Source organism: Eleginops maclovinus, chromosome 10 (assembly GCF_036324505.1).
Source record: "Eleginops maclovinus isolate JMC-PN-2008 ecotype Puerto Natales chromosome 10, JC_Emac_rtc_rv5, whole genome shotgun sequence".
NCBI lineage: Eukaryota > Metazoa > Chordata > Actinopteri > Perciformes > Eleginopidae > Eleginops > Eleginops maclovinus.
In genome coordinates, this window is record NC_086358.1 from 8,093,332 (window position 1) to 8,205,563 (window position 112,232).

Below are 112,232 nucleotides of genomic sequence, written 5' to 3' on the forward strand. Positions count from 1 at the left end.
TAAGAAGCCCCATACCATTGCAGAGCAGCTTATATTGCCAGCAGCCATAGATATGTGCAGAGCTATGGTAAGCGAAGAATGTGCCAACAAATTAAAAACTATTCCGTTGTCAGACAACACAATCGGAAGACGAATTGGGGAAATGGCAAATGATGTCAAAGACCAGCTGATGGCAAAACTTCAGACAGTTCTGTTTTCCCTTCAAATCGACGAGACGACAGATGTTACTAATGATGCGCAACTGTTAACATTTGTGCGATACGAGGACAGTGGCACTATGTGCGAGGAATTTCTTTTTTGCAAACCACTGCCCGGGCGAACTACCGGTGTAGAAATATTTAAAGCACTGGACGATTTTTTCACGGAGCACAATATCTCGTGGCAGAGGTGCGTTGCATTATGCAGCGATGGGGCCCGAGCCATGAGTGGCAGCAAGACTGGACTGTTTGCGCATGTAAGGAGGGTGGCTCCGGGGGTAATTTGGACACACTGCCTGATTCATAGAGAGGCTCTCGCCTCCAAAGATCTCAGTGTTGAGCTCAGTGGTGTGTTTGATGTCGTTGTCAAGACGGTCAACTTCATAAAACGAAACGCATTGAATACACGCCTGTTTTCATCCCTATGCCATGACTTGGGAAGTGAACACAGCTCTCTCCTTTATCATTCAGAGGTGCGTTGGCTGTCTCGCGGCGCTGTGCTCGCCCGTGTGTTTGAACTACGCGGAGCTATCTACGAGTTCTTGTGCGAGAAGCATTCTGATCTGGCTTCCAATTTCAACGATAGTTACTGGTTAACTAAGCTGGCGTACCTCACAGATGTTTTTGCAGAGCTGAACAAGTTGAACAGCTCCATGCAAGGGAGAGATGCAAACGTCATGCAGCTCTACGAGAAGCTCGACGCATTTGTGAAAAAAATGTCAAAGTGGATCGAACGAGTGGAGAGCAATAACTTGGCGATGTTTCCTTCAGTTGAGGAATACCCTGACAGCACTGACATCAACGACACTATATGTGAGCATTTGAGGAAGCTTGTGCGTCAATTCGCAAAGTACTTCTATGTTTACTGAATGTTGCGCACTGGAGTCTAGAGGTGCGAATTTCCTTCCCTCCTCAGTGAGAGAGTCGAGTGAAGGTGACGGTTGAAGGATGGTGCAGCCGGTGCCACAGGACTACAGCGGAGGACTCTCTAGCACACATCCCTGTAAATTGGGGCCAGCTGAAATCGGTTCCCAGTTCTCAAACAAGCTGCCCGGTGATTAAACGCATCTTCCACCGGTCTCTGACTGGTCTCCGACTGTCCCCTCCAGCGAGATAACAGCATATTGACAGCGACAGCAGAGGGGCGGCTGGTGATTCATCGCATTAAATGGCAGCCAAACAAAAGACTGATATTAGTTGCTCACTTCCCTCAGCGAGGCCATTTGTGAAACACTGCGAATGGCATGGGAACGACTTTTACCTTTTTGTAGTTAGTGACATTTTAACAAAGAGCTCTGACTGTGATAGTGCATAACTGTGTTCTATACCTGCTTACATTTGATCCTGTTGCATGTGTAGCATACATGGTAAGATCAAAGGGGTTTCTCTTTTTCATACAAGTGATTCATCTCTCTGGTTTGAAAATCTGTGGTGGGGGTGCTCCGTGTAAGTGAGATGCAGATGAGTCAGGTTTTATTTAATTTTTATTGTTCCGTTTTAAAGCATGGCCAAAGTGTGTGGGAGACTCGCATGTTGGCATTTGTTTTAACTTACAGCTTGTACTTCTTGTTAAAATCATCCTTATAAGTTTAAGAAAAGAGTTGGTTTTTGTTCTTCACATCCAAGCTATGCCAAAAAAAGCTATTAAAAGATTTCAAAATAATCTCTCACACTTCTACTTCCTTTTGAAAGGTGGTTTTTCACAGAGCTGTAGTAAGCTGTACAACATTAGCCCGGAAGCTAATTTCCTCAGGATAGATTTTCAACAAAAATGAACATTCATTTATTTTTTCATTGATTAATCCATTCCATATCCTGCCGCTTTACCTGACCCAGGTCACGTTTGAAATTGGTTAAATGTATTTTATAATTAACCTTATTAGTTGTATCATTACGAGTTATGTTAATGCTAGAAAAATGTAATATGAAAAACTTCCAGCAGATTCACACACATTCAACTCTTAAAACAGGATGTTTCTGCCCTTGGATGCAGCAAACCTAAAGTAATGATCCGTTAGTTTGTCATGTCAAGATCTGTCTGTGTTTCTCCCCATATATATATATATATATATATATATAGTAATATCGATATTGTGTTTTGTGCCAAACTCAGACACTGGAGAACAACGACAGTACTTCAGCAGCGTGCCTCTCCTCAGGTGTCTCTGAAGGGCATGGCACTGGTGTATGCACCATCAGTACCATCTCCTACCCCACTGTGTATGGGAGATTAAACCCACATACACACACACACACACTGATTCTTCCTACCCACCTTGTCCTTTCCTTAAACCTTTTTTTTTTCGAATCATGGTTGGTTTAACGAAAAACTCAACCAGTTTGAAGGCATCCAACATAGTGGCCTCACAGTGATTCCCCAACAAGGCCCAGGGTTTTGAAAGGTGGGTTGAATAGAAAGTTTTGATTTCTTTCCTGCAGACAAATTCAGAATCTTGAGATTTTTGTTCAGAGGCTGATCTGAAAAGGCAGGAGTTTTGTGGTGATCTGAGTGATAAACAAACTGCATTTCAAAGGTGAAAAATATATAGGGAATTAAGGGATTGATGAATGTGTCACTGATAAACAAACAGAGATGGTTTCACTCAATTTGAAAGGGTAGCATTTCAAAGGATATTTTGCTTTACTCTGAAACACTGCCAAACTTTTCTTTTAAAGTTCTGGTGCAAGTAGGTGCAGCAAGTGTGTTCTTTTCAGCAAATATAAAAAGGGAAATGTGAGATCAGAAAGTCATTTCCAACTTAAAGCCTTGCTGGTGATTGAGACTTAAGATGGACTGACGTCAGTCTGCAGCCCCGGGGCATTGTGGGACGGAGGAGGACACTGAAGAGATTAAGAAACATACTTTTTTTCTGCATTGCCCTTAGAGAACTTTATCTGGCTGTGACGTGCTAAGCAGAAGGGAACGGAATTGCGGGTAAGGTTGTCATATCTCCTGTCGGGGGATGTGGGACCTTCAGTGTGGTGAATGTGCAGTTTGTCTCTATCTGCAGAATGTGTGTAAGGCTACAAGGACAGTGAATGGAAATGAGCTGCAGTTATCACGGAGGTCGTAGCCCTGATCACAGTCTATATGGCTTCAGTCTTTATCTTAAGAGCTGTAGTTCAGTTAAGCCCTAAACTACCGGCTGTGTCTGGTGTGTGTGTGTGTGCGTGTGTGTGTGTGTGTGTGTGTGTGTGTGTGTGTGTGTGTGTGTGTGTGTGTGACTGCAAAGAACACCACAAGCCTTTGATGTACTGCATGTATAACACTGCACAAAAAGAAATCATTTTTTATTTTGATATAGATCAAACAAACGAATCAAAATCAAACAAATGAACTCGGTTAGTGTACACAGCATCCCATAAACTTGTTACATGTTATGATGTGATGTGCATTACTTAAAATAAAAATGAATTCCCCGTCAGGAAGAAGTAACGGCGTTTTCCCCAAAGCTCCGTGAGGGCTTTGCTCTTTGGACTGCAAACATCCTCTCTTCTGGTCTTACAGAATATTTTGATTGACAGTTGACTGACATTCAAAGTGTTATCAAGGACACTTCACTCTTTTAAGGGTATTTATAAGCTGTGTTCCCTAAGTTAAATGTAAATTATTGCAGTTAAAAAGAGCTTTGGAGGTAGCGCAGGTGTTCTGCAGGAGCTTTCATGCATGGCAGGAGGCCGGAGGTGCAGATTTCTCGCTCTAAACTTTCCTCTCTTGTAGGAAGTGGTTCTTTAGTGCAGCCCTCCCTTCTTACCTTCTTCCACTCTTTACATAAATTACTCAATCCCCCTTCAACGCCCTCCTGCTTCCATTATTCTCTTCATCTGTCTTTCCCTGTCCACCTACACTATCTGTTGTTTTTTTCACGCGCTGTGTCCACCAGCATCATCATCATTTCTCTCTGAGCACCTCATCGATTTCCTACTCCTCCCCGCGCTGCCTCTCATCTCATCGTCTCTCGTCTTAGTTTCTCTGCTACCCACCACCAGTTAAATAAACCTTCCCTATTGCCTTCTCTCGGCACCACAAGCACATTGGCTTGAGGGCATTTTTGTATGTTTTTTTTCTGCTCCACTTGGAGAGCCAGAGGTAAAGCCAACACCAAGGCCAGCCTACACTGTGCACGCCATGTGCCTGTACTTATGCATGATATCGCCACGGAGATGGAAAGATTCTGAACTACCAGTTTATAAAGCTGTAGCAACAAGAGTGGAGCTACATGATGGAGCATATCTTTAATGGGGAAGTAATGACATATGATGTTTTAGGTGCAATTCTTGGTCTATCCCAGTAGATACAGGATAACTGGTGAATTAAATTGACATTGACATGTTAATATGGCATGCATACCTAATAAATGGATGATTACATTAAAAGAAAATGCCAGGAAGACTAAGAGTGCCTCAGAGCTGCAGTGTTACATACATTTTAAAACCAAAATGTAATATGAATACATAATTAGCTGGATACAGATAGGAATCTATGAGGTTTTACTTGATGTCGATTAAGGCATTTAAGGGAGCTTTAATTTTTTATGGGAATGGTTGAATATTTTTGAAGACATCTCATTTTTTGTCTCTGGAAAAATCGACAGTCCTTGCAAAGGGGGATTTTTTTGCGTGAGTTATTTTCCTACACTTTCCTCCAAATGTCCAGCAACACAATGCTTTGATCGCCTGTGCATTGCAGAACCTGTTTACGTAACACAACTACTCGGTTAGGTTCAGGAAAAGTTCCTGTTAAGTTAAGTTAAAAAGAAACATGGAAGTGGCGTTACTGAGGCACAGAAGATTACAAATAAGTGTTTTAATGCAGGAAATAAGCAGCAGCCCCCTTGGGGAATGTCCTGTGTTCCTCAGTTCAAAAAGACATCTTAAAAATTAAAACGGAGCTTTAATTACTAACTTAATCTTCCAGTAAAAGATTCAAATTTTATTTGAAGGACATGTTTTGCTTTACACCCACACAGGCCATTACTGTTGAGCACTCAGCACTTGGTAAAATGCAATAATTTAATACCCATTCAACTTTCATGCACTGTGTTGGTGTGAACCCAATTTTTTTGGTAAGCTAATTGTATTGGGACACAATTCCTTTTTAGTTAATGATCTCCCAACAATGCCTCCCAGCAACACTCAGTGATAGGAGCTTGTTGCACTTAGGATGTCACGGCTGACAGTAGGAGAGTCACGCATTTAAAATAAACAGAATGAGAGAAATGTGTGAATAGCAAACAAAACTCTGTATTGCAGTACATTTTGTTCTGTTGTGTCTCGTTGGACAAATTGGTGTCTCTGGGCTCTGTTCTGAAGAGTTGACGGTGCAGAGTGCTGTGCTCACGCTGTGGCAGCTGACTTTTGGATATTTCATTGCTGGAGGCATATGGCACAATTGAAGTTGGGAACGGTGTGATTATGAGAAATATATTACCAGAATGTGGCAGCGGCTCACGTCAGTCATCATCAATCAAATTAGATTTTCTTATACTTTCCTTCTGTCTGTTTCATGGAGCTCAGTCTGTGATAGAGCAGTTGGAAGTGGCTTCTCTCAAGAGGAAACTCATGTCTTTTGGTGGGAGGTGCAGAATTGCCGCCAGTGAATGTGTGGCACCTTTAATTAAATTAGACTAGATAATACATTAATGCATGTTGTGGGACATCCGTTACGCAGGGCAAGACACAGTTTGATGATTTTTAAGCAAATTAAACTAATGGCAAAAATGTTTAGTTTTATTTCTGATTGGGGCATAAAGCAGCCAGGATGATTGTAATCTACAGTTCACGTTTTAAAGTCGCTCACTGACAGATGAAACTACTAGGAGATATGTCCAATGACAATTTATTTTTCAGTTTCTATTGCCAATATGGTTTTAAGTGTCACATGCTGAGCCATTTCACTCATTTCTGGGTACTTGCCTGCCACTTGTCTGGTCTTTTCTTTTTCCTTTTGGAAGTATTTTTAAACTCTACTTTTTTTTTTTGGACCCCAGGAAGAATATTGAACATTAGTGGTAGAAACTTTTGAGCCAAATAAAAAGTTAAGAATATGCTACGATTTTTTAATTTCCCCTCTGTGGGACGAATAAAGGGATTCTGATTCTGAAGATTTGAAGTTGTCCTTTTAGCTTGCAGAGTATATTGTTTTTCTTAAACCCACCTTTGAGTTCATGCACATAATACTGTGTAAAAACCACAGAACAAATACTGCATGCTATCATGACATCCCCTCGTTGTGCAGCAGATGGGTGACAAAAGGACAAATACCTGTGATACATGGCATAATAATTGCACTGCCACTCATGATTTCTACTGCCTCAAATATTCATTCACCTCTACACACTTAAGCTACTTTAAATCTCTCAGCGATTCAACTAAAGGTCAGTAGGTTGAAACACAACCTGTTCACTTATATTTACAGTGCACAGTACAGCGGAACAGAACGTCCCTCTCCCAGAGCAAAGCACAGTACATGCTGCATGTTCTCTGATGGATGTTTCTCTTTGAAATAGTTACAAGCTGCCTAAGAAAACATTTTAGCTGCTTTTAAACTATCTCTGTGATGCCATTTCACCCAGTGACTTAAAACAATAACATATATGTCCACAACGGAACAACCAGTCCTGAATTGTTGTCGTTATTAACATTTTTAGGTTAGATTAAAGATCATTATTCAACTGTGCTGATCTGAATTTAAAGCAAACTGAGGCTAAGCTTATCTAAATGAACATACTTTGCATGGATGTACAGCTCAGTAATACACTGCTTGAACATTTTCAATTACCTCAAAGCAGAGCAAGATATCACATTTTCCCTAATAACATGGTTTACAGTCTATACAGATTAATAGAAATAGGTTTTTATTTCATAGATTGGATAAGCTTTTAAGTGTCAAAAGTATATTTACAAAGCACTATAATAATGATAACCTGCAGTTATAAGTAACTAAGATAACATTTTCCAGACGGACCTGAGTACATGTAAAGAAGAGTCCAGCTGCTGTGAGGCTGTGTTGAGGCACTTTGGTGCTAAACATAGCCATGCTAACATGCTAACATGCTCACAATGAGCACATGCAAATGTTTACCACATATAAAATGACAAACAACAAATCTAATATCTTTGGTCCCATTGTCTGGTACAAAAAGTAGGAAAGAATGAAAGGTGGGGGGTATTTTTGTTATTGTAATATTTGGGAACATACCCCCACCTATCCACCAGGTTCCCCCTTTCTTTCCCACCTGCTGCCTGTCTCACTAGCTGCTCCTTATATCATCATTACTGTGTGTGTGTGTGTGTGTGTGTGTGTGTGTGTGTGTGTGTGTGTGTGTGTGTGTGTGTGTGTGTGTGTGTGTGTGTGTGTGTGTGTGTGTGTGTGTGTGTGTGTGTGTGTGTGGGTGGGTGGGTGTATGTGTGTGCATATACGTATATATAGCTGACATTTTGCCTGCTGGCTTTTGTCAGATTGTCAGTGCTGCCATGTCTGTTTTTCGGCTGCCTACCACATCTTACCTGTTTCAGCAGGTCTGTCAGTTTTCTCTCTTTGATTTGACCTCAGTCTGTATCATGGTTTTAGACTTCTGCTAGCAAAAGAAACTGTACATAAAATCAACAGTTGTATTTCAACTCCACTTTCCTAAAAGTTGTGGGTGCATGATAACTGTGCAAGATGTGAAATATTTCTAAATGTAATGCAGCTTCAGTATTCTGATGCAAATATATCTTCCTGCTGAAACACTTCAGTCAGCCCTCTCTGTGCACCTGTGTCTTCAGGATCAGCCAGTAGATAAGGGTTGTAAGCCTCTATCTGCATAACCTCTAATCTGATCCCAGAGAGATGACAGTCATAACTCCCCCTTGTTTGTTTTGCTTATCTGCAGGATTAGATACAGCTGCTGGGTTTTACTTTTCCATTACCAGGTAGAGAGAGGAAGAGAGGTGCGAGCTTTAACAATGAGCTCTCCACTGATGGCTGTGATTTAGCTATACATACCCTCATGTCTAAGTATGACTCCCAGTAGCCTAAAACCAGCAGTTTACATTTAAAGTTTGCAACATAATATCATGCTTTTAATATGTCTTAGGGATTTTTGGATAAGTTAAGTAAATGGTTTGAAGGTGAAAGGTCATTGTCGGAAAAATCTTAATTCAAGGTGTTCTTGCTTTTCTTATCTCCTTGTTTTCATCAGCAATGGGAGTTTGCATCATTGTTATGGTATTTGCTGTTTTAAATTATGTTGTCTGAAAATAATCTTATATAGGATAGTTTAGAACATGTGTCTTTCTTCACATCCACATACTGTGTGAATTACTGCCACTTGTTAGACACATTTATCCAAAGCAACTTACATACTCCTCCCTCTGTGCATGAATCCTTGTTTTTGTCACTTCATGGGGAGAAGGGTGAACATAAAATGCAAAAATGGTAATTGTCTATGTAGCATAATGGATACTTGTCTTTATGCTAGCATTTGTTTTGTAATGATTTGTTTAGCAATTGCATTATGCTGCTATGGAATTAGCCACAACAGATGTGGTGATGTTTTCTGTTGTTGCTCTGCTTGCTCCTCTCCACTTTTCCAGCAGAGAGCTAAGTACAAACACGGCTAATTACCCCGTTTACACCGCAAACGTAATTACACCCCTATGGAGAGTAACGCGTTGAGTGTGCAGTACGTACTGAAGGAGAGGACGGGGAGGCTGCAGATGCTCTTGAATGTTTGCAAGTGTGTGGATTGATCACAGGTACATCAGAGAAATGTGAGGATATTCTTGAAGCGTACAGGGTAGATTAATATTTAATTGAGCATTCAAACAACCTTTAAATGTTATCCCTCACGCAGGATTAATAGAAAAAAGGGGGGGAAAAAGGTGAACGTAATTGTTTTGCTATTAAGCTTTCAATTCAAAGTATATGACTCAGACATTATAAATGCAGCATGAAGCTCATACATATCTCTCCCAAAGAAACGTGACTAATCACACGTCTGAAGACATTTTTTAGACATGTTGTTCTGCACGGGGTATCGAGAAACAATGCTGCAGAACACATTCCTAAACACACAGTCTCGGGAGGTGATAGCTGGAATGTTGCAACCTTCTATTAAATTAAATTTAAAAGAAAAAAAAGGAGAGAGGGTTTATATTAAATGGGGGATTGGAGAGTAGAGGCTGTCAGGGTGGAGTTAATGTGTAAAAAATGATCTTTTCTTCCTTGCATTATTATATCCACCTGCTCCAAGCTGGTTTGATTTTATCCAACATGCAGCGTTTGAGATCACATGTGAGATCTCAAACACAAAGCTCTCCACCAATGAATCACACTCAAAATGCTGCAATTATTTCCAATCAGTTAGCGCAATAATGTATAGCCTTGAGTCTCATTTTAGCCTGTTGAACAAAGAATGAGATAAAAATAAAAGCTGAAATGGAAACCGGACTAACAGTAATAACCCCAATCAAAAACCCATTACCATTACACATAGAATTGTAGCATATGTCCTCTGTGTTTCAGGGCACTGAACTGCACTGGCACATGTTTAAGTGCCGTATCAAGAAAGGAGAGTAGAACATGTTCAATTGTTTCTGTATGGAAATTTGCCTTGGGCACGTCAGAGCATCGTTACAAAAACAATCAGAGTCCAGCACTCACAGTCTTAACGTAACATATAATCAAAAAACAGTTTAACACCAGGGTATTGCACTCCGCGGGTATAGCGGTCGAAATGAGATTTCTCCGCAGGGTGGCTGGCATCTCCCTTAGGGATAAGGTGAGAAGTTCAGTCATCCGGGAGGGACTCAGAGTAGAACCGCTGATCCTTCGCGTTGAAAGGAGCCAGTTGAGGTGGTTCGGGCACCTAGTGAGGATGCCACCTGGGCGCCTCCCTAGGGAGGTGTTCCAGGCACGTCCAGCTGGGAAGAGACCGAGGGGTAGACCTAGGACCAGGTGGAGGGATTATATCTCTTCGCTGGCCTGGGAGAGCTGGTTGATGTGGCCAGGGAAAGGAAAGTTTGGGGCTCTCTGCTGGAGCTGTTACCTCCACGACCCTGACGGAAAAGCGGGAGAAGATGGATGGATGGATGGATGGATGGATTGTATTGCACTCCCTAGAGTGAGGAAGCAACAGCAGATGGGGTGTGTACTGCCACAGTAAAATATTTTCTTTTTTGTGCACTACCTTCTTCTTTCATTTGTCCCCTTAAAATTGATGTGTCCTGCTCCATCCTGCAGACTGTCCTGGTCTTTGTTAGAAAAGCTGTCAGACACACTTTGATAGCCAAACATGGCTCTGTGTTAAGGCACTTTATATGAACACATGCTTTCACATGCATAGGGAGGCACATGCATGCTGCACGCTGTCGTGAAATTGCACCATGACTTATCGTTCTGCAGAATGCATATGGGGTAATGCTAATCGAGAATTGGTGACCTCAATGCCCTAAAGGTGCATATAGACAAAGCCTTTAAAGCAAGCAGACTATATCAAAATGCAATTTAAATGTATTCAACATGTTTTCAAGACACTAAGGATATGTATTTCGACACCCCTAAAAATCAATCATTTGTAGGTGGAGTTTTTCACTCTGTAGATCTTAGTGGCACTGATCCAAAGGATTTAAAGGTTTGTTTTACTGGATATTTTGCTCCAGGCTTTCAGACTTTCTTACTGATTAGAAGGCAGTGAGCAGAACAATATAAACTCTGTTTCAAAATGACACCAGCAACACCAAGATTATTTTTGTACCTTCAATATTATCAGTGGTTATTGCAGATGATAGTTTACAATTTCTGATGATTGGAAATATGATATCCATTTAACTCACTCATGTTGGCTAGTATTTTAAAGGCTGGATCTCCATAAAAAGCATTTTCAGCTCACATCATGAACATCACCACTTGATTGTGTCTTTCCTGTATTTGTAGTTCCATTTATAGCACATTAAACAACGAGGTGTGAACCGAGCAGACCCAAGGTCAAACGTCCTATCTCGAAAGCTGATAAAAGTGAAAAATAATTTGCATTCATGCATCTGCCATGTCCTTTGGATCTGCTCAAACATTTCATGTCTTAACCTTCACCCATGCTACACCCTTCCGCCAAGTTTCATTAAAATCTGGGCCAGTGGTTTCTCTGTAATCCTGCTGAGATACTAACCGACAGACAAACCAAACCGAAAAAATGATCTCTTTGGCGGAGGTGACGATGAACATGGAACACGTGTAGATAGAAAACTACCTGTAGAACTGTGATATCGCCTCTGAGATAAATATATTTAGCCTCCTGTGTTTCTCAGTTACACACTTTATTTGAAAGCACACTTTGTGATTGTGAGCTTTAAAAATAATTATCCCTTTTGTAGTGCATCCTCCATGTTTGTTCACAACCTGCATTATTGTGCTCTACAAACACAGTGTCCATGTAGAAATGTGTCACTCATTAATTTTGAATCAGTCTGAGCCTTGTTCTCCTCCCTGTTAAACTGCTGCCTGCTTTTAGAATAGTAACGCCCTCCACCTCCCCAGCCTCCTCCTGTATCAGCATTTAGCTGTACGTTTTAATTGTTGAATGTTTCTTTTAATATGTGTCATGTTCATCAAATGTTGCGGAGAGTCGACTGGGAGTTTGAGAGCTTACTGCGGACCCACACAAACAAATTCAAATCTTAGACAGTTTAAAAGAAAGCATACCTATTTATCAAGGCTCATACAAATTATTATTAAAATAAGCTTAGTTATTCCCTAAATGATGTATGAACATTAATACTATAAAGGAGACTTTTGGATTTGGCTTCAATATAGACTTTCAACAGCACCAGCTTTCTTTATTTTCTTTAAGAGGCATTTCTTACCTTCTTTAAATATAGCCATCTTTGTAATAACCTAAGACAGATCCTCACTGGTGGTTTTGTCTTATTGAAATCAAGCTCTCCTCACTTCTTTGTCTTCACATTTATCATCCACCTCCTGCTAATCACTTTGGTTTAATCAGGCATCCCATTTCACTTGGAAACTAATGAAACGCTGAGATCATTCAAGAAGAGTTTTCATTTAAGGAAGAAAAAGGGTGTCTTCCTCTGTGTCTTTTCTGAAAAAGAATACAAGCGTTTCTTTGAGCCCGTTTAAGAGTCACAGTAGATTACTTTAACAAAGAACTTTCTTCTAGCAGCGAGTTTCTGGAGCATGGATATAATTGGAGGGAAGGTTATCATACTGTGGGAGCTGAAAGAGGTGTCTCACAGAGGAATAATGGCATATTTCATTAAGGATAGTCTTGTAGTAACGGTGTCAAGGCAAATTGTGAGTTATTGTGTTGTCTAAAGACTACAGAATGACATTATTCGAAAACAATTTTGGTCCTTTCTCCCAATCCCTTATACCACATTTCTGAGGAAAAAAAGAGCTAAAGAAGCGGAATCATGTGTAATGTAATTGGCTGCGTTTAGGCTCCTGCAGTGTGAGGTAATAAATGATAATTGCAGCAGTTACATTATGAGCTGATACACGATTCTGTTCTGTTTCCAAATGCACTGACTCAGAAGGCAACATGTTGTGAGTAGGCTGTTGTGATCAGTGACACACCTCCGTCTGCTAAGTGTTTGTAAGATACGCAGAGGTAAGGGGCGAAAAACACACAGCAACTTATTCATTTGCATTACAGCACCGAAATTGATTCACATTACATAGTGCTCCATTATCAACTATTGGGTTTTACCGTCTGACGTTGTTGGAAAAATTGTTAAACCCCCAATTTATAACCATTTGCACATTGAAATTAGTATTTGAAGAAGGTATATAATACAAATGTTCAGGTTAATATTTGTATTTTGCCTCTACTGTGAGGGGGGGGCGGGGGAGATAAACTCCCTTTGGAGGGAACTTTGAGAGTTTAGCTTTTGCAGACCATTTACATGCACAAAGACGTACAGAACATACTACAAATAAGGGAAACACCCCCAAAAGCATAATAGGGCCTCTTTAACATGAATCAATGCATTTGTGGGAAGTTATCTGCCAGTTTTGGATAGTCCAGGGCTAATGCTCCACTCCAAGTCAAGTGATTGTAGAGTGCACTGATCTCCAGGTGATACTCACAGCCGCTGAGTTATTCAGGGACGGGTTACAATTGATCTTTAAGGGTTGAGTACGCTGTTAGAATATAAGTGTAAAGGGCAGCGATAAAAAGTCCAACCATGTGATGGGTTCTCAAGGTTTAAAGGAAAGTTGTAGGTAATTTTGTCAGAATGTACATCAGCGTTAAAAGATGACAGGCTTTTGTTTTTGTCTGAAAACCTGTAATATTTATGACGTAAAATAGTCCTCTAATATTTGGTTTGAAACATTTAGCGAAATGTATTTATCTGCAAAACTCTTGAAAGGATGAATAATGTTTTTATTTCCATTTTTTCAGACTGAAATAGGGAATGTACTGCTGTATATTGTAGTCTTGGACTTTTGTATAATGTTTTAAATTTGAATATGGTGATTGTTCTTCAGAAGTGATGTGTTACATCTCTCCATATACAGAGAGCTGTCACTGTCAAACCTCCCAGCAAACAACAGATCTTTTTCACAGCAGAAATGTTTGCTTTGCACCGCTGGTGAAACTCATTTATTCAATGATGGATTACATCTATCATGTGTTCCAGTAAGACATGACAGTGAGCCAACTTGAACAATGCCAACATCCTTACCTGAAAGGCCTGTGGAGGTTTTTAATGTTCTCAATTACACATGCGCCTTTCCTGCTATGACAAGCCAAAATGTCTGCTGGGAGAAAGATCTATCTGAAAGTGTAGGGTCATCGGTTCAGCTAGTTTCTGACTCACAGTTCACAGCTCTCCCTATGCTTCTTCTTTCTGCTGATATCCACCCTGCCTTATCTTCTTCTCCTTGTGCACCTTCAACAGCTAAGAACTACAAGATACTTTCATCAATGATCCCACTATGTTTCACTTTGTGTTAACTTAAGATTAAAAAAAATATCTATCTAATATAGTCAGTCAGTTTGATATTCTGAGCAGTGATGATCTCCTCTTTCTCTCTTTTAGTGAGGACTCAACTGCTTTCTGAATCAGCTGCTTTTGTCTGATTGACTATTCAGAGAGACCTGTGAAGACAGCAATTTCTAAAACCTGCTGAGGCAAAACTTCTATAGTTCTTGATATACTATTCAGTCCTATTCCTAAATTGTTAAAAGGTTCATGTATTCGTCTTAAGGTGGAGTCCAACAGAGGCACAGTTTAGTTTCACTTACATTGTGCAACACTGTTAAATATTTGAGCCGTGATACTTACTTACAGTTGTGTAACTTACTCACACAGTACATGCTCGTTTCCCTTATATGCAAGATGTTTTATTTAGGTTTGACATTTATGAGAAAGTAGGACTTTTAGTCTGGGACATTACTGGTAACAAGTGTGTGCATAACCTCAGTAGTAATACCTGCAAGGCATGGTTATATGTGTATGTGTGTGTGTCTGTTACCCAGAGGTCCTAGGAGAGAAACTGAGCTAAAGTTCCCCAGCCAGTGGAGTTATTTAGTTGTCATCAGTAAATCGCTGCCTGTGTGGTTGCGGGCCACTGGGCAGGCAGAAATAATGAGGACTGGTGACGGAGCCAGGTGGAGCTTCACTTTACGCAGCGTGCCTCTGCCACACTTTATAATGGACAGGGCTCTGCTCTGTGAAAGTCAGATATCCCACAGTTGACTTTTAGGCCCGAAAATAGGTGATTCTTTATTGTGTTGAAAATGCTGTTGTGGAAGAGCATGTACATGGTTTGGCAGTCAGCATATGGGGAAAATGTCATTTAAATATCAGCTTGTAAATGATACTGTAGTGGACAGTTGCTGTAAAATAATAGAAGGCTATCATTTTTGAAAAGGGTAGAAATTCATTGACAAATGTTACATAAGCAATCATAATGGATTTTTTTTGACAGAATTTGGTGCTTTGTGAACATCTTTTTGTGGGCAAATGTGAATGTGCATGTTTGTTTTTGATTCTGGAGAATTGACATGCGTGCTTGCAGAACAAATGCTTTAGTGGATTGCACAAGCATGGCCAGCTGTATTTGTCTGCTGTAAATCCTCCCAATCTGGTATCACCAGAGCACATTGTCTGAGTCACCAAAGTGTATTTATGCATGTGTGTGTGACTTAAGCTCAAACTCCTTGTGTATTGTAGGAAATTGCATTTAAAAAAAGGAAAGGCACTGTATTTATCTGAGCTCTTCTTAAAATGTTGAACAACAGCCACCCAGCAGTCACAAAGCAAGAAGTGACATGGGAGAAGTTGGATGTTGGTTACTGGATGCTGTAATATGTAGCAGGCACTAAGGGAGAATATTAAATTAGCCTGAATGGCTGTAAGGGTTGGTGAAAATAGGACCCAAGTGCAGTAAAAACAGTCAAAAAAGGCGAGCTTTAATTCAAAAATAGAGAATAGAGAAAAAAAAACAAGAATGAATTTAACCTTAATAAACCGGGCAGCATGAGAAAGGGATCCAGACAAATGACAGAGACAATCATGAAGACCACATGACGTCAGCAACAAACTCTGGGGAAAAACAACGACAAACTGACTAAGAAAACAAGGGAAATGAAGACTAAATACAAGGACTAATTACAAGACAAGACACACCTGGAGAGGGGAGGTGAACACAATCAGACAATCAGACAGGAGGTAAAACACAGAGACAGGAAGCAAATACAGACATGACAGACGGGGTGAATACCTTTCAAAATAAAACCAGAAACCGACAGCCTATAACAATTCAAAATAAAACTAAACAAAAACCTACAATCATGACAATGGCTTCAACCACAGGAGCTGTTTGTGAGAAAAAATATTTGTATTTAAAAGCATTCTTCATACTGTACAATCCTGGGCAGAGTAAGGATAGAAGACTTTCGAGTGTGGCACATCAATGGTTCTGATGCAGAAGGATTTTCTAGTACACAGGTTCTTCATCTTTGGCAAAATAACAAAAACAAAAAAAACAAAATATCATAAAAATACAATAATAAAACATTTTTTTCCCACCTGTGTCTTATCCAGTGTAATTCAGTAAACACAAAGCCAAGCGGCATACTCAACATCTGTTCATGTGTCCCTGCAGAGATAATAAATCACAGGAGTTTTTTTGAGGAATACAAAACACGTTGTATCATGATTCAAAGAAGAAGTCAAAGTCAGCTTTATTGTCAATCTCTCCACATGTACCAGACATACAAAGGAATTGAAAAAAACGTTTCTCTCTATCCCACTGTGAAGAGGTAAAGTGCACAGGCACAACAGATAAGACAAACATATCCTAACACTGAGTAACAATAAATAATAAAGTGCACAGCAGATGCACACATTTGCTAATGCTAAATATACAATCAAATAAGTATAAATGTAAGAGTTCACAGTGTATCTGTAAGAAAGTAGCAGCAATCTGTATGGTTAGAAGTTGTAATAGTGCAAATAGTGCAAGAACACTACATCCCTGTTGATTACCTCTCAAGGCTGCAGCATTTTCTGTCATATTGCTTTGTGAATTTTGCAACATCTAAATCAGACGAATTAAACACAAAATATCCGAGACTTCAAATGATTTTTTAACTTTTTTGCGCTTGGAAGAACTACTGTATGTAAGAACTGCTGACATACAATCACTTTTTGGGTTGAGTTGGTAAGCTTTAATTCCTTAAAACTCTTATTAACAGACGTCTAGATATTACATCTCATATGTATCATTCACAATATGATGCATCACTTGGTTTCAATATTTTCTTGCTCTTTTTTTTTTTTTTAACAACTGCTGAGGGAAATATCTGACTTTTTAGCTGACAGAAATGGTCCAGTGTTCACCAGCTACTTGGTAACTTTGACTGTTAGGAGCACACTGGGATTTAAAGCCTATTTTGTGCTAAACAGCTTCCTGCTGTGACCGTAAACAACTCTTAGCATGATAGTGAACCAAGGCAGCAAGTCCCGAGGCTGCAAAGATAACTCAATGAATTAAAATGCTGAAATACTACCTGAGGGGAACTGCAGAGATTGGGTCATAATTCTCAGAGTTTCTTGAAATATTGTTGATATAAATGCATTGATTATAGCAGTTTTAAAGACAGACAAAGAAAATATAAACTCCATTATAATATTTCATGATTGGTCCCATATTTCCTGTTCTGAAAGTGCTCCTTCTCAAATGCATGCATAGTAGAATCCAAATGTTTGACTATGCAGCCTGAAAAATGTAGGAAACACACATTTTTAACAATCATTAACACATTCTGATATGTGAGATCAAACTGTAATATGTGCAAAAAGTGTGATACGCTGAGCTTACACGTTTTTCCATAACTATGTTTCCTTTGTGTTTTTAGAAAAGCTTTGAACTTGTGTATTGTATTCTATCAGAAGCTTGACTTTAACTATATTTGTAGCCCTCACTGCCTTCAATGGAACAATTAAAAGACATAACACATGACTGAATCATATTGCAGATATTTTACATTAAAGGTCTCCTATTATGCTATATTTTAACAATATATTGTAGGGCAATATACAAAACATGTCTGTGAAGTATTTTGCTCAAAATACCAAACAGACCACGCATGGTACTGTAGCCATGCCTCATACCCCTCTATTTTAGCCCTGTTCCTGAAGTGCTGATTCTGTGACTGTCCCTTTAAATTTGAGCTGAGCTGAAGCTGGCCACGCCCCTTTGCAGCGTCATGCATGAGCTGTGCTCTGAAGAGAGTTTTATCCTGCAGAAAACTAAACGCTGCCGTGATTAAACGCCATATTATGTTCCAAACCACATCAAGCATTGTTTCTGAAACACTTTTTTCCTCAGTGCTTACCACCAGAACAGTGACATTATATGTATTATATAACAACTTTATTCTAATTCCCTCCTGCAGACATCCTGCTGAATACACAGGCACACAGAGCTGCACGAGAGGATTCAGCTCGCTGTATATTGAGGACGATAGGTTGGGACTTGTCACGTGGGCGGGACGTTGCCTTGAGTTAAATGTAAAGCCAGCCCACATTTAGGTTATGAGGTCATATCGGCAGCAAATCTGGATCAGCTTGTTTGTACCCCTGTTTCTAGAGATGTGGGTAAGGAGGAAAAGAGAGAGGGTTGTATGTTCTGACACTTTGTGAGTGTCCTTACACACCGGGGACACATATTTATGTATAAAAGACAGTATAAAGTGCATTTCGCATAATAGGGGACCTTTAATTCATTATCAAGCCCTGTGTTGGAAAAGTTAACCTTTATTAAAGTGATGCTTGATTTGTCATGCCACTGAACTATATATGCACCATATAAAGTATATATGGCAGCCTTCTATTGAGCCCGTCATGCGAGGCAACTTTGTCACCACACAACATAGGGAAAGTCTCACAGAGTGACAAGGAGGAGAGGAGGTGATTTACTCGACAATTGTGGAGGAAGTGATGGATCTCGGCAAGCTGCTGGGGAGGAAAAGAGAGGAGGAATCCTCAAAGTTGGATGAAGAGGAAGTGACAGGGTGTCACACCCTCCATCTCTGCTATTGGTCTTACAATGATGAAAGCACCAGCAGCCAAGACAGTTATCTAAGAGAGACAGGAGGGGGGAGGGAAAACAGTGGGAGAAACGAAAGAATTGAGGAGCTGAAATAAAGAGGGAGAAAGCGTGAGGACGAGGTGAGAGTGTGAGGGTGGGAGGAAAGAGAGTAGCAGCAGGAGGTATAAACACTTCACATGTGAATCACAGGCATCTGGCAGGAAAGGAGAGAGGGGGGGTGAGATGTGGGAAATAAAGAGCGGCGACAGAGTTGGAGAGTAGGTGAGCGAGAAAAAAGTAGACACAATGATGGAGAGAGAGGGAACAAAAAGCATCAGGTAAAAGATTATGAGCAGAGTGAAAGAGTGCAAATAAAGTGTTATGCATGTTTCCTCGTATCTACTTTTTGATGGCCTTTTTTTGTTCGGACTTGTAAGGGCAATGGGCTTTCCTTGCTCGTGTGTGTGTGTGTGTGTGTGTGTGTGTGTGTGTGTGTGTGTGAGAGCAGGAGGGAGGTAGGGAAACTGACAAATCTTGTCAACTTGCTGTCCTCCCACATAATCTGCTGACAGCTTTTCTGCCCAGTTATAAAGAAAAATAGAAGAAAAAAAGATTTCAATTCCATCACTTTTTTTTTCAGATATTAATGGGCTCGCCGACAGGGAGCTGGAAAATCTTTAGAGAGAAACACTGAGTGACAATGAGTTTTAGATCGCTTTTTTCAGAGGGGGTTTTTACTAATGTATGAGCCAGCAAGTTATGGATAGATTGTGTCCATATCCAGAGAATTCATTCCTCAGAATTGTTTCACTTTGTTGCAGACTATAAAGAAATATAAGACAAGCTCTAACAGCTCAGTCATATTAAAACAAATCATGTTGTTTACATTTTAGGAGCAAGAATTCAGGGTTCTCTGCAGGTTCTGCTTATTATAAGGTTCCTGTTTGAACACAGGGTAAATTGAGGTTCAGTTTCATAAAGGAATATGAAGACGTGATAAAAGATTAAAAAAATCAATTCAGCTTTTTTTGTTATCACTATTCTAGTGTTTGTTTCTAAATTATGATCTTTCATTATTTGGGTCAATACAGCACAAGGACAACGTAGTGTTTGAATCTGTTCTGCATGTCCATAAGAAATCCTTCTAAGGCAAAACTAATTACTTATCACCACAAACATTTATACAACAAATTGTGTTTTGTTATGACATTTCTAACCCTAACCCGAAACACACTGTTTATAATCTTTTTTTCAAATCCTCTTTTTAAGAGAGGTCTGTCATCATCATGCATGTTACTGAAATTCTCATTGAAGCTGTAGAATGTCTAGTGAAATATTCAACGTCCAAGTTATTATGGATGGAATATTTCCATCAAAAGAAAGAATCATTTTATGCTAATTTCCCCCCAAAATTCAGCATGACATATTTTGGAAACTATTGGATTTTTACTGAATTTTTCAATAAACTTCTGTGGGTATGTAACTAATGACCCACTGGCAGTAATTTGGGGGGGTTAAATAAGTGTGTGGCTCCCTCGACTAGAAATTGTCTGATTACTACCCATGAATTTAAATCAGTTTTTAAAAACTGACTTTGCCAAACTCCCCCAGTTCAAGGTTTCTACTCTAATTTATTTGGATGTTCATGTTATAATTCAAATTCATTTTAAAAGTTCACCTGAATTGTACAACGTACTTCTTATGCTGTAGGGTGTATGTAGGGTTGAGCACATTTGTTTATTGTATTGTATGCATCTAATTTTTGTTGTTACTTTGTTTTGTTCTGATCCTTAGATATATCCAAGGATGTTGCACACAGCATAAGTTTTACACTGTAGTTGTGAGTCTCCTGCAAAGATGTGTACCGGTAATACATTCAGTTAATGTGTTGGGGGTAGTGATTATACATCAGATTAGTTATACTGTATTATGCTTGATCCATCCACCAGACTCTTGACTACTTTCTGCTGGTCTACAAGTAAGCTGTCCCCCGAAGATATATTATCTGTATGATGATAAATACCGTGGCAATCATCCCTGCAAAGGATTTCACCAGGAAATACTAGTACAACATGTTGAATTCTCGCCTTGAGAACTGAATGCTACACCAGCCTTGGTCTCCGAGCACAAACTGAGCCGTTTTGCGAATTGAAAATTGATAAATTAAATAAATAAATAAATGCCTCATTCTTTGTTGTAATCAGCCCCCTGCCACGCACGCACGCACGCACGCACGCACGCACGCACGCACGCACACTTCAGGCAGGCTCATAAGAAACAGATTAAACCATGATGGATCAGGTAATCTTCAACACAAGTCACATAAACAGAGTAAGGATGTGAAGAGAGGAAAACAAGTACGAGAACGGCGAGAAACTCTTTTGTTTCTCCTTATTCTCTGCTCCCTGCTCCCACTCTGCTTTCTCCCACCTCCTGAGTGTTTTGCCTGTCATTATGTGAACACTATAAACGTGTACTCGCACACACAAAAAGCTCAAGGCACAAGTCACCTACACTCTGCCATTGTTCTCTCTCCCACCATGTGGTTTTAATTTGCCAAATGCTTAGGCTTTAATTAATAAGAGAAAGAGAGAAGCCATTAATTGAATGTATTCCTGAGAATATCATCTACTACTCATGAAGACTGCTCCATTTATCCCTCTTTACATTCCTAATGCTACAACATCACACATTTCATACCAGTGTTATATTTCATATAAACTGCAATAGATATTTAAAATATTATGGGACAAATCATTTAGAAATGGACAATATTTCTAAAACAATACATGATTGTGAAGTGACATATCCATGATAAGTGTTTTGGCCTCTTGACCCCGAACGATTAAGTAGGGCACAATAACGGAAGCCATGTAAGTAACCTTACGGACAGATTCTGACACAGCCGATCAAAATGGAGCGGTGAAGAGTTGAAACCTGCACTCAGGGCTAAGAGGATTACAGCTGAACATTATCCAGCGTCTGCGGACAGACGAAAGTCATTCTTCACTTTAAGAAGGACAGTCTCACTATTGTGTGTTCGGAGGCCTGAGCGCCCTATTGTACATTTGCACACTGCACTTTGAGATACTCAAACAACCCTGCTCACTGCTGCTGTCTGGCAATGTACACTTATATTGTCATGCTGTCTATTCTTCTCTCATACAGTCCATTTTCTCTGTATTATATATATATATTTGTATGTTATTTGTGCCAATTTATCAAACGTGCAATAGTGGTAAGGTCTGCCAAGTTCATGAGAGAGTTCACAGTGGTTTGGTAAATTATTGATCCTTGTGCTAAGAGGATTAGATCTGAACATCGCACTGTGTGGTCTGAATACAGATTCTTAATCATTCATACATTTCAGAGGAGCCTGTCAACCAGATGGTTCATTTGCCTTCTGCAACCAGATGATCACTACCCATTTGTGTACTGTTCTTGATGTGCTGGAGCAGTGGGAAAGAGAGAGAGTTACTTTTAACAGATGTGTGCCATTCAGGACTGAACATAAAGAGAAAAAATATTAAACTAAACGCCTGATGACATACATGGTATAATGCCACAGCTATGCATAATGCAACAAATAATATATATCTAAAATTGTATATAATTTGTTTGCATGATGTTTAGGTGGATCAAGGATTTTAAGTCATCTAGACAAAAGTGAATTTCTGGGACATGAAGCACGTTTTCTTTCTCACATCACTGACATATAATTTCTGATATAACAGTGGTAGAGTGTTTAAGTAGCCTATAGTCATTTACTAAAAAATTGTAGCAAGAACAATTTGAAGGTGCAACTCCTATTCCCTGCTAAATTATATTTATACTCCACTAAATTTTAGAGGGAAAAAATGTTTTTTACTCCACTACATAAAAGCTGTTGCTAGTTACTTTGCATGTTGCGAAACTATAATCAGGTCATTAATTATAATGCAATGGCAATGCACTTAACAGTTTATAATAGTTAAAATTAGCTCCACTTGACTAACTACACCAATAAGTGTTCCTTACATGTATACACAAAAGAACATCCTATAATATGACATTGTGGCCTATTAAAGAAGCAATTATCTGAACAATGAGCAATTTTACTTTTGAAACGTCTGATTTCACATTTTCTTCTAACAACGCGAATGAACTGACGCTATCACATAGATCGTCTATATAATGAAAGAGTGGCCACTTTGCTCGTGTTTTTAAAAAGAAAAAAGACACTCTCTTTGTTACTGAAACTTGAAAATGAAACAGAGTGGTGTATCATGTTTGATTAAACTATCTTTGACCAACATACGGTTTAGTTGTAGTTTGGCTAACTATTTCATGATGTGTATGGCCAATATAAGGTAACTACAGCTGGACACTCTTCAAAGTTATAATGTCTGCAAGCAAAATTGATTTGCAAAATAAAGTGTTCAGCTAAAAAAAAGAAGCTTGCCAAGAAATCATGTAAATGGCCTAATTGAGGCACTGTCGGTTGCACACGTTCTCCGCAACAGTATGTATTTCCAGCAGTTTCCAGCAACATGTGACAAACAAAAGGCCTACTACTTAACGCACCTTTTCGCAGTCAGGGGGTCTACTTAAACCAGCTGTGCCATGCCTCCTCTTTTCAACTGCTCTGCCTACTAGCTCTGTTACAAACACCAATTTATAAAGACATTTACCTGCGAAGTCCATGTCCCTTCAGGATGGTTTTGTGGAGTTAAATCAGCGTTGGTCTTTGATGGCTGGACCCCTCTCTGCTTGATGGTTGCCATGTCAGCGTTTTGTCCCAAGATGAAAGCACCACTGAGACTCAGAAGCATCACTGATTAACTTCACAAAGATAAGTGTCCTTTTTCTCATGAAGAAATTCATGCTATGATGGGATGTCTTTGATTTTCAGTCTGTGTTTGTGTGCTTGTCAATATGGCTGCTGGTGACATTGGTTGTTGTCCTAGTGTTGATTTGATTCCTAGTGACATGGCATGGTATTATTTATCAATTCATACAGTTGGGATATACTACTTTGTCATGAAATTACGCCTTAAACATTGATGCTGTTGGTTATACGTCTGCTGCAGAGAAGTTTGGCAGAGTTTTTGTGACTGTTTATCTTAAAAATGTTGGTATTGGATATTTTAAATATTCAGATCCAGTAGTCAGGCTAAAGTGTTGATCTGTTGTGGTTGATACCTTTTGTGTACGCTTACTGCTGGAGTCTATTTCTGTTTATTATCTGCATCATTATGTATTTTCTTTCTTGTTATGGCTTATTTCTTGTCATTGTTTTGGCTGCAGCATTTTGATGCTTTCATATTGTGTGGTTTGAGTATAATGCCCTTTTCCCCATGTGTTGATTATCATTGCCTGATCCTAGCCATAAGTTTGTTTTGAAATGTTCTTGTGCTTGTGTCAACTAGTGAATAATTAATGTGTGTGCGTGGAGAATATGAGTTCACAGTGTAGACGTCAAATATCTACTCTTGATATTCTGTATTCACATGAATCATGTCTATACGTTTTCTGACTATATGTGTGCTGTGTTTGAGATACCCATGTGTATTTATGTTAGTACTTTTGTGTTCAGAACGGTTTAAAATCGAAAGTTCAATCTAATAACACAGTAATTTAATTAGCTTGCCACAAATCTGAACTCAAAGTAAAAAACATAAAAACTCAAAACTTATTTTTCACATGAGATGACTGATGATGCAGTTTCAAAGCAAATCCTGTTAGACCCTCAATGAGGAAGTTGATAGCATTTAAACGCATAAAGTAAATGCTTATATCATGTTTAAACTTTGTACTTTTGAGAGTTGCTGTATAGTTTTGCAGGTGATTTCAAGCTGTTTAGCGAATCAAGCCTTTTATATACAGTACCATCAACTGAATGACAAGGTAGACAAAAGACAATCACTCTCAGCAGACAGGGAAAAATTAACAATTGCACAAAACTGAATTTTTCCAGGCTGAGGCAAAAACATTGATACGACATAAGGAAGTTGGGACATTGTTAGTGACGAGAAAACAAAAATCAATTGGGTTTGAACTTAACCATCTCAAAAACTAAAAAGAGAATAACTCACTGCTACAATACAAAAAAGACAAAGCTGGAAATAATTAATAATATAGAAAGTTTTATGGTGTAGGAATTAAGTCATGACAGCATCTAGTTGACAGGTAGAGGACTGAAAGTCAGACGCTGTCTCCTCTAGGAAACCAGCACAGCACAGCACTGAGAAATAATAGATAGAATCCCATTAGCGCGGGAGCTCTGGGTGATGTTCTAGACTTTTTTTCCCTTTTCTGAGAAAAAGAAAAAGAGAAAGTATTTTCACATCCCTCAGGGAAGGTTTTGAGTGGGAGGAGCTTCAAGTAAACGGCGTCACACTGAAGAGCACTCAGACTGTGGTGATTCTTGGCGTGATGATGCTTTCCTGTTTGCACCTTGGTCTCAAAGTGAGCGGTCTACACGGGTCAGTGGACATTGCTGCTTGACTGGTGTCTGACCTGATTTAGGATCTTGGTGCTTATAATGAAAGACAGTTGAGCATTTCTGCAGAGTTTTCCAGAATAAAATACTGAAAACACCCTGGTGATGAGGCAGCAGAGAGTCGCTTGAAGGTCATTGTTTTATGCAGCCATGTTCAGTCCCCTGCGGGCAGCCAGAGGGAGGTAACTGGCAGAGCTGTGAGATTTAACGGCATGTTCATGTGCAGCCAAAGGTGTTCAAGTCAAACATTTCTCGACACAATTTACAACCATTGACCACCGATGACACATTTTAGCTAGTGCTGTGACTCCAGGGATTTCATGCCTGGTGGTTGTTCCACCTCTTTATCCCACGGAAAATATCCCCAAAATACTAAATTGATTGATATGACATGTTGTACAGCTATTCATGGTCCCCAGGAGATGAGTTTCACTGACCTGAATTTTCCTCTGCTAGCACCAGCGAGTGAAAAAAATGTTTAATATGCAAAGTACTTTAGTTCACAGTAAGATCAAAAACCAAAATAAGTTCTATTCAATCCTGGTTTGTCTTTGCTGTGCAGACCTCAGATGGGAGCCATCATGGTAAGTAGTGTCAGTTATGTGTCTCGATTGATTTGTTTGATCTGTTTTTTTTTTCGATCTTTTAGACGAGGGAACAGTGCAAGGTGTAGTTAGCAACACAAACATTGTATCTGACACAGCCGAGGGGGCCGTGTTACGGTGCAGATGCAGACACTTCTCTTATTTAACACATCCAGGATGATGAAACATTCAATAAAGCTGCAGCAAGACTCTAAAACTGATGAAAACACACTGACACGTTTTGATTCAGCATTGCCTACACAACAGACGATAATGCTGCGTACTTGAATGCAATTTCTATGACTTCCTTGTGCCAGATTATGCTGCTGAAAGTTGAAAATGTCTGCCACTGTGGCTGACTGTTCAAGTGCACATGAACGTTTGATACCCTTTTAAGAAGATGAAGGTGTATTGCATAATGGAACCGCTCAGAATGGCAGGTTCAGGCTACAACGAGTAAAATGAGACGCAGTTAAATGTAAAAGTGCGATTGATTGTGATGAAAGTTTTGATTTTAAGCAGAAAGTCTGTTAGATTTCTCATATCTAACAGGATTTAGGCCTGTGGTTACATAGCTGCAAGTCCCTTTGCCTCCATTACAGCCCCACACCTTGACCTTCTTCCTAATTAGAATCAGATATCCGCCTGTAATGTGTGTAATGAAGCCAGACAGAGTTATGCTACGGAAAAGCCGGCTGCTGTTAAATGGTGCTTACAGAAAGGTACTGTAAGGCATGTGAGCTGGTGCATGATGGGACGCCATGCGCTTGGATGGCGCCGGTAACGAAAATCAAATTGAGTAGTGGGAAATTTGGCTTCTGAGAGCAAGTGAGTACAGCACAAATGTTGCATCAGTTTAGTGGAAACATCATACATTTGCAATTCATTGAAGCTGTTTCTCGTTTCTTGGTTTTCCGCTTGTTTCACAAAGTCTCCCACTGTTCTATCTAGCACTGTTTTATTTCTTTCTTTTCACTCTCCCTGGCTCTGCTCTTCTTTTGCTGAGTCTCAACTCTTTGGGGATTCACACAGAGAAATCAATTTTGCTTGGCCTCTTTGCCTTTGGAAGGGAACATAGGCATATATAAATATTCACATGCGGCTATTTCAGATCCTCAGCTTAGGGACTGAACTAGTGGATGAGCTGTTCTTCTGTTTGATCATGAAGCCTGTATACATGTGTCTCTATGGATAATTTCTCTCTTTCCACAACGCTTTCCTTACTACTTTGTTTTCCCCCTAAAATCTTTCTCACGTTCTCCTGATCGTCCTTAAGAGCTATTGATTTTAGTTTTCTTCAGCTTCTTATCACTTTCCGTTCTAGATTTTCCTTCTTTCCCCAATTGTTTGCTCCCTCATTCTTTCACCCATCCTCACTTATTGTCATATTCTCTTTGTCTTTCTTCCTAGCCTTCACTCTTCTACTATACTTTCTGCAATAGTCTTATTTTATCACTTCTTCCTGTATGAGATCCCCCTTTGCTTCATCTTTCATCTTTATTGTTGCTTTCTATTTAGATTTTTTATTATTTCTTTCATCCTCCTTTTTAAAATATTTATGTCTTTCCAGTACTTTTTCCTCCCTCAACCTCACCGGCCTTTCTTTATAGTTCTTACACATTATATGTTTTGAAGTGACTCCATAATTAATGTTCCTTTACCTATGTTGCTTCTATTTTAGAAACAAATACATTTTTCATATTCGCCCTGAGCTCTATGAAATAGACTCCGTCACAGCCGCTGCTCCTCATCACATGTAGTGTCTCTGCACGGGAGAACACACACGTGATCCAGGCTTAGTTTGGGACACATGTAGTTATTGACTGAACACAAATCAGAGCTGATGCTGCAGCCACCCATATTATTCCCATATCCTCTCCCCTGGCTGCTGGTCTGTTTGGTGCTGATAACTACTTCATGGATTTCTTCCTCGGATATCTCCACCCCTCTGCCTTTAAACCGTTGTGCTTTTTCTCTCCCTCTCTCTCTCCCAATTGTCAGCTTTGTTTTACAAACGGAGCAGTGATACTGTCTCTCAGAGGCACACCTCTCCCCTGCCCTGGCTGGCCGTCAGGCTGGCTCTGCTGTAACAGTGGGAATAGTCTGTACACCGGTGGACATGCACATATAATACACAAACACACAAAGACGTAGAACAATGCAGCGCCCCGTGCAAACCCAAAATGTGAACACCGTGCACAGGATCAAGGTAGACGTAGCCAGCGTGTTGACCTCACCTTGACCTGACAGAAGACACCTCCCTAAAACCCTCACCCTGTGCTAATGCAGCTCGACAGGTGTGTGTGTGTGTGTGTGTGTGTGTGTGTGTGTGTGTGTGTGTGTGTGTGTGTGTGTGTGTGTGTGTGTGTGTGTGTGTGTGTGTGTGTGTGTGTGTGTGTGTGTGTGTGTGTGTGTGTGTGTGTGTGTGTGTGTGTGTGTGTGTGTGTGTGTGTGTGTGTGTGTGTGCTTACAGTCATTCTGATGCATATTTTATGCCAGGCTGCTGAATGTATGAGTGAAACTAGGGCATGATGGTTAAATGTGGGTGTGTTTCTCTCCCTGCGGTAGATGAATGTGCATACTTATTCCATTACCTTTTTTTAACTTTCTAACCATTTCTCTTTCCTTTTCATTGCCTTATCATTCAGCCTCAGGGCTCATTTTGAAGGTGTGTCTATTAGACACATGCACGGTCGAACACGCACGCATGCGCATAAAGATGTGCATATGCACTTACAAAAGAAAGGTGAACAAAAAACAGACCACATCAGCCATTTGAGGACACTTTCTGTTTAATGTTATTTATAAACAGCTTTTGAGTCTGGCATTGTTTGATAACCACATACAAAACATTTGGGTTACACAAAGGAAGAGAGGAGAGGAGAAGAATAAGGAGGAGTGGGGGAAGGAGGGAGCAATGAGGGTGGAAGAAAAAAAAGCATATGGAAAAGGAGGGAGGAGGAGAGGATGAGGAAGGGAAAAAAGCGAGGGGTCGACCAGGAGAAAAGAAAAGAGGAGGCGCAGGAGGGGGACAGTGCAGATAACCGTTTATCTTGAATGAGTCAGCAGAATAAAAGACAGAACTGAAAAAAATATATGATAATAATCGTATTAAATAAAAAAAAGTCCCAGCCCCTGGCTCCCTGTTTATTTTTTAGGGAACTACCGAGACACAACAGAGAATTTCTCTCTTTTTTTCTTTCTTTGTTTTTTTTTTACAAAAAAATCCTCACAGGAATAAACAGACACAATTTACATCACCTCTGGGTTCACAGCAGCACAAACAAGTTTACCAGAAGGGGTCTCTAATCCTACATGTCAGGAAGATGACACCAGTGACAGGCCTCTGTTTGTCCCCAACATCTAAATAGATAGACATGAAAAGGCAGGGCTCAGCAGGAAACACACAAGCAGGGAATGTGGCCCCTTCTCTCCGATTCCCATCCAGACCAAACACTTTAAGGTTGCCCGCAGAACCACACTATTAATTTCTTGTGCTTTTTGTCAGCATGTCATGATTTTAGCTTTTTACAGCTAGGTCATTCTTTGCATACAGGCATCATTCTGAAAATATAACATTGCAATGCTATAGGAAATAAAGACTTTTAGCATTACTGGCTAGTTAAGGTACCCGGGGGCCCGTGTGTTTCTGTACAGGTTCACCTCATTGTAGTTGTGCATTTGAGACTTTGGGTGGGTGACTCTGAAGTAGTTCAGGTCTAAAGTCAAACCTGTGGTGCTCTACTCTGGGATTTGAAAGCCCCGGACTGACAGAGGTTATAAATTTGTGACAGGCAGGCTGTGAAGGTGACCGGGCTTTGTTAGGGTTGTTTGTGTGCTTGAAACGCTCAATGTCCCATAGTCCTCTCTGTCCTTGTTATTTCCTGAAGAACAATCCCAAGCGACAGAAAGTTCCCACTTTGCCGGACATAGCAGCATAAATATCCAACTCTCCAATCAGGGCTTACAGATCCTCAAGTCCGTCTGTTTTGAAGCACCCTGAACACACCATAAGAACAATTCCAGGGAATGCAGCAGAGGTTTGTCAGTCCCTTTTGTACTGTGGGAACATCACAGAACTGCTTTTGTTTTCCAGTAAAGCAGGTGTTTAGATCATTACAGGAGATATTGTGTTGGTCATCACTCCTTCCTGATGGCTTTTTTTTCTAGCATTCCAAACCCTCCTGTGTTTATTTGGATTGAATCATCATTGCTTCAAAGATTTATATATTTTTTCCAATAATTCTCCACAGAATTACAGAACAAAGTACATCATTTTTTGTGAGCCAGGCCCTGTCTTCAGATTTTCCTTGACCTGCATGTGTTGACCCTCCAGGCTCGTTGAAGCCTCTGTTTCATTGCCGTTAGGTCGAAGAGTGAACCAACCATCTTCTACTCCCATGGTTTGTCCATGTTGGCCACTGGCTCTAATTAGGCACTCTTATCTAGTGTCGTTCTACCCGCATGGCTTTAGAGTTTTCTTTTTTCTTAGTAGACACACTCTTAAAAACAGTGACACAGACTTTCATTCACTCATTTACACTGACTTTGATCGCTTGGCTCTTATAATGAATGGCTTTTAAGTTGATGGGTTGGATGAACAACAAATACGACTAGATTGAAGAAATATCAGTGGAATACGCTGTTCACAGCTCCAGTGTTAGTTTAGAGAAAAAGGCAAGGATACATTTGTGCGATAATATGTTGCAGGATCACCTTCCTGTGAGACATGCAAATAAAACCCTTTTTATCAGATATTTTGTGAAAGTATTTATTAATGCATCTAAGATGACTCATTTTGCTGCCACTTGTGTCTGCAGCATTGTGTTTCTGGATCAAAAGGTGCTGTTGAGTGAGCAGTGTGACAGATATTAATGATGGTCTTTGTCTCAACATGAGTGACAGATGGAGGGAGCATTTTGTGTTAGAGGGCTAAAGATAGAGACTGAGCCGTGCACTGTTCTGATCCTTATTGTGCGTTCTTCTCGCTGTTACTTGAATGAATCATTGGCTTGTTATTTTATGTGTCTGTACAGCTTTCACAAGTTTAGGACTTCAGGGAAGCCATTTATGCCGCAGAGACAAATGTAAAGATTTCCTGATGTTTCTCTCGGTGACATCATCAAAGAAATGGGCTAAATTGTTCTCCCTGACTTCCATGTTTTGATTATGACTTTGATTAAGATTCCTGCCTTTTGATACCACAGGGATACTTCGACAGTAGGTACTTTATAATGGTATGTACACACACAGAAATGCACACATGCCTCAGTTAAAGAGCCAGGGCAGGGTGGTTCAGGAGAATGAATCATAACGTTGCATCACCGGCACAAAAGTGTCCATTTCCTGTCTCAGCGTAGGATGACAGGGATGAGTGACAGCAACAGAGCAGATGTTAAACAGAAAATGTAATCTGCAAACTGTGACCCTGCTTTATTATTGGCTCTCTGGACCCCACTTGGTGGGCCGACAGAAGTTCTGGGGATGCACTTGTTCTTCCTCCTTCCATTTCCAGACAGGTCATATTTACCATCGTCTGGAGTATAGTCTTTCTCACCCACCTCCTGTAGTACTTGCACCTCATTGAGCCCCCCTTTTGCCTTGCGGCCCCGGCGGGTACAGTTTCTGCGGCTTCCCTTAGGTGGCCGTGGCAGTGGGGAGGGTGTAGGTAAGTTGTACTGATCCCCATGGGGCAGGTACGGACGCTGGTGGTGGTTGTGATGGTTTCTGTGGCGATTCAGGTGGTTCAATGACTCTCCGTTCTCCATCTCTCTACCCGGCCCGCCATGTGCGTGACCCTCGGTGGACAGGCAACTGGGCAGCTCCTCTTTCTTCAGCGTTTTCAGGTCCTTATCTGCCAGCTCTGGTGGTGAAACGCACATCAGAGAGGAGGTGGAGCCTCTGAACCTCCGCAGCCAATCCCAAAGTGACAGCGCCTTGCAGTCACACTCCCAGGGGTTGTCGTTAAGTCGAAGGTACTCTAGCGCCGGCAGTAGAGTCAGGCTGGATCCGGAGAGCTCGGTCAGGGAGTTGTTAAACAGGTAAAGGGTGGTGAGGCGGCGCAGGTCATGGAAAGCCTGACGGTCGACCCACTGGATTCTGTTCTGGTGGAGAAGCAGGCGGTCTAAGACCCCCAGACCACGAAAAGTATTCTGACGAAGGCTCCAGAGTTTATTGCCATGCAGGAAGAGATGACTGAGGTTCAGGAGGTCGATGAACAGATCGTCCTCCAGGAACTCTAACTGGTTGTCCTGCAAGGATGTAGGGGAAGAAGAAAAGTTAAAAACAAAGGGACGCAGTGCATTGGAAATCACTTTGATTATTTAGTGTTTGCATTCATTTGCTGTCTTGTGATATGTTGTTATTGGAAAACCGTTATGATCACTTTAACTCATTTCCTTGTACAGCTTTAAGCTAGATTATGGCATCACATAATAATCAATACTACAGTACTACATGTATACATTAGATAACATGATACATAAACAAAGCCCAGTGTGTGCTGGAAATAGCTGGACTGTGCCTAGGATTCAAACCTTTTTCTTTGAACGCAGAATGGTTGCATAGTTGATGATCTGTTTGTCTTTTAGAGGCCTGTAGCTAAATAAAGCCGTGTATGAGGGGTCAGGAAGGATTTTCTTTGCCCTTTTTAGTCGGGGTTTCCTGTCAAGGATTCAAAGGAATTGGGCCATTTGCCAATAATCATAGTTGATGTACCGACCACTCACTTGCTATGATTTTCTGTAAATCTGACAGGCTGTAATAGATGATGTAGGGATGATGCCAAACATTTAAGCTGTAACCTTAACCCCCCGAGTGTCAGTGTCAATTGATATAACCATTAGTAATATGGATATGAGAGCCTTAAGTATATCTATATAATAGAAACGTTTCTCCACAAAGCCATTTCAAAATAACATTTCTAAATTTCAATTTTAGTTTATGAATTGTTTTCCTACAGTGGTTGATAACAAAAGCTATCCTGTTGGTTACTTAAGTATGAGTGCCGCTTTCTGTGTCCAATTAAATAAATGTAATCAGAAAAGGCATTAAGTGCTGAGCCAGGCTGATGGACGGATTAGACCATAATGCGCTTTCAGTGGCAGATGCAATGTACAGTAGAGATAAAACGAGGCTGTTATCCATGTACCTGTAGGTAGAGATATTGGAGATTATTGAGGCCCGCAAAGATCCCTGGAGGCAGGGTGATCAGACCGCAGTGGTACAGGTGCAGGGCGTGGAGCTTGCCCAGGCCCAGGAAGGTGTCGGAGGCGACGGCCTGCAGGTGCCGGTTGTCCCCGAGGTCGAGCTCCTCCAGGCGGTCAAAGCCGTGGAAGGTGGAGGGTTGTATGTAGGAGATGTTGTTGGAGTAAAGCCACAACATGGTGGTGGTGGGCGAGAAGTGGCCGCGGAGCAGCCGCTGGATCTTGTTATTTTGCAGAAAGACTCTTTCGCTCTGCGCTGGGATGCCCTCAGGCACAGCATGGAAGTTGTGGGCTTGGCAGGAGACAGTGCTAGGTGAGGTGTAGCAGATGCAATGACGAGGGCAAGGCATAGAGAGATCCAGGCCACACAGCACCAACAGTAACTCCACCCCGCCATAACCTGAGTGAAACAAAGAGATGAAGGGAAAGGGAGCGTGAGAGAAGGACAAGCAGAGTTAATTGAATTCATACAGCAGAGCTCCTGTTATCAGACGCATCTTAAATGAAACACTTATTTCTCTCAGTTTACAAGGACAACAATGGGCATGGTTCAGTGCTGACAAATTACAACACTGACAAAAATCTCAAACACACACAGGCACACACAGATTCAGTTATTGATGCTTAAGTCCATTTTTCTATCTGTAACTGTTCACCCTTTGCTTAACCTTTGCTGTATCTTAATTTCAATTCAAATTAAGACCACGGACCATGATGTTTTACAAAAAACCTTGGAAATCCTGAATACCAAGAGCCCCCTTCAACGCCACACACAGTAAAATCACTAAAAACAACAATGGAGCAGAGTGTGTGTGGGACTTTGTTTTTGTTTCAACTGTGCGGGAGTATGATTGTCACATTTTTATTTATGAGTTCCTTGGACCAATCTTGATGATACCACACACACACACACACACACACACACACACACACACACACACCCTCATCGACACAGCATCCTATCTACCGCCGCACAGTGTTATATCCTTTGGTTATCCTCTAAAGGCGACAGAAAATCAATGTTTCTCCTGCTTACAAGTGAACACGCATCTCACCTGTAATACATTCCCACAATAAGTGAAAGTGAGAAGGAGGGAAAGAAGGAGAGGGAGGTGGAGGATGAAGCCGGAATCATCTGCAGCATGCCTGTGAAGTGGATATTACTTTTTGTTTTCAGATTCCTCTCTTCTCACTTGTATCTTTTATTTGATTTTCTCCCCCCGCGTTGGATCACTCCAGTGTTTGATGTATTGTGTGGCCAGAGGGGTATAAAAAAAAAAAGTTAAGGGGGAAGGCATGCTGATCCAGGGAGCCACTTCCAAACGGAGAGAGTTACGATTCAATGTGGACATCATGTGCTGTGTCCAGCCTTGTGTGATTGTGTGTGTGTATAAGTGGCAGGGACAGATGTGATGGACAGATGTCAGTCGGTGCAGGACACCGCCGCTCCGCTCTGTAAAGAACAACATGTTCTGAAATGTCAGCAGAGGACAGAGCAGTATTACCGGTGTGATCCACGTGTGTGGATGTCTCCTTGTGTATGTGACATTTATCTTGAACATATTGGGAGAGCAGTGACTTTTTGACAATGTTGACCTTTTCATCATAAAACACAGCTGTCACAGTGCCCATCTTCTGTCCTGTTGTAATAACTGCAAATCAATAGTGTGGCCCTTGTAAATACTGTATGAACGGATGAATATTTAACATTTATAAATATGGATGGTTTAGCAGCAAGTACTTAATTATTTGTGGATTTTAGCACGTTTTTAGTATTCAATCATGAATAATCATCATCACTTATCATCAATTTATAAATTAACTTTTTTTTTAATGATGTGTGAATTAAACAATACACCATTTTCCTATCACTTATTCAAACCTTGATTGCAACCTTTCATTATTATTATTTGTTTGTTAGTTTATCTGGTTGCCTTTTAAATATCTATTAAAGTATTTGTTCCTTTCGTACGCTTTTGTAGAGCTATGGTTGCAGACTTTCTGCCCACCTTCTACACTTGCATACATTGATTAAAAAATACACAAGCATACAACAAACCAAGTTACACATAGATTTAACGAAAAGCACTTTTAGTTTTTCAAAGTAACTATGCCGTTAACATCATTTCTGTTCATTTTTGTGTTATATCTGATTCAGAAATAACTTATGTACTGTTTGGTTGGAGGAACGCTGAATAATAAACATTAAACAATGATCAGTTCACATTTACTATAGATGCTCATGCTGAAGGGCTCTTGATTGTATGTTTATTATTGTATATGCGCACTGACTCACTTCCTCCCCTTTAACTGTTATCTGTTTCACACTGATTGTTCTAACAGCTTTGATTGGTCTAATGGTTTTAAGCTGTAACATACTGAACAACATGTATTCAGTCCCTCTGGTAATCACAATGATTTTTATCTGAGTTTTTTTTCCCTGCCCTTTCTCGACTCCTCTGCTTTATCTGTCCATCTGTGTTGCCCTCGTTTCATGTTCCTCTGTCTCCTTCCCCCACAACTCAATCTTCCTGCGCTGCTCTGCTTCTCCTTCTGTATCTGTTAATTAGCTACAAATCTATTTGCTTCTCTGTATGTGCGTGTGTAAACACATGTTATGTATGTGCATTTCTGTTTCTGTTTCTGTCGCCCCTCATGCTTATCTGCTACAGAAAATATAAGCTATACTTATAGGGATTCATAAATGAGAGCAACTTTCTTTGCTTTACAAAGTACAATTTAGATTTTCTCAGCTGTTAGTGTAAGTTTACATTTAGTAAACGCACCAAGGGCGTGTTCCCACTGGCCCCATAATTTTTTTACGTTAAAATAGTCTTCAGTCTGCCTGACACATACATCTAATAGTGCTTCCAGCGTTAGTTTGCATTTCCAATTGCTTTGCCGTTGCCATTTGTTTACCCCTGCAGTCTCTCGTTTTTTTCCTTTTATTATTTTCATCATCATCGCTTTGTATCTGACTTTCTTCTCCCTCCGCATTGCCTCTTTCATTTGTTTGCCATTATATCCTCCATATCTTTTTTTATTTCTATAGTGCATTATAGAGTGTACTCTTCATAGTTGAACGTGTTTACATTTGAACCCCTTTTGATGGAAATGTGTGCAGATGTACTGTACCTCTGCTGCTTGTGGGTGTTTAGATGGCTATAGAGATGGAAGTGATGACAAAAATGTACTGTCTGCCATATGGATGTGACATGGGGGCAGCAAATCTCCCATCATCATCCAGTCACTCAAACATGTTATTCTTCTATTGCCTAGTTAAAAGGGATTCGTCTGGCTTGACTTAGAGGTCTGCTTTTGAAAGCAAGGCGGAAACCGAGAAATAAAGTTTAAAGTTCATGCTTTGAATATTATAAGTAGAAAATTAAGTGTATATAATGTTTACATCTATTGCTCTTTACAACAGTTAGGAATCATCTCCAAGTCTGTGCTCCAATCTGATTTCAGCTCAGCTGCACTGGCGCAGTCTGCAATACTTAAATAGACAACTAATTGCAGATCAGCAATTAGCTTGAAGTGTTAAGCTGGCGTTAAGCCAAGATTCAGACCTGTAAGTTACATAAAAATCACCCGGAGTTCTTCATAACGCATTTCCCAGAGTCCTGCGGTAAATAGGAAAATTAATCAGGAGGAGTTGCTATAAAAGTGATTTGTGCCTGGCGTGAATCTCTGGCGAAGGGGTGTAATGTTTCAAAGCTCATTTGATACCTAATACCTTCTTAAGATTGAAATATTCCACAGGATTTTGTCGGCCTTGGCTCTCGGAACAAAGATTAGGAAAAGTATGTGGGCTGCAGCTGAATTGTCTTAGGTGCTAAATCATTTGCAAATTTGATTACTCGAAAAAGGGGAACAGCGAAAAAGGCAGCAATCAAACAAAAATAAATACTGTCTCAGCTCATCTTATATACTCAAGACACCTGAACAATAACACCAGACATTAACAGTAAACTCAGTCTCGGTGCAGTTATGTAATATCACTACACGTGATATTAACATTCAAACCTTTTAGCCGTTGCATTAAAAGCTGGGTTAAAGCTTTGACTTTGAACCTGGTTTGCCTCTCTTAGTGTCTTCCACTTTTCGTGCAAACTACAAATTTAACAGCACAGTGAGTCCTTCCAAATGTTATCCTATTCGAAAAACACACCAGCAGAATCATTTTAGTTTATTAGACCTTCTACAGAAGCGAGAAGAATACAATTTCACTTTTCTTTATTTATCAATGTATGCTGTTGCATGTACAGATTTCCTGTATGGACACTGTAGGGGTCTCCCCCAAACTGCTGTATTTGTCTACACACTGTATGGCATGTTATGTCATATTTATTTTAGAAAAGTGGTATTGTCTATAAGCCACACAGAGGAAGGTGTTTCGCTGATCGTATTCCAGCTTGATTGGATCATAATCACACTGCTGTCGATGTCCTTTTGTCCTCCGGGGCTGGTAGACTAACGTGGCTTTTACTTTATAACAGTGATTGTCCATTTCAGCAGGTGATGCCTTTTTAACTCTCCCTCTCATTTTCTCCTCTCATTCTCTCTCTCTCTCTCTCTGCCTTTGCATTTGTTCCCTGCTGGTTGTTTGTCTAAATTCTAATCTCAGCCTGTCGGTTAGATATTTGTCGAAAGCTTCATCAAGCACAGCCAGGGTTCAATTACAATAGCCATCTCCCTCCTCTGTCTTCCTCGTATCACTCCACACCAGTCGTAAAGTGAACACACACACACACACACACACACACACACACACACACACACACACACACACACACACACACACACACACACACACACACACACACACACACACACACACACACACACACACACAGAGAAAGAAACCCTACTTAAGCACACACACATTCTGCTTGTCATGCCATCATCACTGAACTGCCTCAACTGCGACTTGGCATCTGGAAGAGACACCTGCCAGTCATTCTGGCAAACACAAGGAGAAAGTAACAGAGCAGGGAATGTGAAAGGGGGTGAGGAAAAGAGAGGAGGGGATCCAGAGAGGGAAGGAATGGGCAATATCTTACTTAAAGGGAATGAGGAGCTCCTAAAACATGAAAGCCAAGACTAGGCAAGAGAGGCACAGCATGGCGATGTGGGAGGAAGAGAGCGGAGCGAGTGAGACTGTAATAAAAGAGGATGATGGGGTTGACAGGGATCTACTGCAAAGCGTAGACCATTATATAGTTAGGTGTGGAAATGTCTGTCTGCTCTGCACAGAACATAGCTAATTATATGCCCTTCTGATAAAAAATCGCAAAGTGATTAACACACATGCAGAAAACAACATTTAGTCACACTGAAACACTCTCTTGTGCACCCAGGTGCGCACACACATGCACGCAGGCCGCAGGCACATACACCCACATACAGACAGAGATAATCAAACCAAATTAGGCAGCAGTGACAGGATTCAACCACAAAAAAACTGAGTTAGAAAGTAGAAACATAAGAGTGGAATTTACAAAAATGAGGAGGCAGAGAGAAAGGGTTTGGGAGGGACGAAGGCTAGCTCAGACACTCGATATAGAGATGCGGCTGCTCTCTTGTTGGTGGTTGATTTAGCTTAGCATAATCCCAAAGATCATTTAGCGTTGCTCATTCAAATGGTGATAAATCTGTGGCTGAGTTAATGAGAGATTTAAACGGCGTCATTGCCTCAAAGACACAGCTGAAATATCTCTGCACTATATAATCCTCCCCTCTCATGTAATATAGTACATAACCATTACATCCATCTTCATATTGCAGACAAATCAGGTCAATATTGCCGGCTCTGCACCATTGATCCTCTGTGGCCTTGGAATTACTATTTTGTAGCCTTGTAAGTTTCTTGTATTAAAGCTCTACTTTTGCAAACCTAAAACTAGAACATTTAAAACAAAGCTTACAGAAAACTCCCAGGCCGAGTACGGGTAACATCTTTAAAGTTAGGGTAAGGATGCCATGAACACAGAATACAAATGTATTTTGTATTATAATAGGAAACTGCAGACTCTTTAACATCAGAATCCCCATCACAGCAGTATCAGCCCTTGCCCAGCAGTGAAGCTAAAAGTTGAAAGAAAAATCGATGTTCATTATCATGAAGCACCTTAAGTGGAACCAGTGCACCAAAATCTAAGAGGGCTTGCTTAAAAGCTTTATTTTTTTTAATGTGTCTAGGAATCGTACAATTAGCCTCAGCCCTGTTTAGTCTTTTCTTCCCGCCTGTCATTGCCCGGTCTCGTTCGCTGTTGCAGCCAGCTTTGTGACATCTGTTCAGCACTCCACATACTGGCCCAGTAAAAAGAAATGTTAAGGGCGGAGACAGATGCACACACTTTTGAGCGAGAGAAAATGCAAAAATAACCTCTACCCTCTTTGCATGCAGTAATTGGGTCATTTGAAAGGCTAAGCTTATCTCAACACTAATCAAGCTCTAATTATGCTCAGAAAAACTTTGCCCACCCCTCCCTGTCATATACACACACACACTACACATGCATAATCAGATGATGCAGGTCACCACTTTCCCTATTTAACTCCTGCCTATTAGCGGAGGAAGAGTGAGCGAGAGTACAGTAGTGCTGCTGCTCTCCGTTTCGTCCTGCTTTGCTGAAACCACGATGACAAACACAGGCCGACAGGGTGACATGTGTCAACGGGAAACAGGGGCAATGTTCTGACTTCAATGAGGAGGTGCGGCACCTCCTCCTCAGACATGAAACCCTAATGCATTCAGACACAGCAGGACACAGGAAGCTGAGACCGAAAACAGAAACACAATGTACACATTATTTTGATCATAAAATAAGTCCAAACTCAAAAACAGTTTTTTACATAAATCCAGGGGAAAGTATTTGATACAAGAGTACCTGAACTGCATTTAACTGCTTATTTCTTAATTACTTAGAGGTATGCTGGTTGATAATTAGATGCTAATTTGTGCCACTTTTCTCTTCACTTTGCATTCCCAGAGGTATTATCTGAGTCTTGAGCTGCTCCTAATACAAGTGAGCCTTGTTTTTTTGTAAAATAATGTGATTAGAGTCCTCTTAAAACAAAATACAATATTTTGGGTGCATGATAACATAACCATATATAAAATATGAAAGTTGTTTCTTTGATGTCACCCATAGGTTTCTGAAATCATTTAAATATACGCTCCCCGGCCGAAAAAAAGGTCACACTCTAATATTCGTTGGACCGCCTTTAGCTTTGATTACGGCACGCATTCGCTGTGGCATCGTTGCCACAAGCTTCTGCAATGTCACAACTGGTATTTCTCTCTTGCATTAATTTTTCGCCAAGATCACGTATTGATGACGGGAGATTCGGACCTCTGCGCAAAGTCTTCTCCAGCACATCCCAAAGACTCTCAATCAGGTTCAGGTCTGGACTCTGTGGGGGCCAATCCATGTGTGAAAATGATGTCTCATGCTCCCTGAATCACTCTTTCACAATTTGAGCCCGATGGATCCTGGCATTGTCATCTTGGAACATGCCTGTGCCATCAGGAGAGAAAAAATCCATTGATGGAATAACCTGGTCCTTCAGTATATTCAGGGAGTCAGCTGACCTCATTCTTTGGGCACATAACGTTGCTTAACCTAGACAAGACCCACTGCAGCAACCCCAGATCATAGCAATGCCCCCCACAGGCTTGTGACCTTTTTTTTGGCCGGGCAGTGTATGTCTCGTCAGTGGAGTAGAGGCGGGCCTGGGTGAAAACGTCAAGGGATTAGCGATCCAAGATGGCACCTTCCTCCAGCATAACTTTAACTACTAATATAATTGAAATAATAAGCTATAACTTTTTATTCATTCTGTAAAGTTGGGCATTTTTACATAGGGGTCGATGGAGATTGATCCCATTTGTTGCCTTATAATGACCTGTAGGCTTCAGTGATGCTGGGCAGGAGAATACATTCTGGGTGCAAGTTTTGTGGAAAACCAGAACAAAAGTGATAACAATGAGCATTCTGAAAATAATGAAAAAGTAAACTATTCCAAACAATACCACACACGTTTTCAAGCATTAATGCAGATGCAAAGTGACACTCATACACACACACACTAACACACTGATGTGCACCCCCATTGGAGCTAATTCACAGGGATGTTACAGCTGACTGACCCTGATCTGGCAGAAGGCATCTGTGTCTGCTGAGATGGTGTGTATGAATGTCAGTTTGAACATCTGTGGAGTGTGTGTGAATGAGCGTGCATTCACACACACTCCACAGCAGTTGTAGTTGAGGTGCTGGTTGCCCCCCTCTGTCTTGCGATGACTGGATCTGGAACGTTTTCTGGCAGAAGCCCTCAGTGGAGAGCGAGGAGAAATGAGCCTGTCCAACAGGCCAATGAGAAGTGCAGCATGGGGGCTGAGTGGGTTCTTCTCTTAATAGCTGTTAGTCCAATTTCCCCAGCATGAGGAAAATATATGTTCCTGTTATTGTGACTACATCATTCCCTGCTCTCTCCTCTACACTGCAGGTATGAATCACCCTTTGTCACCCTCCCCCGCTCTCCTCCCTGTTGTTCGTTCAGTTTCCCATCTGTCTCTATTACAAACACTGCTAAAAGTACATCAGGACTTATTATTGCATGAATCTTTCACAGCCATGACTGTCTGCACTCCCGCACCTTGTTTCCGAGGCTTTTTGAGGCTCTCGGAGCGAGAAATTTCCGTCATGCTCTGAGATTACACTTGTAAATCAAACGCACAGTAATTTAAGAAAGGAGAGCCGAAAAGAGGAAAGAGGCAGAAGGCGAACAAGACGAAGTGTTACAAATCCAAATATCCAGAATGACAAGTGAAGTGAGCGATCTCAGCACAGTGACATGTCCAAGAGATCATCCGTCAACGGGCTGTTTTGTTGGATAACACGCTGTTGCAGCACACTTACCTTTTACTGGGCCTTTAACAGGCAGGCATTGCCCATCTTTCACACTGATTGGCCAAAACAAGTGGGGGAGATGGGCATCAAGTCCCTCATTAAACAGGCTCCCCATAGAGAATGATTTTAAGGACTATAGAAGTGTCAGAGCTTGATGCGATCAGTTTCGTTCCAAAATGAGTTATCCAGCAGCTGACAAATATGAAACCTCCAGCAACAAAATGATTAATGACTTGAAGTCATGACTGCATATACAGTATAGTGTGCTGGGATGAAATTGCCTGATCAACCCCGTCCATCTAAATCCAGAGTGTCACACTGAAATGTTTCTAATGGCTAACATCTGACAGCAGTTTTAAGCGTTCTCAAAACACCATTAGCATGATATTAGTGGAGCAAAGTGCTATACTTTCCCCTGTCCGGCTCGCTTTTACTTTTGACGTTTTTCACACTGTGGCGCTGGAGGAAAAAACATTCAGGTGGAATGACAATGAAATAGTGGAGGGAAGACATCCGTCAGGAAATATGAGAAGGGCGGTGAAAGGGAGAGGAAGGATGTATGACAGGCGAACAGGCGGCGTCACAGCTCTGCTCCATCAGCTAAAGGGAGATGAATGAAGCGAGAAGAGCATGTCGGTTAAACTCCCTTGATCATTCATCGGAGCGGGCTAATCTGAAGGTTGCTGGTTAAACTCCCGCATCTGTCACAGTGTTTGGCTCCTGTGAAGGTTAGAATCATCTGGAAATGTCTCGTCCGGCTCTTCTTCTGCTATCTAATTTGTTACACCCTGGTTCCTCTGTTGCTCCTGTAAGGTTTTGCTCTGTTTATTTCTCAACTACCTTTTTGGCTTTGATCATGAACATGTTTGCCCTCCCATTTTTGAGGTCTTGATTTTCTATTTAAATATAAACTCCCCAGGATGTTGATACACATCCTGCATCTCTGACACATTAAAATAACAAAGGATTCAGTAAACTCACCAATGATGTATCAAGCGGTTGCACCCTATTTACTCCCTGATATAAGAGGCTCCAGATTCTATTCAGAGGTGTTTGTACATTTAATAACAACAGACAACTTTACTACTCATTTCTTTTGTGCAGATATAGCCAACAGCTGTTCACCCGCCCCACCTCGTTCAGTCGCTCCGACACGCACACTCCCCAGCGACACAATAAGATACTCTTATAATCATAACTTATATGTCTTTCCTGGTTTGCATTTAAAGGTCCCCTATTATACTCTTTTTCAACAATATATTATAGGTCTCAGATATATAAAAAAAATGGCTCTGAAATGTTTTGCTGGCTCTCAAAACCAAACAGATCATGCATTGTAGCCTTCCTTAAACCCCTCTGTTTCAGCCCTGTCTCATAAGTGCTGAGTCAGTCTGTAGCTTTAAATGCTAATGAGGTCCTGCTGGCCACGCCCCTCTGCAAAGTGATTGGTTTAAAAAAACAAAACAATGGTGCTCTAGAAGGAGATTCAGGTGATAAGGTGGGTCGGTTTTATCTTGGTTGGTTATTAGCTAATGGTTGCACAACCCAAAAAAACATTGTGACATCATTAAGAGGGCAAAATCTGGATGGATCGGGACAAAAAGAGAGAGAATCTTTTTTCCTGAGACTTTCCGAATCTCTTAACACAGAGGGGACAAATATTTATGCATAATAGACATGGAATTTGCCTAAAAGGTGGCCTTTAACGCAGTAGTATTGCCTCCTTGCTCTTCTTGCAACATATTTGTATACTTTTATAATATCACCAGACTTTAAAATGACTTCCTATACAGTCTTAGTCAAGTTTTAAGTTTGTAAGTTTTTATATTAACCATAATTATATTAGATCAAACCTTAACATAACCTTAATTTCTCTAAAATGACTACCTGTGGGTTTCGAGGACTCACTACATTGAAAACCTATTAACATCCCTGCACTCCTCTGAATATGTCTCTCTTCATCCTGTATGATTTAAGAGTGGCTTTGAAAAGTTTGCAGCTTCAATGACAGCTTTTCAGCTTGCATTCACAGCAGGTATGGATTCAAGTGATGACTCAGTCCCAGCATAATCATTTCTCAACACATTCACAGAAGCCTTTGAAACCCCTCCTGCAATACAACCGTCTTCTCTTCACTTGAGCTTCATGCTCGCTGTCCTCTCATTGACATTAAATCACTGTCTCTGTTTTATTGGTGATCTGAGAGGATAGAAGACAGATTCAAAAAAGTCAAAAGGCAAGCACACTGGCATTATGTGTTTCTCAAAATAAACCAACATAAGATTCACTCTATAAATACCATCTGCGGTGGAGAGCTAGAGGGAATAAGAGAAGAGAAGAACAACAGTAGTGCTTATATGTATACGTTAGACACTGTTACCATAGTATACAATAGGTTTGCATAAAAAGCCTTCAGTGCGAGGTTCTTTATTTCTTAATTTAATTGTTTCTAAAATGTCAAGCGTTATGCTAAAACCACTCTCTAGATCTTTAAACAGGGGATAGGAGTGGTAAGAATGTGTTGAGCCTAAAATGGCAAATTAGCAAAGTAAGTGACTTGAACTATAATTTGAAAAATCCTATATTTAAGGGAATGTTTTATTCTCTGTGTCCACACCACATACGATCTCTTCTAAATGTATCTATGACTTGAAATACACAAGGGTCAGGATTTATAATGTTGAGTGTGGCATGCGTTTGATATTTCTTTCTCAGTTCAATTGAACAGGATTAAAGCGCAAAGCTGTTTTTGTTGTTTTGGTGAAGCGTCAAAATGCACTCCAGAAATAATGTGGCATGGCATCAGTTTGCTTGATTCAGGCTATGCTAAAGATCCATTCAGCCACTATAATTCAATAACTCCATTCCTGTCATTTTCACCTTTTTTCTTTCCTCTGTTCCTTGACCTCCACTTTCTGTTTACTTGGTCGTTTATTTTCTGCTTTAGTGTGTTTTCATCCCCATTTTCTACAGTTTTCTGACTTTGTGTCAACATTTGTATGCTCTATTGTTATCAGCTTCGCTCTGTTTTTTTTCAGTTCATTGCCACTATTTGTTTTAGTAAAGAGTAGTTTAAATGCACCAAGAGAGTTCGGTGGATCATCCAGGCTAACTGGGGAACCGTTTCTTTTGTAACACATGTCACTGTTGAGGTTTTCCGATGCCAATTCTCTGTGCTTTGAACATCGTAATACGAAATTCGATTCACCTCTAGTTTCCTGGTGGCGTCAGAGTTTCCAGAGATGAATATATGAAAGCATTGGCCTTTCAACCTAAAAACGATCTGCACGGGGACATACCCACAAGGGGTATTCCGCCTAATTTTGTTGAAACAACTCTTTAAGGTGAAGGGTTTGGTTCGTGCCAGGGTTTGATACACACGTTCCAATTCATGCCGCAAATTGAAAAGCCAAAACTCAAAAAGAATTCCTTGACCTTTTTATTTTATTTTTGGATTACTTTTATTCCAAGAGTAATCTTTTTTTACACGCACAAGGACGAGCACTATTCAACAAAATACATCTTCGATTCGTGCTTTGGAATTGAAACATTTCATTCGAGGCAGAGCGACTCCGCTCTCTCCCTCACCCGAGGCGAGTAACGTAGAGAGACCCACAGTGCAGTGTGTCCCTGACATTTTCCAGCACTGGGGCCACAGCACTTGTCACAACTCCATCAATGTTTTGATTTTCTTCCTCAAGGCCACACACAAACACACCTAAAATAACACTTACGTTTGAGGACCCATTTGAAAAACACAGAAAATACAAAATCATGCATTCACAGGCACACTCGTCACTAACACTCGTCACTAACACTTGCCGTAACATGTGCAAACACACACTTTGCCATACCCGCATCTAAATGCCAAAAAGCATGCATGAACACACTTTTTTGCTTCTACAAATGTGTACTACTTGGATGGTTTTCACGAACACACACCATCCCACGGAGCTACACATTGTACTTCACACCAAAACCTCACACAGCAGCTTGGAAATGAATTATGAATGCATATCTTCGACTCCTCCCTCCTTCCCGACTCACTAAGTCTGTCCACTCAATCCACCTTCACCTTGGCTACATAATCCTCTCAATTTCTCCCCCTCTTTATGCCACCTTTTTCTGACCCCTCTCCTCTCCTCTCCTCAATTTCTTCTCCTCGCCTTCCTTCTCCTTTACTCCTCCCTGACTCCCAAATTTGTCTTAGTATCTGAATAAGGATTGACTCATGCAGGGTGGATCTGAATTCTGATGCTTTCTTTGGTGCACTTTCTTTCCTGTGTGTGTGTGTGTGTGTGTGTGTGTGTGTGTGTGTGTGTGTGTGTGTGTGTGTGTGTGTGTGTGTGTGTGTGTGTGTGTGTGTGTGTGTGTGTGTGTGTGTGTGTGTGTGTGTGTGTGTGTGTGTGTGTGTGTGTGTGTGTGTGTGTGTGTGTGTGTGTGTGTGTGTGTGTGTGTGTGTGTGTGTGTGTGATGTCAATCAAATCTCTATTTAATGATTGCAAATGAACCAAAACAGCTGTGCATGTAATCGGCTATATTGGCGTTCAAAATGAGTGATCACAGAGAGAGTTGGAAGCGGCGCATCATATTTGAAAGTGTATTTTGCTTGTCCAAACGAATAAGTGAGGCCTCAATTCTTAAAGGGCTGTCAATCAATTAAAAAAAAATAACTAATTAATCGCACAAATTTCTGTAATTAATCGCGATTAATCTATCCATAAATTAATTGCATTTTTCTATTTAAGACTGAAGCTTATAATGAATATTTATTTATGCAGAATCATCAAATTAATGTAGAACAAACACAGAGAAAGTATAGTTAAATGCAAAGACCATTTTAATGGCTTAACGTGCACACATGCAAAGTGCAAATACAAAAAATAAGTCGAAAAAAATAAGAACGTTGAACATTGAACATTTTTCACTCCAAAAAGATAATTTACTTAGTCCTTCTTTACTTTCAGCCAGTTGCTGAGGCAGACCAGTTTGTTTACGTTCTCAGGGGACAAAGAAGCTCGCTTCTTTTGAATGATGTGGCCTGAGAGTGAGAACAACCTCTCACAAGGCACTGTGGTTGCAGGGGTTGAGAAGTACTTGCGTGCAATGGGTGCCAGCCTGGCATGTGCTCCCTCTCTCTTTGACCACCATTGTAGTGGACACCCTTCTATGTCCATTTTTGGCTCTGCTTTGTAGCGATCGAGACAATGCTCTATGGACTCCTCCCCGTCATCTGTATCTGAATCAGAAGAACACAGCAAGATGGACATCCTCCTCCTCTTCTTTGGTGACGGCTCCTCTGTTGTTTCAGCAGCTGGTTGTTGGGCTGGTGTCTCTCTCATCATCAGGTCACGTACTGAAGCCCACACCTCACTCCTTTCATCTTTTGGAAGGCACTTAAGGTCTTTAAACCTAGGGTCAAGGGCAGTAGTGATCTTCAGCCATTTGAGGTTGGTGCTATCCTTCCGTTGAGCTAGGTCTGTGGTAAAGGCCTTCTTGAACCTCAGAACATAAACTGGATCATCGTCTGAGGGCTCCATAAATCTGAACAAGTGGCGTAAGGCTGGCAAGACCACTGAACAGGAGACATACTGCTCTCCCCCCAGCAGTTCAGTCACATATCTGCAATGGAAAGCACAAGGTGTTAAACATTTGAGTAAATCTTTATTAACAACACAGAGAACCAACACACACACACACAGGTGAAAGAGAGGGAGAGACAGAGAACAACAACATACACACACAGGAGATGGAGAGAGAGAGAACAGCACACACACAGGTGAAAGAGAGGGAGAGACAGAGAACAACAACATACACACACACACACAGGAGATGGAGAGAGAGAGAACAGCACACACACAGGTGAAAGCGAGAGGGAGAGAGAAAACAACATACACACACGAGATGGAGAGAGAGAGAGAAAACGGTACACATATACTGTACACAGGAGATAGGGAGAAAGAAAGAGAGGGAGGAGAAACCAGAAATAAATAACATACCTGCAAGGTTCCAGTAGTTCCTCCAGCTTTTGCAGTTTGGCAAGCTCCTGGTCAGTCAACATGGCAACCTTGCTCTTTTGCTGCGCCAGGGTAGTGGTCAGTGGAGATTTGTTTCTCTGCATCCTCTTTACCATCTCCAGTGTAGAATTCCATCTTGTTGCAACGTCCTGAGCAAGTGATTCTTGCTTAAGTCCGTGTGCAACCTGCTGTTCGTTTAATTCCTGAGCGTTAGATGGACTATGCTTAAAGTGCCCGACAATCTTGCGACATTTGGCCAGAACACTTTCAAATCCACTGTCTTTAAGTGAGACTGTGACCGTTCTTTGCAGAGAGTGGGCCATGCAAGGCAGGTGTTCAAATGGAAGTAGCCTCGCCGCAGCTACCATGTTACGAGCGCTGTCAGTGCAGAGTGTGGTCAACTTTTCCTTGATTTCCCATTCGTTTGCAACATCCAGAAAATGGTTAGCACATGCCTCGGCATAATGTCGCTCCTCGGTTTTACTCACAGTAAGTGCAAACGACTGCAGAGTCCAGTCTTGATCAATGAAATGCGCCGTGACGCCCAAATAATTATCGTTGTTGACAGACGTCCAGTGGTCACCTGTTACAGCGATCTGCTTTGCTTGCTCAAGAATGTTCGTCCGCTGAGCCCTCTCATCCTCATACAACGTGTGTATTGTTGATACTATGGTTCCTCTCGAGGGTAAATTATAAGAGGTATTTCCCGATGCAACACAATTTACTTCTCTCAGTCCATCATCCTCTACTGTGCTAACTGGGCGGCAGTTTTTAACTATACAAGTAACCAAGGAATTGGCAAACTTTTCAGTTACAGGTTTCGTTATTCGCCCACGAGTTCCACACTCCTGTAGTGTAGACTGGCGCGGTCCCGTGGAGGTAATTTCAGTAGGCTGCTTTGCTTTGAAGTGATACGCTAAAGACGTGTTACTTCTGTGGTAACTAAATTCGGCTTTGCAAACTGTGCTAATTGCTTTTGCTTTGTCCAACGAGCCGTCGGGCAACTTTTTAAAATGAAACGTTCCCCCTAATAGTCCTTCCTTAGCCATCTTTCCGCCAAAGACTCTCCTCTAGTTAGGATAAATGTTTGCCGGTTTGTCCGCGCACGTGACCAAAGGTTATGGGTCAGCCACCGGAGGTAAACAAAACCACGTTAATTGCGTTAAAAAGAATTAATGCATTAAATGTTTCAAATGAATCGCCAAAATTAACGCGTTAACTTTGACAGCACTTTTTAACACAAGTATAATATGTGTGTGTGTGTGTGTGTGTGTGTGTGTGTGTGTGTGTGTGTGTGTGTGTGTGTGTGTGTGTGTGTGTGTGTGTGTGTGTGTGTGTGTGTGTGTGTGTGTGTGTGTGTGTGTGTGTGTGTGTGTGTGTGTGTGTGTGTGTGTGTGTGTGTGTGTGTGTGTGTGTGTGTTTGCTGGTTGACATTTTCACTTCAACTAACAGAAGGCTGGTGGAAAATGCCAGTAACACACAAGCGTGTGTTTGTGTGTTCTTATACATCTTACAAATACCACTTTCTGATGCCAGTTTATGGCAGCCTTGAAGACATTAAAAACACACGCACACACACACACACACACACACACACACACACACAGTGTGTTATAGTTGTTCTCCACTGCAGGGTTCAGCATGACAGTAAAATGTCTTGCTAAGAGGTATACCGTATGCCAGTACCTCCCCCACTCACACACAAACACACATACACACACACATACACACACACACACACACACACACACACACACACACACACACACACACACACACACTCACACTCTCTCTCAACCATCCTTCTCTCTCTCTTTATCTCTCTGTTTGTCTGTCTCTTCTTCAATTAAAGCCCATATGCTAGAAGGCCGCAAGCTCTCCATGTGCCCCTTTGAAGTGAAGTAGATTAAAAAAACAAACGTTTGGAATACCATAAATGAGCTTTTTTTCAGAGCTGAGAATAAGGTTACACACACTCAAATACACACAAATTCCCAGAAATGCATTTATTAACATGCATTGGCTAACTGTATCGCAGACACGTATGTGTACAGAAAAACAAAGTGTCGACTATGACATGAATATATTCATCAGTGTGCGGCTAAATACATAAATGTGCACATATAAACACGCAGTCAGCATATTAATATTTGATTTAATATTTCCTGTGACCTCTGCATGTTTCAAAAATGTACAGTATGACGCATGAGCTGAGAGATGGTTGGGAAAAATACTTGAAGCAGAATGTCCTGTCAAAAAAAAATGTTATGCTGCATTCAGGAACACGCATTCCCTGCTGAATGTAGAGCGGGGTTTGGAAATTGGATTTTGGAGCCATTTGGTACACGTCTTTAACTCCATAGATTTCTCTGCTCAACGTATTCACTGCACAGGGATTTGTTACCTGAGGTACATTATCTGTCTCTCCCTGGTTAGCCCTCACAAAACATACAGCGATTACACTTTGACTTTTACAAATGCTTTTAATACTACTGACACACACACACACACACACACACACACACACACACACACACACACACACACACACACACACACACACACACACACACACACACTGTCGCATGTAAAGGTGCACACATGTTCATCTGGTATTTAGATCTCCCATAAGGCCTTCGGATAGCCCTCGCAAATTTGATCAATTAAGTAATTAACTTTAATGTTTCTCACAGGGAAAGATGAATCTAACCAGATACACACACATCGACACGAATATTGAGAAAAATGTGAAATACATTTTGGATTAACTGAAATATTACTAATTTTATAGGATAATTCTACTTTTCTAAGTTTATTTTGCTGTTGCTCTGCTTGTCAAGCCTTCTGCTCTTACGCTGTTGACAATAACAGCAATGGAATATATAACACACCAAATTACAATAATAATTACAATAACTTTGGAAACAGGTTTATTTGAATTTTACACAAAAGGAAACAAAATAAGCCTCTCCTTTTTTGCGGACAACAGTGGATGTGATCAGTTGTAACTCATTAATTAATGCTAACGCTAACTCTTATGTGTAGCGGTGGTTGCCTATTGTGTATGACCTGCTGCTGATCCACAGTATGTTGAAAAATGCTTTGTTGTTTAATTACAGAGTACAGATAGTAAGCTACAGGAGTACAGTATTATTATTAGCAATGGTAGGCTTCAGTTTTACGTGACAAATGATTTGAGGATGAATCCCTTTAAAGAGAGCAACTAACTATACCCAATAAAAATGATGGCCAAAACTTTGAAAAACAGAAGACTTTGTTCCTCCTTCCTAACCTGCTGCTTGGTGGAAAAAAAGAAAAAGATGACAAAGAGCAGACCTGAAATGTTAGACTAAACTGCCACAATAAAAAACTTTTTGCTTCTCTGAACCCCTGCACCGCCAAATTCAAGAGCAACTTTTCCATCTCCAGTGAACAAAGTCTGACGGCACTTCAGGAGCAGAAAGGGCAGTTTTTTCCTTATGTTCTTCAATAAACTATTTGCTTGTTGGGTTTTAGTGGTGCCTAGTTTTACGGCCTTTATGAAAAAACGTTGAGATTGACGAATGTTGAATAGGGAGCAGTGTGAAATGACTATTGCATGCGTGGGTGTGCAGTGTGCATGTTTCATGTGTCCAAATGTATGTAGGCGTGTGTCAGCGGCCCTCACATCCAGTTCTGTTTTCGGTGTTTCTATGTAATCAACTGCTCCCACCCGTCGGCTCAGGTGTAATTGGGACCCTAATTTGACTGTGAGAATGAATAATGCATGACACAATAGAAAGAAATCCAGAATGAAAGGATTTGGGGAACTTTGGTGAGTACAGTATATTCAAACTGACACTGCAGAGCACTGAATCATAGCCGCCTGTTGACAGGACGTACTTCTCCTCGCTGACTACATTAACATGCACGCCAGAAACCAGATTCTGGGAGAAATTCAGTCACAAGGGATCAAATAACGTGCTTACTCAAGTGGTTTCATTACTGAAAAAACCGAAGCTTACATGTATTAAACTGGTCAATTAATGGATGTCTTCCCTATCAACGAGTGTCTGTGTTCAGGTTTAATTATCATTTAACCTGCCAAAGAAACCAATTCCCTTGATGTCTCAAAACTTAGAAGGATCTTTTTAAGGAGTGAAATGTGGCCTTTAAATTCTCACTCAAAAGTTTGAATGTTTTTGCTTATTTTTTTCTGATTTCATCTGATTTTAAGATGTCATGTATTTTGCAGTTTATATTTAAGATATACATTTGGCATGTCAATCTTTTATTTATTTTTCATGAAGAATATTCTCTCACTGCCTTAAAAAGGCCTTTTAAAACATTGTGTAGGTGAGATGTAGACACCCTTTAGATCGTTGGCCAATGCAGTGTTACTTTACACCTACAGATAGCATAATGTCTTCCATTAAACCAACACTGGGTATGTCTAGACACATGTCTAACACCTTTCCCTCAACAATATTTCCGCAATATTATCACCAACCCTCTCTTCTGACCTTCTGAAGCAGTTTTATGGCGACTTAACAGCAGCTCCACACTTTGTTAACATGAATGTCGTCTTTACAAAGATACTGCATATTAAGTCAGGCTGAGGATTGGAAGAACAAATCTGCAAAATAGTGCTCAAAACGAGATGAAGAAACAGAAATAATGTCACATTTTGGAACAATTTCAGGAGTCAAACAGGGTATAAAATAATAATGAAAATGTAAAAGTTCCTGCAATAAAAGTCTTCATGAATAGATCACTCTTCTTTACTCTGTGTTGATTTGGCATGTTGTTTGTTCTTTTATTGTGAGCCATTTCTCTTTGAGATCGTATTCTACATAGTGTGTGTGTGTGTGTGTGTGTGTGTGTGTGTGTGTGTGTGTGTGTGTGTGTGTGTGTGTGTGTGTGTGTGTGTGTGTGTGTGTGTGTGTGTGTGTGTGTGTGTGTGTGTGTGTGTGTGTGTGTGTGTGTGTGTGTGTGTGTGTGTGTGTGTGTGTGTGTGTGGAAGTGCACAGCGCTACACTTTACTGTAAGCAGTAACGCTGCTCTTATGGAGATCCTAAAATACTGCACAGTGGGTTTTCTGCCTAGAGACAGATACAGACACACAGAGAGATTGAGTAAGAGAGCAAAGATGAAAGTGGGAGAACAGCACAGCATTAGGAGAGAAGGGCCTGAATGAATAATAGGAGATCTATAATGGATGGCAAGTTGACCAAGTTCTTTCTCTCTCTGTCTTTCGCTCTCTGTCACTTTCTCCCCCTCTTTTGTTTTCCCCCTCACTCCTCTCTTTTTCTCTGTGCTCCTCTCTCACCATGACACCATGTCACTGCTTTGAGGCACATGTTCTGGAAGGAGACGGCGACTGCCATCCTCCCCTGAGCCTCTTAGCTGCCTTTGGAAAAGAGTCGCTTTACTTCATGGGCTTCACAAATCTCCTGGAGCAGTCTCTCACTTCTCTCTACTTTCTCCAAAAAGTCAGATTTAGAGGACAAGGGGATGAGAAACAAGGAGCGAGGAAGGAGGAAAAACGAGTAAACTGATATAATTGCATGAATGTAAAACAGGAGATTGTAAATGGGTAGAGACACTCTGGGATGCAACATTTGGCACCTGTTTGCTTTATTGCACTTTACACAGAGCAGTGCCATTATCCAACCCAAAAATTGATAAATTGATGCATTTATGCGGCGAATCGTTAAATAGGTGAAAGCTTTAACACAGTTGGAAAAATCATTTGTTATTGCCTCCACCTTTTGTAATGATGAAACATCTCTAATATGAATGTAGAAAGAGACACTTACTGAGGTGAGGCAGGTTTGAATTTATGTTTTTGCGATATTTTTCTACATTCTATTTCTTTATTCTGTTATTGTCAGTCGTAAAACATTTGCACCTGTGACAAAAAAGCTTCGCTGCTTGATTTCCCATGTTTGGCAGCAAGCAGGATATATACATAAATCTAATGATGCCTTCACAATGTAGAAATGTGTGGCTCCGTGTTGTTTAGTCTATAACAGCTGTGTATGTTGTCTATAAGCTCCTAAGCTGCCTTCCCTACCGCGCCAGTCACAGTGTTGCACAGACCTCCCGTGGTGTTACTCTGATAAGTTTATTGTACACATCAAAACAGAGCATATTACAACATGGTGAGAGCTGGAAATAATGGGCAGGGAAACATGAACGGCTTCTATGTGCTTTGTGTGTGGGTATTTAAGACGAAATCCACCTTGTTGAGACAATGACGGGAAAGAGGCTGGCAGTGTTCATTAAGAGGTGGAAAAGGATCATTCTTTACAGATCAGATGTGTTGCTTGTTATTGGATTTTAATGCCATATTTGAACAAAGATGCACATTATAGTGGATGCCAGGACAAAACAGAAGGCATAGGCAGCAGAGACCAGAAGAGATTAGATAAAGATGACGATGAGAGAAGCACATGGGGAAAAAATGGTTGAAAAGAAACAACAGCTGAGGTAATTTCTTTTTCCACATCCACTACTCCCTGTTGGTGTAAGAATTGTGGAGGAGTCAACCGGGATCCAAACACTCTGCCCCCATTGGACACACTCAACTTTTCCATCACTCCATCTCAGTCAAAAACATTTGGAGATTTTACAGCTCACAATCTCAATCTCTAGTCTGAACTGCATCATTTTTACAGTGAGAAGCAAAGATGGTAAACTGTTATTGCATTATATTTTATTACTACTTTAGTGTGATCTATCCTCCATCCATCTTTTAGCTGTTAACATCATCAATAGTCTCTCTGTCTCTGAGTACAGCAGGAGCCTGCGAAGACATCAGCTGAAATATTTAACACCGCTCTCCTAGAATCCACAAGGCAGGCGGCACCATGTAAGCAGCATTAAGCGAGCTCCAAACGTTGTTGATGTTGTCTCCGCTGTTTCGAGCATACAACCCATCGCTAATTGGCATGCTTCAAAGTTTACGAGGTCAAAGACTTTGTTTTCCAATTACTGATACCAATAGGCTGCAACTAACAACACAATAACACCAATTTGGTACATGGCACATTCAAGCTTGATATAATCCAGCGAAGGCACACAAAGTCCTTAGTTAAATGTAAACTAATATTTGAGGCACTTGTCACATCTGGAGACTGTTGCCGGATAAAAAATTAATTGGTTATTAGTTTGTTCTGCATTTGTTTTTAGTGACAACTGAAATTCATTGTTTGTTTTTTTTCTCATGACAAACAATATGGAAATAATATCGTTTGCAAATAAACAAATCATTTCCACGATAGATCTTTCGGGTGACTGACAGGTTTTTTTGCAATCCACTTAGAAATGGGTTTTTATTTTCCGTTAACGTTTGCTGTTGCCATACCCCAAAGACGTCTCTGTGGGTGAAATCCTGGGCATCATTAGGTTATTCCGAATCCCTGGCCTAAAGATATTTTGTTTAATATTTTGGTACGCCCACTACTGCACAGCCTTATAGGGAAATTCCTTCTAAAAACTCTGCCAGGCCCCCTAATTAACTCAGTATTCCTCTGATGGCTCAAGGTCTCCTCAAGCAAAGCATTCCCATGAAGGAGGGGAATCTAGAATGTCGACCTTTGGTGACCCACAGGAATTACTCATGAGTCAGTAGACACAAAACTGCCCCACAGAGTTTTATAAAAAGAATCGAGCAGATACATGCCCATTCACAAACAGAAACACAAATATTAACACACACTAGATAATTCTCCTTTTAGTTACTCATAGTGTAAGTCTGCTTTAGTTGGCACCAGAAGTGGAGCACACAGCAGGATGTTGGGCAGGAGCAGCAGCAGTATCTTTCTACATGAAGTAAAATATCCAAACCTACAATTAACGTCACAAAAGTCGAAACCCACATATATACACTGTTATGTGTGTCTGTGGACGCACTTCTGTTTGACTGACAGCTGAGGTAATTATAGTTCCACAGTGGCAGTAACCCCCGCGCAACCTCGCTGGCTGAGTCTTTGCACCCCGACAATGATGAACCCTAGCACGGAGGCTAATACCAAAACGTACGCTTCCTCCTGCTGAAAATAAACCCACTAAATGACCGGGAGAGAAGAGACTAACAGACTGAGGAGAAGAGAAAAAGAGGAGATAAAACAACTGGGTCCAGAATGAGCAGACCAACCAGGGTGGAAAAAGTGATCAAAAAAAGATTACCAGGAAGAAAATAATTTAGGTCAGTGCAAAGTTGGGGGAGGGGAAGTGTGAGGGGAGGGTACAAAAGTGGTGTTGAAAAGGGTGACAACGATGTGCTGCTAACAGGCACAGGACCAAAATAAACTGAGCAGAGGTGAGAGAGGAAACCATTTTTGATTGAGTGCGAGGAGGAAGAAAGAAGAGTTTAAAGGAGAGAGAGAGGGAGTCTGAGGGGAAGGAGAACATAGTAAGTGGTTGTATGAGGAGCGGGAGAGTATGGTCTAAAAAAATTGGCAAAAAGAAGAGAGGCAGAGCAGACAAGAGTTAGCGATTAGTTGGTGAACATAGTAGAGCATTTTTCTTTTTAAGAGTCAGATATTTACCTCAGGAGTTTGTAGAGGTGGACATGAACACAACCTCAAATCCTAATGTTCCTGTGTTTTCGCTTGTTGATAATATGTCAAAGTTGTGTTGACAGCTTGCGTGCTGCTCAGACCCTATGGCTAAAAACATTGTCTCTACCAGTAGCCCTAAGATCTTAGTAATGTTTAATTCAGAAAGGAACATTTTCAGCGCAGTCAAAACAGGAAGTCTCATGAGCTGTGACAGAGCGTACTTATCTTTAATGTTAAGAATAACAGAGTCTGATAACACAACCTAAGAAACTTTTGAGCAAATGAATCTATTGTTTCTGAAAAATATCAGCGAAACTTGAGGTGAATTGGGTTTTTGAATTTGTATTAATAGGGGTAACGTAGGTAGTGTTCATCCGAGACCTCATTTTCCAATGTTTTTGTAACTACTATGACGATGTTTATAAAAACGTGCGCTGCAGACGGAAGCTGCCAAAAACAAGACCTGCAATGTAATCGCTTGTGCCAATTGCAAGCTGTCATTGTACGTCTTAAAAGTGTGTTTTGGCCGCTGTCACAGACTCTTTAAGGTTATGGAATGATAACTATAGAGAAATACAAAAAGATATTTACCTTTTACTTTATTCCCACCGTTTGTTTCTGTTTCTAGCCAAGGCTCACTCAAGGATAATTCCTTATCATTAAATCTAGCAATGCCTTTACAATGTAGAAATGCTGTAATAATCGCTAAACGCTTTCATTTAACATCTTTTAGATATCACTAAGCTTCTTCTCTCTGCCCTAACACAAAAAACTCTGACAACACCGGCACTCAACTTTCAAAATTTCACTCACATTTTCTTACAGCAACAAGTCACATGACACAATAACAAGCAAACGGGAAAAAGCTAAAGGTAAAAATAATATAAAGAAATGTATTTATATTCTTTTTTTCTCTGTAGGGTCTTTTGAATCTCTCTCGCTCACTCTCTTTCTCCCTCCATTACTCCGTGTTCCTGGTCTTCACAAGTTTGATGAAATATTCATACTTTCCTGACATAGCCTTGCTCTTTTTCCCTCCCTTCTCTCCACCTCTTTCCCCCTGCTTCGTCTGGCATTAAAATAAAAAAATCACTGTTATCTTGTCTCTCCTCATCATGGACCCATCTGTGCATCCCCTCATCTTCCATCACTCTTTCTACCTTCATCTCTTCCCACCTCTCTCTGAAGTCTGTTGTCTGTCTCCTGTCATGTTGTTTTATTTAAATCCAGCTATGGGAAATTCTTCTCTAATCTGCAGGTTCAGTCTGTGCTATGATTGTACTGGAAATGTTAATGTAAAGGGTTCCAGAGCAGGGATTATATAAGTTAATGTGATGTACAGCGTCAGTAACGGAACAGCTCAGAGGATCTGATGTACAGCAGATTGAAACATGCTCAGCTAAGCCTCCTGGGATCCCAGTGATAGATGATAAGTGGGAGAAATTCAATAGAGCAACTTATCTTGGGGTAGAAATAATTTATAATTTCACGTTTGGAATGTTTCTCTGTTCAAGCTCTGTACGTACTCTTTATGGCTCAAAAAGAGTGACGATTCAGCTGAAACGAGGCACATGCCTCTAGCATCCACAGTGACATACCAAGGTCGAATTTTCAAATTGTGTTTTGGGATGTGAGCTTACGATCATACACAGTTGAATCCTGTTTGCTTTGGTTTCTGCTCCGTTCCCATTTATTTTATGCTGTGTCTGTAACTTTTGCTAAGCAGGGAGGCCTGATACAGTTGTGAAACGGTACTGGTTTTCAAAGTAGAAAATATTAAGAGAACGCATTCCTCTGCCAAGGCTGTAGAGTCCTTTGAACAGATTTAAATAGACATTTCTATGTGCAGATACATAGTTATTAAAATAGATGTGTATCATTATATTTTACATAATGTGACCATGTGACAACTTCAAAAATAACCTTCGGTATGGTGTCGTTATCATATGAGCATATAGATTTTAGATTTTTCAAAATGTTTGAATATATTTCAAGCAAATTGAGGAATGTAATTCGTGGAATTTAATATAAACTAATAATAATTAATTTTGTACATTTCTATGAACACTATTTATATAACTAGTAGAAGTATATAAATACATTAACTTCATTCAAGGATTTGAGTTCAATACGAAGACTGATGTAAATCTAATGTCCGTAAAGAAAGGCAGATTTTGTTGACAAATAAGGGAGCAATTATATTACACCCATGATCAATTCTCATATGAAAGGTTTAAAACACAACCAGTTAGAGGTAAACAAATGTAAATGGGACTCATCTGGGGCAGTGGAAATTGCAGAATCCTTAAATAGGCTCTGAAAGGCTGTTTACCAACGAGCAGCGATGTGATTGGACCCAAACCCCCTACCGAGATACTTTGACCGCACTGAAGGCAAGGGTATTTAATTGAAGTTGTTTCTTTTGAAAATATCTTGAGCTCTGTTTAATTCACGGCATAAAGAAGAAAATTATAGCTCAAATCAATTTTTGTTCAACAACAACCCCTTTGTCAGTTCCATGTTGAGTTACAGTAAGTTGAGCATTGCGACATAGAGCCACGTTTCTTCTTCTCTTCTCTTGCTTTAGTTACGTGTTTTCTCCTTTGGCACACCATACTGCAAATGTTAAATTCACACGTAACAACTAGGACTTGACAACAACAACTACCCACAGTGCTTCATGATGCATCTGTGCTGTAGATGCATTGCCACTGCAAACTAAAACTACAGATGGACAATGAAAATGATTATCTATAATTAATAAATAATGGTGTGTTTAATGAGTACAAAAGCTTTAGTGGTTTAAGGTAGAGAGTAGTTTTATGTTGTATGTGTGGCAGTATTTTTTGGCAGAGGTAATAAGGTAGCAGGCCAATCTACATCGACAGATAATAGTGATAACCAATCAACGAGGAAAATGGTAACTAGAAATGTTCTCTATAAAGTCGTCATTGTACAGAGCTCTGAAACTATTAGTATCACCTTTTATACTTCACACAACTGCAGAAGTGTTTCATTATGAACTATGTTACCGAAACACAGTGGCAAAAGCCCCGGGGTTGGGTGAGATCCGCCCAGAAATGCTGAAGGCTCTGGGTTTTGAGGGACTGTCATGGTTGACACGTCTCATCAACATTGCGTGGAAGTCGGAAACAGTACAGAAGGAGTGGCAGACCAGGGTGGTGGTTCCCCTTTTTAAAAGGGGGGGATCAGAGGGTGTGTGCCAATTACAGAGGCATCACATTACTCAGCCTCCCCGGGAAAGTTTACTCTAAGGTGCTGGAAAGGAGGGCCGACCGATTGTCGAACCTCAGATTGAAGAGGAACAATGCGGATTTCGTCCTGGTATGAGCTTTTTAGATTTGGAGAAGGCGTATAACTGGGTTCCCAGGGAGATACTGTAGGAGGTGCTGCGGGAGTATGGGGTGAGGGGGTCTCTACTCAGGGCCATCAAATCTCTGTGCTCCCAAAGCGAGAGCTGTGTCCGGGTCCTCAGTAGTACGTCGGACAGATTTTCCAATCTTGTTTGTGATATTTATGGACAGGATTTTGAGGCGTAGTTGTGGGGGAGGGGGTCTGCAGTTCGGTGGGCTAAGGATCGCACCTCTGCTTTTTGCAGATGATGTGGTCCTAATGGCTTCATTGGTCTGTGACCTTCAGCACTCACTGGATCGGTTCGCGGCCGAGTGTGAAGCGGCTGAGATAAGGATCAGCACCTCCAAATCTGAGGCCATGGTTCTCAGCAGGAAACCGTTGGACTGTCCACTCCAGGTAGGGAATGAGACCTTAACCCAAGTGAAGGAGTTCAAGTATCTTGGGGTCTTGTTTTCGAGTGAGGGAACAATAGAGCCTGAGATGGGCCGGAGAATCGGAGCAGCGGGAGCGGTACTGCAGTCGCTTTACCACACCATTGTGACGAAAAGAGAGCTGAGCCAGAAGGCAAAGCTCTCTGTCTACCGGGCCATCTTCGTCCCTACCCTCACCTATGGTCATGAAGGATGGGTCATGACCGAAAGAATGAGATCGCAGATACAAGCGGCCGAAATGGGATTTCTCCGCAGGGTGGCTGGCATCTCCCTTAGGGATAAGGTGAGAATTTCAGTCATCCGGGAGGGACTCGGAGTAGAACTGCTGCTCCTTCGCGTTGAAAAGAGCCAGTTGAGGTGGTTCGGGCACCTAGTGAGGATGCCACCTGGGCGCTTCCCTAGGGAGGTGTTCCAGGCACGTCCAGCTGGGAAGAGACCAAGGGGTAGACCTAGGACCAGGTGGAGGGATTATATCTCTTCGCTGGCCTGGGAGCGCCTTGGAATCCCCCAGTCAGAGCTGGTTGATGTGGCCAGGGAAAGAGAAGTTTGGGGCTCTCTGCTGGAGCTGTTACCTCCGCGACCCTGACGGATAAGCCGGAAAGGATGGATGGATGGATGTTACTGAAAGAGGAGCAAAGAGATACCATGCTCCAGCTGGGTTTTTTTGTGGCCAGGATGTAAATATCAGTCCTTGAAAAAAACATTTCAAGCCTTAATGTACCTTTGGTGTACTTTAGGTTTTTATGTTTTTCTAGCGATTGCAATTCCACCAAAAGAAACACAACATTATTGTGAAATGATCTGAATAAATAAGTAATGCATTGACTTGCGTTTTCTGTGCTGAGGGATAGCATCACATTTAAGACGTTAGGGCTTGTAGGAAATGAAATGGAATGAACAAGATGACTAACATGATGGCATGATGGACCCGATGCACACAGTCTCCATCTCTGCTTCATATAATTACTTTGGGGAATAGAGTGCAGATGTGACTCCATTTCAATAATTTTGATTCAATGATGTAATATTGGAGTATTTTGGTGAAAAGAGGAAACAATTTGTGTGTGTGTGTGTGTGTGTGTGTGTGTGTGTGTGTGTGTGTGTGTGTGTGTGTGTGTGTGTGTGTGTGTGTGTGTGTGTGTGTGTGTGTGTGTGTGTGTGTGTGTGTGTGTGTGTGTGTGTGTGTGTGTGTGTGTGTGTGTGTGTGTGTGTGTGTGTGTGTGTGTGTGTGTGTGTGTGTGTGTGTGTGTGTGTGTGTGAATGCATGAGCATATGTGCACACACCTTGCATCTCCACAAGTGTCTGAAATAGAGACACTGCAGCCTTGTCTCAGTATGACAAAGAGCCCGCACGACAATACTCTCTGAGCCTCTGAGCCAATCACAATCTTCAGTAAGGAAGCTGGACCAATCAATGAAGAGCTACATTATGAGGTGGAGGGAAAAGGACTTAAGAGGAGACAGGAAACAAAGAGAGAAAGAGAGGGGTTTGCACTCTAAAGATATGAGGCTTAAAGCTAACAAAACAAGTTCTCTTTTCTCATTGAAACATAATAATTTAAATGCACATAAAACACAATTTATCCCCAATAAAAAAGGGATACTAATAATTTCCAGTTAGTTCCATTCTGCAAAGTCCGTCTTGTAATTGTCTCTTTCCATGTTGATTGCATTGTTTGTATTGAATGCTTTACAACTATTATTCCCCTGACTGTTCTGGGGTTTAAGATGTGTGTGATGTGTGCAATATAATGTGTAAATAAACCATTAGCACTGCAGAGTTTTCTCATTTACATTCACGGTGGAGAACATAAGACATTTCACGTTCCCACCGATAAATAAATGTATCGATTTGTTGATATGAGGCCAGAGATCCAGCATAGCACACACTTTTGGGGAGAAGTCTGTCTCTGTACATGTGTGACTTAAAATAACATGAAGGTCTCCGACTCCATCTTTCTCTCTCACGCACACATACATGCAGTGAGGCAGAACTGCTGACAACAGTCTCTGGATTATCTCTGAGCTTCTCCATCCTTCTTTATGATTCACACAACCTGTTGCTGTCTCTCTCAGTCCATTTCTCCATCAGATTTGACCTCCCCTGCTCCTTTTGCACCCAACCTCATATAATAATGTTTATTTACATGGCGTGTGTCTGTGTGTGTTGGATCTGTATGTGTGATGTATAGAGGATTGGACCTTAACCCAGCTAGTATATCTACTTTTTGAATGCTTATCACACCTTCATATTGATTTGAACCCCTCTAGACATACAACCATACTCTGAGAAGCCATATATATGCTCATATTTATGTATGGTTGATAAAGGAAAACAAAAAGAGATGTACTAAATTAGAAAAAGCAATCATCTGTTTTTCATGACTTGACTTGGAGCGAGTGAGCGAGTATGATGGGATTCGTCACCCATGAAGTGGCAGCACGGCTGAAGTATGTGTGTCATTGCCATTACTGTCAGGTGCATTAGTCACTCTGTTTACTAGAGGCTGCTGCTGCCCTGGAAAAGCTTAACCACTGCAACCAGTGGTTAATGAGGTGCACCAGCAACTCTAACTATTATCTAGCTTGCAGGGGAACAAAGCCACAGGAGGATATTGATTATCTATTTGACGTGCTGCTGAAGCCACAAGGGTAGAATTGGACCAGGATGGAGAAAAACAATTTGAGCCTTTACCCTACATCTGGCATGAGCTTTGAAAACATTTTTGTGTGAAAAAATCAGACAAGAGGGGTACATGAAAAATTGATGAGCTTGGAAGATGACGGTTTCTTGTAATGATTAGTTTGAAGCAGGTTTGACTTTTATTCTGACAAGATTGGCTCACTTCCCTGATAGTTATAACATCACAGCAATGTCAGAGGTGTCTGTGTGTGGTGGCTCAAGATCAGCTTTGAAGGAATAAGCAGCCAACTCTAATGTTCATGTATTGTAAACACCTTAAACAGGTTGTATATACAGAGGAAGGTGGTCTATTTTGAAAGGTTTATGTATTATTTTGCAGCAGTCGAGTAAAATATAAGATTTTACACTGAGGCCTTTTCTTCTGCTTGTCTTTATTTTTTCCATTTTGGAATTACCACACAACGAGCTTTGTGGAAGTACAGGTGGGAACTAAAGTCATTCATAACAACATTGATTATTTTCATACCCATTAATCATACGTATTCTACATTGATCTATTTATTGTTTGGTCTACAAATTGTAACAAAATTGTGAAAAGTCCAACCAAGTTATTTGATACTCTCTTTTTGATATTCAGTTTATTGATAAAAAAGCAAACATCAAAGCAGAAAATATCAATACTCGAGAAGCTGGAACCAGCCATTATCTGTCTATCTACTTAGCATTACAAACCTGTCATATATATCTTGCAGAGTATTTCTAACACGAATCTGCTCTTACAATATTTTGGCTCAATATGTTGTGTGTACACTAGGATTATCACGTTAACTTTGATCTACTACAATGTATATCTTTGTTTATACTAATAATAATTCATTGCATTTATTTGTGCTTTACATTACATATTACATACATCGGACATGTAATACATCAATACTGTGAACAGTACCCACAGGAGCAATTAAGGGCACATGCGGCATGTTGAAACAAGAATTATCACACTAAAAGTAAAGTGTTACCTAATCATAAATAGTATTTCTTCATGAGTAAGAAGTAGCATAAGGGTTTGCAGTTCAAGAAATGTATTTTTTTCATAGGATATTATTGACTTGTTTAGAAGGACAAGTACAGTTTTTACTAATCCATGTCTCTGACATTGGGCCAGTATGTACAATACCAAGACCCTGAACTGAAGCAGCTAAATGTAATCCATCCATCATTCTTTATAGTATTTACAGCTGCGCGTTTAGTACTGTTACATGTTTTTTAAAATAATTAAACAACTATTAATAATCCCATTATCGCTCAAGACATTTTAAGGGACTGCTTGTTTGTTGTTGCTACATGATTGTTGGTCGCTGCAGTCAGAAATGTAACTCTAAAACATGTTTGTCCTCCAATCCCTGCCAATGCTGTTACCTTGAGAGGAGACCGACAGACACAGTGCTTGCCCTGAGATGATTATTATTACAGCAGTGTTCAGTTTCCTGGCTATTGGCAAAAATCGAGGCATTTTATAAAATGGTAATGATCAAAGCCGACTTCAGCGTGGATTTGAGAATAAGTAAGAGGAGCATCACTCCAAAGACTACATAACAGTGGTAATGATGGTACAAATTTGCCATTTCAAGGCTAACGGTAATCATAGATTTTTTTTTTTCCGTAGGACGTCACCGGTAGCTTGTGTGTGTGTTTGTGTGTGTGCATCTCTCTTGCTCTCACACAGCAGGAAATCAAGACTTTGCGATGTCGCAGTGATTTACATCCTTGTGCCGCTCGGCTCACAGTTAATCAAGGACACAATTTAAGGATTTGTGATTGTTTGAATATATATATTTCTTTAATAATTTAAAATGCGTCATAATAATTGGTTCTGAACCGTGGCCTTCAGATCTGAAGAGAAACCAGTTCCATCCTAAAATATGCCTACCTATGATTTGCAATCCTTACAGGCGGTCCAATATGACAGCTTCAACATGTGAGTGCGAGGTGAGAGAATTATATTATCCAGCATAACAATGAATATCAAGGACGAGTAAAAGCAGGCAGTGTTTTGGTTTATAACTAAAAAGCAAAGGTGTGGTGGGAGGATATATCTCACTTCATTAACAATGATTTTGTTTATACTGTACTTAGGCACATGTACTGGAGCACTGAACACCCTTAATGATTTATATGGGAGGGACGCACGTTAAAATATTTATTTCTTCATTGTTTTTTCCAGAGTTGTGATGCATTACGGCCTTAGTAATGCTGACATAATGAATAACAAATTATCCGATTTTTGAGATACCACAAACTGGTTGTCTAAGACGGAGCTCAGGCATTTGTTTTCGGTTTTCGCCCCAAAGTTCAAAATCTGCATTTCAGAGCTTGCTTAATTTCTGCATTTCATTACATTTTACCAGACTATGCTTTTTTTGGAGGTGTTGGAAGTTGGGATTCTGTGAAGAGAGGCGGGCTGGGAAGCATTAGTGGAAAGGTCAGTTGGTTGCCATTACTAAAATCGTTGTGTTTCTGCCCAACGCAGCACAATGTGACACACCATCCATTCCCTCTCAGAATAACTGCTCCCTCAGGGATGAAGACACCCCCCCCCCCCCCTCCCCCCCAAAGTGTTCTTCACACAGTCCTGCTATCAAAGTCATCTGCTAAATACCGGCATCAATATGTACAATTGACCGGCTATGTCAAAGAGTGGAGGTGTTACATCAGGGTCACAGGATCATCTTCATGTTAAATGGTTAGTCTTAGAGCCATTCAGGTGTAGAGGTCAGTGCTTATATAACCAAAGGATATGTGTGTGTGTGTGTGTGTGTGTGTGTGTGTGTGTGTGTGTGTGTGTGTGTGTGTGTGTGTGTGTGTGTGTGTGTGTGTGTGTGTGTGTGTGTGTGTGTGTGTGTGTGTGTGTGTGTGTGTGTGTGTGTGTGTGTGTGTGTGTGTGTGTGTGTGTGTGTGTGTGAGTGTGTGTGTGAGAGTGCGTGCGTGCGTATCAACGCCCTTATGAATGCTAGTGTACAGGGATCTGTACAAAACAGCATCAAATAACTGGCTTTATGTTTAATTTCCCAGAGGGCTTTTCTCTTGCTTAGCCAAGGTCAGAGGTTATCGAGGATAGAGAATAATAGGATTTAGTAAGGGGTGTTTTCTATCTTTAAGGGAAGTGGAGACAGAAATTATAGCAGGATTAAAATGTATACAACACTGTGCGAGGACACACATATAATTATCTTGCCTTTTCTAATCTCGAACAGCTCCTTCATTTTAACTGTGAGTAAGAAGTTCACTTGACGAGCGTCGATAGATCACCACATCATGTGAGTGCATCCTGTTAGCCGGGCTTTGACCTGCACTGTCTGCAGGTCCAGAACATCTATCTATCTGCCTTCTTTAAATCTGAGGCAAGCGAAGCGACCTGTTGTTTATTAGGGTGATTTTTGTTCTGCTTAAGGAAGAGTTAAAAAAAAAGAAGCTTTGATTAATCCATAAGCTTTAAATATACTCTGATATAATAGTTGACGCATGTGGGTATTAGTGGAGTAAGATTAACTGCTATGATCAAATATTAGATAATGCTTTATACATAAGCTGCCAACATGTAAAGTCCCCCGTATGACGAAGCGCAGTGAGACCGAGGCACATAATGTTCCTGTTAATGGTGCTGCTTGTTCTGTGTGCAGACATTGTTCCTTGAGAGCATGCAGATAATTCTCTATAAAATTCAGTACTTAAACCCAACTGAAAAACTATTACCGTTTTTCCAATTAAAACACTGTAAGAAGTCATTATTTTTACACTAACAAGGGACCCTGAGAGCAATACAAAGGTTTAAAAAACATTCTAATACAACTCTGCGTATGTGAGAAAGTCTGTCTCTTGTTCCGAGCCAATGAGATTAAAACAGGGGTGAATGTTAGAGATAGTAGATAGTAGAGGTCAAAACTAACGATGCCTGGAAGAACAGGAGATGTTCCTCCACACACTCAAATGATCACCTAATGAAGCGTGTCATTGGTTATCGGATGGTCATGCAGCAGCGAGGAGGTTAGAGGTGGAGAGAGATGGGATGGAGAGGGAGGACAGAAAACTGTAAGGAGAGAGACAAGATGGAGAGCAGGGCATGCTATGTATTATTCAACATGTCAAGTAGGTCAGTCTGAGTAAAAGGCAAGGAGCAGGAGTCACATAAACGCAATCTCTGAATGTGACTTTACAGTATTTGTACATGTTGGTGGCATATTGCCTAGAGAAAATGTGCTATAATAAGCACCGAAGTCATCAGATGATGCACCGAACTGTGAAAAGCTCACACAGTACCAGCCTGTTTAAAAGTTTCAACCTACACTCAGTGACGTGGAAAGAGAATATGGTAATTGTGCATCGCTGTGGGGATTTATGAAACATGTATTCCATAATGGTGTTCCACTCGCAGCTCATCTCCCCAGTAAAGATGTTCAGGTCGCACTGCATGAACTGTATCCATGTGCCAGATGTTGGTGCAAAAATATCCCAGAATTTAGTTTGTATGAGACAAGAATTCAGTGGTTGTCTTTTATCATTGTTTTCCCTTTCTTTCCTGAAAAGAGGAACATTTGGAGTTAGATTTTTTAGAAATGTAGTATATCAAAGCTACAGTAATCATAACGGATAAGAACGTTTTTGATATGATTGTGTACTGTTACTTTAAGAGCGCTCTCCCTGGTGGAACTTTCTACAGTTACTGTGTCACACGGTTTCCTGTCATTTTTAGTTTTAAATCATCCAGTAAATAAATATCTTTCGATTTAACCTGCTTGTGACACATACAAGTTGTTTGTATTTCCCCAGCTCTATAACCGGTATTAAGTGGATTTTGTTAAACTAGATCAGACAGACACGTGGGCCAGGACAAATTACATAGTAAAATACAGTGGATTTTTGTGTAGCAAACTACTAAAGGGAATACAAAGTAGTACAGTGTTTTTAAGCTGTACTTTGTTCAGTGTTGTATCTGTATTTTGATGACCATTTTTTGATAGCTCTTAGAAATTGTACCCATTTTTAATATGATAAGTTTAAACAATAAAGACTTACCCTATATGGTAATTTAAGCAGTGTGATGCTCTACGATGCTTGTCAACATCACATGCTCACTAAGGATGTTAAGATACTGATGATAGCATGCTTACCATGTTCACAGTTCCTATTGTAATTTTCTAACTAGTGCAGCTGCTGGATGATAGTTATGTCATTGGTTGGGAGGGTGTCTGCTTCAAAATGAAATACTGAACTAAGACAGCTTTTGACACTTATACCAATTCAGCACCTTGGGATCATCAAAGTTAGCACAACACTTTATTGTCATCAATTGAAAATGTGTTGTTATTCATTTGTTTTTAGTTTGCACCAAAGTGGCGGGCCTCACTAATACGATGTGAAGGCTAACACTTAATACCAAGGTAGAAGAGCAGAAATAATTGCTTTTCTTTTACACAAAGAAAAGCTTTTTTACTTCAGAATTTATTTACCTCTTTAGGCCTTATTTTCTCTGTTTTTATCCAGTGAAAATCAGTCAACAGTTCTTATTTTAGCTCCTTATAGCATTGGATGTTGGGAACCAAGACATAAGTGTGCCGCAGCAGAGCTGAAGAAGCTAACCGTGTCAGACGGGAACCAGCAGTGATGTGACTCATCCGTACTGAGCATCAAACTCCATCGCTGAAATACGACTGGTCCTGACTGTACATCATTAAAAAGTACAACAGCAACAAACACTGATAATATGCAAACTGACTGTTGTGGGTCAAACACGATGTGAGGGGACTGTGGACTGAAGCAGGAGGCCTGTGCATAAATATTATAGAAAAATAATTCATACAAACACAAATATTTGCATACCATTACAGTATGCTGGGATTTTCAACACAACTGTTAAATTACACTTGCAGTTCCTACTATAGAACTGCAGAGCTGTAGGCAGACGCCAATGGCATGAATATTGACAAGGGAATATGCTACTGTACAAGTCATAATTATGGAAACCGGATAAGATTAGGGATATGAATATGTAAATGACCATGGGAAAATGCAAATATGTCATTGTATAAGAGTGGAATTAAAGGAATTCTTTGCTCCAGTTTGAGACAGGTTGAAGGAAAAATTAATTCAAGTGTAAGTGCAAAATGAATGCAGGCGTGAACGAGAATAAGCACGTTTTCATGCAGGAAAAGAGAACGAGATTCCCAGTCGTACATTTGCATACTGTTTTAAGCTGAAAGACAGCGTCTGTACTTCTCTAAGTTAAGGCACACAGACAGTTGGAAGAATCAAAGAGTTGACTCTTGCATTATGCAACGGTGCATGTTCTGAACAATAATAATTCTATCACATCCAGCTCTTAACACTTCCCTGCTCTGTCTCTATTACAGCACTCCCTTCAAAAGTGCACACCCGCTCATGCCAGATCGCTGTCACACTGTCGATTGTGTGCTCCATAAAATATTTAGATTTTATTGGGGAGTGCGGTGGCTGATCGTTACAAAAATATTTCAGGATCGAGCCCTTTGGTTTGAAAACCCTCTCTGAGAATATCTTGCTTGTGAAAGTGAATTGGTAATTTTAAAGAATGAGTAATGAGCCGTCTTCCCTCTTTCATGCATCCATCTCGCAGAAAGCTGTTTTGCTACATTGTGGCACCATATAAGCTTGCAGTATCAACATACAGTAAAGCTACTACACCATTGTTTGTCTTTTCCCTATGGGAGGAAGCAGCAGCTCAGCAGGCAACCTCATAAAAGTAGAACTTTGGACATTTTGAGAAAAATGAAGTCTGAAAATTTGGGAAAAACAATCCATTTCAGTAGTTAGCGGCAGCGTGAATCGCCGTTTTGGATCAGGCTGTTGTGGAGGCACAACATGTGTGTGAGAATCTGAAATGAGGCCCCTGGATCTTTTACAGGGTTTTTCCCTCAGTGCTGAAGAGCGTATTGTATCTAGTTCCACTATTCCCAAACTGGGGTAAGTGTACCTCCAGGAGTTTTGGAGCTCCCCAGAGCTGTACAAGGGGATATTCTAAATTTGGCTTCAAATTATTAACGATGAACCTCATTAACTTTGAGAGCCTCCTGCTTATCATTGCCTCAGTTAGTTGTGAGCAATAAATGATGTTTCTTTAATACAAAATAACTTGAAGATTAAACATTTTTCACTATTATAACATTAATTGAACATTTTTAGTGCAATTGTGTGTTTTCTCTCCCTGGTGGTCTCAAATCAAGAATCAACATTTTATTTTGTAACTCATATTTTGAAGCTATCGATCATTAAGTCAAACTGCTCTGAATGTATTTCTATCACTCTGTCGCAAGATGATGGTATTTTATCAATGAGTCCAAATGAGACGTCATGAACTATCTTGTTAAAAATCTTGTTGCAACATTGCGCATTAGCTTACTCTTTGATCTGTACTGTTTCTGTGCGTGCCCAAGGCAACAGAAGGATGCAAACTGTAGATCAGTCAGGCACAGCGAAGACATTTGGTATTCCTGAGTTTCTTCTGCTCGTAGTCCATCCAGTGACAGTGCAGAGTTATTTTGTTATCGTGGTGCAGCTTGTCCGTTCCATCCCCTCTCACATGGACATTGTGGACGTTGTCTGCTTCCTGGCCAGACTAAGTAACTTCACATCAACAAATCCTGCCGCTGCCAAACTGTTTCCAAACCACATTGTGTCCTGTCAAAGTGTCCTTGAGTAAGATTGAACACCTACCTGCTCACTCAATCCGAGCTATACAGTAGAGTGTGCTTATACATTAAAGCAGCAGCTCATTGTTCAACACTGTCAGTTTGCCGTCAGATAAATCTTTTAATCTTGAACCAAACCGTAGAAGACCTTTTTGTTGAACTGCAAAGATATTGATCAACTTCTTTCCTACATTAAATCTCCCACTATCAATCAATTGATTACCTCAACTTTATTCAGAGTGCACCTCTACACCAATGCTGATCAATGGAAGTCACACCAAACAGCATCTTTCCTGTCAATTACATTTTAAGTGATGAATTTAACCGCTTGGGTACTGCACATATCAATAGTTTCTAATATCCACTTGCAATATTGTCCTTGTCTAGTTCATCCTGTAATTATTACAATCTCCTGCCAGGCAAAGTTTTAATTAAGTTCAATAATAGGAAAATGTAGAAATCTTCAAACAGAACCATAACAAACATGTTTGATTGACAACTTCCAACTATAAATTATGGATTAGAAAACAAAAACAACAAATCAGTGCATTTTTTCTAAGTTAAAATGTGTAATCGTCTATTCTTCTTTTAAGGTGTGTCTGTCCTCCAAGTTTAATAGAAGCCCAATCAAAAGTTTTCAAGACAGCAAAATTGCTGCTTACTCTTACCATTTAATAATAATCACAATAATCATAACAATAAGATGAAGTACTACATCATTATTTTAATTTCACTTTAATTGTGTAGCCCTTGGCGCAATACATTAATGAATAAACTGAATATTATTACAGTAAATAACTTAGCTCAAGGGCTCTGACTCCAAACAACCTGGTCAACCTTTTGTCTTTGACTTTAGAAAGCCATCCTCCCTGTGGAGTCGAGGCTGCCGACTGGCTCTGCAGCAGGAGGTCAAACCATGTAGCTAAGTGGTTTCAAAACAATCAGAAACACAGGTTTAAAATAACTGGCAACCGGTGAGCGGAGGCAAATAAAACTTCCTTTTAATGGTGCAAATAAAGTTGGGTAAATACTGTGCTACAAACATTATGTTTTCTCTTTAGTTCAGAGTAGGTAACAAAGGTTTAGGTTTAAAAAAACTGAATGAATTATTTGGGTTATTAAGTTAGGAGACTTTATATTGTCATGGTTAGGGAAGGATTTGGGTACATTTGGTGGCAAAACATCAATCTCCATTATTAAACGTCAGAAGGGTTATTAAGAAATGCAAGTATTTGAATCAACGTTATCATAAATCTCATAACAAGAACATGAACAGAGAGAAATGATGGGTTCAAAGTAAATACAGAATAAAGGTAAATTAAGAGCATTCATGTTTGTTTGCATTTGACTATACATAAAACTGTTGAAACATGTATTTGCGGAGTTTGTGTGATTTACAATTTGTGTAATATAAACACATTTTTTTGTAGGGCAATGCTATTTTCCTTATCTTTTTTGCAGAAATACTGTTCGAACATATGGCCGCAGATCTCTGGTGTTGAAAGCAAACACACAAACACTAAATCCCTTTCCCCAGCCTCTGTAATGTCTTTGTTGCACTGGAACTGAACACGTTGCCTGTATTGTGTTTTTGCATAATCACAGGAATGATTTGGTCCAGTTGAGAAAAATAAATAACACATGATGTCGTCGGTCCACATGACTAAGGGATTAGGCGTGTTATAGTAGGAGTGTTAAACTGCAGCTCACTAAAAATGAATATAGTGGTACGACCTCAATACCATACTGATTAGTGTTTAATTTTCCATCCAGCTGTACATTACAAATGCGATAAAGCTATCTTGTTTGCCGAAGAATCATCTGCTTTTGTGCGCCGCTTAGTATCAATCACTTTTATAAAATAAAACTGTGTCCAGGTTTAGAATATCAAAGGTTCAGTTTTCTTTTGATTTCCTTTGTGAGAAATCTGTCTCTGCATGTTGGAAATCGATGAAAAACACCCGCTATTAATCTTACTCTCTCTTGTGTGAGAAAAAAGAAAGAAACCTGTTTCTCTCCCCGCTCACTGCCTCTCTAGGCCCCGGCTCCCAGGAGCGGTGCTCAGTGGGCTGCCTGTGCTAACACACGCAAAGGCAGCAACCGTATACGCCGGCAAACATGCACATACACACCCCGATGCACACTCACAGAAACACAGGGGCGAACACACATAGCGGGTAATCTGTCCAATTGAAAGAGCTTTCAGATGGGTAATTAAATTTCCCAATGATCCGCTGCGGTGGCTACACACGAATCCGGCTTTCAGAGGTGAGCAGACGTCCATGGCCCATAGCAATAACACAGTTACTGCCCCACACACACACACACACACACACACACACAGAGGTTATATTGCATGTTGACAAGGACAAGATAAACACTGGGGCCTTTAACGACCATTAGCTCAACCCTAACCTTCATCTTCAGCACTTCTGCCATCCCGCCGTAACCCAAAAACAAGCAGCCGAGCACCCATACTGCTATCTTAGTGACCTGCCACCAGTAGTGACAGAAATATTTTTTAAAATGTGCATAATGGATTAAAGTAACACTGTTAGCTAATGGCAACTTTTAGCTGAGGCAGGACATAGTATGCCAGATTTTATACCCTTGTGTTTAGAGACCAAAAATAAACCCTGTTCCCAAATGTGTATCTGGAAACCTGCAGCATAGTTGGATTGACGAACAAGGAAAAGTTCCAATAGATCCTCATGAAATAAAATATATTCATCACATCTTACTTTCTGAAATGTTGCGATGTTTCCTTGGAATGGTTTCTACCTGGATTGTATGGCAATCCATGAATCACAAATTGTCTTGAGTTTAAGGCTGCAGGAAGACACCGTTCACTGTTTACAGGAAATTGGGCTCTCTTAACAGCTCGCAACTCTGCTCAAGCAATCAAAGGCAACACAAAATGTAGAGAAAAGCAAATGTGTTGTTGATTGCGCGGCAGAATGCTTCATTAAAAAGAAAATTACACTAAAACTAAACGCTTAAACCCTGATCCAATCTCCCCACTAATAGTTTGTTTTGAAAAATAAAATGTGAAAATAATGAGCCCACAATTAGCTCATCAATGAACAGAACTCTGGTTTAGGGGAGAGAAAAATCACTTGTTTTCATCGAGGCTCTTCTCTCTTAGCTGGTGTTTGGTTTCACTTACAGTATTCATCCTCCCAGGTGAAAATAAATGAGCAGCATTACCAAGAGAACATTTAGTCTGTTCATAGCAAATAGAAACCGAGAAACACAATAACCGCCACCCCGTTGGGCTAAATGTGGCGCATCGGCAGCAATGAAAAGAACAGAGGTTATAAAAGCAACGTTGTGATTTGATCACCAATCGGCATGGCAACCAGGCCTGGCCAAACAGCCTACATTAATTGAGGTCTCCCATGTGAAACAGAGGCCGAGCTAATCGAGCCGCTAAGGATCCGTCTGTTGAGCTCAAAAGGCAACAAAAGCAGGTTCAACAGACATCTGGATGATCAAACTTCAAACCTCATGATGGTGTGTGGTTTGATATAACTGTGAGGGTTTATTCATTCCTGCAGGGAAACTTTTTAATGCAGTGCACATAAAGGTCAAAGTGGAAAAGTTCAGAGCTGAACAGGCTCCCTCGAGCTTGTAGAGATACAATGTTTAGCTCAAGGACACTCCAGTAGGTGTGTTTGAATGCATGTGTGGATGTGTGTGTACGTTTGAGAAGGAGAGAGCCTGAGTTTGTGAATACCTTTTCGATGATTTTGCTGTATTTTCCAATGTATCAGTTTGCCACAAAGTTCAACAATATGTGACTTGTGGTGAAATAACACACACACACACACACACACACACACACACACACACACACACACACACACACACACACACACACACACACACACACACACACACACACACACACACACACACACACACACACACACACTCCCCTCACTGGTTCTTCTTTCTTATTTCTTTTTTTACTCTCAAATCTGCTGATGACAACAGCTCAGCGTTTCTCAGACAATATGTGCACAAATCTTAAAGTGTGTATGCTATTAAATGTATGATGATTCGTAAACAGTATTGAGGGGTAAAAAAAACATAGGATAAAATGAAAGAAGGCACAGATAAAACTAGAGGAAGAAGGCTGGGAGGGATGGAGAGAGGGATGCATCTTGTTCTTTCTTGTTCTGTCTCTTTCTTTTTTTTCTTCTTTCCACCTTAACTAGACAGGTCTGTGTGAGCGGCATAGCAAGCAGAATGATGAAGGAGCCACAGGAAGGTGTGGGGGGGAGAATTAGTCAGGGGAGACATGATGATGAGCCAAATACTAGAACAGCGCCATGCGATTAGATTAGATCAGATCGAACAAGGAGAAAGGTTGCCAAAACAGTGTTGATTGACTCAAGTGAGCCAAATGAAAATGGGACATGAAATACTGCGGATGTGATGAAAAATCCCACCTCTGTTTTTAATTGCAGATGCACGAAAGAAGCATGCTAATTGAACAGTCAGAAGAGGATAGACAGGAGCTTAGGCTCAGCCACTCTCAATCCGTGGTGTTCATCTGATTTAAGCTCTAATGTGAAATTGGGAAACGAGAGAGACCGGGACTAGAGAAAAATGGTGAAGCTGAAGGGGGGGGAGAGCGGTGGGAATTGGAGAGAAAGAGAGAGGTATAGAGGGGTGGGACTGGGAGCAATTCACATGCTTGTTAAAATACCTCTAATTACCAGCTGGCCTTGCAATATAATGAGTGTACCTGAGTGCTAAGAGCTGAGGGGCAACAGTGAGACTCATTTAATAGCAGGACAGGAGGGGAGCAGGGAGAGAGAAAAGGAATTATAGGTGGGAAAGATAAAAAACACAAACGGGTCAATGAGGTGCAGTGTTCATGTAAACAGAGGTATGGTCACATTAACAAAAGGAGAGGCTGTCATTGTGAAAGAAAAATGCACTCTGTGAGGCACACAGGGAACCGGAGCCGAGACTGTAATCACAGCAGGAAAACTGAGTTGTGCATTTCCTAAACTAGGGCTGTGGTTGATGATTAATTTCTCTTTATTATTTTGATTAATAAATCATTAGTTTAATCTAGGAAACGTCAGAAAATGGTAAATAGCTATGTCAGTCTGCCCTGAGGCCCAACAATGCTGTGAGCTTAATGCTAACTATGGTAATGCTAACATGTGCATATTTTTCAATATTCATTCAGCATCTTAGTTTAGCATGTTGGGATGCTAACATTTGCTAGTTAGCATAAAGAACAGCACAGATTTGAGTAATGTCATTAGTTTCTCAAGAAGTTGGTGAAAAATAAGCACTAGAGTAAAAGTGATTAAAGTCATAACAATATACTAAACTGCATTAATCTGATAGTTATTGGGACACTTTTACTGGACTAGAAATGTCGGCACAAGAGGAAGTTAGGGGATCGTTCTTCTCTGGGGTTCTGTCTGTACCAAAAATGAAGGGAATACATTTTGAAATGTATGAGATATTTCAGTTTGAACCAAAACGGTGGACCAATTGAATAATATAGTCATCACTAAAGCTGTGCTAAAAAAATATTATACATAGGTTCCAAAGGAGACCAAACTTAAAGATATAGATGTACAATCGCAATGAGAAATGAGCTCTCCTATTTGAGATCTGAAACCAGAAAATAAATGATCGAATCTATAAATTCGTTTTCAACATTGTTATAAGTTCACTTTGTCATATGTAATCTTTTTATTTTTCGTTCAAGCTCAGCCTAAAGTTTTTACCAGGAACATTTTGATCAATCTAGATCACAACAAAGTATAAACATAAATCACCCCAAATGTTTGTGACCACAGATTATAAAGTGCACAGTAAACACAATCTTGAGATTGACTGTCGTGCCATTTCTCTGCTTTATTGGGGAATAGAGTTTCTGCTCCATGAGGCATGCACACTAACCACTGAAGATACAGATCCACAGATTGGAAATGGGCTTTAAAAGGTCAGTGCTTACAGCGGCATTGACAGTGCTAAATGCAGGCTTCTTGTCGAGCATGACAGTAATAGAGAGGGAACAGAAAAGACCGCAGTATATTTCTGAGGGCCTTGTTTGAAAAGACAGTTGAGCAAGTCCAGTATGTGAACTGTGAATGTGTTGGTGACGTTCTAGCACAAGAACCAGCTAACTTATAGCCTGTCTTTTTTCTCTTTTTTGACAGTGTACAGTAGAGTAAGACAAAAAAAAAACGGTGCTTGGTGATGGCATGAGAAAAATAGCACAGACATAAAACCAGGACACCGCTGGTATATGTTAACTGCTGAGCAAACTGAGCCACCAGGATGCCCTGAGGACTTAATGTGTGACAGCTTTAACAATGAGGAGCATTTGAAATGGAAAATACGCGAACACATACATCAACTAACATATCATGAATGCAGGTGGAGGGCAGTTGTTTCAAATTGTATTAAAAGATTTGCTCTATAGCTGGAGGACATGTTTCCTTTTTTAGATTGTGCAGTAAGTGATGAAGAAGTTGAAACATACATTGTGCGAAAAGCAATAACGGTTAAATAAGGCTGTGAGTTTGTAGTCCAGTGCCACATAGGCAGAGATGTGGAGTCAATCCAAGCTTGTGACTCTCATTTTGAAGCATCATCTGATTAGATTAAAGAACTTCTATAGGTCAATGTGTTGCTGCTACACCTCACTGAACACGTACTTTGCAGATCATTTGTTTCTGAAATGTTTTTATCAAGATTTACTTTGCTAAATGGCAACACATTCATTCAAAAGCCTTTAATGAACACAATAGTTCAATATATACCAAATATTGTTCATGTGCGCATGACAAACTCCTAGTCATATCTCATACTACACTGCAAAGTCAGCTGTTTATGTGCCCTGAAGCCGTTAGGATTGTACAAATATACAAATAAATTGTATGCAATGTCATACAATCATGCTTTTATTGACATGTTTAAAACTTGGATTGAAGAAAAGATCAGATAAACTTTCCTTCTTCATCAGACGAGTACATAGAACCCTATACTCTGTGTCAAACATTATTTTGAGTGGAGGTGGACTTTAAAAATAGATGAATCGATAAATTACACGGTGTACCAGCCGCATATTAATACTGGCGCAGTGTGTAGATGTGTTAAAGGAAGGATAGACTTAAAACTAGAAACATCAGGAGGAACAACAGCAGATGGCTGCAGTTATTTTTTGTACATCACCGACCTGAATATACGTTCACTAGAGCTGTTTGCAAAAAGAACATGTTGCCTGCACGTTTGTTTAAAAAAAGGATGTTCTGATTTGCTTGACAAAGAGCTCATTACAAAACACATGATTCATAGGCGCTGTTCTGCTGCTGCGTCGATGAGTAATTATGCTTTTGCTTTCATAAGTAGAATATGCGTAATGAATCCTGGATTAGTTTGGTGCATGCAGCAAGCTTTGTGCTCAAAAACTTTTTTGAGAAAGCATATACACCTGTACCGCTGGTCGATGGACAGGGATTAAAGGGAGCACAGATGGAGCACAGCGGTCTCTCTGTGGAGTAAATATATAACTCTTACAGAAATATCATTATCGCAAACAAATTCACTAACAAGATGGATCGAGACTGAACCAATCATTGATGAATCACCCTCTATTAGAGGAGAACAGAAAGCCAGAGCGCAGATGCCTCACATGAGCTTTTTCCCCGTGAAATTGTATAACGAGACATGATTGTGTTACAAATGTTGTGCATGTAGGTGGCTGGTAACCTATATTTTGAATTTTATGCATCATACATGATTTCAAAAGCCCATCAGGATGTACAGACTGCATCTTCTCACTGTTCAATCATCCAAATCAGCAGGAAACGTGAACCAAATGAAATGGGGCTTTGTACTTTGTAATCATCTCTGTCACAAAGGGTTTGTATTGAGCTATGCTGGGAAGCAGATCAACACTTTAAGAGGAATCTATAGGACGTTCTCCAACTGTTTGGCATTCTGCATCATGAACATAGGATCAAGGGAGCTCATGCATCTGACAGCGGCCCACATCAGAGCCGCTCTCTCAATCCACTTCTCATTGATGGTGGCGGTCGGGGTGAGACACTCTGTCTTCATCTAATCAAAGCTTTGCTGGATTTCCTTCTGATTTTATGATGAATACTTTTATGCAAAGACTGTCTTTTATGGCTTCATTACACTGGTTTGTCAAGGTGGTCCAACTTCACCGTTTTGAGTTGTTAATAGGATACCTCCTCTACGTGTTACAAAACCTTAAACAAACTAACTTTTTGCACTCCAACAAAGGAAATAACGTTGGCTTTGGCTCAAAGGGATGTGCACGTGGGGGGCCTGCTGTCATGCCACTCACTTATGGATAAGCAGCAGTGGCCTTTTCCAAAGTACTGTAGGATGCTGATCAGATGTCTGGATGAAGGCCCTTTGACATCTTATGCTTTGCAAGTTGTATTTTTCCCTTGCTGTAAATCTATTCCTGCATGCTCCTCAACTGTTACATTTTTCAAGCATCCATAGACACAGAACTTTGAAGGAATTTTGAAAGGAAATAGTGCTGTGCAAAAACATCTAGTGGTGTATCAGTGAAAAGTGGCTCTCAGGGCTCTCTCTGTCTCTGGTTGTTTTAAAGTGAGTTGTTATCATCTATCCTAACTGACCTACATATTTAGTCCTAATGCAACCCCACTGCGGTGGCATGCACGGCCTGCATTTTAATTACACAGAAACAGAATTTCTTACGCATGTCTCCTTGTTGATTTGGCCATGCTTGTGTTTTAAACGAGATAACAACAAATGTGGTTTAACACCAAAACCATCTCTGAGCAGCAACGCATACAACAGCAGGAGAGCAACTGGAGTATCTGTGTACACTGCACACATTTCCTTCTTTAACACTCCAGGCAATGTAAAACTATCTTTTCAGACAGTGTCACTTTGTTTTAACCTTCTTCAAAAGATATGACATCACTTTTTGACAACCTTATATCGCTGAGTGCCTATCCTCTGAAGAGAGATGACAGACCAAAACATGAAAGGGAGGCTGTTTTTGTTGCACAACATGAATATAACTTTGCAAGTTCAGCGTCTGGAAACATTTGATCATGAATGTTAGAGTAGTCTAAGCCTGAGTTGAATAAGAAATTTGATAAAATGTGTTGATGGCCCGGAGATCTGCTCATGCACTGCTTGGTCTGATGATAAAATGCTTAAATTTAAACTACGGTGCAGCAGCTGCACTGCGATGTCGAGTGGATACTTCTAACAATTGTGTTGCAAACATATTAAGATGGTTTTGTGGACCCTGACCGTGTTAAATGTGATCTTCCCTGATCTACAATTGCCCACTTTGCATTGTCCACTTCAGGCTTTGTGCTTCATAGCTTTCAATTTTTCCAGCAGATGGAACTCTTTTTGTGTGATGTAAAGGTCATCATGAAATTGTCTGAAACCCTCAGATGGGTTTGGCCTTGTGCGTAACCCTCGAGTGCTGACAAATCTTTCATCATTATTATCACAACATCAAAGAATTTTTCCAGAATGTTTGCAATATGCTTCCTTTTTTTTTCTTACTAAAACCATGATTCACTTAAGATGAAAATGCATTTTCTGATTCCAAAAAAAACTGTTACTCTATACTTAGAAACACATGTTCTTGAGAAAGTATTTAGTTGTGTGAATAGAAGCTATGTCTGAGCTAAAAGCTACCACGTTGAAAACTGATAATAATACATTTTATTTGGGGGGGGCACCTTTCAAATCACCCAAGGACACCTTACATGGCATAGGATAACATAGGGAGAGTTAAAACAGTGGACATCCAGGGTAAAACAAGACACACAACAGGAAGTGGTAGTACAGTTTATAGTGAGAATGCCAGTTTGAATAGGTGGGTTTTGAGTTGAGTTTTGAATGTTGTTATGGAATCTGACTGTCGGATATGTAGTGGCAGGGAGTTCCAAAGTCTGGGTGCCGAGCAGCTGAAAGCTCGAGCACCCATGGTGCTGAGGCGAGAGCTGGGGATGGAGAGTAGTCTAACAGAGGAAGAGCGGAGGGTGCGGGAGGGGTGTACTCCTGAAGGAGGTCAGTTATGTATATGGGGGGCTTGGTTGTGGAGAGCTTTATATGTGAATAGAATGTTTATGTAGTCAATACGGTATCGTACAGGAAGCCAGTGTAATGAGAATGAGAATGGGGGTGATGTGGTCGGATGAGTTGGTGCGGGTGATGATCCGGGCAGCAGATAGCATCAACAACTGCATAAAGAGCTTCATATTTTACATTTAATATCATCTAGTAGAGTTTATTAAAGCACAGTAAAACTCCCTGTCACCTCAGTTAAAGCTTAGAAAAACATGTGCAGAGTTGAAATACGTATGAGCTCTAAATATTTTATTGTTTTTATAGCAAACCTGTCTTAACCATTAAAAACCTTCGCCTGAAACTAACTGTAACACCTCCCACCCATCAACCGACCAGCCCCGATTGTTTGTGCCTGATATTCCTTAGCAGAGAAAGGCTCACACATTGATGTTTTTTTTTTTTTCCAAAGACAAATTGTTTACCACATAAATCTACCAATTTGAATTTAATTTGACTAATTCCACATCTGTGAACATATTAAACAGAACGCGTGTGTTAGTCACTAAGTGTCATTAGCTTGGGTGCTATGTTTAACTTTGAAATTGGATTAGCTGAATTCAAGTGTATATGAAGCTGTACAGTAGTTAAGGAAAGTTTTATACCTAACATGTTTAAAAACTTTGGGGGAATGGGTCTTTGTTTACTTAAGATGCGTATTGCTTGAGGCCATGCATGACACTAAAGGTTTAGGGTGGAGGCTGCTCACATCAAGGCTGAATTTGCAACTTCTCGCAATTTCCTTTTGCAGTTTTCTTCTGAGCAGTGCTGGGGGCTGTGTGACTCAGGTGGTAGAGATCACGACTGTATTGGGCATCCTCTCACGTCCGCTGCAACCAGTCTGGCGTAGTCAGTGGCTGAGATCTCACAGATTTGAGAACAGGAGAGGTTTGTCACAGATGTGAAAGCTGACAGGGGTGGAGAAGATGAAGGAGAGAAGCATTTGGCCGCAGGAACTGTGTCTGTTTTGCTGTGTACGAAATCTTGACATGAGTTATATTTGTCAGCGGTAATACAAAGGATTTCCAGAGTGTGATCAGCTGATGTACCGAAGTGGACAGAACTACGACTGCTGTCATGATCTTATATATATTCCTGAAGTCTCAGTGGGTGAGCAGCTGTGCAACACATTAGGGAAGGTAACTGCTTCCATCAAGTACACTGATGAGGTGAATCCAGGCAAAAGGCCATTATCTCTTATGGAGTCCCCCTTATTAAATATCAATCACAAAGTTAAACAGAACATGTAAACAGGCTGACAAACAGAAGCTGATGAGAAACTGCAAAACGCTTATGATAATTAAAATGTGACTGCAGCTGGAAAATCAGGAAGATGTCCCTGATGTTTTGTACTTCCAGTTTAGTTGTTCCTCAGTGGAGAAAAAACTGTAATCCTCATTTAAATTGAAATTTCTGACACAAAAATTGACTGTGATTGTAACTGACTGCACGCTGTCATTTTGCTCTCTTTTAATTGCTTTGTTTTCCATCCCGAAAAGGATTGCTGTGGACCTTCTCAGCCGATTGTAATACATTTTAATCTATGAATGTCTGCCTCCTTTCAAGTCACACAACACACCTGTGTACATCCATACTCTAACTACATGCAGGCTTCACACATTACCGTGAGTCTCTGCAGGCGACTCACAAATGAACGTTCTGCAGCCAAAGCTGTCTCATCACTTCAAGTTTGGACAGATTTCTTCTGCTGCTTCCTTTCATAGTTTGTCAGTGTTGACGTGTCTGTGTGCTTGACTGTTTCTGATTGCATCGCGGGCACACGCATGTGACAAAAATAGAGAGAGGTAAAAAGCAAATTATTTTTTAATGGAAAGACATTTATTTCAAACAAGTTTGAAATTTGCATACAGAGATGGCAATGAAATCTGTTGTGAAAATAATTGGCACCTTTTCACTTCGGACACGATCGGAGAGAAAGTGTGTGAACATATGTGTGATTGCACTTGTCTGTGTATATCCATGTTAGTGCACTGGGGCTGTTTTGCATAAACGCCTTCCTCCTGCGGCCCTGTGAAAGGAGATGTGGATTTGGACAATAAAGGAGGATTATATTGTGTTCTGAGTGTGTCTGTGTTTGTGTGTGTGTGTTTTGGCTGTTGTCTGAGGCATTTGGGAAAACGATTTAATGTGAACCCCCAGGCGATAAAGACTAAAAAATGATGAGAGAGCATCTCACACAAAGGCATTAAATAGCCAATATTACTGTTTTGGAGAAGGGCTGCTTTTGATTTGGACAGGGTCGCTCCATTAAAATAAAATATGAGTCCATTCTGTCTTATTACACAAAATACATTTGATTGAAACACTGGGATACTTGTGTTTATAAACAGAGAGAGAGATTATTGTGAGATTATGTTCCCGAAGCGTTGATCCCCGCAAATGGGATCAGACTGTATGACAGCTGAACAATATTCGCAGAGGGTTTGAATGTTACGCCTCTTCCTGCTCGTGTCTTCATATGATCACAGGCATAACATCACGTCACATAGACAAGTTTTACTTAAAGTGCCTAAATACCTGGCAAACACCCGTCAGGTCAAATTATGTAAGCAGTCAGTCATGGAAAAGTTTGCTGAAATGCCTTTAAAATAATTTCCTCTGAGTGCAAACATCTCTAAATTTGGCATCACGGATAGGCATGGCAGACTATGAAAAGTTTCTGTAAATGCAGTTTGACCCAAGTCTGAGCACGTCTGAGTATTTCATAAAGTAATTTCAGCCCACTCCAATGTCTGCTGTCTGCCTCGGTTGCTTCCACCCTCTTCCACCCTTACCTCCTTTTTTATCCAAACGTCTGTCACATTTCTGTGCCTTATATCTACCAAGCCTCTAACGTCGGGCGGAGGGGCTCGAATAGAAGAGTATGAAATATGAAACAGAGTTACATAAGGAGGATTCAGTCAGCGGCTACGAGCTGAGCTGAGTTCAGGGTACCCGCGAGGTCTTAAAAACGTGAAAAAGTCTTAAATTTAGTTTTCGTAAATTAAGGCCTTGAAAAGGTATTGAATTTTGTTCACAGGTCTTAAATTTTGTTCAAAAAGTCTTAATTTTCATCCACCTCCTTATTTGATACGGCGCCACAACATGTATTTTTTTGTTCGTTGTTACAGCGAATCTTAGAACACCCAAACGTTGCATTTTAGTAGGTTACATCCTAAATATCAGGCAACCTGTACCGATTCATTGTAAACTGATTGAGACGCTGACACCCCCCTCTGCATTGCATTGTGTTCTCTTTGGTACAGTCTTTGAGTTCGCGCGAAGTGAAATCCGAAAAAAATGTGTTGACATTAAAGTAGGCTACTCTATTTGCTAGAGATGGGCAAATGTCGGTTCAATCCGTCGTGGGTACACGACGCTAAGTATAACTGGGTTCAGCCTGTGCCAGGGAATGTGTGGGAGGCACAGTGTACTTTATGCAGAAAAACCTTCAAACTTGGGACCATGGGGCATATAGCCTTGAACTCCCATATGAAGAGTGCTAAGCACACAAAATTGGTTGAAGTGCGTTCGAGCCAGGCACCGATAGCAACTTTCTGTGTGCCACCTTCAGTGCAGTCTACCTCCGTGGCTAGCGCTACACCACTGCAGCAGGTACCACTGTCAGGGTTACTGTGCGGGTCAACACCAACTCTGCAGGCAGAGGTAATATGGACTCTTAGGACAGTATACGAACACCACTCCTACTCCTCCAATGAGGGCATCACCGATGTATTCAAATGCATGTTCCCTGACTCTCAAATCGCGGCAACATTTTCATGCGGGAGCAACAAGACAGCGTATCTTACGAAGTTCGGTCTCGTCCCTTTTATCAGTAAGGAGCTCACCGAGCAGGTAAACCAGGCTGTTGGTTTTGTGCCAATGCTGGACGAAAGCCTCAACAAAAGCACAAAAACCAAACAGCTTGACATCCATCTCCGCTACTGGGACGGTGACCGTGTTCGATCACGATATTTTGGCTCGCAGTTCATGGGCCATGCAAAGGCGGTGGACCTTCTCAGTAATTTCAAGGTAAGTTGCTACAGATAACATTTCTGAAGAATACTTAATAAAAGATAATTCAATATGTAATCTAAAGGTAAAACAGGGATGTTTTGAAATTAAAGTCCATATAGGCAGAGCATATCCGTGCTACAGAGAGGCTCTGCACAAGAGATAAGCTAGGCTACTTTATGAAATGGTAAACAGGGCTGTACAATTATTCCCATGCTAACTTCAGAGCCCGCGCTAATGCGCTACTGCCATCTAGAGGAAATCGTTTTTGTCAATATTGAGTCATCACGTTTTCTTAGTTGCTTACCGTGCATTACCTAGATAAGAATTGCAATTCTTAAAACAACTGAGCTGAACAAGTTATTAGCAATTTGTCTAGTATAGTTTTGTTAGTAACTTTTCACACAGTCTGGCAACAAACTGCAAGAATAGCAGTACTGTGGAATAATGAATAGGCCTTCTATAATCTTACACAGTAATATGTAGTCTATTACTGTTAAGACTGACAAAATGTAAAACAAATAAAAACATCTGTTGCCCTTTCATATGAAAATGTATATAGTGTAAACTGTTATATCAGCAACTTGTTCAATCCAATATTCCCCTACCCAAAGCATGATACAAATGGTTATAGAGCACTTTTATATTGTATGACAGAATACTGCAAAGGTGTTTGAATTTTGTTTCTGATATTTCTTGTAGGAGTGTTTACGTGACCTTGATTTGAGGAGGATGGTCTCTTTGTCCATGGACGGACCCAACGTCAATTGGCGTTTTCTTGAGATGCTGCAGACGGAGCATGCTGAGCATTTTGGGGGTGCCCAGTTGGTTGTAGTGGGAAGTTGTGGGCTACACACTCTACATAATGCTGTCAAATGTGGATTCACTGAGTGGCATATGGAGAAGTTCTTAAGAGCTCTTCATACTATTTTTCACAATGTGCCAGCAAGAAGGGAGGATTTTTGCAATCTTACAAAGTCCAAAACCTTTGCTTTGCCTTTCTGTGGTCACCGCTGGATCGAGAACCTCCCAGTAGTGCAGAGAGCCATTGAGATCTGGCCTGACATGAAGAAATATGTTGATGCTGTTACAACCAAGAAGCTCCCAAACCCTGGAACGTCTTCTTATGACACCATCGAGGTGGCAACCAAAGACCCTCTTATTTTGGCAAAGCTGCATTTTTTCATGGCAGTTTCACGAAGTGTGACACCCTTCTTGACAAAGTATCAAACGGATGAACCTGTGCTTCCATTCTTTGCCAATGACTTGGCTGAATTACTGAAGGTAAGCTGAATCTTTTAAGTGAATCTGTGTGAATATATGTCTTTTTATTTAACATCATCTCTTTTCATTACAATAAGACTACTGCTGGTTGATTTGGGCCAATATGTGACCACAGACTACATCTATATAATCAATTTCAAATAGTTCAAGTGTATTGTGACAATGATGCTACTGTGTCCCAAAGACATTTTCATTCTCGGATATGTTTTCCCTGTTTTGTAGAATTTGCTGAGGCGATTCATCAAGCGAGAGCTACTGACTGATGTCACACCTCAGCACTTGGTACGGCTTGATGTCACTGACAAGCAGTCGAGGGTGCATCCAAAGGCAGTGGACATCGGCATTGGTGCAGAGACTGCCATAAAGGTATTCTGGAAATAATCATGGCCGACAAGTAGGCGTTTCACAAAATTGCAATTTGGTGGTTAAAGGGAAAGAGCAAGGAGAGTTGTGTTGTAAACAGTTGTGTTGTAATCAGGGACAGTTCACTTCAGCTATTCCTTATTCATCCTTAGGAACTCCAACAGCGGAGTAAATCCTCAGAGGAACTTTCCATCCTACATTTTCAAAACCAATGCATGGAGTGTCTATCCAAAATGGTCCAGAAGATTCAGGAGAGGAGCCCTTTGAAGTTTCCGATTGTTAGACAATTAACTTGTCTGAACCCAGCCTTTATGTACAGCAACCCTGAACTGTGTCAGAAACAGATGAAGAGCATAGTCAGGAAGTTTCTACAAGACAGACAGTTGGATGGAGGAGTTGCTGCTGGTACATATTCATACATTATTTTATTGATGAGGTCTAAACATAAGCATACAATTTACTAATGTAATACCTGTACGTAAGGGATAAAGAACATCATGGTATTCTTGTATCAAAAAATACTGCATGTTCAAAGTGGTAGCACAGGCGTTACACCTCAAAGTGCATTATTTGTTTTATCTACGAATGCAGTTCGTTATCCTGATTATGCCATTGTTGTCATGCCATTATAAGTTAGAATAATGCTGTGCAGTGCATAGCACTAAGTGTATTGTAACACTCTTTAATGTGACAGTTCATTGAAGCTTCCCAATGCGGCCGATGGTCAAAAAATAGGAACTACGTAATAAGAATTATAACATAATGCATATGCTAACACAGCACAATAGGACATTAGATCAAGCAGTCGTATGAATAATAATATATTACTGATATTGTAGCTATACATTTATTTGAATGCTCTTTCATCCACTCTTCTTAGGTGATCTGATCACCCAGAAGTTCTCAGAGATGCTGTCCGTGGAGGTCCGAACTGAAGAATTTCAGTCCTTCCAGCCATTCAAGAAAAGACTGGATGTCTTTCTAAGCAACATCATCAGTGAGACCTACCCACAACTTTGGTCCTTTATCCAGAAGCTTCTACTTCTATCACACGGGCAGGCAACAGTTGAGCGGGGCTTTTCGGTGAACAAAGAAATTGAAACTGCTAACATTCACGAAGACACCGTTGTAGCGCAGAGAATCGTCTGTGACTACATCTCTCTCCATGGAGGGGTTACCAAGGTCCCCCTCACGCCAGCCCTGCTTTCCTCGGTCTCATCTTCCAGAGCAAGATATAGAATTCATCTTGAGACGGAGAGAAAAAAGAGAGAATCTCAAGCAGAGTCAGAAAAACGAAAGGCCATTGAGGAGAACCTGGAGCAACTGAGAAAGCACAGAAGATCCATCAAGGAGGTAGCCGAACATCTGCTCAGGGATGCTGATAAGTTGGCAGACCAGGCTGAAGCCAAGCAAGCAGGCAGCAAGATGGCGGAGCTAATAGCAAAATCGAATGCCTTTAGAAGGAGCCACAAGGAAAAGATGGCTGAACTCATTAAACTGGACGAACAGATTGCTGCCAAAAGAGCTGAGCTCCAAAAGCTGTAGGATCTATTGAAATGCACACAGGCACACCCACAGACGAATGCAGGCACACGCACACACAAACACACACACACACGTACACCCCTCACAGTTATTGTTTTAAATTATTCTGTCTTAGGACTTAAATACAGTGTAGATTGCAACAACCGCACACAGGCACACCCACAGACGAATGCAGGCACACGCACACACAAACATACACACACGTACACCCCTCACAGTTATTGTTTTAAATGGTTCTTAAATTAATGACTTAAATACAGTGTAGACAGGCTGTAGGTTACTTTGGGAAAAAACATCCATACAAAGGCGCACCCACAGACGTGTGCATGTGCATACATGCACTCCTCACACAGTTATTGTGTTTAAATATGGTGAATGTTATGTTGAAGCAGATCTTTGAAAGCTGTTGTCCTCAGAGCATATTGTTCATTAAAGTTATTTATTTGATTGATTGATTGATTGATTGATTTTCAATTTTTTCATTAATACGCATACCAGGGAAGGTGCGACGTTGGTCTTAAATTTTATTGAAAGTGGTCTTAAAAAGGTCTTAAAAAGTCTTAAATTTAAGACTAAAAATCCTGGGGGAACCCTGGAGTTAAGCATCTGTGTACAAGAAAACACCCTCTGTCTCACACACACAAATACACACAGTGTTCACACCAAAATACATTGTGCATATCCTTGAGGTCTAACATATGCATTGCTTCCTCATTAAAACGTAACATTTTTGGGGAATTTAAAAAACCTAGCAGTCTTCTTCTTTCCTGCCATTGCCGTTTTTCTTGGGTCATGTCAATTGGGTGGGTGTGTGTGTGCGTGTGTGTACACAAGGTAGTAGAGGTCATAGTGTGCCTTTGAAGTCACATTGATGCTAATACCAACAAAATCCCATATTGACAAACTGCCTTGAATGGAGTGACAAATAGGCATTGTGTATTGATTGGAAATAGAAAGTCATGCCTATTGATTTGTTAGTGAATATTCTGTTATGTCATGATATATTATCAGTTCTTCAGGTCATAACTCGACAGATTTGTTATAGAAAAAAGCCTCTCAACCTGTGACTCTTACATTTACAGTTCAATGCAGTCACATCTTTATCAGAACCCTGATTTTCTGTACAGGAGGAAACAGAGGGATGCTGTTTTGTGTTCATCCTGCTCCTTATTACAGAACATAAGCCCCACAGACTGTGTGTCTAATTCTGTGTACTCTGGCAGTGGACAGTGTTATGAAACCTCCTCCTTGTAATCAGCAGTACGTCCTCTTTGACCTCCATAGAACTGTGTGTGTGTTTGTGCGCGGAGAGAAAAATGTTTGGTTTTCATTCTTCTGTGTGTGTGTACGTGTGTGTGTGTGCTTGAGAGCATGTGTGTCTTTATGGTACTTTTAAAAGAAGCGACGCAGGTTGACTGTGATAAGGACATACAGAAGATTTTAATGTTAGTAATATAAAATCCACCAGGGAAAAGAATACTGTTGCCGAGCTGCTGTATACCGTATGTGTGGCGCCAACTGTCTGATAAAATGATGTAAACAAATACATTACACTACTCTGAAAACTATGTAGGTATGAGTACACAGATGGAATACAGTATGTGTGAGTCACCTCTGCAGCCACTCAGACTCAATCACACTCCAGACGAACCACTGCTCCACGTTGAAGTCTACTGGCTCCTACATGGCTATTTTCTGTTTTCCTCCATGTTAACTACGTAGGTACTCTCCACATTCATGGATTAAATTATGAGAAAAAGTGTTAGTACCAATGCTGCATAGCTGTCAGGGATGCTGTGCGAAAAACATCAAAGCCACTGCAGCCCCATTTTCTTTTTACACCTCATCAATTCTGCTCCAAATTCTTTTTTTACTCTCTTCTCTCGCTGTGCTTTTTAATTTGTGGTCTACTTAGTGTCTGTGACAAAGATTACTAGACTTGAATTTGATCTCACAGTAAAAGTATTACAATGGTCTAATAGCCAAGTTATGGAGACAAAATGCAATCACTATACCATATTAATGTATACTTTAACATGAATACAACTTATCAGCGACATTAAAACGACGTTGCTGTTCTAAGATAATGAATTATCTTGCTGATTTATTTCATCCACATAGCAAACCACATCAAGGTTTAGCTGAGACATATTATATGTGCATATATTTTTCCTGCCCATCTGGGATGTATGTGTGTGTGAAAGTTTGTAGGTGTGGAAGTCATAACACCACAACCTAAAAGCATATTTCTCCCAAGCTTGCATTGTAAACAGAAATTGGCACAAAGAATAATCTCACAGTAACATATTGCTGGTTTTATATTGCATCTAATTTCCTTTCGAGCAGATAAAGCAGAAGTTGATTAACATCTTTATGTATGTTATGTGACGGCATTACACTTTGATACTCTGTTACTGATGAATCATCCGCACTTGTTTGTCATTATTTAATCCTGTTAGAGGAGTAGTCGGTCTGTCTGTTCATCTGCCCCTCAAAGACCAGGACATCATATTTTCATAACAAGTAGTCCTATTGACTTGAATTCAAATGTTGATAATGTAATATTGGTACAGATTTTTTGCTATAATGACTATGTATCTTAACTTCACTTGTAATGTATTGTTGATGGCCCCTAGAGGAATAATCCTGAGGTTAGCTGGTAAATAGTCTCTTTCTTTTAGTGCCACCATGGGGCAAACATGTCCACATGTATGAAATAAATGTCAAACCAAGAGGGAAGATACTTGGAAAGCTTGTTCATGCATAAAAGATAAAATGTCGCCATTCTGATTAAACCGTCTCAGGTCCAATTGTCAGCTTGGTACATGACTAAATGTATGTCCCGTACATTTCCTGTTTATTTGCACAGACAATGGGTGTCTTTTGCAATCTCACACACTTTTCCTTTCTGTCAAACTGTTAACTACACAAGAGACATTATCAAAAGCAAACCATAATAAAATGACATGTACTGATTACATTCTTGGTCCCCAAAAAATGAATTATAATATTTCAACTTTCTCCGTGTGTTACCTTCAGGCTAAAATATCAAAACTGAACCAAATAAATCATTGAATCCAAGTTCCCATTTCTTGACATTCAAATCTTCAGATTGCTGTACTGGTCACGCAACACACAACTTGTTCTCTTCTAGTTGGGATTTTTCTACATTACTGTCATGAAAAAACAAAAGAAGGAACACATAAAATGACGTACTTCCACACACACATTCGTGTTCACACAAAAGCCTTTTTTCTATGTGTTTTTATAGCATGTTTCCTTCAGGTGCAACAAGAACTCTGAGCGTTGCACCTGTTCAGCACTGGCAACACATAGGCCTAGCACACTTTCAGACGCCTCTCATCTTGTGTCTTTGAACTGATCACACCTAGGTTTCAAGCTACGATTTGCCTCTGACCTGGAGATTTTGTCGGAGAGCTCTAAAAACCTTTGGCAAGAGGGCTAAAGTCAAACATTCATGGTCTCATGGGGATAAACCCTTTAGATTTCATTGACCACTCATCCTCTCCTTAAGCCCCTCTCTCAGTAGGAACAATTAGCTGGAAAGGTTTTTAAATCATCACAAGTTTATTGTCAATCCAACCCTTTTGTATCCTAGAGTGTAATGATGTTGAATTTTAGACTTCAAGCTGTTTCATTGATGCATTGAAACGGAAATCATTAATGATGTTTAAATGTGTTCTTTATGGCAAACATCACCCTAATTAATGCATGACATTATTTCCTCTCACTATTGCTTTCCCGCTCATCTTAAAGGTTTTATTCAGCCAAGGCTATATGAATGGCCCTGCACATATGAGTGAGCCCATTTACTTTGTATTCCTTTCATTTGTTTGATGTGCTTCTCACGCAGTTTTTGCAGAGACTAGCCTTCAATCTGACTTCAATCCCCGCTGTACTTCAAGCTTCCTCTTTGCTCCCTCTTGATCCTCCTTCTCACGGTAGCATTGCGTTTTTCTACCCAAACAACCTCCTAATGAGGCTAACCACTGCTTTCATACACAAGACATGCATGTGTGCTGACACCCAACCAGTTCACAGGGTGGTGTAGCCGACCCTTGTTGCTTTGGTGCAAAATCTCCTCTCCATCTGTCAATGTTTTACACATTTCACCCTCTTCTTCCCGCCTTTTGCCTTGATTTCCACCTCTAAAAAGTGGGACGACGACAGAGGTCACAGGAAGAGGTGACGCATATAGGATAGACACCGTGACATGGTTCAAAGATCCCTTTGCCCTGCTCCAACCTTTGTCTTTTAGTATTCTCTCTACGGTATTTTCCAGTGTCTGCTCTCCCTGGCTCGGTGTAGCAGATGTTACAGAGTTAAGCTATAATCGTTCTGCTTTAGCTGTAGGCGACAGCTGCGCTTATATATTCTAAAACAGTGGCGTCTCTTCCACTCTACCATCCCCCTCTCTGCTGGATGAGTGATAGTTATTGGACTGATCTTTATATCACTGCAAAAACTCCCTTTCTGCTCTAATACACTCCAGACTTTCACAATGCTGATCTGCATCGATCTCTTCCTGTTGGCTTGAGTCACTTTTTTTTCTTCTACATATTCTTTTTCCATCACTTGTTTTATTCAACACCATCAATCTGGCTTCCTGCATAGTCTCTCTGAGTAGTTGTCTTCCCACATTTCAGTATTTTGCCTCAGTGTCTCATCTCTATCCAGACTGCTGTCTCCTATTCCTAATTGGCCCGTCCATAATGCATAATGCCACTCGGTAGACAGGCTTTGTGCCTCTCTGGTATCTTTGTAGATGAAGGAGAATGGTTTGGTTATGCCAGATACAACAGTGACACATTAAATGAACATAGTACAATGAACTTTATTCAATAGGGCCAATACTGTAGCTGAGACTGATGGTGTGTTTACAAGTTGAGAGACTCTAAAAATATTTCAGAGCATTTTGGGGTTCAGCCTGTTCTATAAACAGGGTGAATTTAATATTTACTATGATGACGCTTTTACACTGAGTACTTAGCAATTACCATTAATGTAGATTACGCCTCTATTTAGGCATCACCAGTTGTACAAGTTAGCAAAGGTGAAACTATTTCAGCGGGTTTAACGTAATAAGCTCACGTGGGTCATCAGAAATATCAACATCATGGTCTATCATCCAAGGGATCCCATCATTTTTCTGGGAAAAACGTCACAAAATGACCCCTCCTTCAATAACAAGCTTTTGTTTGTTTATCCTTTATATCGCTGTAAACTGCATATCTATGGATTTTGGAGTGCTGATGAGATAAATAAGATATATCAAGATATAACCTTGGATTTTTGCTATTTTCTTATTTTCTTTAGAGAGATAGATATTTTTAAAAAATCTGAAGATTAATCGATGATGACAATAATTGCTGCCTTATTAAACTACAGTGCTTGTGCATGTGTGCCTTTTTAACAACCTTATTTTACCTTGTTAACCTGTTGAATGTTGGTCCAAATGGCAGCTCTAGTATGAGGCTCTTAAACCTAAACTTCATTAACTTTAGTTTGGTTGAAACTTTTCGAAAAAAAAACTGCAATGAGACATTACTTCCTCCATGAACGGTCATGCATCTGTGAAAGTTGTTATTGATGACGCAATGTGCATCGTCAAAGCCTGTGTTAATCAAATTATGTGGTGAAGTATTTAAACATGTGCCATTGACTCATGATTTGTGACAGCTGAAGTGGAAAGAAAGAAAAGTAAACAATGACCACAAGGATAAGTCACGTTATTGCATATGTTTGAGATCACGTATGGACAAGGAACTTATGTCCTTATGACCTTACAGTATGTCCTTGTCCACACATAAATATTTGTAAGGAAGTAAACATATTGCACATGTTCAAAAGTCTTCATATTCAGGATCTGAAAACAATCTATTTGTTCAATTTCTCAAAAAATGTACTGTATATTAGCCCCTGAAAACTCCATTTGAAATCTTCTATATTTCTTAATAACATTAAATATTCATAACAATACTAGCAACAATCAAAGAGCAGAAAAGAGTTACAATGACAAAACCTCCATCAGTACTGTGGAAAAGTGTTTTCAGGTTTGATTGACAAACAGCACTTTAAGCCTACCTAGCTCATACAGCAATCCGTCTGGTGAGATAACATGATAGAAAATAGTGTGTTCATGTAGGATTTACTAAAGTAAGCAGATTGAGAGAATAGCTTTTCAGGGCCTTGCATGAATATCATGAGTATTTGCATGTAATACAAATCTTTATGGAAGTGGTCGCATTATGTGCTGGGTTGTGTGTGCTTGTGTGACCACTCACGCACATCTTTGTGGGCACGCATATGCTAGTGATTTGGATATCAGTGGCTCATTTAGAAATAAACTGATGCTCACAGTCAGATAAGAGGCTTATTGTGTAGTGAGACCATTTCCTAATTAAAAGCGCATATTAATAATCTCTAGAGAACATGTTTCACTAATGCAACGTAACTGGAGCGTTTACTCCAACATTTATGACGCCCACGTCATCCGGTGATAATATCCCCGTCAGGCTATAAAAACAGCCGCATGCATAAGCCCATAAAACACCACGAGTGCATTTAAAGTAATGTTTTCTAAGAATGACAAAATTGCAAGAGAAACAACCTGCAACACAACTTTGCCGCCCAAAATGTATGGATTTAATTGTTGATTTTTTCCATCTTGAAGTGAAGCATTCAATTAGAAATGCAAGCCTAATCGTCAGCAGTGCTTCAATTTTGTACAAAGCAGGACTGATAGACATGAAGCCGTCAGGATGATAAAATATGCCTTTAAAGTAAAGAAAAGTAAGGCATAAATGGGCTGAAACTCACACACACACACACACACACACACATACACACACACACACACACACACGCACACACACACACACACACACACACACACACACACACACACACACACACACACACACCTTGGGGAAGTGATGAGACAGCGCTCGTTTTGAATTGAAGCTGCCCATCTTTGGTTAGCCCATAAAACTCCTCTCAGAATCACAGGTCTGAACCATTAAATTCCCTGTGATAAAGGGAATATATGACACCCCCCCCCCCCCCCCCCCCCCCCCCCTTCTCTCCGTCTCCCCCCTCCATCCTCTCTCTCTCTCCCGGGGACATGGCTGTGGATGGCCCGTCCCCTTTGATGTGAGGAGAGCGAGGGCTTAACTCGCTCTGGCCTGGATGACTGACTCCTATTCCAGGAGGTATTACTATGCTAACTCTTTAAGGTAAGCCTGTGCTCAGTCATCCCTGGACCACAGGGGACTCGTGGGTTAACATTGAGGGATTGTGGTATGAAGCGGAAATGTGGATGTATCGCCTTTGATGGAGGTGTTAATCAGGGAAATAAAATAAGGCTCAACGGAGTTTGGGTGTGCTTATAGTTTTAGTATGTTTTCCCCACATTTAATCCAATGTGTCCTCCTTTGCCGAAGCCTCCTCTGTGTCATTAAAACTCCAAACTAGCGTCCAACAACTAGCAGCAAAAGGATTGAAGAAGTGGATTACATGTTATTACCCTCTTTATGGTGACATCTCAGAAGGATGAATCAGGAACTAAGTCCCTCCTCCTCTGACTGCACCATTTTAACAACACTTTATTTTACAGCCTGTCCTACTTCTCCTCTCACCATGGAAACATATGTCATCTATTTAGCACACACATGACATGCACATGAGACATAGCTGGTTATCACACCGGTGGATCGAGACATAAGAACATGGCGCCGTTAGGTTCAGTCTCAACTCCCACGCGTTGCACAACCAGCAGCGCACATGCACATGTGCTAACATGAAAAACCTCTTTCGTAAATGTGTCTGGGGAAATGTTTGTGAAATGACATTTGGAGAAGATGTAGCTTGTCTTGATCTGTTGCCGAACGGAGCGTGTAAGGTCCCCAAGACTAGCACCAGAGACAGATGGGAAGAGACGGTAGGTAGAGGAGGCAGAGGGAAATGCAGACCAGAAAAAATCCTGAGATGTAAAGGCGGGAACCCTGACACTCTGTATTAGTGTCATATTTATAATGGTTTAAATGTGTGTGTGTGTGTGTGTGTGTGTGGGGGGGGTTACTTTCATGATGGGATACAGGACTCTTCTCATGTTTCATTTGTTTTGCTTTTGTATAAACCTGCTTTAACAAACAACAACAAATAAGTCTTCTGTTTTTGGATATAAAAATGCTTTATTTTTAATTCAATGTGGTTATTTTGTGCAGCCCTTGCGGCCCCAAGGAACTTTCCATGTAAATAAATTAACCGGGGCTTTGAAGCACTACTGCATTTTTCTGTCAGTTGTCCATATCAATTAGTTTTTCCAAGTTCCGAGTCAATGAATGTGGGTGTATCTGATTCTGCTCAATACAAACCTAAAGCTTTCCAGCATGTGCTCAGATCAATGGCCGCTGACTGATTGGGTTAGGGCAAAACACCCACTTTAACGTACTCATTCTGGCAGTAAAATATGTTTGTTAAATATGCACGTATCAGTGATCCTCCCTTCAGCGTGGATTCATCGTCAGTCAGCGTGAAGATAAAGCACAACCTGTCTTTGAAATATAGACAAATGTACTCATCCTCTTTGCCCTAAATCTTGAATGGTGCAGCACAAATCCGCTCTGGGGATGGATGATTTTCCAAGAGTCGCCTGACACGATGTTAGTCACATGTATTCAGAGAAAAGGGAGAGAGAGAAAAAGGCAAAAGCCGAGTATGATAGAAGGATGGATAGGTAAATCAAGTAAAGAGACAGGTGTACAATGATGTTTGTTGTGTTTAAAAGGTAGTCTGATTCATCCTGAGTGTAATGCTTATGCTGGCATTTGGTCTAGTTCTTTAACAGATGTTAACTGCCTCGAGGCCTTGTGTGAAAAGCAGGTGTTAAAGTTTAGAGGCAGTTATTATTGGCTAAACATGTTGTATTGCATTTTGTGGGGTTGCATACTAGTCTTGCTATTACTGACTGATTGCTACAGCATTGATCTGCCTGGCAGAGAAATTGACCTAAAACATGTTTGGCCATCATCGTCTCCTCCATCATGTCTGCGCCCTACCTTCTTTTCATAATCTGACAGTGTAATGCAGTTAGCCTTCACCTCAGCTCCCAACCTTCTTTTGCAAACCTCTCGCTTAACTTTCCACTTCGTCACTCTGGCTGCAGCCACTTTTCCCCAAACACCAACCTTTCACCTCACCTTCATCTGTCGCGGAGCTTCTGCAGTTCACTTCCTGCTCTTTATCTTTATCTGCATCCCTTGCTCTTTTAATCACATTCCCCTCTCTGAGTAACCCTCTGCATCTCTGTCATCACTTCCCACAAAGGTTGTGCCTTCTCCATTGGACCTTTCTGCAGTTTCCCTTCAACTCTCTTTTTCTTAACTTCCTCACCCTCACCACTCGCTGTTTCTTTTTTTAACCTCCCAACTCATGCTCCCTCCCTCTCCTTCCCCCCTTCCCTCCCAGGGTGATTAAGTGATGGTTGGGCTGGCACAGCTGGTGTTGGGCAGGCAGCCCATCTTCATGACAGCTGTGCTGCAGTGTGGCCAGATCCTCATTGGGGCAGTAGCACTGTAGTAATCATAACAACAACGCTGGTCATACAGGCTTTTTGGGATTGACTGTATTATTAGGCAGGCATCTGCAGTGTTGTGATTATCACTTAGGTCATTATATCACTAGATAACAGGTGCAAGCAAAGGAGATTTTCTTTTTTGTTTTTTTTACACACTCGCAGTGTCACGCCGTTAGCTTCACACTGCTTCCGCATGCAGACCTTCCATTAACTCGCACCTGCATCCCCTCTGCAAAATCCTGTATTGAGCTGATGACAGTAATGTATGAGCCAGCAGGGCCATCGGCTAAATGCACATCTGGAAGGAAACTCAAAAGTCGATTGAGCGTCCTGGTTCACAGGCAGGTCACATACGTCGGGGTGGAGAGTTGCACTGACTTATGAGTGAGCAGAAACATCTGAGGTAAGCACCTTTCTCAAAGCAGTAATTGAATTGTGCCAAGGTGAGGTTGCTACAACTCAGTTATGAGCTTGGTGAGCTGCGCTAAACTCACTATTAGTCACAAGCTGTTGTCTGCTCGGCGGGAGATTTTCCCCCCTTCGCTGCACACTTGTGCATCATCAGTTTTAGGTCATGCTGACAGCTTAAGAAGATTAATGCCGTATTGGTTGAAGGGGGAGAGGGAGTTTGGAGGGTGCACAGTGGATGTCTTCACCCGGCCTCGCTCTCATCGCTGTTACATTCACTTCCACTGTGAGCCACCCCGCTTTGGTCTCTGCGTTGTAGTAATCATCCTTTAACAGACCCTAACCCTCAGCCTTAACTGTGCCCACACATGCTGCAGGGACACGTCTCCCATAAACACCACTTACATGGGGCAGCAGCACGTCCATAAACCAGCTCTATCAACAAAGGCTATACCAGCGCAACACTTTTATTTATAGCTTACTATATTTAATGTTGTCCCTCTCAGCACACAGTGTAGCTCTGGGAGAACGTTCTTATGATATCAACCTTTGATAATCCCTACATATTTCAAAGGGCAATGTACTGTAGAATTGTTAACATGCCATAAATGAGATGTTTCATTTCCAGCCACGTTCTACAACTTGAATGATTACCGACATAAAATCAAGGCATGCTTCATGAAAGGAAAACTCACTATGGATTGTTGCAGCCAATACCTTGAGCACATCATGTACAGATCATTTCCAGTTTGCAGAAATGCTAGTTTAAGGTTTTGAAGCTATCCTATTAATATGTAAAAAATAAGCAACATATTTTTCCATTAACATTCTGTGTATAGGCTACTTCATTTTATGTATTGTATTGTCCAGCTGCAAAAATAAAACACTTCCAGGCCAGAATTCAGTACGACTAGAAAAAAAAGGAGCTTAACACAAAATATATAAAAGCCCATCCAAAGTATTCTGACTCACTCTGGGGAAAACGCATCAGAGCTGCCTGAAATATAAATGTAATGTCATAAAAATAGCTGCAGGTTTTGTGCAGCGATGTATGATAATGTTGCTAATTTACTTAAATATTCAATTGAGTACACATTTATGACTTTTAGCCCAGAAAAAGTTTCTCTGATTACTTTTTCAGTTCTGTTCCATAAACCTCCAAACTAAAGCCAATAAAAGAACGTCATGGGATTCATCTTCATAGTGTCCCCAGCTGAGCATCAGATTGTTATGTAAGATGAAGTGTGACAAACGCACACACGCACACACACACAGTGCTTGTTCACACACACAAATGGCTTCATGTTATAATGAGACTCAGACTGAAGACACAAACAAGCTGTGGCAGCAGACAAACAACACTTTCTCACACGTCCTTCATCTCCTTTTCTCTCACATCACTCCATCTTTACTTCCTGTCGTCACTCTGAAGCACACATCAAACACGGACCGCCACAAAGTAGAATCTTATAATTTCAGCCATTTCATGCGTCATTGTCTTTGTGTGGTGTGCCGATGCACCTATGCGTGGGCTTTGCAATGTGAAGTCATTTTTGGCATTTTCCCTATTTGTTCTCCGTCTAATTTAGGAATTTAGTCAAGATTTGGATTTAGCATCAGTGAAAATGGAACAGGATGAGCTCCATTAAACGCACTAGTGGGTCCTGGCGTGTGTGTGTGTGTGTGTGTGTGTGTGTGTGTGTTGGAAGTCAAGGATTCTGCCTGTACAACCTAGATCCCCAAATAAGCATGGATGAAAGAGAGAAGATGTGTCATCTGGAAAGACTGACAGTTGCAAATGCAACATCCAGTTAATAAAATAGAACAACATAAAAAGATACTTGTTTAATTTACGCATTTTTTTCCAATTGTTAAGACACTGTTTGCTATATATTTTCCTTCCAACTTTTCTTTTTCATTGCTTCAATTAGTTTGATTGATAAAGTTTGAATTTTATTTAATTGCTTTCATTTTCACATCATAATGTACAATAGCCACTTAGGAACAGCTACTTTTTAACGTAACAGTTGAATAAAACAGTCCTGCAATCAATGCTGCCTTCACGAAGGTAAAGATCTTAATTTAAGTTTAAATTGTTTTGTCGATCAGTTTAGTCTATTGTGTTGAATCACATACTTTATATATAGATGAAAGACGCGTCTCCACTTCCACCCACTAAACAAAAGTGAAGCTAAAATATCTCTGATACCGAGCTGCCGTCTTAACATGTTGACGTCATTTGGAGACAGAGTATGCCAGCAGTGACCAGCTGGTCGCGGCATCAAGGAGCCAGACTGATTGAAATCTACAGAAACATGAACACTTGAAAATAAACCAGCTTGATAGGAATTACTTAAAATGACAAAAAACCCATTTTAGAAACCTGTATTTGTTTGGAACATGAGCCACCAGGGGGCCATCATGATGTATTTGCCTCACGTTTCAGGGACTATCTTTCGAGCATCAGTTTTGACTGATTGCAATAACTGTTGGGTTACCTTTTATAAACCGCCATCTCATTGTATGTCAATAGATTTGGTCTTGATGATAACATAACATTTTAAAACTACCGATCAGGTGAATTTATTAATCATTTTTCGAAGAGTATATCTCTTTTTAATCAATACAGATGTGGGACAGTTCAGGTATACAGTCTTATATCTTGTGCACTTTTACAAGTGTGTATCCTTTTAACAGAGCTCTAACTCTAACAGAAAGCACCAGTCAGGGGCAGATGGGCTCGTTAATGCAGTGATGTAGTTATGTAAGACCTGCAACTGAGGCCGCTCCTGTCTGTCTATACTGCAGCACAGAGAGAGAGTGAGGAAATGTAAAAAAAAAAGCGTCTGGTTTAGCAATCCTGTATGTGCAGACACACTCGCACGTGTGTGTATAGGAACACAGCAGGACGGGTGGGGATTGATGTAGTAAATCAGGAAGAATTGACTTGTTGTCCTGAGTTTGATGAACCCTTCTCCCTCTTTAACCCATCCCCTTCAATTCCCCACATGCTGCGTAACAGTCAATACAGGGCTCTAAACAATTTACACAGACACAGACACAGACACACACACAGAGAGAGAGAGAGAGAGAGAGCACGAGAGAGAGAGATAGATAGAGAGAGAGAGATGTAAGGCAGTTTGTGTACATGCATATTTATACGCCAATACATTTAAGAATACTCAAGTGTTTCCTTTGCAAATTCTTGCAAGGTCGTAGACAAAACAACATATATTATACATGAAACATTACTTTTAACTATAAAGTAACAAACACTGCTCAATGTTAATGGATCAATTGAGTTTGAATGAGTTTGTTAATTATAAAAAAGAAGGCCAGGCTTCAGAGTTTTAAATGCAAAAGAATGATGACAGCAGCTCCATTGAGGGAATGTCCTCTGAAGCCCAAAATGCAGTTTCGTAGGTCAAAAATAACACTTCTAGATTCAGAAATCATAACATTAGACAAAAGCATTGCCTTTCACAAAGACCCATACTGGCGTGATGCCACTTACGGGAAAACGTCATTGTCATTGCAATCCAAATCACTTCAACAAACATGCCACCACAATAGTTAAGATACAGCTAGGGACAAAAACAACTTGTTAATTATAAGAATCGCTTGTTAGGAAATGATAAGCATTCTCCTGTGTCGAAGACACTCTTTGACGCTGCCATATAACCTTACCTCCTCCCTATAAGGTGCACTGCTACCACGGAGCTACACATGCTACTTTTGACATTTTATCCTGATAGACAACAGTTAAAATTTGTAAGGCCACTAGAGCTTCTTTGCATAAAAGTAGGCCACATAAGAATGCCTTTAGATCAAAAACCGCCCCACTTTAAAAAAGAAAAAGGCAAGGGGCTGTGTTGGTAGGGCCGTAGAGTTGCGTCACAACATATGTTTAATGAAGTGTAACAGATCAGTGAATTTGAAGGCCAATACAGGAGCCAGAATACAGCCTTTGGCATATGAACGAACAACTGATGCAGTCATTTTGACTCGAGGACAGTCACAAGATAATGCCTCACAGGAAAGAATTTAAAAGGTTAAAAGTATCCAACAGGCTATGATATGATCATTGCATTGCAGATGTGTTTTTATGGATTGTAAAGTACCTTATTTACTTATAATCTACTCTAGTCTCTACCATTCTGTTTTCTTTTTAATATCAAGAAAGAAATCTTTTTATTTATGTTTGCAGGTGAAAATGGATATCAAGATTATCTAGAATATAACCTGGAATAATTTTCTACATTGTACATGCATGCAAACATGTAACAGAGAATGTGAGTGACGTATGTCAGAATAATGTGGACTACGAGACGGTGAGATAAAAACATGAGGGATGCACAGAGAAGAAGGGGAGGAGAGAGGGAGAGAAAGGATGGACTGAGCTGTGTGATCTGCTGTGAGGAAAGCAGCCCATACTGCTGAGAGCTGTAGACCCAAACGCCTCATCGAAACCAAAACAGCTATCAATTATTCAACAGGTACAGAGCGAACCAGCTACAGAGGAGAAGACATGGGAGGAGAGGAGATTTGAGGGGAGAGTGGGGATGGAGGGGATAAATCCTTCATGGGCGATAGACACAACGGATTTGAGTTTCTTCTTCTCTTTGTTAGTGTGTTCAAAAACATGCTGTGGTGTTTATGACTAACGCATCAGTAACAAATATGGGAATTTATATATGTATAGTTGATATTAAACGCTTTGGTTTAAAGGAATATTTGAAAAGTAACTTCAATGCTTTCTGAATAGGATAGCTGTAGACTTTATGCACCCAGTGAAAAATGGAACGTTGCAACACCTATGCTGCATGATGAGAAATGTAAAAAGAAACAGCTTGTGTTTTCAGGGGGAGTTGCATGTTGGGTGTATTTCATGGTAAACAAAGCCAGGGTTTAGTGACTACCTGAAGTCTTGTAGTCACAAAGAACATGAGAGGTTTGTTATCAACGTGCCTGCACAGAGACTGAAGTGCTCACCCATCTGGCAACCTGCTTTATAGCCGGATGGATGAGCTGCACAAACATGTAACTCCCCCTACAGGCAAACATGTTTAGATTTCAATGCATGTACAGGTTTAACAGGATACTGAAAGTTTGTTTCAGAGCTTTAGAGCTTTTGAGTGGTATCAGGCATACATTTAGGCATATTTTGTTCTTTGGACGGGGGTTGGACGTTTCCCCTCTTTGATGCTAAGCTACACTACTCTTGCTCTGGGCTTCAAGCAAAGACATGAGATTCATATCCATCTTCTCATCTCACTGACATTTTCAGTTTATATCCTAAAATGCCAACCGCCACTGCTGGATTTGTTCAACTCACTGCGTCCTCCACTCCCTGCCAGCCCCACCCTATCATATTATATCCCCTTATTATATTATACTGTTTTATTAAATAAATATACTACATCAGAATGATATATTAACAGACACAACCTTAGTTTCATTACTGATCATCTTATCTATTTGGCTGATATATACTATATATAGTATACCTTGCTAAATTTGCTGCTACTTATCGCTTAACACCACTGTCACTTTGTTTTACATTTTCTCTTTAATTGCTCTAGTTTAGCTTCTATTTTTATTCTTACTTTCTATATTTTATTTCTGTCGTTGTGCTGTGGCAACAACCCATAATTTCCCTCTAGGATCAATGAAGGCTTATCTTATTTTAAATCACATTATAAGATCAGACACAGCAGTGTTAACATGAGTTATTGTGGTTCATGCACTTCAGTCTGCGAACAAGGATGCTGCTGCCAGCGATTGTTTTTCCAACTGTCTCTCCTCTAAGGGCAGGAAAATACCAAAGTTCCTGTTCCAAACAGGGTGAATCGGATAATCAGCCTCAAACACACACACACACACACACACACACACACACACACACACACACACACACACACAGAAACACACACACACACACACACAGAAACACACACACACACACACACACACACACACACACACACACACACACACACACACACACACACACACACACACACACATCTTTGCCTCTCTGCCTCATAATTTGTGTTTGCCTCTCCTTTCTCTCTGCAAGCCTTCATCAGTGTCTGGTCTGCTTGGTATACTGTAAGACTCCTCCAGTCCTTCAGCTGTGACATTTACATTAATGATTCCTGAGGCTCACTCATATACACACACACACACACAGACACACACACACACACACACACACACACACACACACACATTTATTTATATTTATCTTGTGGCGGGGGTTAGCTGCACATGGTGTATAAATAGGGTCATAGGTGACCGGAACGGAACAGGACACAGGAGGAGGAAGAGCATACTTTTTAACCAGACCCGGCAGATGCTCACAGCTACAACACTCATTGGAACAACTTTGGTAAACTCTGAAATAAACATCCTACTAAAGTGGACATTGGTACATCAAAGTTGCCATTACACTCACAGTACATGCACAACATGCCCTAGCTGTTGCTAGGTACACCTGCAATCTGAGGCTTCCTCTGGGCTCCTGATAGGGAGTAGCCTTGGCACTCTATTCACAGAGGACTTTCCAGGTGTGTGTGTGTGTGTGTGTGTGTGTGTGTGTGTGTGTGTGTGTGTGTGTGTGTGTGTGTGTGTGTGTGTGTGTGTGTGTGTGTGTGTGTGTGTGTGTGTGTGTGTGTGTGTGTGTGTGTGTGTGTGTGTGTGTGTGTGTGTGTCAAGGTAAATCGAGGTGATTCATAAGCCAATTAGTGCACCATATTTACCAACAATTCAGCAGCAACTTTACTGCAGCAGTAAGTAGTATGAGTCATAAACCATGTCATTTCGCTGTGCCATCCTTATGGTTTTTGTCTCTTTTACTTTGAACACTATGAAATTGTGCAGGGTAATGTTTTCTTTCTCATGGCCGGTTCCATCATGTCACGCCATGACCTAGTTAAAAAAAAGAAATTGTATGTTTGAACAATATGATAAATGTGGGATAAAGCTTTGTTTGGAAACAAAGTTGGAATAGCACACCACAGGGCCATGTTGAAATGCCATTTCATGCTCCGTACAGTATAATTTCAAGCACTTTGGGTTTGTTTACCAAGCATCAAAACATCTCCTGCTCATTAAATGTTTCTTTCCTATTGTTTTGCTTGTTCGCGAGAGTTCAGCGTTGTATAAGCTTGGAGCTGTAACACATTACAGTCCCTGTAATTGTTTGAACGCATTTCAACACGGTGTTACACCTGTGAACGTTGCTTGTTCCAGAAAATTGTCGTGCAGCTTAATGATAAAATACAGCTCAGCAGGCAAACCACACTGAGCTCAGGAAACGGCAGAAGAAAGAAGGAGTCTGTAGTGACCTTGAAATCAGGCAGGAGGAGCGGTTGCAGAGGTCATTGATATGCACGGCCATCGCACAGACGCTCGCTGTGTGTGTGGCAATGCGTTTCATCCTGTTCGCACTCTGACTTGCATTAAAAACCTAATTGATTATATTATGAGTTCCATTCCAGTCATTAAATCCCAAGATGATTTAGTTCCTTAATATGATATATCCACACAAAGAACCGAATGCCATATATTGTGTACCTCAGCCTAATCTGTAAAATCTGTCAACTGCCTCTGGATGTTGGGACTGAAGGCACACATTTGGATCAATCTCAGCACTCAATTACCCAGCCATTTGGTGCCTTACGACCCGTATAAACATGTTGTCACTAATCTATATGTTATTATCATCTGGCTAGGCTATCATAGATGCATATAAATGCAGAGCAACACAAAACAGCAACATCAGCCTCTAATTGTTTTGACTGTAGACTTGACAATGGCCTGCAGGCTAAATGTATGTGTGTGCCAACGCAGCTGTCAGCTCATTGAGACGAAGTAATAGTGTGACATTACTCTTTGTTGCAATGCCATCAGATAAAATAAATTCATCTGATGTGAAAGCATTTAAAAATATACAAATTATTTAAACTTGATTAGCATGAATTACTTATAAACCGATCAACATTAGGATAAAGTTTGTATATGAAAGTGTCGGGTTGACTAAGGACAGCGTTCTCACTCGTTTAGGATCATTTGAGCAGGAACTCCTTAATACTTCTGGAAAAGTTTCATAATCAAGACCAGACTTTATTCATTTGAGCCCAGCTTCGAGCAAGGTTGAGGCTACACTCTGAATGAACAGTGACTTGCAATTTTACCATCGTATATTGATATTGATCAATGGAATTTCAGTACTGAGCTAGAGTTAGTTATATATTATCATGGCTGAAAGGAATATCACAGAACATTTTCCAGATATTGCAAACTTTTTCGTAGATTATAGTCATTGGCGGGACGAGGAGTGTAGGCGAGAGGATGAAATCATATTAACTTGTAATGATAAGAAGGAGAAAAAGAGACAGTGTCGTGCCTCGTAGAAGTTTTAGATTTCAATTCAAGAAGAAAGAAATTACAAAAGTTTCTTGACTTTTTGCCGAAAAATGTGAAACTATTAGGTCAAACTCATAGTCCTTTTCAAGCTTTAACATGAAGCTGTCTTTCATCCAAATAAACCCTGTGTGTCTTACACCATGAAACCCACAGACACTTTACAGTTATGTAGTTAATATTTATTTTCTTTAGTATCCACAAAAATCGAGGGAGTTTTCTCTAAAACCAAGGGACTATGGCAAACAGGAACTCGGATGGTTTTTTATACTTTTAATTGTGCAAATGTGCCAAAATGTAAACAACTAAAGGCTACAAAAACATTTATAATGTCATTATAACAACCCATTACTTTTAAAGAAAACTAAATCAAAGAACAGATAATACTTTTTTTAACAATTGCTCACTGTGTTTCAGCACAGCACAGCTCCATGTGAACAAACCATAGCTTACATTGCCATCACTTTAACTCAAACTGCGTTCAACTATCAGTGTCTTTAAAATCTTGGTATTCAACACTTTATTTGTTTTCACAGACCATTTTGCAAATGTTTTCACACTTAAGATTCTGAATCTTAATTGTTTTGTACAACTCCTAACCCATAATAGTCGTTTGCTGATTAACAAATACTCTCCAAAGACCCCCAGAATGGCTCAAAATGATCATCATTACTGCACATTATATTCCAGAATGGCATGCCATAACGACATGAGATTATTGTCTTGTTTGAAAATAGAATAATGGGGCTTATGATGGAGAGTGTGATGTTACGGTGCCATTTTCCAATTCTTGAAAGAAAAGCCCATCCATTGAATGCTTTCAAAACCCTTTGAGGTCTCTGATCAATCCCAGTTGTTTGTCTGATCCACCACTGTCATGTTAACACTTAAGTTCACAGTGTGACTGCTGCTCAGCTTTTTAGTGTTTGCACCTTGCATAGGAATACTTTTTCAGCATGATATCATGGGCTCACCAGTGCCTCGTGAGGGCAATTGTGAATTAGATCTCTAAAAGAAAAAGAAAACGAAACCAGTTAAGCTTTGGCAAAAGCACCTGTCAAAAAACCGTGGTCTTAGTTGCTTAAGAACCAAACCCCTCAAATCCCTCAATTAATCATAAATTGAATAAATGAATTTGCAGGTAATTTAATGATTGATTATTAATTTTAGTTATTTTTTTCCAACTAAAGTGCCTAATAGTTGTTTTCACTTTTTGAATGCAGGGATTTTCTACATTGTATAGACAATTTGATTAATTGAGAAAATAATCAGCAGATGAATCGTAAATATCCACTAGTTACAAGGCCTACAAATCCAAATGCAGCTCTGAGTGTATGCACTAATACAGACTGTGCATAATAAAAAAAATGTTTTGTGTATTCCTCGATCAAAGAGCTTTTCTTTTCATAACTAATTTTAAGGTTTTGCGATGTGTTTTGTTCACACATCGTCAGTGTGTATGTGACTGTAAAAGGCAGTAGATAAAGAGAGAAACTCTGAGACAGAGGCAAAGTCAAGTAAGGGAAACAAATCCAGCTTCAAACAAGCTGGGAAACAAAGCTTCGGCAGCTACCCAAACCTGCAGCTAGCAGCCAATCAGCCTGCCAGGCCCCTCTCCTCTCAGACTGAGGCTGGCAGCAGGAACTGGCCAAGCAGAGAGATAGAGAAAGAACGAAAGACACACAAAGAGAGAAAGAGGAGGGAGAGTTTTCATTACACAAAAACACTTCTCCTCCTTTTCCTCACTGTCTCCCTCTCTTCTTTTATCCTACCGTGGAGAGATAGTGTGGGTAAAGGTGACAGACAAAGATAACTGTAGCCTATCTCAGGCAGACTGCACAATTACTCTCAATTTTTATTATTGTTACTGACAGCCACATATTTGTAGGAGGAAATACAAAGCATCAGCAATCACCACTGTGTGTCATGCATGTGTGGGTGTTACCCATCTGAAATTACAGGAAGATTAAAATTAAAGCTTGTCTGTCTCTAGCCAGCAAGCTCTCTCTGTCTTTTTCTTTTGCTCTGTCATACACACAATGACAGCACCAATCAGCCTTGTGTCAAGCCCATTAGGCCCCACCCTTAATGAGGAGGTCACCCAGCTTGTGCCCCACTCGGACTAACAAAGTGAGCTAATAGATTATGATGTGCATGGATGTATGCATGTTTTTCCCTCCTCAGCGTTGTGCTGCATTGATATGACAAATGACAGACCTCCAGTGTCTCTATTAAAAAATGTTTCCATTATGTTCTCAGGGTTCAGTCAGCTGTGCGCTACTCTCACCACAAAGCAGTACCTTGACAATCTGCCTTTCATGTCAGCCCCTGTAATTATTATATTTTGTGAGGGTGGGTTGATACATGAGTCACCAATCCACAAATACGCTATGTAGAAAGTATCTCAGTGTTTGATGTGTGTTATTTTATATATTACATGTACATTTTTGACCTCTTTTTACATGGAATCAAAAGTTGATGGCTTTTTAGGATTTGTCAAAAGTGATGCCAATTAAATTTCTAAGTCACACAAGTGCACGTCCATGTGTGATGAATGCTCACAGTGTATCCTCCCTGTCAACACATACACAGGCAAGGTCATCGTGGTAAAACTTAATACCTTTTCCCACCACAGAACCGTGCCCGCTTGTCAGTGTGATAGTAAACAGGAAGGTGCTGTTGTTCTCTTGTCTACTCGTCCACCGGGAGAGCCTTCCACTCCCTCAGTGCATTCACAAGTCAAAATATAATGTTGTTGATAGGTTGGTCACCACACACACACACACACACACACACACACACACACACACACACACACACACACACACACACACACACACACACACACACACACACACACACACACACACACACACACACACACACACGGACGCGCACTCCAGCCATAGGTGCTCACACACAGAGTGCCCATAAGGGTGAAACTTTGTATAACGAAAAGCACACTTGTGAACTTTTCTTTTACACTCTTATTCTCACGCACTCTCTTTCTATTTCTCTCTCAACGCACACTGGTTCGTGCAGCAATAGCACCAGCCCTCCTCGTGCAGGCAAGTCCTGCAAACTGCAGTGCGGCAGCGGTTCGCTATTTTAGGAATAATTATTACATGAAGTAGATAAATATTTAATTCCCTTTCCGTACCCGGCTGGCAGCGCGGATAAAGCATGGCTGGTAAGTTTTTTTTTTCTAGGCAACACCGAGTGGCTCTTCTGGGACTCTTTTTAGCCAAATTGTTGGAAAAAAAAACTCCAAAAGAATGTGTACATACTCACAGAAACACACACATCGATAAACGGGCCAGCCACACATGCTCACTATCAGCAACAAAAACAAGTGAATTCGTCCTTCTCTTACCTCGCCTGAACATGTTGGCAGCGGCTGTTTGGAGCGTCTAGTGGTGTCTGTGCCGGAGTAGCATCCTTGTGAGGGTCCAATCCGGTACTGCTGGGTGCTAAATTGTTATTTTGATTCCCTTTGACCGCCGGCAGGCAGGCTGTAGTCTTGTCTCCGCGGTGGCTGTTGTTTTAAGATTGTTGGAGGAGGAGGTGGCAGGATTATGTTTGACAAAATGTAAGATGGAAAAATAGAAGGTCCGCCGCCGGTAATGAAGTTTTCTCGTCCGCAGTTGCTGTGAAGAAAGGTGAAGAAAAACACCTTGTCCTGTACGAACACACTTTAACTCACCGCCATCTGCTGTTTGCGAATCAATAACGTGACTTTATTTGATGCCCGAATTTTAAAATAAACATGCTGCTAAGAGCGGATTGAAAACAACCCGAAAAGCAAGAGGAAAGTTCCTTTATGTATTAATGGTCTTCCTCCCGTCAGGCTGCAGGTCAGGTGTAGTCTATAATGTGCTGTGTGAGGATCGTCAGTGAATCAGTTCCGTCTACTGTCTCTGATACAGGAGAGCTCGGAACAGCCGCTTCAACCCCTCCCACTGCGAGACCAGAGGCGCATCTACACACCGGGTTCCATCAGGGGGCCCAGAGAGAGGGGTTAACGCTGCCTACATAATGAAATCATTTAAAATATGTGTTAAAAATTATATATTTGAGGCTAAATTTTAAAAAAAATTCAGGTATGCTGTAATCAGATGTGGAAAAAGTACTTTGAAAATATCAGAAATACCAGTGTAGGAATAGATTGACGATTCAAAGGCTTATTGTCACGTGCACACAAGCTACAGTTCAGAAATAGCAATGAAAATATTAAGTCCCGAGCTCCTCCAACAAGCAGCATAGATGTTTAAGATATAAAAAATAGTGCAAGCAGACGTATCAGAGCAGAGCTCATCATAATTATTTAAATGAGCCCCCAAATAAGGCAATTCAGCTTGTTTCATTCTAGGACCAAATCATAGGGTTGTAAATGGGCCTGTAAAACCGCATCTGGACATTTTTTGGATCAACTAAAGTTATATACCTTCTTTGTAGACATCAGAGAACAATTTAAAATACGAGATAGATGCATTCTATGGAACCTTTAAGTGTTGATCCCATTGTTTATCATTAATCATCAACAAAATCACATAACATGGAAGTCTCTCAAAATTGTACGTAAGTAAATATAGTAGGAGTAAATGTATTTAGTTACTTAACACCACTGGCTGTAACACATATTAAATATTAAAACACCTCACTGGTAGTAGACTGTTGACAGAACCGTCAGTGTTTTTATTCTGGGTTGCCAGGTTTGCCTGCGTCCACCAGTTTCAATGTCCAGGTTGTGGTCACTCAATTTGTGGCTCTCTCTGTTTGTACTCGCTCTCAGAGCCAGATGGTATTGTGCTGCAACTCTGATGTCTGTTCAGTGCTTCACATGCACTGAAGTTTACTTTGAGTTTTTAAAGTAAATACCCAATGGATTATGTACTTTTCTTTTATCTTTGGCTTTAATTTTTCTGGTCCATATTGCAAACAAAAACAAACTTATGCTGTGTTTTCTGTATTGTGTATTTGTGTGTTGGGCTTAGGGTTTTATGTATGTGTAACAGAACCTTATAACAAAGTCTTTGCTATCGTTTGAATCATGAGAACTTTGTTGATCACAGTAATTACCGTTTTTATGTTTTTCTCAAATGTGGCTCTCTTCTGTGGTGGCATGCGTTGATATATTTAGTTATCTCTGGAGAGTTTTTCACTTCCAGGAGGCTTTTCATTTTAATTTGGTTACAAGAGGCATCTTTCTCTTTAAATTTCAATTATTTTGGGTAAAGCGTGATCTCTTGGTGCATCACATTCGCTACAGCGGAGATGAAAATGTTTTTCGGTCATCCCATTTTAAAGGGTAGAACTGACGCATCCCGTTTTCTCTCTGCCGCCAGGTTTTTCTTTTGGTATATCGTTCAATTTGTATGTCCCGCGTCTTCCCACTCTCACTTTGATATGTCTCTGGTGTTGCTGTGGGTTTTGTTGTGTCTAAATTGTGTCTACTAAGGTTTTAGAATCTCGGTTTATTCTTTTTCAACATCCACACTCTCATTAGCATTTTATCCACACTTTCGCTATATGCTGGTTCGTCATCCACAATGGTCCTGATTGAAATATCTAAATTATGTATTTCCATAACATTGGGTATAGAAGTTCATTGTCCCCAGAGGATGAAGCTATAGATTCAAAACAATGTGAGAATAATAAGCAATATGTCTATCTCTCTGTATCAGTCCCGCCCCACAGGCTCAGTATGAATGTCTTTGTTTGCACAGCTGAAAGTCTTCTGCTGAGTAGAGCAGAAAGTCATCTTCAGTTTGTGATAAATCACAGCAACAT

The 112,232-nt window shown here is 40.6% G+C and overlaps 3 protein-coding genes and 1 long non-coding RNA gene across 4 annotated transcripts; 1 reads left to right on the forward strand and 3 right to left on the reverse strand.

Moving 5' to 3' along the window:
- Nucleotides 1-28,634: 28,634 nt before the first annotated feature.
- LOC134870945 (reticulon-4 receptor-like 1) lies at nucleotides 28,635-110,321 on the reverse strand. The gene is made up of 3 exons (XM_063893487.1): nucleotides 109,816-110,321; nucleotides 32,960-33,414; nucleotides 28,635-32,060 (listed from the first exon to the last, which is right to left on the reverse strand). The coding sequence occupies exons 1-3, from the start codon at nucleotides 109,826-109,828 to the stop codon at nucleotides 31,161-31,163; spliced, it is 1,368 nt and encodes a 455-aa protein (XP_063749557.1). The 5' UTR covers nucleotides 109,829-110,321; the 3' UTR covers nucleotides 28,635-31,160.
- Nucleotides 46,879-48,576, reverse strand: LOC134871067 (E3 SUMO-protein ligase ZBED1-like). Its single transcript, XM_063893658.1, has 2 exons — nucleotides 47,932-48,576; nucleotides 46,879-47,554 (listed from the first exon to the last, which is right to left on the reverse strand). Exons 1-2 carry the CDS (start codon nucleotides 48,315-48,317, stop codon nucleotides 46,879-46,881), a joined length of 1,062 nt encoding a protein of 353 aa, XP_063749728.1. The 5' UTR covers nucleotides 48,318-48,576.
- LOC134870331 (uncharacterized) lies at nucleotides 83,755-88,457 on the forward strand. The gene is made up of 5 exons (XM_063892465.1): nucleotides 83,755-84,835; nucleotides 85,520-86,101; nucleotides 86,324-86,467; nucleotides 86,617-86,869; nucleotides 87,345-88,457. Exons 1-5 carry the CDS (start codon nucleotides 84,143-84,145, stop codon nucleotides 88,007-88,009), a joined length of 2,337 nt encoding a protein of 778 aa, XP_063748535.1. The 5' UTR covers nucleotides 83,755-84,142; the 3' UTR covers nucleotides 88,010-88,457.
- LOC134870332 (uncharacterized) lies at nucleotides 85,895-88,587 on the reverse strand. Its single transcript, XR_010166546.1, has 2 exons — nucleotides 87,473-88,587; nucleotides 85,895-86,793 (listed from the first exon to the last, which is right to left on the reverse strand). It is a non-coding gene; the product is annotated as an uncharacterized LOC134870332 (long non-coding RNA).
- Nucleotides 110,322-112,232: the final 1,911 nt, after the last annotated feature.

What these genes read in the sequence shown, in the direction of transcription:
- LOC134871067 (XM_063893658.1), bottom strand. Translation starts at nt 48,317, where the DNA reads ATGGTAGCTGCGGCGAGGCTACTTCCATTTGAACACCTGCCTTGCATG. An exon ending in GAACTACTGGAACCTTGCAG is followed by an intron (nt 47,555 to 47,931) that starts GTATGTTATTTA and finishes TTTCCATTGCAG; the next exon opens with ATATGTGACTGAACTGCTGG.
- LOC134870945 (XM_063893487.1), bottom strand. An exon ending in TCCAATATCTCTACCTACAG is followed by an intron (nt 32,061 to 32,959) that starts GTACATGGATAA and finishes ACATCCTTGCAG; the next exon opens with GACAACCAGTTAGAGTTCCT.
- LOC134870331 (XM_063892465.1), top strand. Translation starts at nt 84,143, where the DNA reads ATGGGCAAATGTCGGTTCAATCCGTCGTGGGTACACGACGCTAAGTAT. An exon ending in ACTTGGCTGAATTACTGAAG is followed by an intron (nt 86,102 to 86,323) that starts GTAAGCTGAATC and finishes CCTGTTTTGTAG; the next exon opens with AATTTGCTGAGGCGATTCAT. An exon ending in GTGCAGAGACTGCCATAAAG is followed by an intron (nt 86,468 to 86,616) that starts GTATTCTGGAAA and finishes ATTCATCCTTAG; the next exon opens with GAACTCCAACAGCGGAGTAA.